Raw genomic sequence first — 123,878 nt, forward strand, 5'->3', positions numbered from 1 at the left:
TAAAAAGTTACAAAAGACAAATCATGGTAACTAAGAAAACTCATGTGATCTCGCGTGAGCTACAAAAGGACAGAGACCGGATGCGTCGACAAATATGCTGGTATCTTTAAATATATGAGAAACCGACACCTAATATGGATTAATCAATCTTGATGTTCAAAGAAAACCGATAAATATATAACTCTGTCATTCGTCGGAACTCTGCATGACTACAATTTTTACATGTCATACGATAAAATAATGGCATGCTATTCACCCTTTTCATTCTCAATTTTATGAATGCGAAATTGGAATTGCTGAGGATTTTCTACCTCAGGAATAGATAACTTTAGCTGAAATCGGCAAAATCTTTCGGAATTTTTATTCTCAACGCTGTTTAACTCACTTTTTTATTTAGCATTTGTGTCATTGATGGATAAATAAAGGCAACAGTAGTATACCGCTGTTCAAAAGTCACAAATCAATTGAGAGAAAATAAATCGGGGTTACAAACTAAAACCGAGGGAAACACATCAACTATAGAAGGATGACAACGGCACAATAGAAAGAGAGTCTTTTAAAGACTCAATGCGCGTCTGGTGTACAAAATGTTTTTCCTTGTATCTATGATGAGTTTACTTATCAATCAACTGCTTTTATCAGTACCCTGAAGTTCTTCTAAATAGGCTTGGTAATTTCAAATCGGGTAATTTATTCCTCCTGCTGAACAGTGCAATATACCAATAATGCACAGAAACCTTATTTCTGTGAAGGTTTAGATTTGGATGAAATGTGTTGCAGGCAATCTGTCAATCGCCACAAACATCTGTCGATTAATTTAAATATAATAAGAACCTTAAACTCTAACTGCTCCAAGAAAAGAGAACCTCAGACTGGATTTCGAAGTTTCGAATTCGAACTCCTCATGAAGGAAAAACGCGGGAAATGATGACATTCCTTTGGTTTAGATTAAGCAATATATATTTCAGCTGTTGCTGTGGAGAGAATGAGGAAAAATAATCAATGTAAAAAAGGGAAAATTTACCCCCCTCCCTCCAAAAAAACCCCACCACTTATTGATAACGCAATTGGCACGATAACTTTAATGCAAAGAAGATAAGGATATGTGATTTAGCGAAAAGAAAATAGAAAACGCACAATTTTGAATAAATTCTAGATTAAAACATTCGTACACCAAACGTAAGTTTCGTCACCAAAAGACTCAGCTAATACAGTTAGTAAATGTGGATAGTAGTAATTTTCTCCATATGCAATTATAGAGCTAATATTTAATATTGCTTATCCTTAGTATTGATCCGTTGATGTTATAACACAACGTATATTATGTAAGACAACATATAAAAGTTTGTCAACGAATGTAAATTTACAACCATGTGCTAAACAGTAAAATTAACCACTGTTTATGTTCAAATCGATTTAACCTGAATATGTTCTTTGCATTTAATTAAATGAAAGTTACTGTGAGTTTTAATTCACTTTTTGTAATTGATTTTTTTTCATGTCACGTATTTGTTATCTTTATTTGACTAGAAATAAAGAACAATTTTGCATCTGAATCAATGACCAAAATTTTCTAAATAGTTAGTGAAGAAGAGACAGTGTCACTTATTTTATCAACTTTAACATTTCATCAATGAGAGTTTAGAATAAATATTAATACCATTTCAATTGTATCTTAATTAATCTTCATCAGTTATTCGAGCTTCAAAATAGGAAAACATGACACACAAACCACCAGAACTAAATTAAAAGCAACATTTGTAACGCTGCTGCTTTCTGGATGTCTCTTCCATAAAAGGAAGCGCTGGGCTAACAGACTATACAATATAACGCCGCTGCTTTCTGGATGTCTCTTCCATAAAAGGAAGCGTGCAGTAATTGTCGTTGGCTGCTGAATACCCTGTTTGTTTTTCGTCTACTTGTGTTTACATAAAAGCTCATCAAAGATACCTGTCTTAATCGGACCGCAGTAAATGAATTTTGTATACATCAGATTCCACAGTGGTGCTCGAATACAACACGTCGGTCGGCCAACTGAACTGTAAAGTTTATGAGCATTCAAGATAGACAATTTCAAAAAATTGTGACATATGCAACTAAAACATTGTGACATATGCAACTAAGACTATTGCTGTCCGGGAAGTAACACTTAAAACACGTACGTGGTTCGAATAATTCAATATTGCAAAAACAGGTAATTTTTCATTAAAGGTAAACATAAAAATGATATCTTACGTCCACACATGTGCATACTAATGAGCTAGTGATACCATTGATGGACAAAGCGTCCAGCAATAGTGCCATCGACCAAGTGGTAAACAAAAATGCCAAACATTTAGTTTTCGGAAAAGTAGATGATGGCTTGCGTATATAAGACTGAACACAAAATTGAAATCAATAATTTTGTTTTCATCATGTGTCCCTTTTTTAACTGAATTTTGTTATTTTATTGGAAAAGTATATGACATAATGCTTTATTACGATACGATACGATATCCCCGATATAACCGTGCTAGTGTTTCCTATCCTGATTTTCTTGATAGAGGGTTGGTGCTCACAAGGAAGCTATTATATCAAGAGTTCAAAATAGTCAAGTTGAAACTATCCCTTCGTAAATTCTACAGACGCCATCACGAGTTGGTTGAGCGTTATGGAGTATCCGTTTCACAGATAATATCGGATATGTTCGTTACGTCGTAACTACAATCCCCTTTCCATTCATGAATGTGACCTTCTGAATTAGACTATTAACCGGATTTGGTATAACATGTGCAACATGACGGGTATCAAATGAGGAGCAGGATCTGCTAACCCTTCCGGAGCACCTGAGATCACCCCTTAGTTTTTGGTGGGGTTCGTGTTGCTTATTCTTTAGTTTTCTATGTTGTGTCATGTGAACTATTGTTTGTATGTTTGTCTTTTCATTTTTGCCAATGGCGTTGTCGGTTTGTTTTCGATTTAAAGGTTTGAGTGTACTCTGGTATCTTTCGTCCCTCTTTTACTACTTTTGTACTACAGCTCCCAAATCATTTTTGCTGGCGTGTTTGTCAGATTTATTTGTATGTGTGTCTGATTAGTTTAAGTCAATTATCTTTGGTTTTAAAGCAGTTGTGTTGTATATCTGTACTCAATTTATAATGCTGGGTTACAATTATTGTCCCATAAACCAATTATATCTGTTGAGTTGGTCACACAAGGTAATCTATATGAATAAACTATGAGATCATCCTCGGTTTTTCGAACAGTTCGTGTTACTCGGTCTAAGGTTTTCAATGTTTTGTGTAAGTGCTTAGTCAGGAATATGTGAATCCGTTGTTTGTGATAGTCGAGCAAATAGTTTTGTCAGGTTTTATTGAATACCTCTCTTTCAACTAGAAAACACAATAGGTGTCAGACTAACAATTAAAAGTCTCTGTCTGTTCAACCAATATTTTGCTATTTCCCAGTTTTCAAAATAAAGTCTGCCTAGATAATAACCGACTTTCGAAAAGTGGTACTCGAAAAATTCTTTGCAGGGCATAAATCTTGAGTTTTTAATACAAACTCATAGACAAGTGATTTTTTGCTCAAAATTGGCTTAATTTATTTCTCTTTCATCAAAAGTTTCATTTCAGCAAATATATTGATTAGCTTAAGTAAACAATGACATCAACAGCACTCTTTTGTGTCAGAGAAGGGCTACTTTTACATTCGTTTTAAATTAGAGGGAGCAATTATTTGTCTGACACCAGTACAGACTCGGGATTTGTAATGTTTCCTTGGTTATCATCAATTTTATCTGATTGAATATTTGGTAACAATACTAATGTCATCCATTATCTTTCCAATTGAACTTGAATAAATTAAAACAAGTGATCGATTGCATTAAATATTTCACACGTTATTTAAGACTTGAAATCAGCACATGTACAGTAGAAGTAGAAGTTGTTACAAAATATATGAATGACAAAAAGCATAGTACCGTCCTTTCTTTCACATTTTTGATTAACTACCTTATAAACTTATATCAGCAACTCAATATACAAAACTAGTGAAGCGCTAAAACTCTTCGATAGCGTTCGAGTTCTTCTCCAGTCTTTGAGTTGATTGAAGTAGCCCAGTCTCTACTTTAGTAAGTACTAGTTTATGGTTTGTCACATATAATGGTGTCTTTTTCTTTTTTACAATTTATGATTTCATTCTCTTTACTCTTGAGATGGGATAAATCTTTTTATCATACATTTAGTAGTTAATACTAGTACAGTAGTTCTGAATATTTAATAGATAGCCTGCTGTTTAATCCATATCGCGCAACTTTGATGCGCACCCTCTATCCATACCCTTTTCCACACCCCTACCCTTTATCGCACTCAAAATTAGTCCTACATGAACGGTCATTCGGACCTTACGCAATTTATTAGATGATGTCATTGTTTGGAATGTGACGTCAAAAACGTCGAGTTTTCATATTTCTGACACACGAAATGCAACTATTAAAAAGAACTCAATGAAATACCATACAAAACACACAAAACAAAAAACAATAAACAAAATATTTTTAAATGCACGCAAATTGAAAGGTAGTCCAGGTGCTTCGGATGAGTAATTGAGCAGTTCTTTTAAAGCTTTTAAAACAAGACAAAAGTATAACTGAAGGTAACCCAGGTGCTAGGGATCAGAAAATAGTTCATACATACTCTCCTGTTGAAATATATGATAAAGCGTATAAAACATGGCAACATCTGTATCACATGTCATATCACCCTCGACCAATATCACCCCTCGGGTCTAAAGGCCCTCTAGCTGATACTGGTATCTCGGGATGACACGGCATATGATACGGATTTTGCAATGTATTATTCTCTATTTATTTTTATAATCTATTGAAGTATGTTATATGTGATGTTATTGCATCAATTAACATAAAACAATTCTATAAACAAACGTATGTATATGCTTATTGATTAAGACAATATAAGGAAACATACAATCTACATACCGCCATAAAATTTCATCAGTGTATTATAAACTTAGATTTAGCCAAACAAGCAGGGCTTGCACCGATAGATGAAATCTATAGTTTATATGGTCTAGATAGCGTTTGAAGTTAAAGCCAACCGTAGTTTCAAGACATTTACATTTTATGAATCAAATAAGAAGACAAAAATCAAGCTACCGAGATCGTGTCAAACATGATTAAAAGTAAGTTTTGTATATAGCCAATGATATGCAGTTATCAAATAGAGAAATTATATTGAAGAATCGTATAACCTCATTAAAAATACCAGACATATAATTTTGGTAACCTGACGTGACCTTTGTCTATACAGATAACATGTATAACTAGTCACACTTATAATATTTCCATTATTCAAAGCGCTAATAATGATGTTAAGAGACAACAATAGAAACATGTTAGTTAAACATCATTCAGTCATTTGAACTGCATATGGAACTAACACGGTCACATTTTTCATCTTAACTTTTTGACAAAAAAGAATTCAGATACCAGCGGTGTAATTTTATCTTTTCCATTGATTGTCGCATTGTGCGAACACATAATTGCAAATTATTTATTTACGTCTGTTTTGTTACATCTATCCTTGCATATTAAACATCCAGGACAAATCATGCATAACCGAAAGTTACATGATCATTCTGTAATATCAAGTATAAAAGAATGAGTTAATTAATTTAGTACAAGTAGTATGTTATATATGGATTAAAATGAAACTCTTGGCTAGTCATTTTTTCACTACAACTGTTGCATATTACATAGGTTGAAATTTAGAAATATACATAATCAAATGGTTTAAACTTATGTTTCTGAAATAATTGTTTATTTGTTACTTGGATAAAGACAATGGATAAAGTATCATGTTTACATATTTTAACACTTTTTATAGAATTCATATATAATACAGGTAATATATAATTTAGAAAATTGATAGACATTCATACTATATCAAATAAAATACGCAATGTTTTGAAATTGGATTTCAACTTTGTTTATTCACCCCTTTTACGTTTGTGTTTGTGACTTTTTGGGTTTTTCTATGTAGCGTGGTATTTGCATGGTCTGTTATGTTGTGTAATATGTTTTCTTTCTTCATATTTTGTTTGCTTTAATATCTTCGTAGTTTGTTTTAATGTGAAGACTGACCCACTTTAATTACATCTTATTCTAAGATTCAATGTGTTACTTTTAAAATATTGTCATACACAAGGGAGTACACTATAATTTGCCGGAGGTAAATCAGTTTTACTCATTCAAACATCGAGGTATGCAGGTAGCTGAGGTAGACAGGTTTTCTAGCGGCCAACCATCCCCTGACCTGTCGTTATTGTGAAACAACACAAAATTAGAACAAAAACTATAAAATCAGTCGATGAAAGATTCATCGGATCGTAACAAAACACAAAAAACAGGAGCCAAAGGACGGAAGTCAAAAGTGAAGATCTGGGAATACATCAAAAGATCCAAATGGTAAAGCTGAAATCATCCCTTTGTAAGTTTTACGGACGGCATCACGAGTTGGTTGATCATGATGGAATAACCGTTTCACAGATGATATTGGATATGTTCCTTAAGTCGTAACTACCATCCTTTTCCCTTTCATGAATGCCACCTACCGAATTAGACTGTTTACCGAATTTGTAATAACATGAGCAACACGACGGGTGACACATGTGGAGCAGGATCTGAGCATCTGAGACTACCCTAAGTTTCTGTGGGGTTCAGGTTGCTTAGTCTTTAGTTTTGTAAGTTGTTTCATGTGTTTTATTGTTTGTCTGTTGTCTTTTTCATTTTTAGCCATGGCGTTGTCATTTTATTTTCGATATATGAGTTTTGCTGTCACTCTGGTTTCGTCCCTCTTTTGAATACATTATATAAAATATTTCATACTTTGAATGTCTGACAATTATGATTTTTTTCATATCCAAGCTATGGATTTACCTTCATCTCAAAAGAGCAAAGCCAAATATTTTATGGCAAGGATGAAAGCAAAAAATTAACCAGTCATGTAATCTTTTATAGAGTTTATTCTTAAATTGTGTTTATACCTTTAAGTACTTTTTCCGTCTTAGAAATTACTAGATTACATACATTTACTAAATTTTACCATCGGTAAAAGGGCATACTTTGTAAATTTAAATCAACATGCATACAGAAGGGATATAGTTACGGTAGTGTTGTCAAGTCATAAATAATTACATATTTGGTATATATATTGATTATCTCATAGGGTCGTTGCATCGGAAATTACATATTGATTTTAAAACAAGGTGTAGGCATGATACGGGCTATCTTCCTCTCATATATTTTATGATGGTATGATAATAAACCCCTAACAGGAGGGATTCTAATGATGGAGACATAATATTTCAACCAGTTTAATTGAAGTCTGGAGTTGGAATGTCAGTAACTGCTAGTAGTCCTTTGTTAATTTACATGTATTTATCATTGTCATTTTGCTTAGTTTCTTTTGTAGCCCATTCTGACATCGGAGTCGGAGTTCCTTTAAACTGAGTTTTACTGTGTAGTGTTATGTGTTTCTTTATTCATTATTGGCTTGGGGTATAGGGGAGATTTCAGATCTCACAAAACATATTTCACCTAAGTCATAAGTCCTAAGTCAGGTCAAAAGCCTCTGGTCATTGTTAGTCTTGTATTTTTTTAAAATTTTAAGTTCATTTTATATGTGTATATGTTTTGAAGTTTAATATTACGACCATTTTCACTGAACTGGTACACATTTTTATTTAGGGGTCAGCTGAGGCCCGTCTCCGGGGGGAAAGAATTCTCACTTCGTTGAATATCAAATTGTGGCCTTCAACTGTTGTCTGCTCTTTGTTCGGGTCGTCGTCGTTTTGAAATATTCCTCAATTCCATTTTCAACTTCAAATAGCAGAATATATTTTGTGTTTGCAATATGTAGGTGTTGTTCAACCATACTGGGTTTTTTATTCACGAAACAACAGCGACAAATAGAAAGATATCTTTCAAGTTTGTTCTGTGATGTTATGTCAATATATATTAATGATGACATGTATTACATTTAGGACTTTCAAATTTGTAATGCGATTTTGTTAAAAAGTTTACTTATTTAGGGTTATATCTAGTCTTTCTTTTTTTATACCATCTATGCAAAGTGTTAAGTATAACTGTAAACGTTTATTTATGTCCTCGTACTGTATGTTTTGTAAAAAGATATTTCCGTTCTCTGTTTATATTGTTTACCTGACAACAAAATTATTTTCATTGACCTGTGTATATTATTCTATTTAGCGGCATTTTGTTCAAGGTTATGATTGACTTTCTGTAAATATGTAACATCGCACAGCGGTAAACTACTGTTGACTTTATTTATTCACCCCTTTTTTTTTATTTTGTATTCACATTGTATCATAGATCAAAGTTGTTCGTTCAGTGTATGTTCACTTGTGTTAATATGTCTTTTGATTGAGTTAAGCCATTTAAATAGATATGTTATAGTGTGTCTTTCAATGTTGTGATATCACACAATTGTTTTATGTTAAGGTGATGTTGGTAGCCTTTAAAACGTTCAGACCTGCTGCATTTGTTTGCACCTGTCATTAGTCAGGAACTTGATGTCCAGAAGTTGTCTCTTGTTGATGTGGTTCAAAAATGTTTATCGTTTCACGTTTTGTATATAGATAAGACCGTTTTTCCCCGTTTGAATCGTTTTACGCTAGGCATGAGGCCCTTTATAGCTTGCTGTTCGATATGAGCCAAGGCTCTGTGTTGAATACCGTTCTTTGACATTTATGTTTTTTTATAAATTGTAATAGAGAGTTGTCTCATTGGCACTCATAGTACATCTTTTTATATCTATTGTTTTCTGGGTCTTGCATGAAAATACAGATACAATTATAATATTCCTTACATTGTTTTCATCTTGATTCCTACATTCAAAATGGATTTACGAGATCAGAAAATCGATAAAAAAAGACTCTCATCACAAAGATGCCAAGATATTAGACATATATATTGACTACCTTTACCTAATATTCATTTTTATCTGGTAAAATGTACACTGATTTTTTACATTTCTTGTCAGAACATTTCTAATCAAATAAAGTTCGGGTCTCGAAAACAAATGATCATAAGTCCTTTTAAAACTGATAAAACGATGGATTGTGCTACGGCTAAAAATAACCATTTCCAAACTAAATTGAATTAGATCAGTTCGTTTGTGTAGCTCCATTTACTGTATAACCAGGCGTATACTAGTGTTTTGTTTTGTGCGTGTTTTTGTAAAGTAAAATTGTTCTGGAATGCTATTTTCAATTATTTTGATTCAGATAAAGTTATTGGATCTACTGCCAATTACAAAGGGTTTTGTGTCCTTCCTTGTCGATACCAAACAAAAACTTATCAATCAGCACTGGAAAACGCATCCCTTGGTAGATGGACTATTAATAGTGACGACCCAACAACATTGACATTAAGGAGTAATGGTTCAGAAGCGACGAGTCAGTGCATGTGGAGATCTGGACCATTTTTTGTTTATCGGTAAATATTTTGACTTTTAGATACACCGTTCACTTTTCGGGTTTCCTGTTAGTACAAGGTATTTAGGAGTAAGAGCAGACACAAGTCATCTCAGAGTCAAATTAATGTGCCCTAGTACGATGCCATGGAAACTTGCTACCTTGTAAACTAGTATGGGCTTTGCTCATTGTTGAAGGCCGTACGGTGACCTATAGTTGTTAATGTTTGTGTCATTTTGGTCTTTTGTGGAAAGTTGTCTCATTGGCAATCATACCACATCTTCTTTTTTATAGTACATAGAACATTCGAATAAGAGATTTTAGCTTGTTTAAAGCAAGTTGCACAGTCATATGATGTTTTTTTTTTTTAACGTGGATAATATACTTTATTGCACTCTATTGCTGTTAACAATTTACTTAGTGTACAGCATTGCACTAAGTATCCCTGATATATTAGTTATTAGGTATCCAGGGAGAATATCTAATAAAAGTAAATTGATGTTACATTACAATATTACAATATTTTAAATGATTTCATGTTTACCGGAGAATATTTCACTTCCGTCCGATAGTGTTTTTTTAATTATTAGATAAATGTGCATCGTTCTGCCATCATCATCTTTGTGATTTGGATAACTTTAATTCACAATACTTAGACAGTTTGTCTAATGTAAAAGGTAAGTTGAACATAATTTTCGTGATGTTTTGAATCATATTAAGAGTGTAATAGTCATATGATGTTAACATATAAGGTCGTTCGCAAAGCATGGAATAGTTGCTATAAGACGTGAGACAAAAGTTTCTTATTATGATAAAAGACTTTTTTGCGTTATATTATGAATTGAGGATTTTTTCTCTGGTAAAACAGAAAATGTTATTTGATTTGTTTCAAATTTTACATCCAAGAACATCGTAACGTAAAAATTTCAAAACTTTAAATTTTCTAAAAACTAAGAATTTTCTTGTCCCAGGAATAGATTACCGTATTGGGCACAACTTTTTTGAATTAAGGGTCATCAATGCTCTTCAACTTTGTACTTGTTTGGCTTTATAACTATTTCGATCTGAGCGTCACTGAAGAGTCTTATGTAGACGAAACGCGCATCTGTCGAAATAAATTATAATCCTGTTACCTTTGATCACTATATACTAAATATTATAGATTGAATGTCTAGCCCCAAGTAGCATTATTTTCTCTTTGTTATAAATAAAAGGTTAGACACAGCCATGTACCTACTCACATAATGATGCGGTTTTTACATTGAAATGATTTTACAGAAATCAAATAGACGGAAATACAACTCATGCATGGTACTTTTGCAGTAGGCACATTCAAAACGACGACAACGGGGATGTTATTACAATATACGGTAATCAAATGAGTAAGTCGATTAATATTTGAATTGATTCGTTATTGTTTTAAACATCATTTTTGTCTCACCTGCGACGATGGTAGCAGTATGCGAGACATATGTGTTACTATCCAAAGGCGGCTGCATTAACTATTTGTTAAAAGCGTTATATTTCAAAATGTAGAAGACCTGGATGCTTCATGTAGATACCTTATTGTACGACGTTTCCGTCTTAAACATGTCGAAAGTCCTTGGCCTCTTTTTCAAGTACTAAAAGCAACGGGTCATTTATATATAAAGTATAGAAAACTTGGTCAAGGTCAACGGTCTAGGTCAAATTCTACATTTTAACTTTTACTTGTGCCTTGATCTCCTCAGTCACTTTTAAAGATACGACATATACAAGAGAACTAGTGCAAAATGTTTGCCTAATTGTGATTAAGATATAAAACATTTGGCCAGAACGATCCAATGACATCTTTTTGGACCTGAAATGATTCAATTTAAGTTTAATTGATTATTGCGCTAACTTGGTACATGATGAAGCCATAGGGTCTTTTACAAACTGTTGGTCGACATACGACCTTGAAAAATATCAACCGGAGGTGACCTTGAGTAAACCAGAAGTAGATAGTTTCGCACTTATTCATCATTGTTCATGAACAAGTACCTAGAAACTAAATATTTAAAAAAAAAAAAATATACATCCCATGAACCTAACCCTTAAGCTGGAAGTGAATTTCACTAAATCGGACATATCTAATATCTCCTAGGCAACCCTTTGGAGTTACAAAAAAGAGCAATCAATATTTGTAATTACATTTTTTAGCTAGGATCATGAAAACAAGATTTTATCAAGTTTTTATTTAATTTACCTGTGGGACCTCGTGACATCATGAAAGATAAATTTTATTGTTGAATGCAATTGATACATGCATCTAATGTATATATAATATTTTAATAGAACAGTTTCCTAACTATCCAACGATTTGTGACGTTTGTAACGGAAATATGACAAGCCTTTCAGTTTTTAAAGGTAAGATTAATAATTCTTGAAATGAGTCTCAAAGTTGGAGCTATGTTTCAGTAGTCTTTTCTACCTTATTTTCTGTCAATCGATTCTTGCAATGCATATATCAAGCAAAGCATTAAGTATATAGTTTACCAAATGATTAGTACTTATAGATTATCGTTGATTATCTCAACGAGATTGATTTTCCCGCTTGAGCTGGGAGAGCGAAAGTGAGAAAAGCAATCGAGTTGAGATGACCAATGATAATCTGTTTATCGCTATTTTACCTATGACGACGTTGTCAATTTCAATGTCAATTTCGTTAGCAACGCCACGTGGCCTCCTTAGTTTCTAGTGATAATTTTTCCATATCAAGCGAGAAGCATGATATGAAAATTATCACAAAAAAATATCAAAGGAAAAATGCACAAAATAGCGATAAAACCATATTATCCAGAAAATCTTGAGAAAATTACCCCAGTTGCGCATTGTCTTGAAAGGTTTTATACAAGACTACAAGAGCCCGTAATTCAGTGGTTGTCGTTTGTTTATGTGCTACATATTTGTTTTCGTTCATTTTTTTTTTACATAAATAAGGCCGTTAGTTTTCTCATTTGAATTGTTTTACATTGTCTTATCGGGGCCTTTTATAGCTGACTATGCGGTATGGGCTTTGCTCATTGTTGAAGGCCGTACGGTGACCTATATAGTCGCCGTCAGCTGAAATTCGTAGCAGTTATCAATTAAAATAATCTAAACTATCAACCACGTTCACTCGAGATATAGTTTTTAACATTCCATTCATAAATCGCAAAAAGAAAAACCACTTCTGACCTACCTTTTAAGTGATTGCACTGTGATAATCCTGACCTTCACATTTTCCAAGACTATTTTGAATGGTGGAATCCGCCATTGTTTTTTCCGGAAGTGTTCCCCTGGAGTTCAATTTCATAACATTTGCATAAAGCGGGAAACCGTATCACATCAATGAAAAGAACATTTCAGGAAACTGCGTAAATGACGAATTTCACATGTAAACAAATGATCCTCATAGAATCGAAGATGGCGGATTTACAATGGAAAACATTCTGGAAAATTTGAAGGTCGGGATAATTACAGTGCGATCACTTAAAAGGTAGGTCAGAGGTGGTTTTTCTTTTCGCGATTTATGAATGGAATGAGAAAAAATATATCTCGAGAGAACGCGGTTGATAGTAAAGATTATTTTTACCGATAACCGCTACGAATTTCAACTGACGGCGACTATAGTTGTTAATGTTTGTGTCATTTTGGTCTTTTGTGGATAGTTGTCTCATTGGCAATCATACCACATCTTCTTTTTTATATAAGCTCTTGACTTGGGACAAACACAAAAAAATGCATCGTTGTTAAACACATTTTGTGAGATTTCACAAAAATAAATTCAGTAAAATACCTTTCATATCTATACATTCATAACAAAAGTCGCGCAGTAATCAAACCAAGTGCTATGTATACACCAGCAACTAATGTTGTGAAAGCATTGCACCCTCTGCTCTTTTTGATATGCAGCTTACTGTATGGTGTGCATAAGGCGAGATCATATTGAATCTATAGCATTCCATATTTATCATTTTTTTACACTGATGCTTGATACAAACGAGACGAGAACGATACTAGATAAGATTATATAAAATTGAAAATGAAAATGAGGAATGTGCCAAAGAGACAACAATCGACAAAAAAAAATGTTAAAAAAAAAGTTTGACAAAAGAGCAGAGAAACAGTCAAAGGCCGCCAATGGGTCTTCCACATAATCCTGCACCCGGATGCGGGCTAAGCTGGCTCCTACAAAAATGTGTACTAGTTCAGTAAAAATAGACGTCACACTTAACTCCGAAATATATAAATGAATTAAAATGTAAAAACATATACAATACTAACAAAGGTAATAGGATCTTGACTTGGGACAGGCAGCATGCTTAAACACGTTTTGTGCGATCTCAACCTATACCTCTAGCCAATGTAAAATAAACAAAACACAGCAATATGCGCAGAAAATTTAAAAGAAAATAAGTCTGAGTCCGAAGACAGAATATACTAAGCAAAATGTCAATGGTAATGATACAAAGTTACTGACATGCAAGTTCATGACTTCAATTAAACTGATTTAAAGCTTATTTTTTGTCATATGAAAATCAAGCGCAATCTCTCTCATTAAGGGTTTATGATGACACCATTATAGAATAGCAGAAAACTATATATTACAATTATATAGCTGTCCATCAGATCATATGTACAGCGAATTATCAAACGATGGTAGACTGTAGAAGAAATATTATATGATTTTTTTTTATTGTTAATCTTTTTTTTAATTAGATACTTTAAAACTGTTTTTTTTTCAGATGAAAAAGCAGGTATGTGTATGACTTATATATAAAATAACATTCCTCTTTGTAAAAACCTTGTTCAGGACATGATATTTTAAATTAAAATGGTTTTTTTTCATTCTCGAATAGGCATTTTCTATTCTTTTAAACGTATCTAGTAATTGTGTATGTATACGATATATATATTTTTTTATCACTTTTAAACATATGTACAAAAGGGTGTGAGCATCTTTGTGTTTTTTTTCTTACTATTTAAGAAATAAATCACGTGTTTCAACCTTTTAAATGAGAAATCTAGAAAATGGTTTAGTGACCATCGTTTTAAAGAAAAAAAATACCCTTTATTTTTTTTGGTCAACAAGACTATTCAAGAGATTTCATTTACAAACGTAATTAAAAGAGAGGCGAACAATGTAAAAGTCGAAAAATTAAACTGACAATGCCATGGCAAATATCGTAAAACGACCATAAGAAAAATACCTGTAATACTTATAACTAATGTTACTAAACAAAACCTAGAAAATGAAGTACGAAGTAACACGAATCTCGCCAAAACATTGTTAATATTCGGTATTTTCGTAACTAGGATAACCAAGATGAGATGATTCTAATATGACTAAATCGTCATTTATTTGCAGGTGTTACTGACAAAATCTTTACAATCAACATATTGAATACTAAAATTATTTATACGTTGATGGGAAAGTTTCAGACAATTTGTAATCTTAAAAATGCAGCACTTTTTATGAAACAAAATATAAAAAGTTGTTGTATGATTGCCAATGAGACAACTCTCTATCCAAGTCACAAATTGTATAAGAAAAAACATTAAAAGTACGGTATTAGTCAAGGAACCAAAGATCACACCACACAGTAAGCTAGTGTAAAACCATTTCAACAGAAAAAAGGTCTGATCTTTATAAAACACGTGGAACGAGAAACACTTATGAACAACATCAACAAAAGATAACTGCTGAACATCAGGTTCCTGACTTAGGACAGGTGCAAACAAATGCAGTGAGTTTAAACGTTTAAATAGGTATCTACCTCCACCCTTACCCGAAACAATAGTTTAACATCACACCATAGACAGACACACTATTAGATATCAATTATTATGGCTTAACTCAATCAAAAGACATATTAATGCATAATTTTAATCTATGACACACTGTAAATACAAAATCAATAAAATAAGGGATGAATAAATAAAGCCAACAGTAGTATTCCTCTGTAAGGTGTTAAACAATGTTAACGTTAAATGTTACATAACACTCGACTATACTATTCTTCGAGTTTTTTTCATAATTTCAGAGTGCGAAGTGGGTAAGTAGTCTTTCAATTCAAATCTTTAAAAAAAGATTTTTACAAATGAACAGAAGAAATTTGGGGCAATTGGGAATTTCAAAAGACATAATTTGGAGGTTGTGCATCCTAATTTACGAAGTATTTTACACCACTCGTACTGACTCTTGACCACTGGCACTATAGCTACCTCTGTTAAAACTCTCTCTCTTTCTCTTTCTGTCTCTCTCTCTTTACCAAATGATCTTGTTCGATATATGAGTTCGAATCTGATCATAATAGATCGATAGTTCTCTACAGATACTCTTCATACCAAAACACTTGCCACCTCAGGTCACCAAGATATAGCCACGAGTGCTTTAAATGGTGTTAAAGACCAAGTACCAATCCAATTATTTATTGATCTTACACTGAAGACTGAGAAGAACGTTGGTTTTTCATTAAAACGTAAAGACAATAGTTGAAGTAATATAGTACAACACACAAGAACTTTGTCATCTAAATTATATTTATCTAGTTTCGTACTAGATGTCATGTTAATTTCTATGAAGTATTTGATATTCGATATCGAAATGGCGATATGTGTCTTTATCATGTCTTTGGTACAGTCATTTTTAAAACAAAATATTAAGACTAAGTGACACGCATACCACTTCTTTGTATTTATAATGAGAAACTATAACAGTATGTGTTCTATAATTCACGTATGCTATTCATATAAAACAGTTGAATTATTTCAGTTATTCTTCCTGGTGAGTAAAATCTTTATAACTGATTCTAGGTGTAAATATGAATATGCAATGTTCCACTGTGACATCACAAGTTTTAACGTTGTCTATTTCTATCATCTATACGACTTTCATTTATACGAAATCGACGAACATATATATTATTTGAACATTGATGTTTGCAATTACTGTTTTGAAAAATACATGCATTTCTTTGCGTTGCATAAGCTACTATAAAAAAGATTTTATAGAAATATTTTAAACGATAAATGTCCAGTAGGAACCACACTTTAAAAAATTGAATCTCCATAACGTACTGCATTTGTTCTAGAAAAGTGAATAAACTTATATTATAATTGAACAAATTAGGGCTCCTAAAATATAATATTAAACATTTAGTTTATCAATAGTACAGCAAAAATGTTAAAACTTGTTGCCTGACCTGACTACAATGAGTTTAAGAATAATATATAATTATTATGCGCATTATAAAGATTATCCAAATACCGTAGCGATAATAAAGTACTCGATAACAAAGATACAGACTGTTTTTAAAACCGTATGGTACAGATTTCAGTGTACACTGTTTATTCATTGAGACGTTCAAGACAAACGTACTAGAGAATTTTCGCCCTTCATATATATGTATATATATGTTTGTTTTCCCTTCGAAAGGATTAAATGTAGTTAGCGTTTACGTCCACAAAGAAAGGCGAAAGATCCCAAAGAGACATTCAAACTTTTACGACAATACATAAAACTCTTGGTGTGTTCTATATAATACTATTTGTTTCTACTATGCAATTAAAAACATGGTTCTAATTTATTTCAGAGAAAGTATGCAATATACCCTCTGTTTGTCCCGTTACTAAGGATGGACAAACTCGTTGTACTTGCGAGGGCAAAGAGTTAGGTGACGGACTATGTTGCAAATAATATGCCATCGATGATAACATAACGCGAATAAAGCCGTTATGAGCAAAGAAATTGTTCTGTTATTCAATTACAAGTTTAGTGCTGGATCTTGTATGAAAATAACAGATAATATGATTCTTTAATTCAGAGGTAGAATCTAAGGGAGAAAAAGCCTTTTATCATACTATTCAGTCAAGTACATACAAATGTGAAATTCTAACATACAAACATGTTTAGAGTACAGGAAATTATGATTGCATTAAAGTCACGAAGAAAAAAATGGTTGGCAGGTACGCTTTCTTCAGAATTTTGTCTGGATTTAATGCTAACTGATGCCAAGTCCTTACAATTTTAAATCTCTTAAATATCGACCGTTACTCCTCAAAAACTGACACAAAAGAAGTTTTAAATTAAGTTGATAGTAGTTGATCAATATTCAAATATTGTAGATCGATTAAAAAGAGACAAAACAAGAGTACAAAGCAAAAATAATAGAATCTCGCGTGAACAACACAAGACGCGAGACCGGGTGCGTCGACAAATGTAGTGGTATCTAGAAGTATAAGAAATACTGCCACCTCATAAAGGTCAACCAATCTTGATGTTGGTTGAAACAAGTGTTTATTTCAATCATTCGTCGGAACTCCACATCACGTAACTAAAATATTAGTTGTCTTACGATAAATAAAGGGCACGTCACGGGTGCGATGTGGGGATTTGAAAATTTAAACGTTAAAATCACCATGCTTTCCATAGATTCTAGTTTGAAATAGTCCATCAGATGACGATATGAAGATGATCCACTTTTTAGATATGTTCCTTTATTTTAAGTTTACTTGGATATTTGAAATGTAAGCACTCATCGAAATATGTTATTAAGGTACAGAACATCATCAATAAATCTGAAAGTGAAATTAAAGATATATGCAAGATATCTTTTTTCTTCTCGACTAAATAACAAATAGTCAAATAGGAGAACATAACAAGTATCAATTGTAATGTCGACAGTCTGCTGGAATTTCATTCCACTGAACACAACACATATGTTGTCCGTGAAAATAACATTATTCTAATGATATTATCTTCGATATAGTTGCTATAGGAAACCGTTTGCTTATTAACACAAAAGATTTGTTCATGACACATACCAATTTGAATTCGTATGTACATTCACTAGAAAAACAATAGAACATCAAAGGTTTTGAAATTACTGCATATTGTAAATAAAGCCAACAGTAGTATGCAGGTGTTCAAATGTCATAAATATATTTAGGGAAAACAAATCCGGTTTAAAAAATCAAAAACGAGGGAACACATCATATAATAGAAGGAAACAAAGGAACAACAGGAACACTGAAGTGCAACAAAAACAAATGCCAACATACATAGAAACGAACTTTTGGATTTCAACTGCCATGTTCCTTACTTGTTACAGCACGTTTTAATAAAAGGAGGTGGGTTGAACCTGGTTAAATGGCTATCCAAACATGCCGCTTTATAACAATGTAACATTATATATTGTTTAAGGAATGACTGTAATATTTTTTCTGTCTATGAAGAAATAACATAAAAAATTTGGTGCACACTGAATAACGCGCGTAGCGGGTTATTTAACAGTGTGCACCAAATGGTATATGTTATTTCGAATAGACAGAAAAATTATTACAGTCATTTCTTATAATTTAATTCTAAATTCCATTTTAAATCGTAGAAAACCACGAAAAAACGTTGATGACGTAACTGTCACATGACTAAGTTATGTATATGGGTTCATAACAAAATAACGTCAGCCAATCAGAAGACACGTTACATCCACAATTATTGATAGTTATCAAAGGTGTTAGGCTTATAATTTGATACCTTAGTTGCGCGTTTCGTCTACATAAGACTCATTAGTGACGCTCAGATCAAAATAGTTTGAAAGTATGAAGTTGAAGAGTTTTGAGGGCCCAAAATTCAGAAAAAAAAGTTGTGCCAAATACGATTTAGATTATCTATGTCTGGGATAAGAAATAAATTACCATTCAATTGCTAAAATGACAACACTACGTGAAAGAAACACTGCACAATCACACTCAAGAACATTTATAACAGAGATTGTGTATGAAGACTTTTGGGTAAATATGTTAACACTTTAAGAACATCACACCGCTGGTTAAATATACCACATCACGATATTTCTAAGCACGATCCCTTACTGGACGAATAATGGTGATATGAACAGGCGAAATATGCTAAATCAAACTTCTTGACGTGACAACATGAAACAGCTAAAATATTGGACAAATATAAAGAAGGAAACCAGTGTGATCATTGTCGATCGAAAATTTAGATTTCTTCTCAATTTTATGACCGAACAGTTTTGATCTATTAAGACGGTGTTCCATCTTCATCGAATTTACCGTTTATTAAACGTTAAATTTTCGAAAAACGGAATATTTTCTGTCGTAGGAATTGAACCTCAGGTTCAAATGGCAAACTCTTCCGGGATGTTTTTTTTCTTTTTATGCTTTTCAACTCCTTACTTTATTCAAAGGGAATTCAAACCCTTGCAAATCGTTTCTCTTAGGCTGAATGGTGAATGATAACAATAATGTCAGACATATTTATTTACGTCGATAGATTTGAATGATATTAAAAACCTTAAATATGTTAAATTTAAATTTATCCAAAAAATAAAACCTTAGATTGTCTTTCGAAGTTTCAAATTCAATCTTCCTGATGAAGGTAAATCCAGATAAAGTTTAAAACGAAGGAAATGGTGACATTCCTTTGGATGAACGAAAGTAGCCGTACATATATATGTCACCTTTTGTATTTTGGATGATTGAATTATGGTTTTTAACCAACGTGGAGAGGAAGAGCACGGATATTTAATGTAAAAAAGTGCAAGTTTCACCTCCCACCCCCTCAAAAAACCAGAACGCTTACTGATAACACAATTGGCATGACAAATATAACACAAAGAAAATTAGCGATTTAGCGAAAAGAAAAAATCCAACACATTTTAAATAAATAAATGTAACATAAATAACAGATTTTAACATTTGTACACCAGACGCTAAAGACTCAGCAGTGTCGCAAAGTACAAAGTTGAAAGCATTTAGAATCCGTCAGTTGTTTGAACCATATATATGTGTTTGCTTAAACAAATTCCTTATGAATATTTCGGTTATGCAAATATTCCATGACATATAGGTTATGTTAATACATTTAGTAAATGAGGATAGTTACAATTTTCTTATGAAATTATAAAGCCAATATTTAATGTTGATTATCCTTTGTTTTGATCCGTTGATGTTATAATACAATGAATATTATGTAAGACAATATATAAAAGGTCAACAAATGTAAATTTACAACCATGTGTAGAACAGTAAAACTAACCGGTGTTTATGTTCAAATCGATTCAACAAGAAAATGTGTATATAATTAAGTTACAGTTGCTTTAAGTTTAAATTCGCTTTTTGTAATTGATTAAGATGCAATAATGTGTTTCATGTTTCGTTTTTGTTATCTATATTTGACTAGAAATAAAGAAATATATTGCATCTAAATCAATTACAAAAGGTTTCAAAAAAAAACTGTGCAGTAGAGATAGTGCCAAATATTTTATCACATTTTATATTTTATCATTAACCGTTCTTACCTTTTAAGAAAGTCTTGCATATACATAACACTGTCACTGTTTTCAGATTGTTACCCAATCAAATATAACAAAAAATTACCAAACTCAAAAGTAAATTAAAAAAAGGGAAAAATCCACATGACAAAACCAAACATTTTCAATAAAGAGAATGAGTGGGTAAACAACTGCTATGTTCCTGACTTGTGACAGCCATTTCCCGACGAAAACGGTGGAATGAACTATAATGGTTTTAAAGCAAGCTAACTTTTCCTCTTGTATGCCAGTTTTAATTATAAGCCTTGTATTAGATAATTTGTTTTAATATTTATATAAGTCGAAGTTCCTACAGACAAAAGCAAAAAAAAAAACCAAAAAAAACACGATAAGAGCAAAGAACAAAAATCATTTCATTGATGAAGTTCTTTTAATTACAACCAATCTTTTCTGATTTGGTTCTTTCAATATATTGATATGAAGTAGATACATTTGAGAAACCACTGTAACATATATATCTTCATTCATCTCATTTCTGGGGATATACATCTCAGTACCAGAATGTATGACAATTTCCTATTCTGTTGATTTTTGAAATCAGATCCTAACTGCTGCATCCCAATTGTTGTCAAATCAACCAATTAAGTCTGTTTGGTTAATCTACCAAATGCTGTCAATATAACTGAACTACAAATAACTGACATATAACCTATAGAGGTTAAGCTAGCTATAAAACAAGATTTAACCTACCATTTATATATATACAAATGCCTGTTCAGAATTCGTGAATACGATAGTTCTTTTCCTATTCGTTTGTTGGTTTATAATGTCTAATGTTTAAATTTGCAAATACCTTAGAGTTCTGCTATTTTTTCATATGTTTTGTTGACACAGGAAACCTCGAATTTCCAATACTCGAATACCCTTTTTTAAAGTTTTGAAAAAGTCGTTTTTACCATACCTGAAATATAGGATTTGAAAAAACATAATGACAACCCAGGTTTTTTTTATGATGCCATTAAATAATCATACTCAGTTTCAGTGTTAACGAAGACTTTGATGATGGTTCACCCAAATTTTGGGTCGAAAAAATCAGTAAGAAGCATATTGATATTATCGAGTCCACTTTTATACGCACACATTTTCACACCAATACTGTTATCAAGTATGATGTAAATCGCATTCAAACAATATTTTACAATTAAAGGTTGTTTTATAAAATAGTATGCTTATGAGTATTTTTCATTTGTTGAAAAAATACGTCTCACTCTAAAATAAGACGAGAAAAAATTCAAGTTTCGTTTTCAGTTCATGCAAAAACAACCTGTAAACTTCAGTAAAAACTAATAACAACGTTTCAAAAGTCGCATCAGTGGCGCATAAAAAAGAAGGTCGGAAACTAAATTAAATACAAAGTTTTGTAGCAATTTTCTTTATAGCATCATTACGTTAATGGTAGCCTTTTCGTTTATTTTCAGCTTGCAAACAATTCGTTGGACCGTTTTGACTATAATGAACATTATCTTACCAAGTTAAAAATGCAATGTTAAATGTAAACATAATTATGTTGTCTATTTTTTTCAATGAAAATTGACCACCTGGTTTTCTATTCCACGATCATAATAGCTGAACGTTATTAATATAGTCTGCTTGCCTTTCTAATCATTAAAAAAATGAAAATGTGAGAAATGATTATCGGCTATATTTAAAAAGTCGTCTTGATCAATAGCAGGTATCAGCCCCTTAACCACCTTGTACAAAAAATATAAGTTTTTGGCTAGTGCGTCTCATTTGTAGTTCTTAAAGTTATAGTTTGGCAAGCATGTTTTTTACGCAGCCATCTTTTCTTGTTTTGTAGTTGCCTGTTATAAAGCTTGCTGCTTCTCGTTGTTTAAGTTCTAGCTTGTTTGGATCTGCTTTACTATAGGGGTTCCATACTGTTGCTGCATATTCCATTGTTGATCTAACTAGGCGTTTTATTTTTACAATCCTGTGCACAGTATCTCAAAATCCTTCTGAGGTAGCCTAAGGTTGAACTTGCTTTTTTGCAACGTTTTTAATGTGAGTATCTCACCCACTTCCGGTCTTCTTATATATGCACTTCCAAGTATGAATTGTTCTGAACATGTTAAGGTATGTGGCCGTTGGGTGTTTATAATCTCTGGATTTTGTTTTTATGCTTAGAATGTATCATGTTTTAGCGTTAAATCGCATATCCCATTTATTTGCCAAATCTTTTAGGTTTGCTAGGTCTTCTTGCATCAGTTTGTGATCTTTCGATATCTTAATGATTCTATGTAGTAAGCAGTCATCAGCGAACAGACGTACTTATGATTTTACAGTGTCCTGGAGGTCCTTTATGTGATATAAGAAGATAAATGGCCCAAGAACTGTTCCCTATGGAACTCCTGAGTATACTTTTACGTCTTCCGACTGTTCTCCCTCTGCTACTACTTTGATCTTCCCCTGTGTCAGAAATATATTAAGTCAGTTGTTAAGTTGTCATCGAACTCCGTATTCTCCAATTGTTTAATAATAATTTGATATGCAGCACATTGTCAAAGACTTTCAAAAAATCCTGGATTGCAATGTTAGTTTGTAGCCCGGCGTCGAATGCGTTCATGAAGTCATGTAAGGTGACTAGCAGTGAATAGCCAGATATAAATCCATGGTTGAGTGATGTTAAGAGTCTGTGTTTATCAAGGTGTTTTAGAATTTATTAGTATTTTTATTTGGTATGTCTGGTCCTGATGCTTTCGATGCGTTTACATCTTTTGGGTAGTTATTTTTATACCATAAGTTGTTATAAGTAGTCCAGACATTGTCGTTTAAGGTATTGGTGTTGATTTGTCAATTGTGAATACGGATCTAAATAGTTGAATTAGTATTTCAGCCTTCCTTTTAATGATAGTTTTCAAAGGTACCAGGATTATAATTTATTACGCCAGACGCGTAATGATTGTCAAATATATTCATAAATAAAAAATAAAAGCATTCAGAAATCTAAGCACAATTCAAAAAGCAAAGTTCACATAGAAAAATAATGATTAATTGAATATTTAATTGCTTCTTAAAGTTCAGCTAATTTACATATAAATAATTAATCTGTTCTAAGAAATAGCAATAGGAAGAGTGTCATTCTATCAAATTGGCCAGATGCACTTACATTTTCATGAATACGATGTTTCATAGTTATGGATTTTGATCGAAATTTTACTTGCGACTTTTAGTTTGGTCATCAAATTGATACCTTATTACTGCTTTTGTATGGCAATATAAAATCTTTGTACCAACATTTATTTTTCTTGTTTAATTTGCAAGAACCGGGCCGTTTTGTTGATGTATGATACATGTAACACTGAATATATGGTGATAATAATTATAACATTGGACAAACAAGAATATGAACCGCGTCTTATCTAAAGGTGAACTCACACTGTGACAAAACCGAAAATTTGTCCCTCCTGAACAAAGTTCTGGGATGATATTTATACCTTTGCAGTTTCAACATACCTGAATATATACGTATTTCCTAATAAAAAACATCGTTTGAAAAAATTAGGGGCGTTAATTGGTTTGGTTTTTTTGTTTTGCTTTGTTTTGTTTTTCACTGAACGGTACCATGAATAATCATTAGAATAATATTCTCTTGCTCTGTAATTTTCAATTACACTGAATCATATTTGTAGTTTCAAAATACAACATTTTTATCGAATGATCACATTTACAATTTATAATTGTTATAGATTACGGTTACTTTAATGACGTAGAAACCTTGATTTATGTTCAAATCACTGGAACAAATAACTGTCCATTTACAATATTTATGTAACAAACAAAAATATGGACCAAGGAAAGGATCCCAATTATGTTTAAATAAAGGTTTAATTACTAATGATGTTATTGACATTACGATTGAACTAAATGACGGACATTAAGAAACCTTTGAACTAAAGAACCGACTTCAAATAACGAAGTACTGTAAAGACACAAAGTTTAATCTACGGATCATCGTGTGTACGTGTCTCTGTTAAATGATTTTCACATTTAAATTATTAAAAGTCAAAACTTCTTTCCAAAAGTTTGTTAATTGCGTTTGTTTAAATCATTATGATTTTAGTAAATACTATGAACTTTCTTTTGAACTTACAATAACTTTAACTTTTGTAAGAGTATAAGAGCTACCTGATTCATCCAACGGACTAAATAGGAGACCTAAAAGCATACACATTCAAAGGGCTTGCTTGCTTTTGGTGGCAGTGGCAAACATTTTATACATGTTCAAGACGATAGCAAATTAACCTTCAATATAATAGTTAGGTTTCTTAAGGTATTGGTGGTCCAGAATGGAGGAAAGAAAATTAGACTGCAAATAGGAAGTAAGGGAATTTTTGATAGGGACAAAAGTTTGACTAGCAACAGGTCACCTACGAACCCCTTAAAGAGTTGTTGCAAGTGTTCTCTGACTTGCTTGGAGTTTTGCACCCCTCCATACATCCTATAAGCCTCCTAGAAAACATATACTGTTGGGTGGAAGGACGAGGTCATATATGTCGAGCGATGCTTTTTCTTTTTGAAATAAAATAATGTTAGATGTAATAATAAACCTCGTCAACGAAACATTTCTTGACTGGAACTGACTTGCAGGAAAAGAAAAACAAGTATTCCTCGCAATGACCAAAAAATATTTATACGTTTCACGATTTTAAATTTTGTAATGCAACAGAAAGAATTTTATTGTGAAATAATCTGATCGGATTTACAAGTATTAGATAAATCTGTATTTGTTTCCTGATATACAATCTTTATACAAAATCTTACCATGCATTCATTCACTTTATATATGCTTTAATATTGACACTTGGGTGCCCTTTTAAATCTTAAGACATACATTGTTCATCTTAAGTGTTTATTTAGACATATATATTGATCAGTAATGATGACAACACAAAATATTTAATTTTCTTATTTGTTTGGCCTTCAGTGATTTACATCAGCCTGTCATCGCCATGACGTATCCATAGACAATTTTATCAACATATTTCTGTTGTGGACTGATTTTGTATTTTGAACATTGGGAATTTTTTAAAACAGATATCTCATTTTAATTTTGGTTTGATCGAGTTGCCTCATTGTATCTCATATTTAAAAAAATCATTCACATTTTGCAGCAAAAATTGTATTTAAGCAGTTTCAAACCCAATTGAAACTTTGGTATTAATTAAAATTTGGCACTTTTCATAACAACTTGTTACCAATAAATAGCATTACAATGTGCAACCGCGTTGAAAAGGGAGAGGGTTGGGGCGTCTTAGGTTAGCTGAAAATATGAAAATACATATTCCTTACCCCCATTAAAGGTGGCTTGTATACCAGTTTGTCCATTTTTTAATTATCTTCAAAGTATAAGGATACGTGTTTAGGGGAAGAGATCTATGAAAAATATGTCTATTTCCAACTTAACGCTCAGGGAGAAACAGCCAATCGAAACCACAAAATTCCAAAAGAAATCTGGATACGTAAGTGTAGTTTTTATCTTTATGGGTTTATATTGTAAGCAGCAGATTTTTGTGTCGGGTACTTTTTTTGTTGAAAAGGCTATATTAAAGTCGGCAGACATTTATGTTAAATGATCGAAGAGAATATATATTATGACCTTGACCGTTACCATGCTGACGCCCCAAAAATGGTAGCTTGATCTTATTCATTGTCATTCTACAGCTCAGTTTCGTTCATGTTTGACCTATGGTTTTATAGAATTCAGCGTATATATGTATTAAGTCCCGCAATTCAAGTATTCTTATTTTTTAAAGTTTGACAATACTTTAAAGATTGCATCCAAACAGATTTTTATTTGAAAAATAATTACAGTCTATAACTGCTGTGGCCTGGACCTTTCGCCTATCAAACCCAACATAAATAGGCAATGTATCAGACACCTGAACTTCCGAAAACATTCCTCGCAACTCGGCAGTTAAACTGCAAATGAAAATTAACATTAAACTATTGTAACTGTTCATACATGTACTTTTACGTTTTAACAGATCAAAGAAATAAAGATTTAGCTAATAAAGAATAAAGGTGACACAAACCTTCTAGCTACTGTCAATATTTAGATTTAAAATAGAAGCAAGGCCCCTGTGATTTTATATTTTATGAGATTTTTGTCTCTGTTTTGTCCAAGCGTCAACGCAACTTTAAATCTTGTGTAAACTACACTTATTTTAAAGAATTAAAAAATACAGACTAGGAAAGGAACTCATCAATGTTCACACGCATTTAGTGCCCATAAAACGCACCATGTCTCAATGTTTTACAGTGTCGATCTTTTTTTTTCATTTGAGATAATCAAATGCATCTAAACACATTCAAAACATCTTTTGGAACCATTTTGTTAATGTTTCATATGTTGCAAATTTGAAAAGAGTTGAAATTTTCATAGTTGTCAAAATCAAAGATAATAGCATTGCTCTCAAGATTTTTTTCACGCTGTAACCTGCAGAGGAATTAATTTGCCCTTCCTGGTATTGGTTCATTTTTGCAGCGTCTATCTTTTTTAATTATTAAGGTACAAATTTACAACCTGAGTATCTTAGGTCCGAGACCACAATTATTTCATAGTGCATTTCTTTTAGAACATAAATGAAAATAACAAAGATCCCTCAATGAAATTTTTACAGTGTGTTGTACTACTTTTGGGACAAATTATATCAAAATTATAGATGATTTTACTCGGCTCTCACTCAAAATATGGACAATTTCATGTTTAGGGCGTTTTGAAATCTTTTGACAGCTACCGAAGTGCTAATTTTTAACCTTTTTCAGCTGGACCAAATAACTACTTTCCTTTAAAATTCTGGACCCAATTTTTTTTCCAATTTGAGGCATTAAACATGGAGAAATAAATTTGGAAGGGGTATAAAAATTGATGGCAAGTAACCCACTGTTAACACTAGGGACTATATTCGTTTGTGGTCTCGGAACATATATAGCATTAAATAGCACGTCTTCACTGAGGGAATGACTGGTCAGCATTTTAACTTATTGACACCTTGTTTATCCTTAAAACGGAATTACAGTTAAACAATCTGTCATTTTGGGGATTGCGTAGCCGGTAACTTATTATATGTATTTTATTTCGTTTGAAATAGGGTTTTTCCCGTTTGCTATTTGTAGTTAATATTTACAGATAGGAACTAGTTCGGATACTGGTTTTGTAACAGTATGTACTATTTATAAGTTTGATGTTAGGTGCAGGAGGCACGAGGAAAGTTTTGGCGTTTTTATGGGTGGGGTTTAAAGGTACTATATAAAGTTTGGGATTTAAATGTATTAGTATCGAAGGTGCTCCCAGTTACGTCGGATTGAAGTTGGTCACATAGGTATACAATGTATGTGCAGTTGCTGCTATGTTTATTGTACGTACAGGCGTTGGAGGCATTAGCCGGGGGAAAAGAAACGATGCGAAAGAGGAACAATGTTATATGTCATGTGTTTATATAATGTTTCGATTGAAGAAATATGTACAATTCAGTAAAATAAAATATTGTATCGCAAGAGAAAATAAGATGTTACTGCGAGCAACTAATCCTATATCTGTGTTTGTCTTGTTTATAGCCTATTGAATTAGAGATTAAATGCTTTAAATTCGGACGAGCAGGGCGAGGGAGAATTTAAATTATATAAATTTGGTAGCTAAATGATTTTTTTTTATTTAAAGGGAAGTAATTCCTTATTAGGATAAACCGGATAAACCGCATTTCCTCCTATAAGTGACAATTAACACAAGCAAAGTTAAACGTTCAATATCTGAAAATCCCATTAACTCCATTTATTAACATCTTTTATAGACACTGAATGATTGACAGAAAAGTTCATAGACATCTGTCTATTGATGAAGCGTGTCGATTTGGTCCTCTTCATGCTTTGTGTTTTTTTTTTTTTTGCCTTGAATTGCTGTCTCATATATATATCGGTATCTACACAAAAATTAAGTATCAAAATGCACTCCTAAATACATATTACTATTTTATTACAGATCATTACATTGAATTTCATTCGCTTGTGAATTTGTTATTCAATTATTAATACAGGGAGTGACAAAAAATGGGTTTTAAAACGAAATTAGATATAAAATGTGTCACATTCAAAGTTTATAATATCGCTGCATGTTTACCATTGATCATTTAAATTGAGCAATCAATTTCCTTACGAAGAAGCCCGTTTAATCTTATATAACATATAAGATTTAATATTTAGTTAAAACCCAATTATTTTTCATTTCATTTTTTTAAATACTCAAAATGTACATAGGTTATATAATAAATATCTACCTATGTTTAAATCTTCAAACACCAGAGGAGAACATTTAATACTGTGTCATTGAATTATTGACACTTTCTAAATCCTTGTAAATATTGACCAAACAGTAGCGGAAAAACCTTTATAACAAACTTTACCGCCATTGACGACAACTAATTTTATATAGTATGACCTCGCGGGGTACTTTTTTTACAATTTATAATTATTAGGTAAAAATTACACATCACAGTTACATTTTTGACCGAATATAGGATCATAATACATGAGAAATAATTGTGACAGGCGATCGATTCAACGTATTTAATGGTAAGATATAATTTTCATTTCATATGTCTCTTAACTACTTCCAATTATTAAAGAATAAATATTTCAGTTTTATGATTTATATTATTTTATTCAACTTATTTTTCTTTTGAACGATTGTCAGCTATTCTTTCAGGTGAAAAAATTAAAATTATATTTACTTATTTAATTAGATTTTTAATGTTAACAGTTTTGAACATAACACCTTTATTAGAACTGTCAGTTTGTTTTCGCACATTTAAAAGCGAATCAATTAAAAATTTGAACCAGCATTTATGGATTGTACTGTGGAAATAACTGGCAATATTTTACAAATGTGGTAGGATATTTTGTCTCTCATATTTTTGGTGATCATTTAAATTCATTTAAGAAAACTCAGAATTTTAATACAAATGACGCGTTGTATGTACCTTTGGTTCATAGCTATACATATACTCGAATAGTATTTTAAAAGGCTGCAGAATATGTTATTTTTTACCCAAAACTTTAGGCCAGTTGAATGTTGATATTCAGATACACTTTCAAAACCATTCTTAAAATTCTCTACTATTTTCTTATCTCATGAAAAGGATAAGACAACGAATATGTTTACCATTTCTTTTATTTCAAATGCTTATTACTTTTAATTTACTTAGCCAATGAAAACATTCCTGTATTTTAATATAGAAATTAGGAGATGTGGTATGATTCCCAATGAGACATGTAAAACTATCCACCAGAGCTAAAATAAAGTGAAAGTGAGCAATTATAGGCTACCATAAGGTGTTCAACATTTACAAAAAAACCTTTACCGTTTAATCAGCGATAGAAAAGACCCTGACATGACAAATCTTAAACAATTCAAACGAGAAAACTAACAGCTAATTTTCTATGGGGTAAACAAGTCACAAAAACAAATGTGACAAACAAATGTGACAAACATGAATGTATGACAAATACTATCTACAGGCTCCCGTCATGGGAACAGTCCATACATGTTTGTTAGCGCTCAACCATCCCCTAACTTAGAACATTGGTGTAACAGCACACAATATAAAGAAACTGAAAAAATCAGTTGCACATTTGCAAGATTGGTACGAGGCACAAAAACCAATAACATAAAAATCAATAAATGCACAGTACCGATATAAGAGTACACTCAGTTTCTTAAGACAAGTTCAAAGCCAACTACAAAATATCTTTTATATCAATAATTCATTAATGTTTTGTTGAGTGTTGTTTCAGTAGAAATCATACCACATCTTTTAATTTTTATAATGAATCTTAAAATATCAATCAGTACACATCCAACGGATTCAGTATAGAGACGTTATAAACAGTCTAACAAACGCATATCAATGTGCAATGACAAAATATAAGTAAACATTATATACAGGATGTATGACCATGAGTTGGCATAGCTGTACATACATACCAATACATATTAAGTTTTGTGTTAATTTTTCAAATTCAAAATAAGCAGCAAAGTTAAGCACAGTTCTTAAACTTGATGAATGTAGCAATAATTGTCCAATATCCACGTTGTATCTTGTATTTATTTTACCCCACATATGATATTACTTGATTTTTTTTCAAATGTCAATCAATATACACACGACTATGATCTCTTCGTTTATTTAAATTCTTTATAATGTATATATATATATATTAATAAAGACATTAAACCACATTCGATTCAGACCTTTGATTTAAATGTCTTACAACATAATTAAACGTGCTATATATATTCCCTCTCTGAGTTTTTGTATCATGTTTGTGGAATTAGTTTCCTAAACGTGCTAAACAATGCCCCTCGAAAAAGTCCACAAATCACCCCCCTTTTGCTTAGCAAAAAAGTGCGAATTCAACAATAGACATCCATATAAAACTCATTTAAAGATATTAAAATTGTATATTAGGGATTTCAATCTTTATACAGTTTCAGAACAAACTTTTGTGATTAACACAATTATAATTTAACAATGTAACGGATGTCTCTACTTTGAACTTTGATTTTACCACGTAGGACTAAACACCGTCCTTATTGTACCAATAACCGTTTAAATTGTTGCAGATATTTCCCAATGTCATTTAAATATTTGCATATCTTTAATTCAAATAATCAAGCTCTATAAATAAAGAAGTGGCATTTTCTTTGGAGTGATCGTTTAGTGATGTGCACAAGTAAAACTTTATTTATAGATTGATTAGGTTTGTTGTTTAGTTCAATATTGTTTTGTGCTTCCTGTTTTCATTTTTTTTATAACAATTCGATAATTTGGAATAATCTACAGTCTGCTTTTAGAATAACAAGGAAATGGAACTGGCATATTGTGTTCACTGATGTTTTGCTTAAACTATATTATTGATAAGATATTCCTAATCTCAGGCTACTGTAAATCTTGATCAATTCTTTTATACTGAAGGGATGGCTATTTGATAATCTGTATGGGAAAAACGGGGTAGGAAGAGTTCCTGCTGGTATTGTTTTATCTGTTCTATCGGTTTCTTATTAATTTTCTGATCTTATCAGTCCAGGATATTTATTTTCAACTAGAACACACCCGTGATATCGCGGGTCCGTGACTGAATTAAAGTATATAACTATGCGCAAGACTTATTTTTGTATTAGTATTGTCATCTGATAAAGTCATTCCGCCGGTTATAAGATAGTTATCACAGTTTTCTCTGCTTTCAAATCTTTCTGTTTGAACCCGTCTAACTGGAACTTATCAATTATTGGTAATGTTAATTATTTGGAAAACAAAAGGTCCTGGGATGGAGTATTTTTTTAATCAACAGCATTGTCCTATATTAGTTATAAATAAAGTTGAATTCTTTGATTCGCTGTTTTCATGACGTCATGCCCGCTAACAAATTAAAAACTGTACCTATACGCCTTATTTTTAGTATTCGTATTGTTATCTTATAAAGTCTTACTGATTAAAATACTACAATAGGTAACAATTTGACAATTTAGTAGTGTCAACCCTGTGATTATGACCCGTGTATATAGCATATCCTGCATACACCGTTTGGTGGTGCGCCTGCCAAATGCGGAACGTACAGATAAGGTAATAGGTAACAGATGAATATACTATTGGTATCGGTATCGGACTCGACCCGGAACTTCTTAATTATTGGCAATATTAATTACGTGGAAAACAAAAGGGCCTGGAGTGGTGTAATTTTTAATCTACACCTTTGTACTATATTAGTTATATATAAAGTTGAATTCTTTGATTCGTCGTTTTTACGTGATGACGGCTGACAAATTGGACCTCGTAATTTTAGTATTATAGATATCCTTCTCCCCAAAAATAAAATGATCGTCCCCAAACTGTAGGTCATGTTTTCCCAAACAATCAGTTTTGAGTACTCCTACCATTAATCATTCGTTTATTTATCCAAACTTCAAGCATACGTGCATGTTAATGAAGTACTGACCAGGCAGTTAACATACAAAACAGTCTGTACATAGCTATCCTAATAATCCTGACATAACCGTTTATAAAAATGATAAGATTGGTAATGACACACACTTCTGCACTCTTCAGCTTGGATTATAAGGGGGATACTCACAGTAAGTAAAAGCTTTCTAGTTCACTGCCAATTTCAACATTTAAAGAAACCATGATTTCCAAGATCCAAATATCAAGTACTTCAGCGCGGTAAATATCAATGAGAGTGTTACAAATTCTGGTAAAAAAAACTAAGGATGTGATATCCTATTTGAAACAATGTTACTACAAGTACAGTCAACCTGAATATTCTAATGTGCTGAATAAAAAACCTCTATGATTATATTTATCAAATAAAACATTATATTCTATAATTCAATCTATCAATTAAAACATTTTATTATTTGAATTACAAAAAAAAAAATACTTGAACATAATAACCAAAACTACTGAAGGTCAAATGACAGAGTCGGAACCTTGTTCAAACAAAACTGTATTTAAAAAAAGTCCTTCGAATTATATTGGTTGCAAGAAAATTGACATTAATAACTTTTAAGTAAGAAGTATATAATGTTTTCGTTAAACGTCTACTTGTGCACGCAGATGTATAATATAAACATACACGACTGTTATGACTTATACTTAAACATCTGTCATAAAACTATACACAAGGAAGATTCATAGTCTCTATTGCTGAGTAAACAAAAATAAAAAAAGTTAAATAATAATTCTAACTTGTTATCAAGCTGAAGAAATAATTGACTTAAATACACCATAAAGAATATCAGCAGATCAAGATTAAACAAAAACATATGTTGGTAATTTCAATGGCCTTATGCAATTCCGTTTGTGGTCTTGGTATTTTCAGTCCGGATCTTTACGATAGAGTTCGTTCAAAAACAGTTATTTAAAAGATCTCTGAGCTCATATTGCAGCTTATGGCCAAACAACAAAACAAGAATGAATCTCTGGGCCCAGAGCCCATTGATCTCTAAAAACATACTGTACGGATCACCAGCCAAAAACATACAGTACTAATCACCAGCCAAAACATACAGTACTGATCACCAGCCAAAACATACAGCACTGATCACCAGCCAAAACATACAGTACTGATCACCAGCCAAAAACATACAGTACTAATCACCAGCCAAAACATACAGTACTGATCACCAGCCAAAAACATACAGTACTAATCACCAGCCAAAAACATACAATACTGATCACCAGCCAAAACATGCAGTACTAATCACCAGCCAACACAGTACTGATCACCAGCCAAAACATACAGTACTGATCACCAGCCAAAACATACAGTACTAATCACCAGCCAAAACATACAGTACTGATCACCAGCCAAAAACATACAGCACTGATCACCAGCCAAAAACATACAGTACTGATCACCAGCCAAAAAAATACAGCACTGATCACCAGCCAAAAATATACAGCACTGATCACCAGCCAAAAACATACAGTACTGATCACCAGCCAAAAACATACAGTTGGTTTTCCCGTTTGAATGTTTTTACACTAGTAATTTTGGGGCCCTTTATAGCTTGTTGTTCGGTGTGAGCCAAGGCTCCGTGTTAAAGGCCGTACATTGACCTATAATGGTTTACGTTTTTTTAAATTGTTATTTGGATGGAGAGTTGTCTCATTGGCACTCACACCACCACATCTTCCTATATTTAAGTACTGGTCACCAGCTAAAAACATACAGTACTGATAACCAGCCAAAAACATACAGTACTGATCACCAGCCATAACATACAGCACTGATCACCAGCCATAACATACAACACTGATCACCAGCCAAGACATACAGCACTGATCACCAGCCAAAACATACAGCACTGATCACCAGCCAAAACATACAGCACTGATCACCAGCCAAAACATACAGCACTGAACACCAGCCAAAAACATACAGTACTGATCACCAGCCATAACATACAGCACTGATCACCAGCCATAACATACAGCACTGATTACCAGCCAAAACATACAGTACTAATCACCAGCCAAAAACATACAGTATTGATCACCAGCCAAAACATACAGTACTGATCACCAGCCAAAACATACAGTTCTGATCACCAGCCCAACAGTCGGCACTTCTATGTGACTTATTGTTGATCTTGCTATAATTATAAATCAACTGTTTACAAAACATTAATTTCTTATGTATATATTTCCTTAGATGTTTTTGGAAAAATCTTACGGAATTTTGGATTCTCAATGCCTTTCAACTTCGAACTTTAATTTACCTCTTTAACTTTAACGATTCTAGCGTTGCTGATGAGTATTTTGTGCCTAATGAACAAACTTTTAAAACTGGTATCTATGTTGAGTTTACTGTTAGTGCATGTTGTGATGGACACGTTTTTGCAACTCTGAAATTGCTTTATTCCGACAGCTATCAAAAATTTAAACTTTTTTTTTGCATTCAATTTTCATATAAACAACTAAAAAAACAAAAAGATTAAAATCCATTACTCATACAATAGAAGTATTATAATAAATTCTCTCTAAGGTCAACTTAAGTTTGATGGAAATAACAATATGATCATTTTTTGAAAATCTGTCAAAATCCTTATATTTGGCAAAGTTGTTGACAGTAAAACAAATCACTATATAAAAAATCTTCACACAAAAACATTAGAACTCTGGCTTATTTAAAATGTTTTTAATTGCACATGGGACAACTCTCCATCCAACTCAAAATTATAAAAGGAAAACGCTTTTTTTGGTGTTTTTTTTACCATGACTTTGTATGTGTTTTTCAACTTATAAATTAAAAATCCTTTTAGTATTGGACCATTCCAGTTAATTTCTGACAGATGGGGATGGATGGGGAGATTTTTGTTCATACCTATCAGAAAAAAAACATGATGAAAAATTACCTATCAGATCTATAAATTAAGAACTATCAGATGTAGAGTTTCTGTTCATATTGGGTGGATGAGCTTTCATGGGAAAAATTGACCTATCAGAAATTTTACTGCAAGGATTGTACCCATCAGAATTTTAAATCCAGTACCAGGTAATGCATAATACGAATCTGTGTACATTCCAAAGCACCCCTAATATATGAAATAGGTATTTTTTGTAACCCCTAAGATGTAATTATATTTAATTATTAACTGTTGCAAGACCCCTCAGAAATTGTTGCGTAAAAGTGTACCTGTCTGAGATGAAAAAAAAACAAAATTCACCCCTAAGATGTATAAATTTTACACCCCCCAGAAAAAAAAGACCATCCATCCCCCATTATCAGATATTAACTGGAATGGCCCATTATCCGGCTTGCTTGTAGAAAGTTGTCATTTGAAAATCACAAGCATGTGGAGCAGGATCTGCTTACCCTTCCGGAGCACCTGAGATCACCCCTAGTTTTTGGTGGGGTTCGTGTTGTTTATTCTTTAGTTTTCTATTTTGTGTCATGTGTACTATTGTTTGTCTGTGTGTCTTTTTCATTTTTAGCCATGGCGTTGTCAATTTGTTTTAGATTTATGAGTTTGACTGTCCCTTTGATCTTTCGTCCCTCTTGCATTAAAGAACCCTTTTCAGCACTTACTAACACATATTGCTTTCGATCTTTTGCAAAATTGGTATAGAAATCCATGTTTTAATGTGAGAATAGTAATATTTCCGGAATTGAAAAATATTCGATAGATAATATCATCAACTTTAGATTAAAAGAAAGAAAAATATCTCTCATCAATGCCTTATTCCTTTATCTAAAACAAAAAAATATACAAAATCTTGGTTAAACTGTGGACGAGATTATGGCCACGCTGTTAAACATGTGAATTTGAAGCATTAAGGCTGTTTTAATCCCTCATTTATATCTCTTCATACAAACAAAATCTATGGAATTTGCCATTTGATTAAAAAAACAAATTTACTGAACAAATATTTTAAAGAAATTATTGGCCTCTAAACTTTTAAGAGACTGTTGAATAAATTAAAACAAATACTACAAAAAATGTTTTCACAAAATAATGGATGTAAGTTTTCATTTTCAACCCCTGAGACAACATGCTGTTTTATAAGTGCTCTTATGGTTAACCATTTTAGGTATGAAAGTGTTGGTTTTGGTAGTTCACTTTATTTCCAGTTAATTATTGGTTTTAAGTTAAACTGCATAACAATAAGATTCTGTTTGGCTTATCGAATGCGCTACAATTGTTCAGTATAAATATTGACACTGGTAAAACTATAATGGTATGTTTTACGGAAACCTTCCTGTAATTTAAGTTACTCGTACATCAAATAAAAATGAACCTCTTTACATTAATGGGGGTTACATTGATTTTTACTTTTATCTTGAATTTGAATAATTGATACAGCAACCTTTGGAAATGTATCTGATATTTAATCAGTCATTTCGTTTTTTAGTTTGAACGAGAAAGATTTTTATCAGTGATACTATGTATTATGCAAATAGCTGTAACACGAAAACGCTCTCGTATTGTATAAAAACGATTGTATATTGAGGCTAATAAGAATTGTAATTTTAACAACGGTAATCTAATTGCGAAGTTATTTTGGTAAATTGAAGTATCCTTTTAGTGTGTAACATAAATCGTTCAATTTAGCTTTCAAAAAATATCTGAAATCGATTAGTAATTGGGAACAAGATAATAGCATTCGACCGATAATTTTAAAAATGTTATCCAAACATTTGAATCGTTTTACCTTGTGGTATAGAAACATTTAAAGGAACCATTGTTATTTTGTGTGCAATAGGACAAAGAGAAAGGATCCGCAATTACTGTAATTATTCATGGCAAGTAATATCAAATATTATCTGTTATAAATAAGACTGTTACATTTACGTGTAAATAACTGGTATTAATATTGGTATATATTTGTTCTGGCGGTTGAGTAGATCGATGCACTTAACTATTAAACTTTCATAAAGGGTCTGACTATATTTGTATTTTAAAGTTGTATACAGTTCTAGGGTTTGACTATGTGTATGTTAAACTTGTATACAGGTCTGGGGTGTGACTATTTGTATGTTAAACTTGTATACAGGTCTAGGGTTTGACTATTTGTATGTTAAACTTTTATACAGTTGTAGGGTTTGACTATTTGTATGTTAAAGTTTTATACAGGTCTAGGGTTTGACTATTTGTATGTTAAAGTTCTATACAGGTCTAGGGTTTGACTATTTGTATGTTAAACTTGTATACAGGTCTAGGGTTTGACTATTTGTATGTTAAACTTTTATACAGTTCTAGGGTTTGACTATTTGTATGTTAAAGTTTTATACAGGTCTAGGGTTTGACTATTTGTATGTTAAAGTTCTATACAGGTCTAGGGTTTGACTATTTGTATGTTAAAGTTCTATACAGGGCTATGGTTTTACTATTTATATGTTAAACTTTTATACAGGTCTAGGGTTTGACTATTTGTATATTAAACTTTTATACAGGTCTAGGGTTTGACAATTTGTACGTTAAACTTTTATACAGGTCTAGGGTTTGACTATTTGTATGTTTAACTTTTATACAGGTCTAGGGTTTGACTATTTGTATGTTAAACTTTTATACAGGTCTAGGGTTTGACTATTTGTATGTTAAACTTTTATACAGGTCTAGGGTCTGACTATTTGTAAGTTAAACTTTTATACAGGTCTAGGGTTTGACTATTTATATGTTAAACTTTTATACAGGTCTAGGGTTTAACTATTTGTATGTTAAACTTTTATACAGGTCTAGGGTTTGACTATTTGTATATTAAACTTTTATACAGGTCTAGGGTTTGACTATTTATATGTTAAACTTTTATACAGGTCTAGGGTTTGACTATTTGTATGTTAAACTTTTATACAGTTCTAGGGTTTGACTATTTATATGTTAAACTTTTATACAGTTCTAGGGTTTGACTATTTGTATGTTAAACTTTTATACAGGTCTAGGGTTTGAATATTTATATGTTAAACTTTTATACAGGTCTAGGGTTTGACTATTTGTATGTTAAACTTGTATACAGGTCTAGGGTTTGACTATTTGTATGTTAAACTTTTATACAGGTCTAGGGTATGACTATTTGTATGTTTAACTTTTATACAGGTCTAAAGTTAAACATCAACCAGTTTATTCATTGGTTCAGTTCCGAAAAAAAACTACATTTTATGCTTAACTAGTTTCATTTGCTTGGCGCCTGTGGCAAGAATGCACGATGTGTTTTCCATACCCACCTTCTTTTCCAAGTATTTGCCTATTTTCAGAATAATATACCCAATGTTTCAGCGTTTAAACTGCTACAAAATGTAATCAACATTTTATTAATATCATTGGCGTGTCCAAAACTCTATTTTTGATTTAACTTGCATCAGGAACGCCAAAGTCGAATATATGAAAGCAATGCAAGGATGTAAAAGAACTGAACGAGTTGAAGAGATTTATTACCGAATAGGACTTAAGAATATTAGTCATATCCATTTAAGGTCAACTATACCTTAGGGAGTTGAAACATTCGTTTCGTAAAATTTTCTAAACGGACAATTTAAGAAAGGTTTGTAACAAATCATGTCATTTGTCTGTCGATTTTTTCTTATTCAATGCAATGTAACTTACATATTTGTTTTTCGTTCATTTTTTACATAAATAAGGCCGTTAGTTTTCTCGTTTGAATTGTTTTACATTGTCTTATCGGGGCCTTTTATAGCTGACTATGCGGTATGGGCTTTGCTCATTGTTGAAGGCCGTACGGTGACCTATAGTTGTTAATGCTTGTGTCATTTTGGTCTTTTGTGGATAGTTGTCTCATTGGCAATCATACCACATCTTTTTTTTTAAATGTTCCGAATTTCTACATTAGAGTTGATATATCATCTTTTATTATTATGTCTGGTAAGAAGTAAATTATTTTGCGGTTTAACAAGACACAAATGCGTGGGTATACATGTATGAACAGCCTACATTTAATAGTTGAATTCTGTAGACGCTCAATGATTAACAAAAAGTCAACGCGGGATAGCCAAAATTACATTCTTTAGTTATTCTTAATGGGGAAATGATTTTCTTTGATAACAAAATCAAATCTTTAATTGTGCTCAACGCTAAATATTTTTTGTAAAAATTAATACCTGACTTATAAATTTATGACTTTGAACAGGAGACAGACAATATTTTGAAAACGGATATGATTAAATTACTTAACAGTTAGTTGGATTTCTTTTGACCTTAGGTTTGTTTTTACATGAGTTATTTTAAATGTATAACGGTTTTACATAAGCAGAAAATTATATAGTTCTATCATACTTAGAAATGCAGGTTCCCATAACCATTGCAAAATTATAGCTCAATTTGGGGTTTCATTAATCGCCAATAAATTTTAAAACTTTATGATCCATAATTTTAAATAGATCCTTCACCTAAATTATATTATATACGTATTTTCCAATAATCAATCGAATGAGGTGTACGATAAGTTGACGGGATAAAGAGGATTTGTCAAGATTGATTGAAGTAAGGTTAAAGCTTACGTTAATGTTGTCTTTATCTTTGTTCCAGGACTTCAGACGTGATTAAAAGAAGAAATGGCTTGGCATATTCTAATGTGTGGATAATCTATAGGATCAATGTAAAATAATGTCGATAATATATTTGATGGAATAAATTGGATTAAAAAAATTATAGTAAGTATAAACGTATAATTCGTATATTAAATTCGTATTCTTTTATCTTGTTTATTTAGCACATTTTCTTTCCATTTTTGTTTTCGTTCTCTGAAATCATTATCTCCGTTGAAAATTGCTCAAAGTAAAAATTTTCATTTTTTGAATTTGCTCTTGTTAAATATTACAATACTTTATAAGAATTTAACCTTACATTTATTGTTAGAGGTTGGTAAAACTATTATATAAGAGTCTTCACCAACTAAGATATATTTCTAGATTATAAACAATTTGATGCACATTTTATTTCATATATATTTATAAAATATCGTTTAAAGGTAGTTTAGAATGAATCATACTAAGTAATTTATTTCATTGGAAATATCAATAAATAGATATGAATAGTTTAATTTCATATAAGATGAAAAAGATTAATTGGAATAAGCATTACACAAAACGTTCTTCTTTAAAGACATCCGAAGCGGATCTAAACACTGCATGTGAGGGTAAACTCTCCCATGGTGCCACAACAGTCAAATCATTATCTTGGGTTAAAACGCGTCTATTTGTGACGTCTGCAAAGAATTTGAAATACATTTTAAGATTATTTTATATCCTTTACTATAAATGGCTGTTTAATTTATTAAATTTGTCTATTTTAATAATAAATCTTATGATTATTAATACTTAGAACTGCCTATGTTAATATATTATAGCTCAGCTTGTTAATGTCAGTCAAATAATACCCCCTTCTGATTTAATGCAAGTTCTTGAAGTTTATTTTACAGTTTTCGTTATCCATGGATATAGACATTTTTTTAAAGTAAATATGTTGCTGGGATTTTTGAAAATGATTTTTCGATATAAGCGCCTACATACTTTCTAGAATTACTGATTGCTATAAGTAACAACATAATGGATAATATGTATGTTAACAACAAATTAAAATGAAGCACCTCATTAATCATACACGATTTCAAATTAAACATTAAAGCAGAGTTGCTATAAAAATTCAAAATGTTACTCGTTATTAAAGAAACATGCAAGGATGCATGTTTGAAATTAGCCTTTTTCTCATTAAATCTCTTTGCGTTACTGTTTTGTTTTCTGTTGTTGTGAATAATATAAGATAATTGATTTACATGCAATTAGAGAACAATCTTGTGAAAAACCAACAATATTGTGAAATACAAAGACGTGACATCAGCTGATGTGTTTAAGTTTAAATAAATTTTATTTGCTCAAAACAAAAAGGATCGGACATAAGTAAAACATAAGTATAAAGTCTTCTCCAGAATACAATATATAAAACAAAATGAATCGAACATGAGCATGCGTTATATTATATAAACTACACGAAGAAAGAACGACAGAGATTAGTTTTACCCATGTTGATACTACGTATACTACGAGGAATCGTTTTGATCTCTTTATAAAAATAAAATTGAATACTCGTTTAACAATTTGCACATTTTGATCATAAGGGTTTATTTACCAAAAAGTTAAACCAGTGGTTGATGTGCTGATTCAATATGTTAGTAGAGTGTCATTACATACTGACTAACATATAATAAGATTCACAAGACATATTGAACGATTAAAACATTAGCAATGTATGCGTCAATCTTAGAAATAGTTTATAGGAGACTTTTACGATACTGAAACAGTACATTTACATTTGAACACATCTACATATACTTATAGAATTTACAATGTTAATCTAATTGTTTTTAAAGATGTTTTAATCTTTTTTTTTTTCAATTAAAACTTAAGTGACATAAATTACTTTCTTCTCAATAGAATACTCCTAGATCGTTTGTACTTTTACTTAATCGGCATTTGTACTTTTTCTTTTAGCCTCCCATCATGTCGTTTGTGCGTGTTGGTGGGTATTTGAATATTCTCTGTAATGAGACAATCAGGAGATAAATATTTGAAAGGCAATTAAAACTGTATTATTACTGTTGGAGGCATCTTTGCAATTCCAATTGTTTTATCTCCTCAGTTGATGATTAAAAATAAGCAATGTTTTGTCAAGTGTAGATATGAAGGTAGAGAGACCGAGTAATCTAGTCAATGAGACATTTGATTACCAACCTATCACCACCAAGAATGTCGACAAGAACAGGGTATTGTGCGGCCCTTAACAATGAGGAAAACGTATGGTAAATTGTCCATTCAAACAATTAAAAAAAGAACAATAACGGCCTGAATTAAGCTTTGAACATAAAATGGAAAACGATTTCGACAAACATCAACTATGCAACGACAATGACTGTACTTCTTTCAGTGACGGATCCAGGGAGGTCCGGGGGTTGGGACCCCCCTTTTTTTGGACGAGCAATGTATTTAAATGGGGACATTTAGTTGGACCCCCTTTTTGTCCTGGGTTATGACCCCCTTTTTAAAATGGCGGGATCCTCCTTTGTCTCTCTAATTCTATGTCATTCTTATATAGCTACATATGAGACAGGAACATAGCAATTTTAAAAAAAAACTGGCTAAGGACAGGTTCACTAACGATTTTGTGTGCTGAAACCTTTAAAATGAACAAGTTTTGTTGGACATATTTTTAGACGAAGACACTGAGGTATCCATTTTCTTTTTCTGGTCATCACTGACATCAATTTATTTTAAAGGACGTTTCAAAATGAGTCCGTCTTTTCACTCTTTAAATCTTTACGGAGAGGAAAGTAAAAACCTTACTTCCATGATAATAAACACTTAAAAGTTACGTATTTGATATTTATTTGAGGAGAACAAATTAAAGACGGTCAAACAATACACAATGAAAATTTACAAAAGCCGAGGTGAAATACTAAATAAATACATTAAGACCCAATAAATACTCCAACTAAGAAATCATAAATAGTTGTAAAATATTAAATTTATTCGTAAAAAGGTTAATCAGAAAAGTGACATATCCTTGGCATATTTAGAGTAAATATGGCGATTAATTTTATTGTCGATTTTTGTTTCACTGGCATTGTTTAAGACGTGTGACTTTATTTAAAAGAAGAAAATACTTCATCCGCATTGTAGATTTGTTTATTCGTCAAATTATGTTTCATATAAATAACAGAGAAATCTATCATTTCAAGGTATGGAAATCAGTAATAACTTCTCAATGCAGCATAGAAATTTATGTTTTGCGCCAACAAAAAAAATTATAATTGTGTATTTCGAAAACGATTGTTTTGGTGTTTTGGGAGGCAGAGCCTGCACGAAATAAACAAGATCGTTATGATTATTCATTCGAAAACCCTCCCAGAAAATCCAATGTTCGTCTCTTTAGTATGACAATTTCATTTTATTTCAAACTGGAAGGTAAATGTAAAAAAGAAGATGTGGTATGATTGCCAATGAGTCAATTCTCTATACGTATAAACTAAAGACAATGTTCTCTCTATTTAGAGGGGGAGGGGAGGGTGGTATCGATACTGTTGGGCCAACATCTAAATGGTTACAGTAAAACATTCACAATAGATTTTAAACAATGTTTAACGCATGTATATGCATAGAATTACATCAGAGATATGGATGGATTCATGATAACCCAATTAGATATTCGATTGGATACTTTGGAAAACGATAAAATGGTTGAGGTTGGTCCAACAACATTTTTTACATGTAAGATCACGAATCAGACATCATTTATGTGTGCGTTTTCCATATTTTTACATGTCATTCTGTATATGTAATCTAAACTGTGCATGGTCTTTGATTGTAATTAAGACATGACATCATTTTACTAGAGTGTAAGTAGTAAACATTGCGCTCTTATTATTATTAAATGTATCTTCGGATGACTTATTTTATCAATATTCTACCTTAACATTTTAACATTGCATTTTTATTCAGATTAACATGCCTTCCAAATACAATGAAAAAATTATGAGAGTAGATCGTCTGAATAAAATGGAAAAGACCAGATTGGATTTTATCATCCGCAGATATGATAAAGAAAAGATTTCATTGGTCCAGGACATAGATCGAGAAAAAAGGGCCGTTGTTAAAGATTTTGCTCATGTGAAACGTACAAGTGGATTTAGTGAAGAAGGAATACCTCCAAGCAATGAAAAAGATGAAGATTTCAAGAATGACCCGTTGCTTAAATTTGGTCCAAAAAGGATTAATAGTGCTAAATCACTAAGAAGTTTTTCTGCACGGTCAAGGACTGCATTGGATTATTACAGAAATCAGTCTCAATCATCCGAATCTGATGATGAAGTTTTTATAACCGAAGAAATAAATACACTCCCCCTTCCAGACCTCAGTAATATAGAAGATATTGAACGATATGAAAAGGAATTAGTGGAAAGTTACAAAAATGTTTTTAAAAATACTGTTGTAACAGTCAAGAAGTCTGACAGGAAAAATCTAAAAAGATTTCTAAGGTCAAGAAGTGAAGTAAGTGACAGAAAATTATTAAGACCTCAAACTGCGAAATGTACTATGTCATTTGAGCGAAAATTCTCATTACCTGTGCGACCAGCGACAGCAAACTGCAATACTTCAAAGATTAAAACAACGGAAGAAAATGGCAATTATGAATTACGACAAAGCAGTTCAGACAAGTCTTTATCAAAACTTTCTACCTCGTATAGTAGCCTAACAAATGCAAATGGTCACTCGTTGCACTCTGTAACAGAAGAAGGAAATGGACCGACCAGTCCTTCCGTCAAAAAACTTATTGAACAGATTTTAGAAGAAGAAGACACAGAAAACAACAACACATTAAGTTCATCAAAACATATTTCAAATATTCAAATTACACCGAGATCAGACCATAATAGTATAAAATTAAAACCGGAAAATGGAATTTTAAAAACAAGAAAACTTTCTGCAAGTACCAATCAAACGTCTGATATTGAAACTGATAGTATGGGACGACTAATAAGACAACCTTCAGCCGTTGGTTCAAGACAAAGAAAAGTCAGTATTAATTCATTGGCTTCGGGTTTTGATAGTTCTGTAATTTCAAATATGTGGGGAAGTATTGGCGATATAAGTATAGACTCAAACGGACAAAGGAAACCAAGCAACTGGAGAAAATATGTTGCAGCGGAACAAGCACCGATACCAGAAACACAAAGACTGGTTACCTTAACGACTGTTGTTAAAGCGGCCTTGGCCTTTTCGAAAACTGCTCGCCGGAGGGCACTCGATAAGCTTGTCGAAGAACAAAGTGTTGATACTCGACAAATTATTAAGGAAGAAAGAATTCGACGATTACAGAGTCGTAATAATGTTTTAATGTCGCTTTCAACACAGTTCTCGGTTGATGAATCCAGTGGACCGTTTACGCTTATTCAAGAGGAAAATCATAATCTGTTGTAGTTGAATTTTTGTTCAAGTTTCTTTCTGTTTTAATACAATGACACTATTCCTATATGATTTTCATGGTTTTTTTTAAACTTAAATTTCTAAATTGAGTTCACAAAACTACATTAATTCGTAGGATGTCCTTCACTGTTAAAGCTTTAAAAATCGCATATTAATATACGCTGTTTCCAGATATACTTTTAGCAAATTCTAGTATGTATATTTTGGAATAAAAAAAAGAGATACGGTGGGACAAACTTAGAATAACTCAGAAGGCTTCCATGTTGAACAATCGGTCCCCAACAAAAAAATACATGAATATTATGTTTTATAGCTGTTGAAATCCCGACATGTTGTGATTGACCTGACTTTTTTGTGCTATCACCAAAACCAAGCTCCACAAAAAAAAACAAAAAAAACACGTTTTATAACGTAAAAGGCAACAAGCAAAAATGGCAAGCTTTCTGACTATATATGGACGGGCGCATGCAGTTGTAAAGGGTTTAACTAGTCACTTTAAGCTATCAAAGTCCCTCTCCGTTATTAACATCATGCATGATATTAGTACCTTCCTTGAACTGTACATTATTACACATTGAAATGAAGGGAAGCTATATTAAATTTCCTACTAATGTGGCATAAAATTGAGAATGGAAATGGGGATATGTCAAGGATACAACAACCCGACAAAAGAGCTGACAACCGTGAAGTATTTTTGCTTGAGCTGCTGTAGTTATACCTTCATCAAGAACGCTCATAGCCGAATATTCGAAAGTAATTTTGGTCTAAACAAACAAAACCAATTGAAGAGCTATATGACATAAAGGACTCAACAATACTATTAGTAGCAGAAACAATATACATGTAATATAGTAAGGCCAACTTTGGATGACTTATTTAAACATTGATTTCAAGGCAAATTTTAAAATGATGAAAATATTGTATATTTTTATATGACAAAGTACAAGATAAACTGTTTTCATGTAGCTGAAAAGTGTATGCATGAATTTCATTTCTGCTTCAAATTGCTAATAATAATCGAAAGGAGTAGGTCCGGTATGGACCGATTTTGGCCTCAAATTTCAGTTTCATCTGACGATAGATTTTGACCACTTTTTAAACACTTAAGTGTCTATTTTATATTTTTCGTTTAATCTATGTGAAAGTTTTTAACTTATTTCGTCATTAAAAACGATCCGAATATGAAAAATCTACTAAATATGCGAAAAAATGTCACTTTTCAGATGGTTTTTGTTAAAAACGAAAGTGGCCGCATCCGTGTTCATCCTAAACCTTAATATAATATGTTATGTATTATCAGCAAATACCACTTCCATTTCAATATTTTGGATGAACACAAATGCGGCCACTTTTGTTTTACACGGAAACCGTCTAAAATTGAAGTAAAATGCTGGAATTATTAAGATTTCAGTAATTTAGCATGACTTTATGGTGCTAGTACCCAATATATGTGCATTGTATTGTCAAAAACAGCCCATATTTATGTAGCAGAACCATTTTACTATCCAATAAATAACTATAAGTTTACATTTTAACAATTTTGTAAAACTGCCATATTTTGGGGCCAAAAAAAGGTCTTACCGGACCTACTCCTTTAAAATGATTATTTGCAGCTTTGCACTAATGAAATTATAAAGGGTCACGAGCTACCTAAAAATGTTAAAACTTTACAATGGAAATATAAACATGTATTTTTATTTCAAACTTCATGCTTATTTTATAAATTTTATCGTTAGAGAATATTATTTTCAAAACATATTGCTTTTTACAATTTCCACAATTCGTAATCGATGTCATAATCGTAAACTAATGCGTATAAGATGATGATTATTTGTTCGAATTTATCTACGATAAAATGTGAAATATTTTATTGTCGATTATAGTATAAGTATAAGCCACTTATTATAAGAAAAAAGAACACAAAGGACCTATTACGTATAAAATGTTGATAAAATTAGTTTTAGAAGAAAAAAAACAATGATCTCATGACCATACGTCGTCTGTCAACAATTTTTAGATCATCAAAACCTATTTGAATATTTATACAAGTATAAAAAATTGAAGGAGAGAAATTGACAAATTACAACATTAAAAAAAAAACAAAAAAAAGCATATAAAAAGCATATAAAAAAGAAAAGAGACATAACTAAGAATCAAGTATGAATGATTTCCTTGGCCAAGAAGAAATGTAAAACTAAGAGATATATAGAAGGAAAATTGTGAAATTAACACGACCCAAACGATGAACCGCAAAGTACAGCTATTCCCATGTGTGGGGTTTGTGTTTGACGTTATTAAAAGTGATTAAGAGTCAATGCGATTATAGATTTCTACTAAATAAATGAAAAAGAAAAGATTTGATATTACGACAACGAGTAAAAAAGTGTCAATACCTGCTGGTTCTTCATGTGGATTATCGATGCAAAATCAATTTCTATTACAATCTGATCTACAATGGTCCTATCTACAATACCAAAACTGTTTAAATGATTGGCTTTTGTTAGTCTTGTATATTTTTTTATTATATTTTGGTTCATTTATATTTTTTAGAGCTTGGTGTGACGTTCATTTTCACTGAACTAGTGCACAATTTTATTTAGGGGCCAGCTGTGCGCGGAACCACCTCTGGGTAGAGGATTTTCTCGCTGCGTTGAAAACCCATTGGTGGCCTTCGGTTGTTATCTTCACTTTGGTCGGGTTGTTGTTGTCTCTTTGACATATTCTTCATTTCCATGCTTAATTTAATTTTATGGCCAATGCACTTGGATTACATGTACAAAATAATTAAAATATGTATCCATAAATCCATAATTTAAATTATAAAGAATGTAAAAAAAATTGACATCTAGTATGATTTCCGATGCAACAACTGTCCTGAATTATTATCAAAGCAAAATTATTTGAACAATTATAAGTCAGTGTTACGCTTTCACCGAGGCGGAAATTTTACCGTACAATAACTTATATAAGGCCAAAATACGGAATAAAATATTTGGAACAACGGTTTTATATTATATATATGTATATATACCAATAATATGACGGTATTTACCATTGTTTGAACACTCGATCCGTCTATAACCTGTAACAAATGATTTTAAAAGCTCGCAGTTACTGAAAGCTAGTTCAAAGTCTAATATCAGCTATTATAAAAGGGCGTTTTTCAATAAAAACGTATTTTCTTGTCCGAACCACTTTTAAAAAAATGTGTTTGATCTTCGCAAGTAATTTTTTGTGCAGTCAGTACATTGAATTAGATTTAACATTTTTAAGCAAAGAAACAGTTTATTTTTAGAGAGATTGATAAGATATTGACTCCTGAATGGTCCAAAACAACCAAAATGGCATGTCTATAGACCGCCTGTTCAACATTCATACTCTAAAATATCGTAAAAAAATGAAGAATTAAATGTTTTTTTACTTTACATACGTTCTTTAATACTTCAAAAGTATGTTCAGAGCCAACATATTTTAATAAACAGCTTTCAATATAGGATTTTTAATTTCAGAAGGTATATCCCAAACACAATGTCCACTACGAAACGAAGTCATTAAAAGTTGCCAATAAACAGTTTTATAAAATCAATGTAATTTTTGTTTGCAAGAGATATAAACATTAGGGTCTTACAAAAGAAGTGATGCTTTTATAACGGCAATTGAATTGTTGGTAAGAAAAATTGAGCACATCAAATGGACCAGAGTGATACCGTATTTTTGTTTATGTCCACTACGAAACGGGTCAAATCTCATTCAGTATTGGTTTTAAAATTATGAAAAAAAATATCCGTGTACAGCTTAATAAATGCTTTGATGAATATAATCAATCTTGTTACTATTGCAATAAAGGGATTGTGGAAAAAAATAAAACATGCGAATATGTCCCCTACTAAACGGTCCACTACGAAACAATTATGGGAGAAAAACGTTTCGTAGTGGACACTACCACTACCATGTAGTCTTTTTTTAATCTTTTTTCAATTATATTCGTGCAAAAACAAATAACAAGGGTTAGTGTCATGTAATTTTTATTTTGTTTTTATTAACATATAATAGGGTTGATGTCAACTACGAAACTTTTTGTCCACTACGAAACGCATCAAAATGTCCACTACGTAACATGAGTTGTACCTTCATATTTGAAGTACTGTCTAATCTTTATCGATACAAATGGTTTTCCATTTCAGAAAAAAATGAGATTTTTCTAGTATTTAAAGTAAACAAACTGGAATGTCTATAGGAACCATTTAAAATTGCAAAAAATACGTGTGTTTAGAAGAAGTTTCGTATGGGACAAAAGTCCCCTACGAAACAGAACACAAATTATGAAAATAATATCATTTTAAAGAATATTTAAAAACAGGTCTATAATAGAGGTATAATAATTCCAAATAACTCTTGAAATTAAATTTAAGACAAGTTGATTTTTCATTTTTTTTTTAGGTCTGAAAGTTACGCTTTTATTGAAAAAACGCCCATAAATCATCTGCGCCAAGACAAAACTCGGGTGGAAACGGTGTTCGGTTTTAGTAAAATCGCGTCACGGTAATTTATTCCCAAGGAACATTAATCGAAATGTCGTTTTTAATTCAAAATCGCATATAAAGAACGCCATCAATGTCAACTCAAATATAGAAATGAACTAGAATTGAAAATCATACAAGACTTGCACAGGCCTGAGGAGCCTTACTTTGTACAGGCGCAAAAATGCGGTGTGATTAAACATGTTTTGTGAGATCTCAACCCTCCCTCTATATTTCATGTCAATTAAAAAAAAACCACTCAGTAATACGCACATCAAACCTTAGTTTTAAAAAGTCCAAGCTATCTCACTGGCAGTTATGCCACATCTCCTAATTTTAATACAGCAAAGATTGCGAGGACTTGATATTGTTCAACATCATGTTCGAGACGAGAAAGAAAGGAACATTATCAAAGGTTATTTTTAATGAAACTATTCTCATTGGCACTGCCAAATTTTGCCTTCTGCTTGTCGCGTCACCAGAGCGATTTGGTGCTTGAAGATTCTTTGTATCTGCAGTTTGACGATGTATTGATTCATGTCTTCTTAGTCAGACTGCTAATTTCAGGACTAAGTTTATTATCAACTCCCTGTTTTTAAATATTTGTGATTGTATCATTGACTCATTCACACATATATAGTTTTTTAAATTCAAGTCCCTGTTCTAACTTCACATTTTTTTTTATTTTTAGTTTGCGTTTTGTATAAATTGTTTAAAATACAAGTTAAGGGGGATAACTCCAATTGAAATGGTATAATTTGATCTTTATAATAAGCTTGCTGGTGACCACTACATGATTTAATAGCTTATATTCGAGATTTTTTTTGCCATTGCATTAAATAATCATATACATTGTTGTCTTTAAAAAAAGTGTCAAAAGGGCTTAATCCAAACATTTTATATTTTGTACTCAGTCATGTCTGTCTACTATTACTAATCATTACTTCAACCCGGTACATAAGAGTCTTAATTTTTGTCATGCAAATATTAAAAAGAAAAAGATTCTACTAAGTGTGGATCGATGTGCATTTTATCCAATTTTTAACAACCCCCTTGATATTTAAAACAGATCGTCAATTATTTATTTTGCATGTTATACTCAAACTCAAGTTTAAGGTTAACGGAAGCATTTCGTACATGGAATCGTTTAAATGTCCGAAATTTGCAATTGCTGATAAAAAAAAAAATTGAATACAAAACTTCGAGAAAAAAACGTAAGAATAAAAACAGTGTTACATAAGCATTATAACTAATCAAAATACATCCAAACAACTGTCGCGTGCTATAAAATTTAGGGTAATTATAAAATGTGCTAATTGTTCTTTACTTTGACGCATATGCTAACGGTTCACCGTTTATCGAGTTGAATAGAACCGCATGGTGCTAATCACACAATAATGGCGCTATTTGTCACGATGTACCACCAAACATTCACCGATCTTACAGTTAATGGCGGTATCTTGTCTTTTAAGATTTTAAATCAAAAGATGTAAAAGTTAGAAAATTAATATAATTGTTCATCAGTTTTCTTTAAATCGTCTGTTGCTTTACTATATATATCGTGCAACCTCAATATATTGTTACTAACAAAAAAGCATGTTTAATCTAAGCAATTCAAATTCGTCTGAATACCGAATTGATAGAAATTTTCGTGAACGACATCGTGTGAGAAAAATAAGCCATGTTTTTGAAGAGTTAAAGGGTAAGCTACCAGAAGAATGGACATCGAGAAAAATGAGCAAATCTGAAATTCTAAGAAAGACTATAAAGTACATTCGACATTTAACAAACGCTATACAGGAACAAGACAACACCGAAGAGAACAAAGAAATTAATTCAAAGGAATTGTCGTTTAAAATGTCAGAAAATTATTCTTCAGCAGAAAGCTTATGCAGTAATTTTCCAAATCATAGGAGCAATGAACTGGATAAGGATTCTTTGTTGCAATGGATCGACAGTGCTTGTACTTCAGACAACGTCGACTGGTAAAGCTTTAAACGATCGAAAAAGGTATGTTTTTGTTTATTTAAAAACTTCTACAAATTGAAATCGCGTTATTCTAAATGATATTAAAAGTCATTGACCATTACAACATACACGATAAATGAATTGTCACGTTTTAATGTTATTCGCACATCGGATATTACTCTTGAATTGATATTAAAAGCTCAGAGAAAAATGTGTTTGGTAGCTCTTTGTTTAATCGGATTTCTTCACTTGTTTTTTTTTTTTTTTTTAATTAACTCGTTTGTGTTTCTTGATTGACGGGAATGTACCAATCGCAATATAATTATGACATAGCCACTTCATGAATTGTGGTCTACATTTGTTTTAAAAAAAAAAGATGAACAAGCATTTAATTTGCTTTGATAATTTCTGCTTGCAAAAAGTTTACTTCTTTTAAAAAAAAATGTAGCGTTAAAGTTACTTTCGTAGTATCATTTTTTTCTAATTTGCTAAAAATCTAATATTTCACAAATGACAAATTCACATTCAAACCACAAATCACAGTTAATGTTACCGAATATTCGTTCGAAAATAATATGTCGTGCTAGAATTGACAAAGCAAGATCTATGTATCGTATCTCGTATGTGCACTATTTCCCTTAAGAAAAGTTGAACAGGGATACATCTCACGCAAACTTTAAATATAATATTTATTTTTACAGGTAGCCACCAAGGTGATAGTGTGATATTTGAATTAGAGTTATCTTTCTTTCCACCTTTGAAATGAATGCTTTTTATTATTCTGGAAATACACACGGCCGCTGAGCATGGTTCTAAGCCACTAGAAATCGATTGAACTGAAACAAAGACTTGAATATCGTGTAAAATTGTCTCTCGTAAATAAATTACTGCATATGTATTTTGTTTGTTCTAATATTTATTAGGACTCTAAGCATATATGACCCAGTCGGAATTAAACTTGGGTGTATTGACGCTGAACATGTGATTAAGACAGGGAGTCTATTGAATATCGTATGAAACAAATTTTCTTGTTGTTTAAGTTGCCGTCTTTTGTTGTTCTCCACAATAAAAATACGTGTCTAATCAAACTTATGGTATATATGGTTTTCTTCAGGTCAGCTATCCGTTTATTTTTCATTTTATAAAATATGGTATTATAATTTAATATACAACATTAATAATGTTATTCATTACAAGAGATGCATAAAAAGCCGAAAAAACATATTCACTTCTACATTGTAAGCGAGAAACAGTTCATATGAATTAACACAGACAGTTGTGTACGGCACACAAAAATATAACTAGAAAGGTACGGCACACAAAACTATAACTAGAAAGGTACGGCACACAAAACTATAACTAGAAAGATACGGCACACAAAACTATAACTAGAAAGATACGGCACACAAAACTATAACTAGAAAGGATCGGTGTCATCAATTTTGTTCGTGAACTTGTTTGTTCTTTCCTTCCTTCCTTCCTTCCTTTATCTTTCTCCTTTTTTTTGTCATGGCGTTAGCAGTTTCTGTCGATTTATGAGCTTTGAATGACCCCTTGATAATTTCCTTTCCTTTTTAAGCAGTCTACGAACGCAATCACAATGGATGCCACTACTGGTACAAGGGGGGAAAACGAACTAACGAAAACGTAATAACGCCATCAAATTATGTAGATAAAGAGGCAGTCACTGTCTAAATGAATCATGTTCCAGATTTTGAGAATTTTGAACAAATAAGCTAAAGGTAGTCATACATATGCCATCATAGGGCAACAAAAGTAAATGAAAAAAAAACCTGCACAAGTGTTCTTTTATAAGATAATACAAATACAAATTCACCTCTTAATTTAACCTGTCAATCACTTTCCAAACTCGTGCGGGTTCGGTCTACGAAGATACTTTCTTTGCAACTTGATCTTCCCAAGTGACAATTTTAATCATTTATAAGGTTATACAAAACAATAAGGTGATAAAAGATGTCACAAGAGCCCAACAGATGTGAAATAATTATCAAAATAAGCAGTCATATTTGCCAGAAAAAATCGATGAACGAGAAGAGAATATCAAAAGTGCACATAGAGCCTTCAAATATGAGAAATATTCAAAATATTCAATTCACTTTCCAAATTTTCCCAGATAATAAACGAGACACAATTCTAACAAAACGGGATACATCCTACTAAATTTTAATTTGATAATCTAGGATGAAATGGTCCATGGAAAGGATGGGAAAGGGTAGCATCGGATTTCTTGAAAACTTTAAAGCATTGAAGTCATTATAAATAGTATCGCTCTGTAGTGCAACTTATAAACTATTAGTAATCACTAACGTTTATTTCAATATAGAGTGGAACCAGGCTCAAGCTAGAAGCCACTCGCTAGCATCCACTACGCTAGCAGCTGGAGTGTGGCTGCTAGCTTGAGCCTGATTAGAGCGGATACTCTTCTAAGGCTATTAAGATCAACCCTGGTTTTTGCACGTGTTCGTGTTGATAGGCCTTTAGTTTTCTATGTAGTGTTTCGTGAACTGTAGTTTGTTTGTCCAGACTTTGTTGGCTTTCTTCGACTTATGTTATTTATAACTCGTTTTCAATTGCGTATTCTGTCTATTTTTTGTTCCCCAAAACTATCTAAAAATATATAATCGTCAACTTTTTGATATTGTCTACACGATAGTTTGGTTCGTAACAAATAACCCTGTCCTCCATAGAATTGCTTGCTGTGATTCTATTTTAACAAGATTTGTTTCATTAAAAATGTTTTCAAAGAATGGCTCAGAACGATGACGGTACAACTGTATTTCGCAAGAAGTTAGATAAGCTAGACTATACGGTATGGACTTTGCTCATTGTTGAAGGCCGTACGGTGACCTATAGTTGTAAATGTTTATGTCATTTTGGTGTTTGTGGATAGTTGTCTCATTGGCAATCATACCACATCTTCTTTATTTTATAAAGACGCAAAGAACAAGTTTTAAAATAACTTATTGAGAATGAGTAAATACATGTAACTTATGTATTGAGTTCAAGCTAACAACATAATATTTGGAACAAGTTAACAATCTACTGGGAATAAGATAACAGTTTATTTTGAAGAAGTTAACTACTTACTAGTGAGATCAAATTTGCATCGTAATTGAGAGAAAAAACAGAACAAAATAAAACTTGATTTCGATCGAGAAAATTGTCTAGCATTCCTGAACACCTATCAAGATATGTCAAGATGAAGTATTGTTAAATTGTTCTGTATTAGTAAAGTAAATATCGGAATTTTATTATATAAATCGTTTGGTATCGTTTGGAATGGCTTTATCAAAACATCGTTTTCTAAAAAAAAAAATGCAAACCTATAACCAGGAGCAGACGTATGATTGTTTTAAATGAGACAACCATCAAATAGGCCTTAATAAATTACCTTATAAACAATAACATGTAAATACCATCTTTCGGATTTCAACAATATGCAAAACACATACCGTAAAAGATAGTAGAGTTTTTCAGATCCAATCTAAAACCTATGATCTGATGACATTTTGATTGAAAATATAGATGGATACATTTTTAACATTTCATACCGATACAATAATTAGCATTACTGACTAAATTTTATTTGATTTGGTGGGTGTTTTCAAGAACAATAATATTTGTTCTGACAACGTGCTGAAATACTAAGGTTACATGATACAAGGGTTGTGTTGTGACACTTTATAAATGCCTTATTTTATATAAAACAAAATGCATCTTAGTTGTTTTATATTTGTCATTTCGGAACTTTTATGTGGTATGTGTTTTGCGTATTGTTGAAATTCGTAGGGTGAACTACAGTTGTTAAATCTATGTTATTTGGTCTTTTGTGAAGAGTAGTCTCGTTTGTAACCATACTGCATTTTCTTTTTTTTTTTATATTTATCTAGGAAATATAGTATAGATGGCTTTTGTCGTGTATTTGGCAGGTTTCTCTGTACTGGATGTCAACAGAGAACATTAACACAATAAATCAAAGTATATAACATTCAAATATAACTAGTGTATCAAAGTAAAAAAAGACCTACAATCCACAGACAAAGGTTTCATATACGTGTACACTATAAATTATGGAAACGATGAGTGTGTTTGTGTATTACAATGAATACTCTCACATCTGTACTCAGTGTTGTTGTGGGGATATGTATATATACAAGAACCCGTCCACGTTCACTTTGTGTTTTTGTTATCCATTCGATGACTTAAATCGTTTTCAACTAGGTTTTTTAGTTTGTTCTTATGTTGTACTATTACACCACTGTTCCAGTTTAGGGAAGAATTCAGCAATCACAATTATATTTAACCCCGCTACATTCTTTATATGTCTAAACTAAGTCAGGAGCATGTTGTTCGGTGGTTTTCATTACTTCATGTCTGTCATATTTAAAAAAGATTGAAAAATGCACTATTACTATAATTATATATATGTACTAGACCTATAGAATCAATGAAAATATAACACTCGAATTAAAATATCTTTTTTCTACATGATATATGAAATATGATTTCCCCAAGGCTATAGTGGTTAGTCTCAGCTACTAAGAATTAATGTGCTTAAATACATTCATTCTACGTTAAACCTGCAAGATCTATGAATTTAGACTGTAATTGGTAAATGTTGCTCTATGACATGAATAAAAGATGTGCAGTTAATGTCATGAATCAAATGGCATCTGCATAATTGGCACAGAAAGACGAAATAGAAAAAGAATTTAATAAATAATAACGACTGGTTTATACATTATACATTTGATATTTATGTTAGCATCATTCAAATATCAAATGATCGTCACCATACCGTTCGAGTTTTCCTCATTGTTGAAGACCGTACGGTTGCCTGTAACTGCTTACATCCACTTCATTTGATCTTTGGTGTATAGTTGTCTTTTTGCCAATCATACCACATCTCCTTATTTTTATATTCAACCAGATTTAAAAATGTACTTTTATATATAACTATGATTAGAAATTTGATTTGATTTTTCAAATAATAAACAAAATTTAAAGAATCAACGAAAACTATCACATTCGAATTAAAATATCTGTTGTTTCTACATGATATATAAAATAGGATTCACAAAAAGGCTTGTGTTTAGTCTCAGCTTCTTAGAATTGATGTGCTTGTGTGTGGTTTAGACTGTAATTGGTAAATGTTGCTCTATGGCATGAATAAAAGATGTGCAGTAATTGTCATGAAGCAAATTGCATCTGCATAATTGGCACAGAAAGACGAAATAGAAAAGAATTTAATAAATAATAACGACTGGTTTATACATTATTCATTTGATATTTATGTGAGCATCATTCGAATCTGAAATGATCGTCACCATTACAAGTCACGTGACTGGTTTATATTATACATTTGATCACGTTAACATCATTTGAATCTGAAATGATCGTCACGATTACAAGTCACGTGACTGGTTTAAATATTATACATTTGATCACGTGAGCATCATTCGAATCTGAAATGATCGTCACCATTACAAGTCACGTCTGTTTCGTTGATAAAAACATTATAACCTTGACACATATACTTCACAAGATAATCGAAAAATTCAGTCCAACTTTCTCGAACTTCCGGTATGAATTCTTCTCCTATGGTATATTCCCAAACGTCAATTAATGACTTTGAATAAGCCTCAAAATATTCAATTCTAAATCCTTCAAAAGTTGCATGTTTGGCACCTAACATCATCAAATTTTGCTGAATGTGTGTTTTTGGCTGATCCATACTATCAACTAAATCGTCAACAACTCTCATAAATCTATATGCATGCTCCTTGAAAATTGGAGATCTGCGAAGCTCAATCTCGTCCATTTCTCTGAAATAAAATTATCATTCAATAGTTATTATACATAACACATTGAGCTACTTATAACTCGTCGTATCTTATTACCACACATACTGCTATCACATATACTGTTTGTATTTTTTCATAAATCTAACTTGCGAAATACTAGTAGATAAATTACGTTCCTGTATCAAGGCAGGAACATGACAGTTGTTATCCATTCGATTCGTTTGATGTGTTTGAGCTTTTGATTTTGCCATTTGATACATGTAGGTACTTTGCGTTTTGAATTTCCTCGGAATTCAGTTTTTTTTTTGTGACTTTCCTTTTTTCCAGAGTGACGACATTTATTGCCCTTCCTTATCTTCTGGAGTTATGCAGATTGGATCATCGCAATAAATGGTGATATTTCTGGACGAAATCGACTGCGAAAAATATGTCTTTTCGATATAAAAAATCTTATTCATCTAAAGGCAAGGTTTCATTGTGAAAGTTTAATTTCTCTGATTAAAGCTTAACAGACATCCTGGAATTAGATATCCTAGTACATGCAATTTCTCATACCTCCGTCAAATTACAATTACATTTATTGATCTTATATCAATAAATAATTATATATCATGACATTTTTTCTTTCTGTTTTAGAATATGTACTTGAAATAAGAACGATGACCTATAATTGCTTAAACCTATATCATGTAATCACTGGCGGAGAATCGTCTCTTTGGCAGTTATGCCACATCTTACCATTTTTGTTTTTAATTAATATGATATTGGGAAAGTTTTCGCCGTGTACAATGTGTTGAAACTTTGTATTAACCGCGTTGCATCGCACGAGATAGACTTGATATATTTAGTCGTCAGTTTTACATGTAGTAGAATAAAAATTACGGTTTATATACATACAAATTCATATCTTAAATATGTTAGCAACTTTATTGTCAAGCAAACCGATTTGCTCATTGTTGAAAGCCGTGTGGTGACCCATAGTTGTTAATGTTTGTGTCATTTTGGTCTTTTGTGGATAGTTGTCTCATTGGCAATCATACCACATCTTCTTTTTTATATGATAGATGTCTATTTTGCCAATATGAAGACTTTTTTTTAAAAATCAAGAAAACCATCAGTCCGAACAAGTCCTCGCTTGTCAGTGTACGTATCGTTATGCATTTGTTAGACGATGTGAACATTACGGGGCGCCGAATGGGACTCTTGTATGAGAGGCCGATCATGTCAAAAACCCGATAAAGTAACGCGTTAAATTTTAACGCGATAAAATCATATTTAACGCGATAAATACAGTTTTAACGCGTTAAAACAAGACTTTAACGCGAAAAGAAATCAATATATTTAACGCGTTAAACTTTGCAATTATTAAGTTTGGGATTTATCCCGTAGGTGAAATTTGACGTTTATCGCGATAAAATATCCGTCGCACTGGCCATATGTGTCATAATAAATCACATTTACGCGTTAAATTCAACACAAAAACGTTGCTACGATACATTATTTTTACGCGTTAAAACATCATTTAACGCGTTAAAACTTCATTTACCGCGTTAGAACATCGTTTAACGCGTTAAAACATCGTTTAACGCGTTAAATCATCGTTTAACGCGATAAAACATCGTTGGTTGGAGTTATGGAATAATGTTGCTAACGAATACTATGATCTGTAGCGTGTTGTGAAGGCATAAAACTTTGCTCAGTGCTCCAAGCACAAAAATCATGCTCGAAACATGAAATCCAGCCATTTGATTTTCGAGTCTGAGTACAAAAAACATGCTCAAAAGTTTAATGACCGTGAGGTATGGCCTTTCGAGTCAGTTTTTGTACTCGTACTCGTAAATCAACAAATGAAAATGCTGGATTTCATGTTTCGAGCACGATTTTTGTGCTCCGAGCTCTAAGCAAAGTTTTATGACTTCAACCCCAGGACATTTCAGACGAGGAGGATAATGAAGATATTAAATTCGTCTTCCTCTCACGATTAAACCATTTTCCTTAACAAACCAGATTTCAAAATAGGAAACTCGGTTTGTTAACTAAAAACCATACAAGTTCTAATGTCCTATTTGTAACAGGTATCTTGAACAACATACTACCAAAAACAAGTGCTGCAAATAAAAACATACCACCACAAACACAAGGAGATGACACCAATGAAGACGATAACATTTTAGCACACTCGGGTATGAATTACAGCCTTCACTGTAACGACATGCACGCTGTTCCTACAACCCCTATGTTTTAAAACAGAAAATCTTCGAAATTTCCTCCGCAAAACTAAATAAAATGTTAACAAACACTAACCATTATAAAAACTAATTCAGTATATATATATATATGTTTTCCTTTATTTTCTTATAGCTCTTGGTCATATGCTTAGTAATATCTAGTATATTTGGGGATTAATACAACAAAACTGTGAAAAAAACCAGATTTCCAACGTTACATTTTTAAACAACTGTTTTATCTCTTATGTAAAGTGATCCTATTTCTAATTCTCTGATCTTCCCGAAACTTGGCGGAAGCAACGAAGTGTATCAGTTCTCGGTTAAATTAAAGTCGTTATTTTGTCGAATTTCGTTTGATTCGGTGGCTGCATATTAAGCTGGAATAAGAAAAATGTCCAAAGACGTTTTTTGTTGACTTAACGGCTGAAAACTAGTTTTATAAGTAGACATAGCTAAAAATGCCTAAAAGATGCGAGATAATTATAAAATCTACCGAAAGAACAAACATTTGCCTCATTGTTCGTGAGTTTAAAAATTGTAGATTCTTTAAAACCATCTCTACACAGTCGTTTTTCAAGCGGTAGCGCCATTTTGTCCAAGTTGATATTTCATTTGTCCAAACAATTAATGCGGGTTTTTTACCAGATATTTTAATAATTAATTTATAATTTACCAAAACAAAAGTTAGATACACGAAAAGTACATTAAGTCTAGATTCTTTTTTAGTTGCGGGTTGTCAAAAAAAAACAACCCACGGTGCATGTTGTGCATGAAACGGATGTAACTGAAAGACTTATCGGAAACGGCGACAAAAACAGTTTCATTGAATTAATGCATCCCCGTATTATACGGACGATTCAGGAGAAGATTAGTACATTTTAAAAGCAAGAAACTTCAAATGACTGGGAAAATAATTTTCAAGATAGTGTTATAATAATTTCATTCAATGATTATGTGTCAAGTAAATTTTGAATACAATTCAATTCAAATTAATCAAGGGTAAATATGTTTTTATTTACTGGCAGAGTGTCGGATATATTTGTATTAGGGTTGAATCAAGATATGAAAAATTAACAATGACAGATGATATGCATCCATGCAATTTTAGCAGCCTGCGATTAAAATTTTGTCGTAATTCATTTATAGAAAACCGTATACTTCTGTCCCATTTTTCCTTCCTTCAAGTTCATTACTTACGACAATACAACATTTTAAATGTGAATTAAGGGTAAAAATTATTTAATCGATTTCCACAACTTGGGGTAAATAAATTCATGTTAAATAGACATCACAAAATTAATAGAGACATATTTAGAATCAACCAACTACATAAAAAAAGCAAATGAAACTTGCAAATTGAATAAATGTACGTCAAACGTTTCAGAAAACTCTCTTTGACGTCGTGGTGGTGTAACGTAGGAACATCGTGCGCAAAGTTTGTATAGTCTTGGCTCACACTGAACAGCATGGTACAAAGGGCCTTAAACAAGACTAGTGTAAAAACAGGAAAGCCAACGGTATAATCTATAAAAACAAATGGAAACACTTATGAAGCACATCAAAAAAAGACATTTTGATACGGTACCAGGTACCCGACTTAGGACAGGTGCAAAAAATGCAGTGGATTTAACACCTATCCAACTTGAAACAATAATGTAAAATCACCACATAGAAAGACACACTTTGAAATATCAACTGAAATGGTTTTACTCAATCAAATGACATACTAGTATTAAAAAAAAACTAATGATGAAACACTGACCGAATAAATGTGATCTATGACTCAATGTAAATAAAAAATAAAACAATGGTGTTAGAGTCAAACAATATCAGAAAGAAAATTATAACCTGGAACAAAATTCGGACAGACAGAGAGACAGTGTCTTTCAGCTTTACAGGTAGGGCATTGATAATAGCGCCCATTTTAGAGAGGGGGGATAAATAATCTGTTCTCCGTACATGCCATATTACAAAACAACGCAGTATTTAGAGGTTAAAATGTCGAAAATGAATGATTGCGCGGCGAAAAAAACCCGACCTAGTAAGTAGTAAAAACAAAGAATAACATCCTCCTTCCCCAATGGATATCAAATGGTCATCCTCTTTCTTTTGGCACAGATTCGTTACATTATTGTGCATGGTTTACTAGATGCTCGGTGTACGCTATTAAAGGCCTCTTGTTTTAAAATTTATTTTACAAAATTCACTTGTAGAGACTTCTGTAAGTATACGTCAAACTACCAGTTTATGGTAAACCATAATGTTAGATACAGACATCACATGATGCAAAAAGACGAAGTAAAGTATCTGAAAAACTTGACATATAAACAAAATTTACTCAAGACGAAGCGTAAAGACAGGTTGACAAATGTAAATCTAAAGTTGTTTTTAACGTGTTAAAATAACATTTAACGCGTTAAAGTTGCATTTAACGCGTTAAAATTACATTTAACGCGTTAAAGTTGCATTTAACGCGTTTAAATTACATTCAACGCGTTTAAATTACATTCAACGCGTTAAAGGTGCATTAAACGCGTTAAAATAACATTTAACGCGTTAAAACTGCATTTTTCGCGTTAAAGTTGCATTTAACGCGTTGAAGTTGCATTTAACGCGTTAAAATTGCATTCAACGCGTTAAAGATGCATTTAACGCGTTAAAATAACATTTAACGCGTTAAAACTGCATTTTACGCGTTAAAGTTGCATTTAACGCGTTAAAGTTGCTTTTAACGCGTTAAAGTTGCTTTTAACGCGTTAAACTTGCTAATAACGCGCTAAAGTTGCTTTTAACGCGTTAAGATAACATTAAACGCGTTGAAGTTGCATTTAACGCGTTAAAGTTGCTTTCAGCACGTTAAAGTTGCATTTAACGCGCTCAAGTTGCATTTAACGCGTTAAAGAAGCTTTGACGTACTGTTCTGCTAATCTCACCATTATCGCGTTAATTGACGAAGATATGACACATCCGGCCATTTTATTTATTAGGTTTCGAGTAAAACATGACGTCTTAAAACTTAGTTAAGGCGAAAGTAGAAAGTTTTTCTGTCATTTTTTGTAGTGAATTGCATAACGCGTTAAATTATCAATTAACGCGTTAAAAATAATTTTAACGCGTTTAAACTACATTAATCGCGTTAAATGTGATTTTATCGCGTAAATGTTAACGCGTTACTTTATCGGGTATTTGACATGAACGGCCTTTCATACTCTTGTGGTTTTGTACAAAATTCAATTCTGTCATAACAAAATCATTTTTGTCTTACAAAACTATGTGCTACAGACTTGTTTTGTGAGAACTTCAATTTTGTGTTGACAAAATTCATTTGTGTATACAAAATTCATTTTTTTCATGACAAAATTCATTTTTGTAGACAAAATTCATATTTGTCATGACAAAAGTCAATTTTGTCTAAAAGGTATAAACATATTTGCATACAAAATTGACTTTTGTTACCTGATATGGAAATTATATCACAAAAGTCAATTGTGTGAGGTAAGATTCAATTTTGTGAGACAAAATTGACTTTTGTGAGACAAAATTGACTTTTGTGACCGGAGACAAAATTTAATTTTGTGAGACAAAATTCAATTTTGTGACTTTTGTTGAGACAAAAATCAATTTAGTTAATTTTGTTGCGACAAAAGTCAATTTTGTCAATTTTGTTGAGACAAAAATCAATTTTGTCAATTTTGTTGAGACAAAAGTCAATTTTGTTAATTTTGTTGAGACAAAAGTCAATTTTGTGACCACAGAATTCATTTTTGTGACGACATAATTCAATTTTGTAACAACAAAATTGACTTTTATGGACAATATTTACTTTGGTGAGACAAAATTGACTTTCTTGAGACAAAAATCAATTTTGTTGAGACAAAATTCAATTTTGTCAATTTTGTTGAGACAAAAGTAAATTTTGTCATTTTTGTTGAGACAAAAGTCAATTTTGTTGAGACAAAATTTAATTTGTCAATTTTGTCTCACAAAAGTCAATTTTGTCTCACAAAAGTCAATTTTGTCTCACAAAAGTCAATTTTGTCTCACAAAAGTCAATTTTGTTGATCACATTGGTCAATTTTGTCTCACAAAAGTCAATTTTGTGTAACAAAAGTCGATTTTGTATGCAAATGAGTTCACAGAAACCAAACTAAACTAATTTCAATACAAAATTGACTTTTGTCGCCCAATTTTCAAATTAGGTAACAAAAGTCAAGTCTGTGTAACAAAAATGAATTTTGTCATGACAAAAGTGACTTTTGTCCGCTGATAGATAATTTTGTATGACACAATTTTAAATTTGTAGTATGATACAAATTTTGTTAAACTGAACTCATTTTTGTTGAACAAAAGTCACTTTTGTCCGTACAAAATTGAATTTTGTGTACAAAACCACAAGAGTCCCATTCGGCGCCCCGTAAACATTGTATGTTTAACCATCCCTCAAGATCCATCCGAAATCTTTCTTCTGTATATAAAATTATATATGGATTATATGCCATTATTATGAAACGCTAAATATAATATATATTTCATTATAAATTGTTTAGCGTTTACTTTTCTACATTGGCTACAGGTATAGGGGAAAGGTTGAGATCTCACAAACATGTTTAACCCCGTCGCATTTTCGCGCCTGTCTAAAGTCAGGAGCCTCTGGCCTTTGTTAATCTGATATTTTTTTTTTACTTTTAGTTTCCGGGTGCGGGAGTTTCTCGTTGCATTGAAGACCTTTTGGTGGCCTTCTGCTGTTGTCTGTTCTGCGGTTGGGTTGTTATCTTTTTGGCACATTCCCCATTTCCATTCTCAATTTTATAGTGGTATTAATTTTCGTGTTTTTGTCCGAGATTATACATGTTTAGTCATAGATAAGATGCAGTGTTAAATAAAATTCTGTAACTTAATTGTCATATTTTCAATAAAATAAAAAATAGAAATCAATGCGCTGCTAACAATGAATGTAGTATGTAATATTCGGAAAAGATTTGTAACTTAATCGTCATACTTTCAATCAAATGAATAAATAAAATTGAGAATGAAAATGGTGAATGTGCCAAAGAGACAACAATCCGACCATAGAGCTGACAACATCAGAAGGTCACCAACAGGTCTTCAATGCAACGAGAAATTCCCGCACCCGGAGGCGTCCTTCAGCTGGCCCCTAAACATACTAGTTCAATAATAATGAACGCCATACTAAACTCCAAATTGTACACAAGAAACTGAAAGTTAAAATAATACAAGACTTACAAATGCCAGAGGCTCCTAGAAACAAATGAGCTGCTAACAATAAATGTGGTATACAATATTCGGTAAAGATTTGTAACTTAATCGTCAACTCAATAAAATGAAAAACAGAAACCAATGCGCTGCTATCAACGTAGGATGCAATATTTGGTAAAGATCTGTAACTTAAAATTGTCATACTTTATGTCCAAATAAACTGAAAGATAGCAACCAAACAAGCAAAGACAAGTTTATCTTGCTGAACAAGATTATTGAATATAAACAAAGACAACTAATTTTATATTGCTGTATACATCATGCACTATGGTTTGTTTGCTGCAAGGCATAGGCATAAAAGGAATTTTTGAAATCGATGTAAGTTCCTTTCGGACAATAAATCATTTAAAATTGTATTTCCTATGTTTGAATTTAACCGTTAATATGGGTTTGTGCAAACTTACTCATTCAAAAGAATAATAATTGCTTACAAATATTTATGACTTAGTCTAGTTCTTTTCCTGCCGCCAATCGATTGGTATTAGAATAAACCAAATAATTTATGATAAATGAACCGCAAAAAGCAATTTCTTTTACACAAATGCACTGCACGATTTTTTTATCAGACAATAAACCAGACAAAACCATGATAACCTATGGCAAAACTGGACATTAAAAACTATATAAAGAGTAGCTATATAAAACTTTAGTAACCAATAAGATGAGATTTTTCATAAGGTTTTTCTCCAAAATAGATTCTAAATAAATTAATCAAATCAAATCAGATGTTAAGAATCAAACGAGATTTTCTGACTGAAAATCTTCAACACATACACCTTACAAGACTCACGTGTCTCTGGTGGAGGTTACATTTTTATATTTTTCTATATATTTTCTATATATTTCCAGACACTTACTCCTTAATATTTCTTTGTTATATAATATGATTTTTGTTGTTTTTCTGGTGTCGTTGGATTTATTAATCAATAAATAGTTAATAGTTATATGCTGACAGTTCTGATCTGCATTGAGTGTAACTGTCATTTATAAGTTTAAGATCAAGGCATTAATCATTTTATTAGGAACATGTAAGTTAACAATTCGTTTAGATGAAAGGACATCATTAATACGGTAGGCAGATTCTGTCATAGATTTATTTTATTAAGCGGATATTTATACCTCTCACAATGTACTTGAATTTGATGTTCAGTAGTTGTCGTTTGTTGATGTGGTTCAAATGAGTTTCTCGTTTCTCGTTTTTTATATAGATTAGACCGTTGGTTTTCCCGTTTGAATCGTTTCACACTAGTTACTTTTTTAGGTTCTATATAGCTTGCTGTTCGGTTTGAGCCAAGGCTCCGTGTTGAAGACCGTACTTTGACCTATCATGGTATTTTATAAATTGTGACTTAGATGTAGAGTTGTCTCATTGGCACTCATACCACATCTTCCTTTATCTATTATTATTGGATTGATTATAAATATAAGACACACGCTGATTTCTGTTTTTCCTACTCTCCAAGACAGTTTCAATAACAAGAAAAAATTAAATGTTGGTTATGTTTAATATGTCAATCAAATCCAAAGACAACCAATTAGGAACATATTCACTAAAGTATTATAGTCGTAGACCAAAGAACATGCTGATTTGCCATTACACACCTACCGAAAGTCTAGTTATATATAAATTGAGTTTTAATATAAAAAGCGATTTAAAAGTATATGTTCGTTCTAAAGAAAAGTAAGTCGTGATCATCGATAATATTTACTGTCACTATGTGATGGACACTCAAGGTATTTCTTAAAAAAACCAATGCAAGGAACTTGGACACGTAAATGATACAGAACATTTCCATTCACTATCTAATGTTTACTTGATTGTCTAAAAACAAAACCAATGCAAAACAACATGAACTCATTTCTGATACGGAACACTCCAGTCACAATCCAATGGTCACATGGTTGTCTGAACAAAACCAAAATTAATGCAAGAAAATATTAACAAGTATCTAAAACGGAACACTAAAATCACAATCTGATGGATACTTGGTTGTCTAAACAAAACCAAATTCAAACAAGGATATATATAAAATTGAGAATGGAAATGGGAATGTATCAAAGAGACAACAACCCGACCATAGAAAACACAACAGCAAAAATGCGCGCAAATGTAATCAGAAGCTGCGCACAAACGTAACGATTTTTGCGCGTAAATGTAATGCTAATGTGCGCAAACGTAATGCACCGACAGCAGAAGGTCACCAACAGGTCTTCAATGTAACGAAAAATTCCCACACCTGGAGGCGTCCTTCAGCTGGCCACTAAACAAATATATACTAGTTCAGTGATAATGAACGCCATTCTAATTTCCAAATTGTACACAAGAAACTAAAATTAAAATAATACCAGAGGCTCCTGATTTGGGACAGGCGCAAAAATGCTGCGGGGTTAAACATGTTTATGATATCTACCCCCCCCCTTCCCATACCTCTAGCCAATGTAGAAATATATATAGTAGTAACTCTCTGATAAAACAATAAGCTAAATTTGCAAAGATATAAAATAAATGTTAACAAACGAAAACTGACACACAAATTTAACCAAAGATCGATCTAGATTCGATTGTCGTTACGTAGAGATAAGAAGTATAAAATATATACCATGGAGACTTTGTATAAGACACTGAACACAGCTTACCCAAATCGCGTGAACACATTTCTTATTTTTGGTTCCTCATAAAATATCCTGAGAAACACTTTAATGCCAGTTCTTTCTATATCGTCTGACAACAAAGGCCACGTGCTTCTAATTGTGTCTGTAACTAATTCAGAGAAATCGTTTTCTTCAGGAGGCACATCTGGGTTTGTATCTATGACATCTGCAACTTTACTTCCATCACATCCCATTCCTGGCCAGACGTGGCTGATTATATTCTTTCATAACTGCAATAAAAAGACTAAAGTAATGCTTTGAATAATACTCACGCACATATATGCTCATATTATCACTTCATTACTTTGTGTATTATGTATTGTTTATTTCACTAAAACTTGCTTTATAATGATTATTGTATTAGGATGTTTATGTATCTGTCCCGACAAGGGCCCATGATTAGAATAATGAAATAATGTATATGCTTAAAAAAAATACTCCAAATAAATCCCTATCGTCGACCGATTATTTGCAAGTACTCATTCATGATTCACCCCTTAAACTTATCACGATATCGATAGCTACGTTATTTACCTTTTACATATTTCAGCCCTTTGAAGAAAGTCATGATAGTGTTCAAATCAAGATTGAACTCTTAATAGACTGCTTTACTACTTCTTTAATCAAAAGTCTAATAAAAGTTTATGGATTTTTGTTGCGTGTAGTTTTTGATTTTTAAAGTTCAGCTTTCAACGTTTAGTCATTCTTATACTTCTGAAAAAGTATGCAAGCATATACCTTGATATAAAACAGAAACAAAGAATGGTGAACCACGCTGTGTTGAAACAAAATCACCGGTATATAAAGGCAACAGTAGTATACCTCTGTTCAAAAGTCATAAATCGATCAACAAAAAACAAATCCGGGTTACAAACTAAAACTGAAGGAAACACATCAAATGTAAGAGGAAAACAACGAAACAGCAGAAACATTAGTGCAACAAAATTCAAATTACAATGCAACACACACATAAACGAATTATAAGATAACACTTGCTATTTTCCTGACTTGGTACAGGAATTTAGAACAAAAAGCGAAAAAAATTATCCTGCTGCCTTAGAATGTACTATATAAATAATAAGACCCAATTGGTTGTTAGAACATACTCACCACTTCCAGTCCAAAGGGAACTCAGTTTTTCCATTCTATTTATCATTGTATATATGACTTTTCATATATTATGAAATTAATGCTATATATAAATGATATTATTGGACATGTAAATTAATTAGTATAGTGAACCCTTGTACTAACGAAGTGAAACCCACGAAATAATTTTCTTGGAAAAAAAACAAGAGAAAGAAAAAAATCATGTATCGGTTCTTTTGTTGACTAGTATATAAGGAAAAAATTGAAAATTGAAAAATGGGTATTAACACCGGGATATTTTTCAAAGGTTGTTTAATGATATCCATTACGCAAAATACACCAGATTTAAGAGTCAGCGTTGTTTTAAAAATATTTTTGTAATAATAATGACTCGATTTATCAATCTAATGAAAACTTAGTAGGAGGAAAACATTATAGATACACCTCGCACTTTAAATGTTCATAACATATAACAAAGAATCATGAATATAATTATCTAACCTATGTTTAAAAATATTAAGGAAATGTGAATTAATTGCCATTGAGACCTTTTAATTAAAGACCATAGGGCAATGATGCGAAGTATTTTCGATCAAGTTATGACATGTGCTATCGATTGGTTTTATGTATCTCAGATCATTCTGATTTCCTTCTATACATGTTAAAGGACCATTTTTCATTAGAAACATGATACAGTTGTCATTAATCAGTTGCAACATATAGCAACACCCTAGACGTCCATTATCTTGTCACGCAACACTATTATTAACTGTATGATTAAAAAAAATAATGTGAAAAAAATAATGGCGATGAAGCTTGTAGTTAAGATTAATCTTATTGAGAGAAAAAAAGTAGGAATGGTTATTGAGATATAATAAACTTAAGTAATAACCAAGGGACTTTTATAAAAAAAAATTGCAATATAGCAATAAAAGAGGAATTAAAGAAACCAGAGTGACATTCTAACCACTAAGTTGAATACAAACTTTCTATGCCATTACTTCTTTGATGGTGAATTGTCTGTTGACATTAAAATAACATTTTTTCTTCTTTTGTGAAAAAGGGTCAACAATTACGTGTATATACGATAGACTAGTATAAACTACAATATTCAAAAGTTTACAACATTTGACGCAATTGTTTTTTTTTTCATCTCAGCTTTTCAACACGAATTATTTTATTCGCAGCGTTAAAGTACAATGAAATATGTTATTCACAAACCTATTATAGAACCCGTTATCACTTCATCGCAAAAAATCGATAATTGCTAAATTATAAATTATGCATTCTGTTATAAATTTACAATTTAACAAATAATTTAACGATTTATTGAAAGATAAACAGTTTTGTATTGACGAGCAGAGTAAAACCTTTAATGGATAAAATCAGAAAGAATAACATTAAAACATTAAAACTATTAAAATTAAGAGAAAATCACAGAATGAAAACCAATATTGATTGAAAGATAAGCAGTGTAAACCAATAACTATAGTGGTAACCTTTACATAACAACAACCAAAAGAATAACATTAAAATTTAAACTTATTAAAATTAAAAGTAACGGAAAAGAAAAGCAAGAATTAAAAGCAAAATGGATTATTATATAATATTCAATTTCCTTGTATCGATACAAGAAATTTTTAAATACTCTCAACATCGGTATGATTGAAAAGTAAAATCACAAAAATACTGAACTCAGAGGAAAATCAAACCGGTAAGTCCATAATAACATGGCAAAACACACCAAAAACGAATGAACTAGAAGTGTCCTATTCCTGACTTGTAATAGACATTTTCAAATGTAGAAAATGGTGGATTAAACCTGTTTTTTTTAGCGCTAAACCTCTCACTTTGTTGACAGTCTCATCAAAGTCAGAGGATATAGAAGAGGGTCTTTGTTTGGGTCTTTTATTTCTTTAAAGATTTTAAAACCAACTTTTCTCAATTTGTTCACTTTTTTAGCATCTATACTTTATTCTTTATATATCAAACCCCATTACTCCTTAACAGTTTTTGTAAACTATAACCTTAATATTTAGACATTGTATATACGTATATTGACAGAGAACCTTGGTCATATTTGTTTTACTCTAGTGACCATAGAATCCAGTATGGTATGGTTAGCATTATAATCCTACTTATTTTTGTTTAACTTTGGTGACCATGGAATTCAGTATTAGTATGGATTGCATTGTTGTTATCCGACTTAAGTGTGTTTCACTCTGGTGACCATATTGCATGGAATTCAATATTTTTATGGATTGTATTGGTGTTATTCGACATATCTTTGGTAGCCATCCCTTCTCTCCTTTCAAAACTTTGAATGATTGAAATACTACGGCTTTTCTATCTCAGGAATAGATTACTTCAGCTGTAGATAGCCAAACTTTTAGGGCTTTTTGTTCAACTTCAACTCTGTATTTTGTTTAAAAAAAAAGGTTCTGAAATGGTCCATTGCATTATATTTGAAATGTTTTATATTGATGTTATAGATGTGTGTTTAAAAGTCGTTCATGCTTATGATCCTGCTTGAAGGATGACTTTTCATAACAGTGAATATACAATTTTGTTCGTCGTATGTAAGAAGTTCATGAATATTCATGACATGTGACCATTTGTCCGCACTTAAAACCCGTGCGATCACCTTTCTGACCATCGACTCTCGCTATAGCCTAAAGTAGACACGTGTATTCACGGTTGATTTAATGTGAATTTGTAAATTACTGGAATTATGATATTATTGTTATCATGTTTGTATGTGATACATACTTTGTTGTATTATATAGAATTAAAGGTTATAGCGAGTAGCACACCTACTTTATGTCGTTTGTTCTTTGTTAAGGCCATAGAATATTAATAACTTTATATTCGGACGAACGTAGTGAGGGAGAATATAAGTATTATGAATTACTTCTTATTATCAACAACTATTATTTTCAGCTAAGCTATACTGCAACATCTGATATCATGTAAGTTATGGTTCATAACAAAAAAATGTGTATGGTAATATCCAGCCAGTAGAGAGATAGAAGTCAAAGTCACAATTTGTAAAAAAAGTAAACCATTAAAGGTAAAAGTACGACCTTTAACATGAAGGATTGACTCACGCCTAACAGCAAGCTAGTAAAGATCTTTAATTGAAGTGATTTAAACTGTAATTTCCCATAACTCTCATAACTAAATAGTAAAGAATTTAACTATGCCAGTCTGACAATTATTTCGTTAAATTATGACTTCAAACGTTAAGTTTAATTTCCTTGAGGAGTAAAATGTTGATTCACATAATTTCTTGTAGTAAATTCAACGATGAGAAATTACAAACATGAATGAGAAAATTGTTTGAGTACGAGTAATCCATATAAGCTATGTAGATGAAATCAATTCATGAATACTAATTTCCAAATTGTACACAAGAAACTAAAATTAAAATAATACAAGACTAACAAAGGCCAGAGGCTCCTGACTTGGGACAGGCGCAAAAATGCGGCGGGGTTAAACATGTTTGTGAGATCTCAACCCTCCACTATACCTCTAGCCAATGTAGAAAAGTAAACGCATAACAATACGCACATTAAAATTCAGTTCAAGAGAAGTCCAAATCTGATGTTAGAAAATGTAACCAAAGAAAATAAACAAAATCACAATAATACATAAATACAACAGACTTCTAGCATTAAACTATGAAGTATTGTTTTCATTTTCTTTCGATTGTTTTATTTATCATGATAACAACTCTATAGCATAATAAAAAAAGACAGATTAAATGAAAAAAGGAACTAACCCTTATGAAACAGTTGCTTGTATTCATGTTTGTAGTATGATTTGATTATTTGTAACCTCAATTCCTTTTGGTCAGCAGGTTACGAAGAGAAGTTACGTAAATGAATAAAAGAAGCCACTAGAAATAATGGACACACTATTATGTTCGATATCATGATGTCAACTTTGTTGTTGAAAAGAGGTCTTACGACCAAAAGTCATTATGTAATTAATAGTCACTTCATTATCTAACAATAGAGTTCAATAATGAAACCTGGAGACACAGAAGACAGGAATTACTTCAATGTCCATAAGAACAAAAATAGTTTTAAACACACAATACTGATGAATTAAATGCAAGTCAATGCAGTTTATGTCTTCTTACTGTAAACAAGTCGAAATCTGATATAATTCAGCATAATTGATTTGAATAAAAAGACATGTAGAATATGTGACAATGATACCGAAACCCGAAGTCAACATTCCCCGAAAGACATCTATAGATGATTAATGCTCTATTACAAAAAGCATATGTATGCTTAGCAACGAAACATATTAATAACATTGCCAATGATTAGGGAAACATACAATCTTAAGAAATAGACAAATACACGGTAGGCTCTAAATCGTCACCATTCTAGTTCCACACAGTCAAATATCTTTTCTAATCATAACAGAAATTTCGTAATCGTGAAATAATGTTTATACTCCTCTAGTGACTAGTTTTACAAACTAATATATATATTTAAACTGTGGCATACAATTGTAGTCAGACAATAAGATATAATCAAACATATTCAATTTCCAGCTATTTCGATAGATTATTTGCTGTTTATTAATACTCCAGAAAATTTGATTTAAACTGAAAAAGTACAGCGAATTTATAGAAATATTGATGTACCAAATTTTAGCAAGCATTGATAAAGATTTGATATTTTCTTTTACATTTTGCTTTCTACTTCTTATAGATCATAGTTTTGAATCGATCACAGTTTGAAAGTAAACATTTGATCTTTGAGTTTGTATATTTATTGACCCATTTTTGTTGTTGACTACAACCAAATGATCTTACAAAAACTTGACAGAGTTTCAATGTAATAAAATATTTAGTTGACCCTGACCAGTGTAAAGGGTTGTGTATGTTTTTTCTCTAACATTTGAATATAACGTGTTCTGAGATTTACAACTATTTTTTTTAATCATTTACATCATAAGCACCTAAGGTAAAAATCAAAAGATCAAAACGCCTATATATATAATATGTCTTGACATTTATCAACAGTGTTTCGACCTAATAGAATAATGAATGATTACTTAAAACAATTAACCGTTTACCAATTTTTGTGTGGGTTTGTCTCGTTCTAAAAATATAAGTAGCCTTTCTAGGTATGATTAGATATGTTGTATTTTATAGCCCTAACATTTTGCTTCTTTTTTTTTACCATTTCAACCCTCCTGATACGAAGGGTCTAGTGAGCTTTATCACTGGCCTTTGGCGGTTTTCTGCTTTTGTACAGGTTGTAGTTGCTTTGACACATTCCCCATTTTCATTTTCAATTCTATTCTCATCATTAGGTGTCGGTCGTCTGTTCGTTATTCATTTTCAAAATATTCTCCTCTGAACTACTGGGTCCTTTGGAATCAAAATTAGCTACAATCATCATTAGGATATATTGCTTTTAAAATATTCCCAATGATCACACCAGCCCATCAACTTGACCGACAAGGCTAAAATTGGAGTAATTTCCCATAAATGAAATTAAGATACTGTGGATTCATTATTATCCGTTGGATACCAATTTTGTGGGTTTCGTTGGTACAGGTGAACCACGAATTAAAATGTTCAACAAATATCATATTTTTAATAGATCTTGTATACAGAGATTGGCAAAACCACGAAATCAAATACCCAAGAATATGCAAGTTTTAATCAATTCACGAAAATTTATACCCACGAAAATAAATGAATCCACAGTAGCCTAGATGATCAGCAAGATAAGATTTGCAAAGAAGAAAATAAGGAGAAATTGTCAGTGAACATTTGATTGGGGTGTTTGGTGATTTTCATAAATTAGTTGCGTTATGTCCATTACATTAGAAAACTGTAGTAGATAAGTCAATACGAAAGCAATTTTGTATTTAATCTATAACCCCCTGAAATATTTTTGGTGACCAAAATTTTCAGACAACTTTTTAAAGGAATCATTACCATTTAATGATACTTGTCAATTGTTGCGTGTCCATTTTTGAAGCTGCACACAGATTCAGGGTGAAAGACACAGGACGTTTAGAGCCTCTAGTTTAAGAATAGTTAGCAATATACAACAATTAAACAACACAACGGATGACTTTTTATTCCTTAAAAATCTATTTTAAAGACAACAGGCATTTCTTAGGAACGGTTTCAAAATTAACATCTTAAAGAATTAAAAGTTATTTCGCAGCTGTCTAAGTTCAACATAAAAGAAAACCTAACACCATTTAACCTTTTCCAGCTAAGATCAATTCTTCTATCTTTAACCTTTCATAAATTACTTATATACCAATAACAAAAGGAAATAACAAAAAGTAATATTAAGGTCTCTTCCATTTGAAAGATATAAAAGAAAAAACAGATTTATTTTATTAACATACAATATTTCAAATTATATATGACTATATCCAAGATGCGTGGAGATTAAACAAATAAAGATTTTATTCACTTATATTTCTTTCGCAGCAAATCGAAACATATGCACTACATATTTAAAACATCTAGATTAGCCTTACATTATCAGTATTAATGGTAACAAAAAAACTAAACAAAATTACGTTCTACTTACATGGTGATTGCTTATAACATATGTATATGAATCTGAAGCTGATATTAATAAATCCTGTTCTAAAATTTCAATATCAATTTAATGCTTATTTCCTTACGTTCGTATTGATCTATGTAAATTGTAATATATACACTAGGTTACCATTAGTTTTTTAACCAATACATGAACTTTTTCAATTTACCTTTTGTGCAAATAAATACTTAGAGGATATTATCCGTGCACAACGATTTTCAGGGTTTACTGTGAAAAGTAAAAATCACTTAATGGATTGAGTATACGGTACCATAGATTAATTACATTTTTGTAGAAGTCTATGTTATTCCTAAGTGTTTATTTAATAATGGCAAGGACTAAATCAATGAGTTTCTATTTTAACTATTTTTTTTAGTTATTTGATTGGGATAATGAGCTGAATCAACGCGAATTTAGAATTTGGATGAAAGTGCAATCGAAGAGAAATGCAAACAATTTTGATATTTACTATTATGCTTCCATACCAATTAACGCTATATCGATCAACTTCTGCAAACATTTACAACAATACAGTTATTTCAAAAAGAATAATTCTTAAATACAAAATAAAACCCAACAAATTACAAAGAGATCAATGTTTACCGATCATTTACTTATGGGTAGAAACGATTATAAACCAACTCTATAAGGAATAGAAAATAAAGAAGTGACATATATGTACTCGTATAAATCAACAGTAAAAAACGTTATAAAAATCTGTAGAGAATCATATTTTCTTGGGGAAAAACGTCATTTTTAAATGTCAATTTATCTTTTTTGTCTTAAAATACATTGATGAGTCTTTTATCCTGGTATCTATGATTAGTTTATTTTATGATTCTTTAAGTTAGTTTTAGGAAAGTTTAACTTGAATGGTATTCCTGTAAAGTTAATTGCATGCCATAATGAATTGAAAACGATCTAAAATGCCTGAAATTTAACCTGACATATATTAAAATTCCATGAAATCTTTTATATATTTTCTTGCTATAAGTGCAATGATGCTGAGGCCTTTTGCTGTCAATTAATCAAGCTTACTTCCAATCTCTTTTCATACCAAAAAGAATTGTTTACCTTACATGAAAACAGGTACTTAGGTATCTGAAATAGATTTACCAATAGTTAATTGTCCGAAAGCAAATTGTACTCTTTCTACCACGATGAAAATTCATTGCTGGATCTATTAATTTTGTTATAAGGTTCAACTGTTTCAGGATTATAGCTATTTCCATATAAAAACACGGAGATGTGTTAAGATTGGCAATAAGATAACGCTCAACCAAAAGGCCAACAGAAAATGATTTAAATAATTAACCATAGGTCAAGGTATGACCTTCAACAACGAGAAAAACACAAACCATTTATTTAGCTATAAAAGGTTGTGGAAAACAACATGAGAAACAAACAACAGTCAGAGTGAGATAGCTAAACTATCAGTCTCATGTGAACGTATATAATTAAGAGGCTGCCATGGAGGAAATACCAGGCAGTGGATGGCACATGACATATTTTGTTTTCAAAATTTTGTCATCTATTTCATATCACAAATCCATTCTTTCTCAAAGTAAAATTTTGTATTTTTATTAACTGCAACAAATAAAGAGAACAAATACATAGATAGCATGGAAAATTCGTTGAAAAGGGGAGATAACTCTTCATTTTGTACAAAATTTTGTTGCGTTGTTAGTGAACTTTGAAATCATTTTCTGAGTCATCCACTGTTGATTCAAAAATATCTTTGACATATATATCCTTGGTATGATATAAATATTGCATTGGAACCAAACATTCAATGGGAAAAACATTTTGTTGTGACACCTATATCACAGTATTTGCCTGATATTTACTTGGACAGCCTCTTAAACAAACAATGACAGAAGACAACCAATGTCAAAAAATGGACTACAATTACCTGTCTTAGAAAGGAATTGACAATGTAGTGGGGTTAATATTAAAAAATTTTGACAACTATTCAACAATAAGGTCTTTTTTTTTTTTTTTAAAGTTCTCATGTTTTATTGATAGTTTTTCACATTTGTTAGTTGATACATCAAATACCGGTACCTTATCCCGGCCTCGTTAACCGTTAGTAGTATATAATAAATTTTGTTAGTATTTGTTAGTTTAATTTGTGTTTGAAACATACATTTTTTAATTAATAATATAATCTGACTGATTGCTAGTCAATTACAAATAGAAAAAAAAATACAATATAAGCATATAATTGCAAATCATTCACATTGATAATTACGTAATTTTGTACCGTATTTGACCTTACTTTAACATCCTTATTATTAAATACAATCTATCTGACACATATTGCTCGTTTAGAAAAATCGTAAGGTCTTAACATGACTGTAATCGATCAACCCTACATTGAAATTAAACAGTGTAGTTACTGCACATTACAACAAACTATAATGATAAGTTAGAAAGGTATTGATTCTTCACATAGGCACAAAGCAAGTAAAAACTAATAAAAAGACATAAGACACAAAGTGCCTTCAATAATAAAAAAATCCAATTCTAACTTATAAAAAGACTTGATTTCTTAGACTTTAAAAACAATCAGTATCATTTTTGTCGCAGTAAGCGTTCTATCAAAAGAATTTGATCCCAGAAAAAAGACTTAACGATGGCCCATATGTGTGAATACCTGGAGAAAAACTAAGCACATATTAATAATTCATCTATTTATATTTTACTGTGGATTCATATATTTTCGTGGATTGAAGAAAACTTACATTTTCGTAGATTTTTAATTTCGTGGTTTTGTCAATATCTGCATACAAAGCCTATACAAAATTTCATAAATCGTTGAACATTTAAATTCGTGGTTCACGTGTAGCCACGAAACCAACGAAAATTGGTATCAAACGAATAATAATGAAATCACAGTAAATATTGAAAATAAAATCAATGTAAGCAATGAAAAAACATGATATTTGTTTGTATTATTTGGTTTGTTGCTTCTTTTTCTTTAATATATTTTCTTCTTTTTTTATAATAAGTTTGTCATTCTTGACTATTTTACTCATATATTTTATACTATTGCTGTATTATGGAAGGTAGTACGCGTTCATATCTACGGAAAATATCAAAGTTGTGCTAGAAGATATTGTCATTTTTACCCATTTCTAACATTTGTTTTCTATTGAATCATTACGCAATGAATGTTTGATGAAGAGGTTGAAAATGATATAAATGTTTGTTTATTCAGTCTCATTCATTTAAATAATTAATAATGAAACAAGATTAAGGTAAAAGGTAAACACATGGGCAATCATATGTACTATAACAAAACTCTACAGGTAAGTACATAATTCAGAAATTCAGAAATGCATAATGTTGATTATCCAAAAAAAATATAATAAGTACTTTAATTATACTATATATCAAGCAAATTATAGGAAGAATAACACATACATAGGATGTGCGTTTATATTTCAAACTATATTATTCATTTAACTCCCATGTTTTAAACATCCGTCTCGTGCGTTTTTTTTTTTAAATTTCTATTATTATATAACATTTATATAGAGTAAACAAAAATCAAACGTTTTTCTTCCATATATAGATATATATGTTTTTATTTTTTGTACTGAACCATTATATTGTTATGTTGTTGACTTTGAAGCCCTACGGCAACTTTATTCTGCTTACATCCACATCATTAAGACTCTAGCGGATGGAAGGCAACCACGACTTTTTTTTGTCCGCTTGTCTTTTTTTTCTTAAGTTTTTTTATGAAAGGAAAATTGTTTGAATGACTCTATCAGCGTATACAATCACTGTCACACTTACTTGTTATGACTGCTTTGATTGCTCACTAAATTTGGTAGCTATAACCGAACTACAAGCACATGTCATACAAGTGGGAAGTTAATCTAGCTACAAAACAAAGTTAAATCAACAATTTTCTTCGGGAAAAGGTTCCAAGTCAGGTATATGACAGCTGTTTTTTTAATGTTCTGTTGGTAAAGAACTAGTTTGTGTGGACTTCCATCTTTTATAGATTCATTTGGAGTTCGGTATTTTAGTTATTTCTTTTTACTTAAATTGGTGATGACCGCACCTACGCCTTATTTGTCATTTCAACTGTTACCGACCCTTTCCCAAAATCAATAATTTGTATCCTTGTCGACGAAACCTTTTAATTGTCAATAATCAAGAGAAATCATTCAAAATGCACTAGTCTATCAGATTAGCAGTAGCACGGATTCCAAATTTCCTAGTCTGCCAGTTGGTTTCACGACATTCTTCTATAAATAATCATTAACATTTATTTGTTTCTAATCATCATGCGGTAGTGACCAACAGTTACAATTATTACAATTTTGCTTGATTAATAGTCATGACATTAACATTCCAAGACATACTTCATTGCTTATGACAGGATTGTGTTTATTTTATGAAGAATATATCGAAGAACAAAATGATATATGGTTTATTATTTATTCAGCAACTGATCATGAACACCTTTGTCGTCTTTTGTTTATTATCCATATTATGGGTTAACACAAATAAGGTTATGTTAACGAAAATGTCATTGCTAATTGCATTTTTACATGTCAGCTTTACTAGAAATATAATCTTCTTACCTTTCTAAGATTCACTTTTTACTGTTTTGGAGATAACCAGGTTAAAACGGCTCTCATCAAATTAATTTTTCAACACCAAACCTCACTGACAAAACTTTAAATACTATTAATGAGCGTTCGTTTTGTCAAGGATATGTTATGTTTCATATACAGTTGTATGTCTCTAGTGTATTTCGTTTATTTTGTATGCACACCTATCATCTCTTGTTTATTGTTTAATCGATTTCATAATGTGGGTCTGTTTTTGCTACTGATAATTTATAGTTGATAAAGTTGAATACCTGATGTTTTCGTAATATAAAACATAAAAGAAATGAGATGATCGTCATTAAAATATATTAACCACCCACGAACTCAACCGGTCGTATATACTACTGCAATCAGATGTTATCATAAGGTCATCACCAGTTGAAAAATAGAAAAATAAATATATTGGTTAATTTGAAAATACGTTTCAAATAACGTGAAACGTTTCTTTATCAAACGTTGAAATTGAGAAACATCGACTGCAAAACTCAAGCAGAAGGAGAAAAACGCTGACGATATCATTCAAAAGTAACTTTAAATATGTATTTGTTAAAAAAAATTGATCCTCCAAACGTTCAACGAATATGAACGACAGCAAGAATAACTATATAACACAGTTTAAGATTATGGCTTTACAATATGCCATTATATTTATTAATCGTCTAATGGCTTTAATAAAAATTGTGAATGAATGTTTAGAGATATTCAACGGTGGGTCATCAGTATCAAAGGACAAAAATATTAGATGTAACAAGGTACTGCCACTGACGGGGTTCGATTCACGTACAAATGGACAATTTTAGTTTTTTAGTTTAAAGAAACACTTTTTAGGTTAGCCAAGTAATAAAATTGGCTACTTTGACGAGGTTTTTTTCATGACATGTACCAAAATCATCTATTTTCCAAATGATCAAATTTTAGTTTACGAAATTATACATTTGAGAACAAAACCAGACTAAGTTAGCTTCGTTAAAAGCCCTGTTTTTATCATAACATATCAATAACAATGACACATAATTATAATTTTGTAACTAAACATGAACAAATTATTTGCACTTTTCCCAGAAAGATCCGTTTACAATTTCATGATGATAATTCACGTGACGTTATGTACTAAAACTAATTCTATGCATTGTCAAGTTTGAGAAACTCGATATTGCGTGATAGTTCTATCTTGTTTCCATGTACTATAGGATATTAACCAAGATAATTAAGACGATTAGACGGAAACACTATTAACATCAGATACAATCAACACCTTGTACAAACTCATCAAATTCATGGATGATTGCTGTCTAATGTGTGGGCATTAGACTTGTTTTATTATGCGAGTGTGTCAAGGTTTGAATCCATAACAAAGTCCAATGATGCATAAATGATGTTGATCGTGTTCACCATATTGAATTGATACCATTGATATAAAAATAAGTAAAAAAATTTACTTTATTTTAATCCGATGTATACTGGAGAAACGAACAGTCAATTGAAATTACATTATAGCAAAGACATTAGATTTGATATATAATTCAAAATAATAACAGTCAGTTCATGTACACTCTGTCAGGCAAAGTTATATGTTACATGTGTAACATTACACACACTCAAGATATAATTAGACGTTGAAAGGAAAGATTCTTTTAACTGACACATGTAATCTTTTTTCAAATGGTATTTTGCAAAAAGATGTCCAATTCTATTTAGACTGTTTAGCAATCTATAAAATGCTTATTGTTCGAAGATTCAAATTCGATAAAAGTTTGTTATTTTCAAGATTAATAACCAACAAAGGTTTAAACAATTAAGGGCAGGAATTAAACGACACTATTTTTTTTCTGGCAAAGTTTGAAAGAAAAATGTTATCTGAGCTGGCCAGACTTTTCGACATATCAATAATTAAAAACCGCTTGTTTTACCTTCAGGCTATTTGTTTTAACTTGATGTTTCAGATTTACTTTATAATATGTTTCCGCTATGCATTTCGACCGTCAGGGGTATTGCTAATCACAACATGTGCAACAACACATAATGACTTTTACCTACTAGTGTTTTTTTCGGGTACAAAACAATTGGTCTTATTTCATATACCCTAAACATAAAAAGAAATGGTGAATTTCGTTAAGATTTTGGCAGATGATGCACTGACCCTTTCCTTATAAATGATGTAAATATAAGAAAAATTAAACAAGAAGAATTTTTTGTGTTACCAAGGCCTACCCCTTAATTATAGTCTTCATTGTATAAGAGATAGTTTCAAAATGTGTTACATATATTTAAAATTCACTTGTAAGCAGTACTATTCCATAACAAGAAATACCTTGATAATCAAAACCATGGAAATTTAACAAAAGATGCGGGTATTCCGTCTTCTTGATATCAACATTACATAATATTTCACAAATGAATCAAAAAACAAAACGGGCTTGATAGTTGCAATGAAAATAGAATCAACAGAAGTGAGTTCTCAACAACTTTTATCTTTTTTAAATCTTGAGGTTTAATCTTTTTCAAGGTATCTCCCGACCATAATTCATGATAGTATCTACGACTTTCTCATTCCCTTTACTGTTACGTTGGCTCCCCCATTGGTGGCCTTCAGCTGTTGTTTGCTCTATGGTCGAGTTGTTGCCTCTTTGACACATTCCCCATTTCCATTCAAGAGAGTCCAAAATAAAAAAAGGAAAATCCAAGCATGTCCTTTTTAGAGGTCGAAATTCGCTGTTATTGTGAATATACCTAATTTTGCAATTTTCAGATTCTAATATTCTGCTTTTGATCGGCATTTTTGTAAACAAATAGTGTTGGAAGAAATTTCTTCCCTGGCAAAGGGAACACATGGAGAAAAAACATCATTTATATGACAATTTTATTGGATATATAATTTCTTAATTTTATCAATCTTCCCGACATTTGTACAACGAAACTCCCGACCATAATTCATAACAAAATCTACTATTTTTATATTTCCTTTATTGTCACGTTGGCTCGATTTTCTCGAGTGTTAATTCGTACCACGAATTGTCCTTTTTCATAGGGTGAGGGTACTTGGTTTGCTTCCTCATTGTCCAACATTATATATCTGCTATGCATATTTAAATCTGCAAACAAGCAGAAAATAACCCTATTTTTCTATGTATCGGTAATTTCCTACAGAATGTGCTTGTTAACATGCCGATCTACAAACAACCAGACACATAAGGTGTTAAATGTATCCGAGATTTTCTGCTCTAACTATTGGACAGTAATAAGGTTTTTTATTGTATCGTGACTCGTTTGTGTTTTTCAACATGTTGTAATTATACAAGCAGATCGACAATAATCAGATTTTTCATGTAAAAAGATATTCATTCAACTTTTTTTCTGATCTGTCTTGCAGTAATCTTCTCAATTAATTGTGTTATCAGATATCAAACAGTTTATTTCCCAAATACACACTTCTATAATCTGATCCCTTTGACTGATTAAATTTCATTGTTTTTTTTCATCAGTCGCATACGTCAATAAAATGGATTTCTAGTTAACATTACCTAAATATTCGACTTACATAAAACATGAAACGATTGTCACCATTTTTTGTCCGCTGTCGTGATACAGGAACACACTCTCCTTAAGAATAACTTAGGGAAATCACAACGATATTTAATCTTGCAGAATTTCGCTTTTATTCAAATAAAGTAATGACCTCTTGGCTAGCATTAGGTTGCGATAGACTTAAGTGTTAGATATGTTCTTGGATGAATGCATTAATTGTTAATGATATATATGATTGATATACGATTGTGACGGAGAAGTAGAGACGGTATGACCTTTCTCTATGTGGCCTCCAGTAATTGAACATATATGAGTGTTCTAACAGGACATTGGACATAGATAATAGAAATAGAATATTAAAGTATTTATTGTGAGAGACGTAATCATAGGTCAATGGTTTAATCAATTTAGCATTTTTTCCTAACATTTACACTCTACATCAAGACAAAACTATATATATTGAGCCAACACAAATACGCCCAATATTTTTAAAACAAATATGTTATCAAATATACACTTATATATAACAATTTAAAAGGAAGAAACTAAATTTCAAGATGTGTAATATTGAAATATATTCATTGTAATGTTCACTTTACTTTTTTTCTCAAGATTTGTATTGTTTGTGATAACAAATCTTCCCCATTCAAATTTGTACGGTTGTATCATTTTGAGGGATTCAGAATTTAAAGTGTGTTCGAAACATTGATTTCGTTTCTTGGTGCCAAATTCAAGTTCATGATTTACGACACTACGAATAATTATGGCAAATAATTCTTTTAAGAATAGTAGGATAGTACATTAAATAAACTTTTCTTGGACAAAATGGAGAAATACAATGCATTTAATTCCTAACTTTCGGTCATAAAAGGAATTTGATTGGACTTTTCGTTTTTGTTTTTAACTTGCGTGCGATTAATCTGCTTTAAAGTTAACATTTGATATCAAAAATAGACTTCTTGCAAATTCAGATTTCAAATGGTAGGCAATAAAATTCAAAGCTAGTAGAAAGATGGGCAATGTCAATGCAACAGACAAATAGCCGTTCAAAAACATAATTCTCCAAATGAAAGAATACAAAAATATGAGTAAAGGGCAATCAAATCCTGTCACACTCATTTACAAGTTTTTTGTTTATTTTTAACTTAGCGGGTTTCTGATGTATAAACACATAAAAGCTCCTAAAACGCCTAACATTATCAAGAAAATTTATCATTTTTGTGCATTAATAAAATCAACGGTACCAATTTTGTTGCACCAGATGCGCATTTCGACAATACATGTCTCTTCAGTGATGCTCGTGGCCAAAATATTTGAAATCCAAAGCATATATAAAAGATGAAGAGCTATAATCCAAAAGGTCCAAAAAGTATAGCCAAATTCGTGAAAGGAATCAGAGCTTTGCATGAGGGAGATACATTCCTTAATTTATAATAATTTCTAATATTAAATGTAATGACGATGACAAGATTATCTACTAACAAGTCACTTTAGCTTCTGCACATAGGCAAAGTTTTTTGTAACATCAACAAATTGTTAAAATCCGTTTCTATATGTGACATGCTTCTTTTAGAAACTGTTACTATTTGGTAATAAAAAAAAGCATTGCCATCATTTCAATGGTTGCCTTCAGATAATATTTTATTGGTCATCATAATCAGTACAGGATTACAAAGCTTTTCTAAACTCACAATATTAACAACATATGTTATACCGACCATTACGTGTTTACTTTTTTTCATATCACAATAATTTCATTAAGAAATTGCGGACCGAAAATTTTAAAGTAGTTTTACATTTTTGTAATGTGAACTTCTATCTTTTCAGGGCTATTGAAATCTACCACCCTATTTTATGTACATACTAATTTTTATAATCAATTTTCCTGTTCATAATTCTAAGCTCAAAGTTGAAAGGAAAGTTGCACCAGTTAAACGACAATTCGATTTATAATTCTGGACTTGAATTTTGAATCTCAACAAGTCACATGAGTAATTAGGAAAATTTAATTAATAATACCACAGACAAGAGACTTTACCGGAGATACTGTGTTTGCTAAAGGTTATACGACTATTATTGTTCTTGCTTGATTAATTATTGAACACGTAGCACGATAGATAGAATTTATATTCAAGTACATTCTATATCGTTTATAAGCCAAGAGTAAGTGTGAAAGAGTGCTAGTGATACAATTTAATGCTTTGCTAACAGAGGTAATTAAAATAAAACTTCATTTTATGCGACTGCAACGTTTTTCTAGATGTAATTATTTCAAGAACGATCAAAGACACAAGACACACATTTTAAAATCAATGAAATATGAAGAGCTATACGACAAAACGTATCATTTAACAATAGCCAACTTCATGTAAGGTCAACTTTTTCTTAAGTAAGAAGTAAGAACCTTAGTTTCTAAATTATTTTCTAATTTCCAAACAGAGAATTATGTTCGACAGGTTGAAATGATAGAAACCTTTGGAGGAAAATTAGAGTATAGACAAATCCAACTAAGAGTACCATATTGAAGACACACATTAGATGACCTATAATGGTTTTCTTTTTTAAATTGTTATTTGGATAGAGAGTTGTTTAATTGGCACTCACACCACATCTTCCTATATCTAATAAATGATAAAGTTGAATAAATCAATGTAAAATGTAGACAACTTTGTCTATCGTTGATTTGTAGATTTATTAAATGGTTTTGTTTGTGTTAATTTACTCGTGGTGTTTGGTTGGTTTTTTTAATGATACCATATTTTTTTTTTTTTTTTAAATGAATCTTATATGTATTTATCGTTCATACACCAGTTATTATCTTGCCATGCTAAACTCATTTTGATTAGAGATTGTCGTGGTGACTAGCAATCCGTCTTTACTATAAGTGATTTCGTCATAAAGGAGACGCAAGGAAATCCAAATTGTAAAAAAGCATGATTTGACTTTGTTTAATGCTTTCAATTAATAGTTTTTTTTTTTGCATAATTAATACATATATCGTGTTTCCATGTTAAAGATAAGCGGTTTAAAAACAGATTCTCGGACTTCAAATACATGAAATTTCCCCGCGATCACTATGGATAAAAAATAAGGGAATATAAGAAGGTGGTATGATTGCCAATGAGAACACTATTAACTAAAGTTCAAATGAGGTGGATGTAAGCATTCATAGGTAAGTGTTAAGTCTTCAGCATTTAGGAAAAACCCATACCATATGGTCGGCTATTAAAAGCCCTATCAATGTAAAACATGAAACAATTAAATTGAGAAGACTAACAGCCTAATACATAATAAAAGAGGGACGAAAAATACCAAAGGGACGGTCAAACTAATAAATCTAAAATAAACTAACAACGCCATGGCTAAAAATGAAAACGACAAACAGACAAACAATAGTACACATGACACAACATAGAAAACTAAAGAATAAACAACACGAACCACACCAATAACTAGGGGTGATCTTAGGTGTCAGAAATAGAATTTGACATACATGAATCAAAAACAACCACTGAACTACAGGCTCCTGACTTTGAAGAATGTGGCGGTGTTTAACATGTTTGAGATCACTTAACCCTCACCTAATATGAGACAGTGGTGTAACACTACAACATCAGAACAAACTATAAAATCGAGTTGAAAAAGGCTTAACTCATCAGATAAAACCAAATAAAAATACATTAAAAAAACACAGACTGAAAGTGATAATTTTGATTTGTCTTTTGAACTTTAATACATGATATTACACTATTCCAATCAATTTTTTAACAAATATTTCGTTATATTTTAATTCTTTTTGATAATAATATACCATTACAAACGCTTGTTATACAATTTTTGTCCAACATTACATGCATTAGATCTTTTCTGGTATAACTTTTGTAAAACAATTTGATGACCTATATTCTTGAATGACTTGACGTCAATTGTGGAGAAATAAATACCTTTATGTACTTCTGTAGACCTACTAAGGCATAATCTTTCCACCAAAAATAGACCTGTACATACGTACTGCATTTGTGTTAATTGGGTGGTAATTGAATGTGTCACGTCAAACCAATATTGAAAAAAAATGTTGATATTTTAGCATATCGAAATTCTTCGAATAAATCAGCCTTACGCATGGTTAATATTTGAATATGAAAATCTAATTGAAAGGCTGAATATTGTATTGAACTTTCTATGAAACGATTTTGATGTTTTGCCTTCACTGATATGTTTCCTATGAAATGTCAAATGTAGCAAGAAGTATTATCATTCAGCACGGCACTTATAAAATTTATAAAGGTTGAATACAAAGATGATGATATGTTTTGTTCATGCATTTATCTATAGATAAATAGTTGTCGACATGTTATACTGTTTTTTCAAAAAAAAATTATTGATTTTTCATCCCACCACTTCTACGTAACAAAAAGATTATTATCGTTTACCGTGAACAGAACTACATGTATATACAATAAAAAGTGAAATCATAAAAATACGGAACTCCGAGGAAAATTCAAAAAGTCCCGAATCAAATGACAAAATCCAAAGCTCATTCTTAAGGAGAGGAACGAAAGTTATCGGAGGGATATATTCAAACTCAAAGATTAAAAATTAAGTGACAATGCCATGGCTAGAAAAGAAAAAAACAAAAAGACAAATAATAGTATACAAGACACTAAAGACTAAGCGACACGAACCCCATCAAAAACTGAGTGTGATATTTGGTGCTTTGAAAGAGTAAGCAGATTCTGCTCCACATGTAGCGCCAGTCATGAAAACCCGAAAAAATAATACAATTCGATAGGTCAATTTCATGACAAGGGACTGGATAATGGATAAGACAAAAGTAAAATATCTAATATCATCTGTAAAACAGATTCCATAGTGATAAACCAACTCGTGATGGGATCCATGAAATATACGCTGGGAAGATTTCATTTTCACTATTTTGCTACATACGTGGGAAGTTTAGCTAGATATTCAAACAGTTTAAACCCACCATTTTCCTCGGTAGATATATGTAACAAATCGGGAAAATGACAACTATGTTCCCCTCGTTCAGTTTGTTGATATAGTCGAGCATTTGATTTTTCAGTTTTTGTGAACTTCCCCTTCTAAATTGACAGTGGGGTGTTTTTTGTATTTATAACGTTTTTTACGTATATTTCAAACCATGCAGAATTCAAAAACCCTTTTAAGGATGCATATTGCATTATATTATTATTCTGTCATCCGTACTAAAATCGTAAACTCTGCCTCGTTATAAACTGACATGTAAAGATGATACGCAAAAAAACATCTAAAGTAAAGTCAACAATCAATCAAACCAAAACGCTACATATACTCACACTACATATAATACAAATACTCACACTACATATAATACATATACTCACACTACATATAATACTTTTCGAAAGTCGTATGTTAAATACATTGTAAACCGATCACAAAAGAATGAAACAAAACATATTATTGAATATGCATTGTGTTGTGTTTTGAGCTAATCCTTTTGATACATTACCATATAAAAGAGTTTATGAATGTCGACATACATTATTAATATTTAAAAAACAATTCGACTTGTGTTCAAAAGGCATTTTCTTGCAATTGAACTCGTCATCCATATGAAAACATAATTCCCCGTGTGACAGATCCTAAACAATCAAATCAGGTGACCTCTGGGGAAATGTTTAAACCTTTCTATTAGTTCTAATGACGTTTGTCTTCATTTATCATGAAAAAATCTATTTCAGATGAACTACTATCTACTTAATCATGTAAAAGAGAGTTCGTTAAGAAACATCAATTCTAAATTTTCTTTTGTAATTATGGTCAACGTTATTAGACATTAAGTTTCAGAATTCATACATAGTTATGTATCATATTGCTATAGTCTCCAGTGTCGACTTTCAGACTTGTTTTTTTTTAAGAAAATCAATTAACCAATGAAGGTCGTTGTTTTTTACAAAGGTTATTGAGATGTTAGTGACGAATGTTTTCAGTCTTGTTCTCTTAACTGTTGTTTTTCGTTTTATTTTGTTTCTCAATGTCTCATTTTTTTTAATTTTTTTTTTTTATTATTTTTATTAATTTATTACTACGGTTTAAAGAAGTAGTCATTCGGGGGTTTAAATATACCAACGACAAACAATGTTTCATGGCTTGTTCTTTTACCGGTTGTATTTTGTTTGTAGTTGTGTATCTATGTAGATATTAATGGATTGTAGTAGAAAATGCTTTGAATAGTCAGAATATTTACATAAACCGACTTATCCTTTCAATATGATAGATTAATCCTGGTATGTTTTGCAAGTTTTCAGATCAACGGTTTCAAACGGTATATAACTAAGGTTAAATTAAAATAAAATTATCTACTTGTATGATGATGATTATCTCTTTAGACTTAATTGACACCAAACTTGTTCTTTTCGTGGTTTTTTGCAGATTGCACTTTAGAATTCTAATATAAGTGATACATTGCCGAGGGAAAACTTAATGCTGAATTGGTATTTTATGAAAAAAAAGTTGTATCTTTATTCAATAAACTTCGAATTCTGCGTGAATGAATAAGGATATAGGTATAAATTGTAAGTAAAAAGGGCCTTGGTATCTAGCAAAATTTTTACTCAAAATCTACTACAGCAACAGAAGCAAATCAGTAGAGATATTGAACATTTTCTATTCAAAATAAGATAGGATTGCTTTCTTTTTTTAAATATCTGTTTTCAAATCAAAGATTTTGATGATAAGATTGTAAATTTGGATATTTTCCTTTTTGGCCCCGACATAGTTTGTCTCTTAATAGTTGTTGATGCACGAGCTATAGTTTAAAGTATGGAAGATTAGAATAATCACTACAGACAGAATTTCTATCTTGCGTTTTTAGATTTCGATATATACTGTTTGTAACTGAATTTATTTACATTTGAATATATATACATATTTATGCTTTTGAGTAATATTGTTTTTGGGTGTATTGCCTTTTTTGCCATCAAGTTTCAATTTATGTTTGACCTATGAGTATGAAAGTCATTTGGTATCGCTGATCTCTTTATCTTCATTCACGATATTAAATAGCTATTTCTGTACTGCCGAAAGACCACACAAACGATTACCCAACGTGAAATAAATGTAACAATCACGTCATAGATCTACAAATAACTAAACTATTGTATTTTACTATTGTTTCCTGAAGAAGAAAGCTAGAACAAGAAAACCATTCTAATTATCACTTCATTATAAGATTCCCGTAGAAAAGCTCTATGGATGTATTGACGTCAGCTGACGACCTTTAGATTACAGTTGAATGCATCAGACAACTAAAAAAAACATTACATCTATTGTTACTTTGTAAATTAGTGCTGAATCAAAAATTAATTCTATGACACAGGAGTTTTGTCAAAACAAGGGAAATATAATGAAATGAAAACGAAAGAAAAAGCTTGACAATGGAAGCGCTTTCATTCATGATGTGAAGTCAAAAGCACCAAGATTTACTCTACAACAATTCCACTTTCACTAAATATTTTTTACCACAGTAGAAGGTTAAAACTGCTGTTGTGATATTTTTATGGTATTTATGTAAAAAAATAAATAAACAAGAAATTAAAGGAATTCTGAGCGAAGAACACAATTGCAATTAAGGATGTAAAACTGTGTGGATCGCTTAATAGCATTTTGAAAATGCATTAACTAAATCGTTCGAAAACATAATTTAACAATCCTAATTATCAAGTTCGTTTCCGCAAAGTTTTACCATTGGAAAAGTTATTGCATACAAAAGTAACAACTTATCATGCATCCATGTTGTTTTAGGAAATCAATATACATTAGAGAAACAATTTCTGCCGTTGTTTTATTTGAGTTGCGACTGATTCCTCTTCAAGGTAACAGAATACAAACAAGAATTGTAGAAACAAAGTCTTGTATAAAATTTAGTCACATCCAAATCAAGAAACAAAAAAAACAAGTGGACAAACGCAATTTTGAGAGGAAGACTAAAAAAACCATTCTGGTCCAGCGTGATGAGGGAAACCTCCGTGTGGAAGTTGATATTCTTAAGAACAAGTCTAATAGTAGACACTCTAGACAACAATAATCTCATACATATTGCTATAAGAATTCTGGATCTGGATCTGAATGTCAAGTTACTTGGTATTTCTTTACAAATGAAATTTACAGTTGAAATTTCTCATTGATTTTTCTTTGACATGATTAAACAGAGAGTTTATTTGAAAATGGATTTCGTCCTGAAAAAATCAAGACAAACGATGATTCCGTAGTACATAATTATAGCTGTATCCTTACTTATTCATGTAATGGTTCATTAAACAAAGAGATACCTTGCATGCTAAAATACCTAAGCATCACGAAGGAGTCCTCCGGCTCTTTATCACTCATATCTAAATTCGGAAAAGTACACTCGGTAGTAAGCAAATAAAGATCACAAGCATGAGGGAACAAAAAGAGCCTTTTTAAATTTAGCCTGATAAAGATAAGCATTATCATACAAATAGGCATTGTCATTGGGATTCAACTTTGAACGTAAAGTGATTTAAAAGAGGAACAAAAGATACCAGGGGGACAGTCAAACTCATAAATCGAAAATAAACTGACAACGCCATGGATAAAAATGAAAAGACAAACAGAAAAACAATAGTACACATGACACAACAAAGACAACTTAGGAATAAGCAACACGGACCCAACCAAAAAATAGGGGTGATCTTATGTGCTCCTGACGGGTAAGCAGATCCTGCTCCATATCTGGCACCCGTCGTGTTGCTTATTTGATAACAAATGCGGTAAATAGTTTAATTTGGTAGGTCACATTCTTGAAGGGGAGGGGATTGTAGTTACCACGTAAGGAACATAGCCGATATCATCTGTGAAACAGTTATTCCATAAAGATCAACCATCTCGTGATTGCGTCCGTAAAATTTACGAAGGGATGATTTCAACATCACCATTTGAAACTCTTGGTTTAATAACTTCCTTGTGAGCAGAAACCCTCTATCAAGAACATCATGATAGGAAATGCAAGGACCGGAATATCGTATCAATTGGGAAATGTATACTCCGTATGCAGGTGCAGCTGGAATGTTGCTACTTAGAACAGGAAACATCACAATTGGAAAGCTGAAATCATCTCTTGTGTCGTAAAGTTTTGTTTTCAATCTATTCTCATTGTCAATTTCTAGATGTAAGTCAAGATATGAGGCCGATTTAACTATAGTATCCTTTATTTCTAGTTCAATGGGATAGATGCGTTCAACATAATTCCTTTTGAATTTTGAATTATTTAGTGAAATAACATCATCTATATAGCGGAAAGTAGAGTTAAAGGATATTGCAAACTTCTTATTGTTCTTCCTCGGAAGTTCCTGTATTAAGGCAGCCTCATTATAATAAAGAAATAAGTCGGCAAAAAGCGGTGCACAATTTGTTCCCATTTGCATGCCGACATTCTGTTGTAAAATGAAAATTTTGTCAATCAAGAAATCGAGCATCTTGACGTGAGTCTGTATTTATGTATGCCGACATACGACAAAATTATTTTTATGTCTACCTGTGCGAATTTCAAACGCGCATTTTTACACCAGTAATGAAAACCTTCTATCATTATGGGTAGACTTTACAGAGATAAATTCAGCCGTATAAGAAAAGCAAAATGAGAATGTTAAATTAATGTATGCCTTTTTGTGCTTCTTTGTTACATTTGTTGTTTATGTAGAGATATTAAGATGATAACACAATATTGACTGTTGTACCCCTATTTTTGACATTTTTACTCTTTGAGTATGTTTGTTTTGTTCATGCATCGTTGACAATTTAATGGAATTTGATGCGACTGTCATATAAGTGAGAGGTTTAGCTAGCTATAAAACCATTAGAAAATGCTTGTACCAAGTCAGGAATATGACAGTTGTTACCCATTCGTTTGATGTGTTTGGACTTTTGATTTTGCCTTTGATTTTTGATTTTCCTTTTTGAATTTTCCTCGGAGTTCGGTATTTTTGTGTTTTTACTTTTTGATAATGTCAGTTTCAGAGATTTTTTTGTTTAAATCGATGTGATCCTTTACAAAGTAGAATTTGTCCCTCCCTAAAATAAGATACTTGTATCTACGTCATACATTAAAGGTCATAACAAAAATACAGAACTTCAAGAAAAATGCATAATCGAAAGTCCTTAAAAATTTCGAAATGCTCAAACACAGCAGACTAGTGGGAGTTAAACTGTAATTTTCCTGAATTAGTATATGCATTTTCTGATGCAGAAACCTGGTATTATAAATATCTATATATATCTCAATTGCATTTCAGTCGCTTATAATTCCATTATATTAACACCATTCTGAATGCAAAACAAACATACATAATTGGTACACCGTAAATATATATTTGTTATATTAATCACTATAAAAAAACAGTCAAGGTTAAACATAACCAGACAAATAAAAAGAACAGTATAACACATAAGAGAGAGTTGAAAAATACCAGATTAAAACTCATAGATCGGAAACAAACTGATAACTTGATGGCTAAAAAAAGAAAAAGACAAACAAAACACAAAATAGAAAACTAAAGATAAAGCAACACGAACTCCACTAAAAACTGGGGGTTAATTCAGGTGGTCCGGAAGGATAAGCAGATTCTTCTTCAGATGTGGCACTCGTCGTGTTGCACATATTATTACAAAACAGGTATTAAGTGTAATTCGGTCGGTCAGATTTGTGAAAAAGGAACGTAAATAAGTTAATAAGAAAATCGTTTCATCTAGCTTTACTACTGAACTATATTGCTGTACATTCCATGTCTTTGTAAAGTGAAAACGTTTTTATCGGATAAAAGTACATATATCTAATCAGATTTTGATAAGGTTTCAGCGGTTAAATGTAATTTTCACCATATTTCCTATGAATAATAAATACATCGCTTTATATATATTGAATTGCTTTCAATTCAAGGGCATGTTTGTAGTGGATTAAAGTGAAATGCACTTACAATAATGCACAAAGACATATGCGTAGGCTAAAAAATCAATTCAAATATATAACTATAACAATCAAATTTTTACTTGATCGATCCGTTGCACAATGATTTAGTGCTACAAATAAGTTTCATTATTTTATTATTCAAATTATTGATCATTTTTCGTCAGTAAAAGGGCAACAATAGTATAAGTATAAACAAAATGCAGGTCGTAAAATTTATTAACCAATAGCATACATAAAGCAAAACAGGCAACAGTAGTATACCGGTGTTAAAAAGTCATAAATCGATTGGGAGAAAACAATTAAATCCGGGTTACAATCTAAAATAGAGGGTTACACATCATCTATAAGAGAGAAACAAAAGAACAACAGGAACACTGAAGTGCAACAAAACAAAAACGCCAAGAAACAAAGAATAAACTCATTATAGATATCAGGATTAAAAAAATATTGAAGCCAGACACGCGTTTCGTCTACAAAAGACTCATTAGTGACGCTCGAATAAAAAAAAATATTATAAGGCCAAATAAAGTACGAAGTTGAAGATCATTGAGGGAAAAAACGTACTATTTGATAGAACAACTGCCATAATTCTGAAAAGAAGAACTTGATGACATTTTTATGTTCTCTAAGAATGGTGGAAGATACTTAAGGGATAGTCAAACTCAAAATTCGAAAGCGAAATGACAAAAAAATGGAAAACGACCAATATACAAAAACAAGTTTAGTGTGAAGTAAAGTTAGTAGGAACGATATTATCATTGCAAAACATTAAATAGAATCATATGTCTTTAAACAAGTCCTGTTTTATTGGTAATTAATATGACATTAGCTATCCGCATAATGATGTGTCTCTTGACGATGTTAGATGTACCAATCTAGTAGTACCACCAGCCAAGCTTATTTATGGTTCTTTAATCGTAGACTGCCTATATCAACCTTCATTGATTTTTCTTTACTTACTATCGATAAGGTCTTACCTTGTATTAAGTCATGTCTTAAGCTGATAAACAAAAGTATATGAATAAGAATTCAGTTGTGTAGAACAGATATACTACGTGCTATTAGACCTTTTAATGTATCATGTCTTCATAAAATATACAAATGTTATTTGGTAAAACAGAGGTAAAAAGATATTTCATTAAAATTGCATGAATTGTAAGAATTTAAACAATTTAAGAGTAAAAATTAAAGCTTAATTTTGTCAAAGGTTAGTGTTGTCTTTTATGATAAACTCATCATAGATACCAGGAATAAATTTAGTATAAACGCTAGACGCGCGTTTCGTCTACATAAGACTCATCAGTGACGCTCGAATTCAAAAAAAGTTTAAAAGGTCAATTAAAGTACGAAGTTGAAGAGTATTGAGGACAAAAATTCTTAAAAGTTATAATTTTTTAACATCTAATCCCTTGTTTTATTGATATTATTTACATTGTGACATAGATCAAATTTATTCATTCAGTGTATGTTCACTTGTTTGTGTTAATATTTCTTTTGATTGAGTTAAGCCATTTCTATTGATTTGTCAGATGTGATGTACCACTATTTTTTCAGTTAAGGGTGAAGGTTGGTACCTATCAAAACGTTTAAACCCAATGCATTTGTTAGGACCTGTTCTAAGCCAGGAACCTGATGTACAGTGATTGTTCTTTGGTCTTTAAGTTCATATTAAGGGTTTCTCATATCTCGTTTTAATATATCAATTAGCCGTTGTTTTTCTGTTTGAATGGATTTACCTTAGTTATTTTTGGGGCCCTTTATACCTTGTTGTTTGGTGTGAGCCAAGGCTCCGTGTTGAAGACTGTTCTTTGACCCATAATTGTTAACCTTTACAAATGATGACTTGAATACAGAGTTTTCTCATTGGCACTCATACCACATCTTCTTATATCCAATTATCCACTATATTATCATTATCTTAGTATTAAGTGCTTCGAAACTGTTATGTTAAATGGTTTCATAAATTTGCCGTTATTGATTCGAGAAACTATTAATGACCTTACGTTTAAACTTCAAAACTGATGATTCATGGATTAGAGTTTTATATTACTTTGTGAGATTACCACGTATCAAAGAAGCTATAAAAAGTAAAATAACAAAAATATCGAACTTCTAAACGGAAATCTCCTCTGAAAAAGGCACAATCAATGTGCAAACCCATCCAACGTTTTGAAAAAAAATATTATATTCCTGATTGGGAACAGGCATTTTCTTATGAAGAAACTGGGGGACAAAAAATCGTTTTATAGCAAGCTAAAGATTCTTGCAATTAAAATAGTTTGATTAGCGTGTTCATCATAAATGTCAATCGATTTGGACGCACAAAATTATTAATTGTCATTTCGATTTACTCAAATCTGTGAAAGGTATACTGTAAATTAAAACTATCTGTAAGTTTTAATCTTTATCTTAATTCTTCTAATCCCATCATGTTTTAACTCCTTGCCTTTTTTAATTTATATTATCATATAAAGTTGAGATTTTTTTCAATATATTCGTTAATATTTTTAAATCATTTCAGTCACAATATCGACAAGTTGTTAAAGAATTGTTAAACCTCCACACTAAAGATTTGAACGTAATGTAACAATTGCGTCATATGTCTGTCAATAACCAAACCATTGTAGTTTTACATTGTTTTCTATTTAAAAAAAAAGAAATAAGGAAACAATTCTGATAACTACTTCTTCATGAGTGTCCATTATACTACCGCTATTTATTTTTAAATGAATGGACTGACGTCAGCTGTCGGCTTTTAATCAAACACACTTAAATGCATCAGACAACTATACTAACACTTTATCTCTTTTGAAATTCTCAATTTTATGCTTACTTAGAAAATAAGTATCAAATTTTTCCATGTGTTACATTGTTTTTGATGACGCAACTATATTTTATTTTTTTTAAGAAAATTAACATCTTGACAAGAAAAGTTGCCACACTATAAGGGTATTGCAAATCCGTCCTGAATTGTATAGCAAATCCACCTGATTTTTTTCTGAAGTATTTTAATCTTTACAACAATGCTTAAAATTGGGTGAAAATACCAGTGTATCGGGAAAAAATTAACTCATCATACATACAAGGATTTGCGCAAATTACGCGTTTCGTGTATAAATGACTCATCAGTGGCGATCGAATATAAAAAAAAATGTAAAAAAGGCCAAGCAAAGAACGAAGAATATGATAATTCGAATTATAGTAGGTTTTATCATCTTTCTGATTTTAATACGACAAACACAAACAAAAATGTCTCTCGAAGAAAAGTCAACATACAGTCTTAAAATGAGTTGAGAAAATGTAAGTACCAACCATCCACTCGTTCATTAAACGATACGCGCGTCTGGCGTACTAAATTATAATCCTGGTACCTTTGATAACTATTTAGATTAGACAATGTATATAAGTACCAACCATCCACTCGTTGATTAGGTGATAATTTAATGATCTTTCGGTATCGTCTAGAGGGAACAGAAAAATATGTACAACTGACATTTAAAAGATAAAAGAACGAGGTATTGTGTAGGAGTTTCAGAACTGAGAAATAACAAAAGCAAATATAACAAATATGAACGATAAGACTAAGATAACACAGTGAAGGACAGCACCAATCAAATTCATAATTGTTTATGATTTCTAAATCTTGATTCCTTAACGGTAGGTGTATTACTTAAGATATATTCACGGATAAAAGATACTATTAAAATGTCTTAATGAACTCATTTACGTGATTAATCATAACATTCATTTGAAGATAGAGTCATCTTCGTAATCAATCAAGACGAACGCCATTAGAACTAATGGTAAAGTTTAAATGTTACTTTGAAGGTTAGCCTGATTTGATTGACGAGGATCTGTCACATGCGGAATTATGTTTCCATCCGGATGACAACTGCATTTACAAGAAATAATATGTGCACATTAATCAAATGGTTTCTACATATCTAACACGGCATTTTAACATAACAAATCTTTGGTTTGAATTTTTCTAGTTGCCAGCATATACATGCTCTCATGCTCTAGTTAGTATTGTTACTTGATTTTCCACCCTAAGATTGAAAAGTATAAGGAAACATTTGGTCATAAGTCATAGCAGATCAAGGAATTTCAAAAGGTAAACTGTAACATTCACAGTGATAATTTGTATGCCTTTTTTATTATTCTTGTTTATCTATCTTATACCAAAACACGAACAATTCCGTAAATGAGGAAATTTTATCTCAAGTACGATTTTATGTAAATACATTTTAATAGAATATTTATCGCTTTGTGTGGTGTGTGAACAGTTGCCAACATCAAATAAATGATATTTTACGTAACGTTGCGCGACAGGGATAATTGAAACCGAACAATGTAAGACTTACGAAGACTGACAGATTTTAAAGAGAATAATACCATTAAAAGCTTATGTAATAGGACATCCAACCAAGATGTTGAAGGGATACAAAAACTGTTCTGATGTTCAGTCGATTTACTGTCAAATACTACATGGTATATATAGACAACAGCAGTATACCGCTGTTTCAAAGTCATGAATCGATTGAGAGAAAACAAATCCGGGTTACAAACTAAAACTTAGGGAAAAACATCAACTATCAGGAGAACACAACCAAACAACAGAAACATTGGATGTGCAACAAAATCAAACACCAATGCAACATATACAGAACAAAACCATTAGATGAGGGGATAAGCATTTGAACAGAATTTTTATACAAGAAAATAAGTAAATTGTGGAAGTGTTAAGTCGAAGATAATTACCAGTTCATTATTGGATAAATGTCCTACTTTTACGAATACGTTTTTTTTACAACAGGTCTATGGATTCATTTGTTATCTGAAAGGTTAAATTCATCTATATACTAAATAGTTTTAACAATTAATTAATAATTATCTATATGAAAACTACATCTTGGTATGATTTAACGATCATACTGAAGTGTATGAGAATGCTTTAGTTTACATTCATGGTATAAATTTCCAACAGTACAAAAAATTTATCAAAGAACAGATATTTTAATGACTTAACACAGTAGAGAACAGGAACAAGCAGTTTGTATGGTATGATCTTGATAAACCAATATTAAAGCATTGTCAATTTAAAATATACATATAACATAAAAGATGTGGTATGATTGCCAACGAGACAACTCTCCACTAGGGACTAAAATGACACCTAAATTAACAACTATAGGTCACCGTACGGCCTTCAACTATGAGCAAAGCCCTTACTGCGTAGTCAGCTACAAATGGCCCGAAATGACAATGTAAAACAATTCAAACGAGAAAACTAAAGACATTATTTATTTAAAAAAATGAACGAAAAACAAATATGTCACACATAACATGCTAAATTACAATGCAATTCTATTGTAAATGGTTTAATCCCAAATATAGTTTTTTTTGTCAAGAAGTTCATATACATAGCTTCAAACAGAAATACAGACTGATATAGCAGCCAAATGAGTACTTCAAATTTAATGATAAAAAATAAACTCCTTATTCAAGAAGGTAACTATGACTACGTTGGCATTTTGGAATTGTTTCATTATTTCTTTGGTTTTGAAAGTATAACAAAGCTTGAATGTATTAAACGAAAATCAAATGCTATATAGTAGGTCCTCATTGCTCATCAACTTTATACCCTAATAAACTATGTACCTTTGCATTGAGTAATCATAACAGAATAGGCGTTTTGTTAATAAAGATATTACCCAGTGTGCCTATAATAGAGGACACGTTATTTTTTTTCTCTTCAATTTTTTTTTCCATATACAAATCGTCTTAATAAATTAAATGTACTAATAGAAGGCAGTTTTCTAGTTCTGTTACGCAAAATATTTTACAGCATTGAGTAAGCGTTCTACAGTACCGTCCAAAACTTCTCCCTGAAAATCAATAGGACATTTATGTGAGTGGTGTAAAAGCAAAACATATGATGATCATAACCTGATGAAACATTTTCCTTTACAAATATATCATTTAATTATTCTTGGAGATATTTGTAATTTGAGTTTTTCCATGAAGGGTAGTAATGATGCAATTTGGACACCGACTGATAGCATGTCAAGGCGTCTTGTCTACTATGGCTACCGATTTCTTAATGAAAAAATAATCAATATGGATAATAACAATGTTTATCAAAGTAGAAATCTACTCATAAGAATATGTTTTATCGCTTAAAATTCGAGATCTTACGCCTCTACATTGTACACAACCAAAACAATCCATACCAACTGACTGATCTGTTTATCTGTTCGTCAAAACTGAGTAGTGTCTGGCCACACATTTCAAATAAAATACTCTACCTAATTGTTTTTGATATAATTACAAAATAAATAGACAGTTGACGTTATAAACTTTGTACACAGAATATTCATAGAAATGTCATACTGACCAGCTTAGATTTCAAGCAAAAGAGGTATAGTCCTGTTGAGGAATAAACGTTTTTGTACTGTAAATCAACCAACATAAAACATCACAGAAAAACAAATAGGATTTTAGGGGAAAATATGTTTCTGTCAACCATTTTATACAGTAACATCTATTCATTATAATAATTTAAAACGAAACAGTGCGCCGACTTAATTACATAATATTTTGTCCCCTGTCACTTTTCAGTCTTCTCCTACGACATTTCATTCAGAAAAGTTAAGACTATTGTCTCCTTCTCAAAGGTATATCGAGCATGATGCTCTTATTGAGCTTCCTGTAGTTATGCGATGCGATATTAAATTCTAATAATTGTCAGCAATTGATTGAATACTAGTAGACAGTACCTACGAGTATAAAAAGAAATTGAGAAATAACACTGATTTAACCGGTATAGTTCGATATATTCAAACTTAAAAGAATAAGTTTGATTATGAAATATACATGTCCTAACTAAGAGTATTGTCATATCATCGATCAAAGGCTGTCATTTCAATTGCAAGTTTATATATTTATATAGATACAGGAAGATGTGGTGTGAGTGCTAATGAGACAACTCTCCATACAAATAACCTTTTTTTTTTTTTTTTTTAAAGTAAACCATTATAGGTCAATGTACGGCCTCCAACACGGAGCCTTGGCTCACACCGACAAAAAGCTATAAAGGGCCCCACAATTACTAGTGTAAAACCATTCAAACAGGAAAACCAAAGGTCTAATCTAAAAAATAAAAAAAAACGAGAAACCATGTTTTTGATACTTGATGAGAGTTTGGCTTTATTGTTTTCTCAACTATTTTAATTAAACATTAAATATTAAGCTACAAAATACTTTGAAATATCTAGTCATGCATGTTGGTTTTCGAAAAAAATGTTTGAAATTCGAAATAGATATTGAAATGTCGATTTATTCATTTCATGGAAGAAACATTTTTATCTACAGACATATTTTTCTTGAATTGTATATTACTTCATGGCATGTGTCAACTGAGAACAATACATATTTAATTACTTTTTAACTTTCTATGATTTTCGCATTTCTGTCTCAGAATATATATATAAACAGAATAAACTTTCAGATAAAAAATAAAGGCAACATTAGTAAAACAGTTTATTCCAATAAAGTATTTGAAATCATGCAAATGTAAAGTTTTTTTTTTTTTACTTTTACAGTCAAATTTATGTTCCAATCTCATAATGAATCGCCTAACAATATTTTGAAATACCATAGCTAGCATTGAAACAAACCTCTTTTTGTTATAAGTTCACTCAATAGCCAAAAGGAGCTAAGTTAAAGGGTACTTATATTTACAAAGGTACCATACTGCGATATTTCATTAAATGATACGGGATAGAAGGAGATTGATAACAGAGGTGAAGTGAATTCGCATGGTTGTAGAATTTACTTTTCAGAGGAATTTGATTGGAGACTTGAGTAAATTTTGTTATGACTAACAAACGGTCATTATCGCATGTCTTTTTGGGAAGCAGATATCTTAAATATCAACTCTCCTACTCTGCAGGATATCAATTTTCGGTACATTAATAAATCGGGAGGCTCTATGGCAGCCATAACGCAAATAGGTGATCTGAATGATTACTTATATTTCGTTAAGCGTATCTTTCAAATATATGGACATTATTATCAAGAACACTACTGTCTTTTTCTTGTCATGAAAGTACATTCTCAAGCCTAAGTTTGGCCACTTTTCGAATTCTAAATGATTGTTCGGTTGATGGTTGATCTTTGTTTTCTGAACAATATTATGACAATGAAATAAAAGAATATGAAAATCAATCAAGTAAACGGTTAAAAAACAGAAGAATGCAAATTTTCTACAGAAAACACAAGTTTCGTATCCAAATGTCTCATCAGTTACGCTACAATTAAAAAGTTCACAACGTCAAATTAAGTACGAAAAGTATTGAGTATTATAAGACTTATTTATGTCAATTCTTTTGATTTAAGTGAGTGCTTCAAGCGAAAGGCTGTGGATGGTAGAGGTAAAGTTAGTAACTAAAGATTAGGATTGAAGACTGGAAATCAAGAAGAAAGGGTTAAACCGATAGTGGTTTCTTAAAAAGATGTCAATTGAAATGCAACCATTGATATTTCCAGACTCTCATTTCAAAGGACTAAAAAATTTAGAATACGCCTGAACATTCTCTTATGCCCGCGTCACACTGTCCCGATTTTTACATACGATGGACACCCGAATGCGAAAATTGTAAGTTCGTACGAAGTTGGTCCCGATCTAGTTAAAATACAAAAAAGTGACCGAAGCAAGTACGATGAATAACGAAGTCTATACGATGGTACCGATATTATATACGATAGCAAAAGATGGACATACGCAGGTCAACCGAAGACCAGTATTTAAGCTTCATATCTCAGCCGAAGCCTACACGATGGATCACGAAGGCTACACGTTGGATTACGAAGGCTACACGATCGATTACGATGATGGCGCGATGGTCATACGATGTCAAATAACGTCGTGTACAGATTACGATGCATAAAACATGTTTAAATTATATGCCGAAGGCACCCTTGTGGACACTCTAAACCAATATGCTTCAAAAGATTTTAACCACATTTGGTATATTGTTCTTCCTTGTAATGATCTGACATTTTTTACGTTCAAGGCCAAAGGTCAAGGTCATGCAGCTGGACTTTTTTTTCCTTCTTTATCTAGCATAATACACAGGAAATTGGTTTGCTCATTTTTATACCTGCTGGTTCTAAAGACAATATTTAAGGTATTTCAAGTTACTGAATGTTATGGTTGATTTCTAAAAAAAATAGTTTATGTATCAAATATGCATATTCAATTTACCATTTTCTGCATGTGTTATATACAAATAAAGTGTCCATATTTGTCCCCAATATGTTATATACGAGGGGATGCCATGCTCGGCATTGCCTTGTTTGACTGTAAGTGTACTAGTCTGAATAATCAACCATGGTTATGCCCATATTTATACCTGATCTACCTTTCGGGTAAGGTAATGGGTTCGTTGATCCCTTTTATTCAAAAAGAGATCTTTCTAGGAGAATAAAATAATAATATTGACAAAAGGAAGGATGTGAGGAAAGCAACAAACGCGTCAAAATATGACATATAGAAAATAAAGTTGTTATGGAGTAAACATTTGAGTGACAACAACTCAGACGATACATAAAAAAATCTAATAATGAAGAAAAAGTTGGTTTCCGTATATACGTGTACCTGCAGTGTTGGTGTACGAGGCGCGTTTATGATTTTCATTATGTTACTTGATATGAAAAATTGACAAAAAATAATATTTTTCTTCTAAAAGTAAATCCTGAGCCTGTAATAGCTGCTCTTCTTGTTCCATTTGAATCAATTGAGACAACGCTGTCGCCTTTCTTGTTCTCATAGAATCATTTGATATGAGCTCCATGTTTTGTGAACGTCTTTCTCAACTGTCGTATTAGACTGACCAGTGCATATCGCGCATGGCACTTTAAGTGTATTTAAGCGCGAAAATTAACTTACATTTAGCTGGATTTATTTCCGTCGTAGTTCCATCTTGTCGCCTTCGTACTTGTATACGATGGCAACATGACGGGATTACGAGGTGTTCACGAAGTCGTATTGCCATCATAAGACCATCGGATAGCTTCGTGATTCATTCGTGTAGACATCGTATCTCAAAACTGCCCGATGGAAACGATGGAAACAAGAATGAAAACGATGTTCAAAGATGCATTCCAGGTGACATTACGATGTTGAGGATGATGATACGAACTCAATACGAACCCTCAACATCGGACGCACCTTCGGGGATTTTTTAACATGTTAAAAAATTTAAAACCTTTCCCGAAGTTGTCCCTGAAGGCTAGAAAAAGTGGCCGATGGTTAAAGATGGCACTACGAATAGCCCGATCTGGATACGATCAGTCCCGAATGTGAAAATTTCCATAATCGTGTTGCCATCGGCGTCAAAATCGGGACAGTGTGACGCGGGCATTATAATTTTCTTATAAGATTTTTTTTATATTATGATTAACTTTTTGATAAATGAAGCTCAGAGTACACACTATCATTTATGTTGTAGTATTAAATTAGATCGTTCTTATGAAACATTTTTTGTGACTTTCATTTTTATTGGATCGCTTCACAAATTTTCATGACATGAATTCCCAATTGATGCTATAAAAACGAACGCGCAGGCGTAAACTACGCCTGACGGATTTTTAATGTATGATTTGATGATGTTTTGTGTCAGTTTCATTAAAATGGAGATAAATTCATTATATTTCAAGCTCTTTTGGCATCAACTGGTGATTTGATGGCCGCAAATAACCGTATTCTGTTTCCGCTAACACTTTGCCAGTAGAATTAGTTTTCAAACATCAAAATTCGAATTGATGCCGTTGGGGCTACAAAAACAATACAGTTATCTCCTTAATATATTCACTTCACAGTCTTGTTTAAAAAAATAATTGTTCCTACTTTTGCTTCAATGATGTTCAACAATATGAATCTTACTTCCACCCAAAATTTACATAACAAATCCAAAAATGGTCCATTATCTCTTAACACTTGACATGGTACAATATTAGAGATTTATTAAATGATTACATATAGAGCCTGTTTATAGGTATTTTATGTTTTCATGTCAACAATGAGCCTATTCCTTATAACCGATGACACCATTTGTGAGTATCGTCTTGAGGAAACGATAATAGTCCGTCGGAAGGGGATTATAAATGACTGACCCGTGTTAAGGGACAGGCATTTCTCTTGCACGTTAAAGACACCCTAGTAGATGTCAAAAAAGAGCAGGCTAATGCCGCTACAAGGCAGCACTCGCATCTGCAAAGTGGAAAGGGATTAATATAAATTGTAAAACTTGTTTCCCAATCCACTATAAATAAATATGTTTAAACTAATTAAACTAACCGATGACGAAAAAATACATCCATTACCCTGTACGTTCTTATTAAAAGAAATCATGCATTGAATGATGTAATTGAATTTAAATACTAAAACGATTTCAAAACAAACCAATAAAAAGAAGAAAAACTCAGTCACTTTTAAGTCAAATACAGACTTTACAGAAATAAGAAATTCATTATTTTAAATGAAAATGCATTATTTCTCATAAAATAGAAAGTTACCTTAGTGTTGTTAATTCTTTGTGTATTCCATCAGATAAAACAGATAAAATGTTGTCTCGATTCATGTCATTTTGTTAAAATTCTCTGACATATTAATAACACAGTTACTTGCTTAAAAAGATCCAAAATGCAATGTCTAGTATAAGTAAAATACTTCTAGGTCCGAAAACAACACAACTTAGCTGAACAATAATTCAATAAATAATTTTTCTGTGTCTCTGCAGCTGGATTCTATATCGATTTCTCTATTCGGAAGGTACTCCACGCTTAAATAACACTTGCAATGACTTTTTAATTAAAATGAAACAGAAAATAATCAGCATGAATATCAAGTCCGGATTTCAGGTTATCGATACATAGGAATGGTTTAATTACGACAGGTTTATGCATATATATAAATACTTTTTTTCTAGTATTGATCATGAGATTAATCCTGTCGTTTTATACTTCATACAAACTTATGCTTGATTTTATTAACAAGACACCCTAGGTAAACAATAGATCGACAAAACTATTGATTGTGTCGTAGGTGTAGAAAGATTTCATTAGTGCATCAACATACATTATTAATGTTGCTCTCAAATGCATTGTATGGAGAGATTGAAACAATGTATGCTTTAATTACCATTTCGACCATATTATTTATTCGTTTATTCCTACAACGTAATATTACTAGATCTGTTGAATACATAATACAATATTAAACCGTTTCCAAACAACCAACACATGTTTCTTCATAAAGCGTAATCGGGCTTAAGAGTTCTGTGTTTAAAGTCATATGAAACGGGTGAATGGTGAAAAATATTTGTTGTCCAATTCTTGAACCAATGCATGTATACATCATAAACTTAGTCATTTGTGCACGATTTTATCATTATTTTCGCAAATATATCATATAATCGTCATTTTTTTTCTCTGTGTTTGTTATGATTTAACAAATATGGCTGCTCATTAAATGCCGTGTTTTTAAGCCGAGTTTTACCGATTGTCACCTTATAATAAACAAATCACAAAAAGTATGGGTATTGAGCACGTGTTCAACATGAATAATCAGATATTTCTTTATTGCAATGACAGATCTATTCGTATTGTGGTCACCGGAGTGTTACGCTCGGGTCACTATGCATACGGAAAATATTTCGGCGAATTGCGTCCTGGAAGCAAGCAATTGAAAATAAGTAAACTTCTTCTAAATGTGAAATTAAAATTAAAGATTTTTCCTCAGAAAAAAAGTATATGTACATAAGTTGTATAATGAAAACTATCCATTTAGTTATAAGAAACATATGCATATTTTTTTTCTCAAATTTGAGGTTTCTTATGACTATAAACTTATTCTAGTATGAGGATACTAAAACACGCCATAAGATATATATGGGTATTTAAAGGTGTCATACCACCAATTAAAAGTCCCCATCTGTTCAACCAAATTTAACAATTTTCACAGCTATCTAAATATTTTACCTTATGTTTAACTTCATAGAAACCATGTTTATCCTGAATCATCCATGTAGCAGCTTTCTACATGCCAATTTTCAACAGAGGTTTAAAATCATATACAAAGGAAAAGGTCTTCTGAATAGATGTACCACTAAAAATAAACCCTGGTTTTCTGGAAATCTTAAATTAGTATACTATGGAGTGCATTAATACTCAATTTTGAATACAAACTCATAGACAAGTAAATTTTAGCTCAAAATGGTCCTATTATATTTCTCTTTCACCAAAAGTTTCATTTCTGCCAATTTGTTGGTTAATTTAAGTAAACAATGACATCTAATGTACTATTTTTTTGTCCGAGTAGTCCTACTATTACATACGTTCTAAATTTGAGGGGGTAATTGGTGGTATGACACCTATAAGGGAACCTACAACATCCTGTCCTCTGAAGAAGTATATAAATTGATTTCTTTTACTTTAAAAAAGATTTGAGAGAATTAGTTTCACTATCTTTCAAAATAATAGTCTATTGTATAAAACCGTCATATGATACTTGTTCAAACAAGATAAGTTTCACTAGTGAAGCAGGGAAATATCACTCTTCCATACCACCTTCGTTCCTTACGCTTTAAAGTATTTTTATTGCTACTTTTATTAAAACTTTTGGGAATGTCTATGTGTTGAACACGAATCATTGACCAGGACGTAACTGTATTGAGTTTACCGCATAGCGGAAGATAGGTAAAAGGATAATTAAATCAAGTTTTAAGATGGTTAATATTAAAATAAATACAATCAACTCCATTTAATTGGCACATGAATTCCCGTTCAATGACTAGTTTGGCTTAAAAATATCATAAATGAAAAAGTCTGCGAAACAGTTGCATCGATTTTTGGTTTCAAAATAATGTGACGTCATAGGTATACTATCAATGTCAAACATAAACTAAAGACGTTTTTTTCACTTTTCGTACGCTTTTGATTGGTTTCAATATTGACTAAAACAGATTTTGAGGAACAAAATGTGACTTTAATGTTTGTTTTTTGAAATTTCGTATTTCAAAATGGTGACTTTATTAGTAACGAACTAATTAAACTTGGAATCTAACTCTTCAAAATATTTGTTAACGTCCAATGAAAACTGTCGTTACAAACAAATTGCAATAAAATGTGCTTTTGTTTGATACCAAGTAATCGGTTATGCCTCCTCAATTTGTTCAAACAGGGAAACTCGACAGATGTCACTGGTAGATACATCAAAAACAGAATTATTAACACGATATATTTCTTTTACAATTAAATTAAATAACAACCGAAAAGATGTCATCTGGAGTAAATTTCTATAATTTTGTTTACAGTGTATGGTTTTCTTTCTGCAAAATTATATAAAGTTAAGAATGTATGATCTGGTATTACTCGTATTATTTAAATTTATTAAATTGATAATTCATTCACTGTTTCCACACAAGTATTTAAAGTCTTTTTTAATATATATGTACATATATGCAGATAAAACAAAAATAAGTCGTTTTTATCTATACAATGTGTAGAAAACAATTTTTCCGACATAAAATGTAGTCTTCTTATTGATGGTCAAATTATATATCTCGATCGATTTCTATTCTATGTTGTCATAAAAGGTAATCATTTCACGTGTCTGTATAATATCATGGGTTTGCAATTAAATAATCAATATATTTTAAAGAAGTCAGAATTATCTATAAAATCAAAGGTTTCTTCGCTACTACTATTTTACATATGTTGAAGATTAACTCGACACTGTATAACATGACTTAATGAATATTACAAAGACTTTAAGGAATATAATACAAACAATCAAAACAGGGACCAAAGGTACCTACACCACACATGGCGTTATTAACACAGCGATTAGACGATAACAAGACTTTAAATGGCTGAACCAACGAAGTAATGAACCAGAATATGTCTAAGATTATTTTATTGAAGAAGAAAATTTGCTATGGTTCTAAGACATGTTTTCTTAACGCAATGTCCTTTCATATATTTTGATCAGCGTTTAAATTTGAGCTCGGAAATAATGTTGTTTTCAGTAATATTCGTTTCATGTCAACTTAATTGTAGTAACAAGATTTCTATTAATTTTATGAAAAAGCTTTGATTCTTTGATGATTTTTTTTAAGCTTTCATTTGATAAGTGTCTTCCCTTTGCTTTTCTATAAACGGAAGATAATACAACCGCTGGAATAAGAAACTCAATACTATTCTACTATGTTCACAAGGCTAAACCAATAATTGCATTCCACTTCAAGTTTGATAAGAATAGTATTGGTACTCTAAATTGGTCAATAATGTTTGGTTAATATTTATGGACACGTAACTTGGAAATGTCAATGACAATTATTCCGACTCAAGATTTTTGTTTTAATCCAAATAACAAATCATGAATTGAGAGGCAAGGTTACTTATCATTGTGTATACAGCACGACTGTTCTTTTGTCAGTGTACTTCATTAAGATTCATTATTCTTAGCAGTGGTAAAGTTAGGTTTATAAAAAAAAGGTTTGTGAAATTAAAATATAATCTCTTTGTCAGCTATCAATCTAGGTGTATGCCACATTTTTCTGCATAAGAAAATGTATGTACCAATTCATGAATATGACAGTTGTTATACATTCGTTTGATGTGTTTGAGATTATGATTTTGCCTTATGATTAGGGACTTTCTGTTTTAATTTTTCATTGGAGTTCAGGATTTTTGTGATTTTACTTGTCACATGAAATGTCTGTAGGATTTTCTTAGCTTTTCGTGTAAAAAATGAGGTAGCATTGGAAGAGACATACCAAAATAAATACAATATTAAATATATGTAGCACCTTGGGATTGGTAATACGAATATGTATAATATCGAAAGGACATAGGACAAAGGTTTCGAATGTCTTACATAGGAGAGGTTTAATCAACTATTTTCTACCATCTCACTTTTTCGTAATTTTTAAGAGCAACGACGTTTAAAGCAGACCCAGAAGTTTCGTTTTTTAAAAGCGTAAATAACATGCAATAACCTAAACTGCAACTTTTGTTCTGTACCAGATGCGACAATCAATGTCACTTCAATGATGATCGATGCAAAAATATTTTCAAATACGAATCTCAGGAATAGGACGAAAAGCCATATATAATTTTCCCACCATTCATCAGGAATGTATTGTTAACAGTGTATTTAAACATGTCATACGCGGACAAACATGCCGAGTCTTTACTTTTCAGAACAAGTATAGCAAATTTTTTGGCATATACCTATATCTCAGTTTATTACCATTGTGTTTCGCTGCCAAACGATACACAAAAAGATAACAATACAATTATATTGTGTTAAAATAACAAAAATGTACGAAATAATCATGGAAAATTCTTGTGACTTTGTCCTGCAATGTATTCACCTGTGTTTCGCATCAGTTTGATTGTAATATTTCAAATAAAATGCTATTATTATAGCACATATATATTGCTATTCTCGATGATGAACATATTGGTTTCCATACAAGTTGAAGCACAAATGTTTTCAATCTAAAATGACTGAAAAAAACTTTGTAAATCTGCATTTGTAACTTCATTGTTTTTTAAAGCAATACTGTGGTAAAAGCAAAACGGTCTTCACGTTCCATGTAATTGGTGTGCTGATATGCATACAAATGTATTATGTTCAGTACAATCTTAGAAAAGGTCATTTATTAGAATGGTTTAATATCGATAGCGCTGAAAATTATCACATTAGTTATTTATGGACACACCAACCTATTTTTTCTGCAGATACCTTTTATATACTTTTTTTGATATGGTAAATTGTTTTGTTTATGATATTGACAACAATATAAGTGAAAGAAAGTGATAAATGATCCCCTCTAGCAGATTGTGGTATTTGAAACAATTGCAAAAGCTTAAGACGAATGCTTATTCCTGAAAAAATATTATATGACTAGTTGTTAGTGGAGGAAGCCGATGCAATATCATGTAAACTGCATTTCAAAATTTATAAAAAAAAAAAAAAATCTGTTTACCTATAAACGATAAATGAATCTTAATTTTGAAATATGCATACGCGTACCCCAAGAACAGTTTTGCTCGAAATTTTATCCTCTTTGGTGTTTTTTTTAAAGACTTACTTTTTCTTTTACATATTGCGCAATTAGCATTTTTATTAACAATTCATTTGGAATTATGGTATACTGTTTCATATGGTGCATAATATTTATAGTTAAGAAAAACTGCAGTTTCAAGTGATATTTGGATGATGCCTATCTTTAAAAGCAATGACAATGTGTTTTCTTATGATTAAATGTTATCTATATATGAGCTCTATTGCGTACAACCCCACTCTTAGTACAAAAAAAATAAAATAATTAAATATTTCTCAACTATGTTAACTTAATAATTCTCAAGAACAAGTTCATTCAAATGATCTATTAGTTTGAGTGGGTTTTATCTACATTTACGGACTTTAGAAACAAAATAACCGTAAAAATAAGGATGCGATATCATGTTATTTTGAAATAAATCTATAAGTATAGTTAACCGCCTCCAGATCGTAGTTTATTCTGACTCTTTATTTGAACAGAGAGGTGTCATATTGGCAGATATCATGAATATAAAACACCGATAAAAGTTTATATATGGAAACAATTTCTTGGCATAATATGGGATATTTTTGTAACATTACAGCATATATGACTAACTCAGAAACGTACCAAATCCTGCACTCTTATTAAAAATTGAAGTTAAAATGTTTAAATGAAGTGACAAGGACATAACAAACATGTTAAAAGTAAAACATATGAGGTAACTTGAACTAGCTTTTTTTACATACAAAATTTGACACTGTTAAATGCAGGACATTTGAAACCCTTAGTTGAATAGGAAGAAGACAATTCAAAAATAAAAAAAATACTGATATCTTACGAAACTAGTATCAAAAATCTGAAAAATTCGAAAAAAACTTATGATTCGATCTGATATTTGATCCATAGACGATACGTCTATGGATCAAATATCAGATCGAATCATAAGTTTTTCGAATTTATCAGATTTTTAATACTAGTTTCGTAAGATATCAGTATTTTTTTCATCTTCTCTATTAAATTTCTCTGTAACAACATTATTTTGCTTGAATTGTAACATTTGCTGAAAATCGGACTTCCTTGATATTTTAGAGTTATAATATGTTGACGTTTTGCATTGTAAGTGATTTCACTCAATGTGTTTTTTTTATCAGGACCTTCAACGATTCCATATGTCTGTATTGTATTAAGATCCACCTCTTAGTGTATACATTTGTACATGTAATTAAGAGGAAGATTCGCGGATTGTTCAATTTAAAAACAGCTATGATGAATGAAGCGGAAATACTTGGTAATACATTGCATCATGTCGAAGAACAACCTTGATATTCTAAATGCCGTCCTAAATGGTACATTGAATACCATCACTATATTAGTTTCGTCTTTAGACATAGTTATGTTCATTTGTCGAACAATACACATAGTAAATTTTTGACAAAGAAAGGAACATTGAATATTTAGGTTCATTCAAGTTATATTAAAGTTTATTAAATAATTTCTTACCTTCCCGCTCCAGTGGCTGTTTTTCACGTATTAATAATAAATCAATGAACTAAATTGATCGTTAGTTAAATAAATTATTCCTTAATTACAAATTCGTGGTTGAAGTTCTGTAAAAATATTCGTCGTTTTAATAGTGATCATGTTTTTTTCTGTGGAAACAACAAACAATAAAACATAAATGGCATTGATATTAACGTGCACCGTCATCCATTCACTTCCATGTCAATTCTGACTTCTTTGCATTGGTTAACAACGTTGATTTGTTCAACGAAGTCGTATTATTTGAATATTTTGTACTTTTTTAAAACAAAAATAACAAAGTTAACACATTAAAATAGACAAAATATTAACAGTTGAATTTGTTTGTGCTTTAAATGTGATGTACTTAATTACAAAACAAAGAAGGCAATAATATAGCCAGAGAAAGGTCGTTATTTGCGTCAATGTAAAAGGTATTCATAGATATTCCTCAAAAATATTATTTTTTACAAGGTAATGAATGTGACCGGTAATTGAAAATAATAAAAATATGTATATTTATGCTTTCTTTATGAAAACAAAAGTCGCTGATCATTTTCTTGAATGAGATCCAATGATTCATTTAAACATAAAATTGAGAACGGAAATTGGGAATGTATCAAAGAGACAGCATATATTACAAAATTACCAGATCTCATATAAACTAATCATTTAAAGGTTATCCTGCTTAGCTGTGTGTAACGATTCAGTTTCCTTCCAAACAAATACAGACATATCAGAGGTGTATTGAATGACATTTTATTCTGAAAGATGATGATTTATTCATAATATTTTGAAAGTGTGCTTTTTCCTAGGTCGACACTTTGTAATTCTAATGACTTTTTTTTTTTTTTTTTTGTGCTCAATTCCAATCTGATTAGTCAAGCCCTTTCCAGCTAATTTAGTATTTGTTGCTATTACAATACAGCTGCTTCGGCTATTTCTTCCAAAAGTTTACCGCCCCTATTATAATTTGGTTGACATTAGGGGATATATTTGTTAGGGGTAAAACTAATGTGTTTCATCTGATTTAATATCTATCCAGTCAACATTTAATAAAGTCGAATTAGACTTACACTGGAATTCTACAAGACAGACACAACCATTGGAGCAGGAACCGCTTACCAATATATAACACCATCGTTTTTATAATCGCCTCGTTAACATTCATATGTTTTGCTATTGTCAACGATCTTGTCCTTGGCATTACATATATCTTTTTTTTAAACTCTCATATTCAGTTTGTTTAAGGTACAGATATTTATGGAATAGATATATGAAGATGTGGTGTGAGTGCCAATGAGACAACTCTCCATCCAAATAACAATTTAAAAATTAAACCATTATAGGTCAAAGTACGGCCTTCAACACGGAGCCTTGGCTCACACCGAACAACAAGCTATTAAGGGCCCCAAAATTACTAGTGTAAAACCATTCAAACGGGAAAACCAACGGTCTAATCTATATAAACAAAACGAGAAACGCGAAACACGTATATATTACATAAACAAACGACAACTACTGTACATCAGATTCCTGACTTAGGACAGGTGCAAACATTTGCAGCGGGATTAAACGTTTTAATGGGCCCAAACCTTCTCCCTTTTTCTGAAACAATAGCATAACATCACAACATAGAAAAACATACGATAAAATATCAATTGGTAGACTTAACTCAATAAAAAAAATGTTTATTTACTAGCATGTGCAAGACCAATATACATTGCGTTTCTATGTGTGTTACATGTTAACGTTGTGTTTCTTTTGTGTCGTTTGTTTCTTCTTATATTTGAGTGTGCATTCACAATAAAGACCGGCTTTCTTATAATAAATTTTGAAATTATCGTATAATTTTGTTATCAGCATTATCTTGAATGTTTATGATATTCTAAGTGTTTCTCTTAGGTTGCTCCTAGCATTCAAGATAATTCGAACTCTGGAATACGAATCTCAATGTAATTCTACTTTGTTTACAAGGCTAATCCAATAATGGCATTCCACTTCAAATTCAATAAGAATAGTATTGACAATATAATTTGGTCAATACTGTGTGGTTAATATTTATTGACACTTATCTTATCAATGAAAATTATTCTGACTCGAGAAAAAGATATATGAAGTCTAAATAGCCTATCATATATCAATTAAGTTGCAAGGTTGCTTAATCTTTGTGTAAACAGCTTGACTGTACTTTACAGCTGTGTACTTTGCCAACCGTAAATTACTTTTTTCCTGAGAATTGAAAAAAGCGAATGGGAGATTATATGTAATTATGATTAAGTTTTCAAAGGGGAATGGCTGATACATTTCTTTATAAACTTTGACTTTAAATTACACAGAACCAGCGTGACAATTAACATTAGAAAGGGTAGTAAAAACAGGCAACAGTAGCACCATGGTCAAAACAAACAAAAAGAAAGAAAGAAAAGTCAACAAGACATTTTTTCAACAGCACAGTGTCCTTACCGCTGCTGGTGGATCTGTCAATTTTTAAGGGAATCACCGGGTAGTAGTCAGTACTTTGGTACTGACATGATTTATTATTAAACTTCTAAAAGTGCCCCTAATTAAAATTGTGATTCATAGTTTATTAAGATATAAGGTATCAACTTCTTCAGGCAAATTGACCTGATATGGATAAGAACATTTATTATGTGAAAACTGTGTAGGGTCTTAAACAGCATTGTCTGTCAAATAGAGGCATTTAGCTTTGAGTATTCCCGATGGCAGGACACATCGGACACATGGATTCCATAAAATGCTAAATTCTGAGAATACCACCAATGTTTGGTTGTTTCGTTATGCTCAGTTTTTAGTTTTCTGTGTTGTGCTCTGCGTACTGTTGGTCTTTTTGTTATCCATTATTTCGTTAACAGTTTCATTTCGACTTATGAGCTTGATTTTCCCTTTGATATCTTTTGCTTATCTTTTATAAAAATATTCTCACACTATGCAACCTTGATATTACCCAAAACAAACCAGCATATTAATACCCATGTAAGCCAAATGCACTCGCTATCGGTATTGCATTTAGAACGGAGGAACGATATTGACATATTTCTACACATTAGTTACCATTGTGGGTTCATTGACACTCGATAGACAAATAAAAGTAATGTACAGTAAGTTCGGATAAATTCCATACCTCAAATAAACATGTAAAATCCGCGTGACCAATTATCCTGTATTGCGTTAGCATTTGTTTTGACTTACGCCAAAAGTAGTTGATAATAATCTATTAGCAGACGAGAACATTAATTGCACACATCTTCACTCAAAAACTTAATTCATGACACAAAAAACAATCTTATTAATCTCTTTTCTTTGATTTTATTGACTTCAAAATCTTTATCATACCATAAATAGAAAACTAAATGTGGTCGAAGCTTAACAGTCTTTATACACAAATGTACTATACTAGGTGGTCAGTACAACTATAAAGTGGTTATTTACCAGAATTATTAATGTCGAAAGTGATGTCAATTATCACCTATTTTCAACCTTGGTATAAATTACCTGGTTCAAATGAGTGTAGTGTTTTTATTATTGATACAGAAGATTATATTATCATTATTCTATTCTGGTGTTAAGATTTTTTTAGCATTACATAATTGTCGTGTAGCGTAATATATGGATGTTAATAACAACACGAGTAATATTGTGTATTATAAAAGACATCTTGTGAAAACAAAACATTTTATATATAATGGGGGATTTGTATTATCAGTTTTCTACTACATAAACGTTTCTAGGTCGAGCTTTTCCATATTATAGTGTTACTGCTAAAGTTACTATCGCCTCTTCAAATAGAGCGCTAAGTCTTTGAATAGCTAAGAGTAAAAGTTTCTGTGGTGTACAAATTGTGATGAATTTATCAGGCTCCCAATTAGGAATGTGGTTTTGGTCCTTAGGGTTTTAAGACGTTTTCGGCTGTTTTCGGCTCTTTGGTCGGGTTGTTGTCTTTTTGAAATATTCCTCATTTCCATTCTCAATTTTATTGTTTGTTAATGCCGTAAAATATACATCGAATAATGTAGATGCAAACGATATTAAGATAACCTCTCGTTAAAACGATTTTAGTATTTCCAGGTTTTCCTTACAGAAACAAAAGGTGTAGAAAACTTTTTTTTGTTTTACGACGAATGCATTTTCTGTGTACAATCTAGAGTGTGTGTGTACAATTGTATTCTGTATTAGTACTACTTAATTTTCCAAAAATATTTCTTTGGACAGATTTGGTAACACTTCGTTGTCTTAATCTTTTCAAGAAAAGTTTTGAAACTGGAAGACTTTTAACAATTCCAATGTCATTCATACACATACATTGTTACGTGGTGTTGTAATATTTAAAATCGAAGCAGGGTAATTTGAAGGACATTTTAACACAAATCGCACTCATAGATAATTTTTAAAGGAAAAAGTCCAGAAATCAAACGTTTGTTTATATCAACCAAAAGAACGATTGGAAACCAACTGTCATAGTTGTGACATGGCACAGGCATTTACCATTGAAATGGGGGGAAGGGGAGATAAAGTTGATCTCATAGTTAGCTTAACCTCATACTGTTTTAACTATTACGAGATGACAAGATCAACTCTGTGATAAAAAATAAAATGTTTTCGAATATTAAGCCCAAATCCATTATATGAAGATTTAAAAAAAAGATATTTTAAAGTCATAGCAATGTAATGTTGGATGTATGTCTATTTGTGGTACATAGAAATGATCTTTTTCATTCGAAACGCGCGTGTCGTAAACACTTAAATGGATTGTATCTTATCTCATAAATTGATTCAGAGAAAACAAATCCGGGTTACAAACTAAAACCGAGGGAAACACATCAACTATTATATGAAAACAACGAAATAACAGAACATAGAAGTACAATAATAAAAAAAATACATAGAAACGAACTAATAGATAACAACTGCCATATTCCTGACTTGGTACAGGACATTTTAAGAAAAAAAATGGTGGGAATCATATGTTAAATGTTATATTGCATATCATTGAGTGTTGATAACTTTGAATAATTTTTTTTGGTAAATCAGTCTAAAAATTACGACTTATACACAATTATAATAAGTTTGAAATACCAGAATTCAATTTAAACCCCGATGTAATTGGTGCCATAGAAAGTCATGATGATCATTGTTCCGATTTGCTTCAAGTATGATCTAGTAAGGAGCTAATGTGGTTTTTTTTAGGGAAAACAGAATGAAATAGTCATGACTATTATAATATATGGAGGCATTTCGTTAATAAAAATATGGATTTTTCAAATTTACTGAAAACATTCAGTGTCAAATTTCTAAAAGCAAAAAACAAACATTTTTCGTTTAGAAATTCTACTAAAAACACGAAATGTTTCTATCCCTTTATTACATCTTCTAAACCATTGACCCAAATTGGGCGTTTCTACATCAAATAAGAAAAAAATGACATATAACTTGTTTGTTTCAATACTTTGTTGTTAAGAGCAAATTGAATATTTGGAATTTCACTGTTTTAAAATCAAAATTATAATCTTAATTAAAAAAAAAGTACAAGTGATATTTATACCCCCAACTTTAAGATAACATTACATTCTATTTTCAAGTTTTAGATATATAAATGTGTAAGTCGTTCTCGGCTTTTTGTTAACTATGTCGACAATGTCAAAGAACTGCTTAGTCATAAATCCTTATGAAAACTGAGATGCTTGAGATCTTGTAAAAAGTGGGACACCTAGAAAACAACTATTCAAATATATCACACAGGACAAATAAATGTAGAAAATGAATATTTGTTAATCAAAATAATGTCAATCACACAACTTTATAGGTTCCAAAACATTAAATTAGATTAGATCCTGAGTTTTCAGATTATATGGATAATATATGTAAATTGTTTAAAACCTAATAAAATCATGTAAGATTATTGGTAAATGAGTGTTTTTATATATTCAGGAAACTTTAGTGCAGTAGTGTCACTCGTGATGTCACAATGACATTATAAACAGGTTGAAATCGACTTATTTGACAAAAACATAGCTTTTTCCAGGTAAAATTCGAGCTTTGTTTTTGTGATTGGAAAAGGTTAAAATGTATTATTGGTTTAAAACATCATCCATCCAGTTCAATGTCAATTAAACACCCAAATCTACTGTGTATTATTTGAATATTATATAATTATAAATATGTCATATTGGGTGAGTTTATGTGTAAAAAGATATTGACAAATTTGATACTTTGAAATGATCAAAATATCAAAAGAGAGACGAAAGATACCATAGTTACGTTCAAACGCATAAATAAAAAATAAATTTGACAGTCCCATGGCTTAAAAGGGGAAATCAGTACACAACACATAAATAGAAAAATAAAAACTAAGAAACACGTTCCACAAACCTCACCAACAACTGGGGGGTGACCTCAGGATACTTTTCATCATCTTACATATAAACATAAAATAAATATGATATAGTTGCACATAACTGTCCACCAAAGATGAAATAGTGTAGATATTATCAACTATTGTTTTTTAAATATGAAACAAATCAGTTAAACCAGGAAGCACGATCCAATTAGTTTCTAACGTCAATGTCAGCGGTAAATTCAATTATTCCTTCATTACTGTTTGGCTTCAAAGATTAGAAGTGGGAATATTAATATGACTATAATAAATAAATAATTTCTATATAAAAAAAAAAAAAAAACATACCCCATACCAAAGTGTATATATGCGTACTATGAAAAAAAAATCACAGAGCAATATCGAGACATTTGAAAACCATAGAAAAATATGGTGTAGGCGATGAACAATTTGCCATAAGCATTGTGAAATATGCTGTAGTCCCGCAATGACGCCGAAATTCAATGATCTCATATTAACAAATTCCTAAATGTTTTCCAGCTGAACGACTTATTTCTCCGTCAAACATATACAGATCTATCGGAGATGGAATAAATAAAATTGGAGTCTTACAGATAATGACTTATCTTTTTGCTAATTTGAGTTTGAATTATATTTTTATAACTGCGAGTACTCTAAGGTCGGCACTTTGTGTCCTTTGTCCTTTGGTGTTTAGATTGTGTAGCGACTGGATGAGACCAACCCTTTTCAAATAATTATCTATTTAGATATAGGAAGATGTGGTATTTGTTCTTTTATATTTATTTATTTTTCGAATTATTTATCTAACTATACAGTTGTTTTAACTGTGCTATGTAGAACAACTATCTTAATACAGTTTTCTTTTGTTGAGTGTGTTGTTAAAACACGGTAACAGATATGGAGAAAGTTTGGCAAACATAAGTCAAAATGTGTTTTTTTCATTGTCAAAAGTTGTATAATGACTTCTAATTAGGCTACGGCTTGTTGACACAATGGCAATCTTGTCTTTTTCATTAGGTGTGTGTTTCCAAAGGCAGTCAAGTACTTTTGTAATGTCAAGAGTCACGGAGTTTAATTATTTTTCGTTCTCATCATTCGGCATTGTACATGGGTCTAAAATAGCACTAGATGTTCTTGTTTGCCGTATAGAATTATGAAATGTATTATAGATAATACAATAGAAATGGCATATACAACTTGCTATCAAATATAATAGATTTCATCAATTGATTTTGACAATCCTATATAGTTTAATACATAAAAGGTAGACCAAGTACTACTTGACCTTCTTAGGTGTGGTAGTAAATTAAGAACGTTCATCGATAACGATTACTTTTCGTGGGAGACCAATCAATAGAACTTTCTGATTATTCATTATATAATTCTTTATTGTCTGATATATGAATTATTTACTAGTTAATATATAGTTTCGGAATATGTTTGCTTTTTGACATGACTTTGGTCAAATTGGTGGTTATACCTATCATAATCCTGACTGAAGCCCACCTTTCTTACCACAAAAATAGGACCACTATATTGAACATTTAATTTTGATCAAATTTTGAATAATGCATGATAGCCAGCTCTATATATATACAATGAAAAGTGACAAAGTTCATAAGCACTGTTTGTTTCAAAAGGTACTCTTAGTCAAGTAGTTGTAATTATGAATTTGCTGGCTTTGTAAGATTAATTTGTCAGTTGTGATGTATGTTAACACAGTTTTGGATGCTCAATCCCAATTACTTTCAAATTATCTATTGAGCTTGTTTGGTTTTCTTATCCAATTTTGTCAATATAATGAAACTATAAACAACAAAATAGTTGGAGGTTAGCGTTATGCTTATATGTGCACAATATCCAAAAGAAAGGCCTGAAACTGGGATTTTTTTATAGCGTGCTGTTGGGTGTGAGCCAATGCTCCGTGTTTAATGCCGTACTTTGACCTATTATGGTTAACTTTTATAAATTGTGACTTGGATGAGGTTGTCTCACTGGCACTCATACAACACCTTCTTATATCTATTTGTTGACAGGCAAAATTTTAATGTCCAGAATAGAATAACGGTACCTTGATCTTGATTATATATTTCTAACATATATTTCTACTCACAACGCCGAAAAATCATTTAACAAACCATCAAAGTTTTAAAATAATGAATAAATTGTACAAAACAAAAATAGAATTACATACATTACCACGTAATATATGAGAACTTTCATACTTAGCGCGGTGACATTTTTATAATTTTTCATTAGTTGCTAGATACTGGCAAAAGAAATGTCGATCGACTAATGAATAGGAGAAAAGGTAAAGGTATGGTTTCGTCATGATGACAGTCTGTCAGAGGTTGAATACAAGGTAATAAATATATAGATGAATTGACGATACATCTTTTTTCGAGAACTCTGGCTAGGCAGTTGTAGGTGGCCTGTCACAAGGCAAGAGTATATTCAACGATTGTCAATATTTATATAGATAAAAAAAAACAATAAAAAGAATATTTCTCTTTAGCACAAGACAATTATATAGTCATGGATATTCAATTAGCAAACAGGATTGATCGGTCATCCTTCAATCAATAGATTTAACGAGATAAAGAAAATATTATTTTCAATTAGGACGAACTCACTGTTGAATATTCATGCAGACATAAGTTCTATTTATCAAATTCTGTTTGGCCAAACCCTCTCACAATATGATATATCACCAACGAAACAGTGTTTGGCTCAATAAATCAGTAGAAAAAGAGGTTGCTGCAAAATAATTTAAATTCAATTTAAGGATCTACGAAAATAAAACAACAGAAAGTTCCCATTTGGATGGCAAAATCAAAAGCTCAAACACATCAAACGAATGGATAACATCTGAAGTGAGTAGTTTCAGAGTAGGTCTCTTCTGTGCTTTGTACATGAAACTTTTGATGAAGTTGATGTCTTATTGGCATCGCGCAAATCATAAAATGAGATTTGCTCTGTAATTTTGCATACTGTTTGAGTGCATTAGGCCATAGCTGTCACTTTATTATTGAATATTTTAGATACTGAAAAGGAAAATAAACCATGTTTAGGTATACAACATCATAGCTAGAGGCTTTTCTTTATTTTCTTACATTAGAAATGCACATTTCTTAATATACCACAATATTAATTTGAATACCTTAAGTTTGTAGTATGTCATTAAAACAGGGAAATAAGATAAAGATCTATGGTTTCCATCAGTTTATCATTAGTAGTGGGAATGACTGAAGATTGACAAGCAGGTGTTTCTAGCAAAATTGTGGCTGCTGTGTTTGTGGTTTCGTCAGATGCTGTTTCATGAGTCTCAGACACAGTAGTACCTTCTGTGTTGGTCAAATGTCTATCGGTTGTAGTACCAATGGTCCCTGTGGATATGCATGTCAACAGTATTAGACATCGAGGTAGATTGGATGATACTTGCAGCTGTGTCAGTAGCTTCAATAGTTGTTGTGTCTGTCATCGTAGTATCATCTGTTATAAAGCCGATCGTTTGAGTGTTAGATATAGACGTAGACCTTTCAGAGATAGCTATGGTTTTCGTCGTTTCCGTCGGTTTTTCATTAGTAATCGCAGAGTCTGAAGCTTGATCGACGGTAGTCTTTAGCAGGGTTGTAAACAATAAAACATAAATGTCATCAATATTAACGTGCACCGTCATCCATTCACTTCCATGGCAATACGGTTTCCTTCGCATTGGTTT

At 31.4% G+C, this 123,878-nt stretch overlaps 2 protein-coding genes across 4 annotated transcripts; one reads left to right on the forward strand and one right to left on the reverse strand.

Annotated features, from left to right (window-relative positions):
• Nucleotides 1-29,194: 29,194 nt before the first annotated feature.
• On the forward strand, nt 29,195-45,891 carry LOC134687562 (uncharacterized). Its single transcript, XM_063547956.1, has 3 exons — nt 29,195-29,426; nt 40,396-40,520; nt 44,361-45,891. The coding sequence occupies exon 3, from the start codon at nt 44,367-44,369 to the stop codon at nt 45,837-45,839; it is 1,473 nt and encodes a 490-aa protein (XP_063404026.1). The 5' UTR covers nt 29,195-29,426; nt 40,396-40,520; nt 44,361-44,366; the 3' UTR covers nt 45,840-45,891.
• An 11,691-nt stretch (nt 45,892-57,582) lies between these two features.
• Nucleotides 57,583-107,156, reverse strand: LOC134686313 (globin C, coelomic-like). Of its 3 annotated transcripts, none has more exons than XM_063545981.1 (3): nt 106,724-107,156; nt 68,301-68,545; nt 57,583-58,179 (listed from the first exon to the last, which is right to left on the reverse strand). In XM_063545981.1, exons 2-3 carry the CDS (start codon nt 68,507-68,509, stop codon nt 57,810-57,812), a joined length of 579 nt encoding a protein of 192 aa, XP_063402051.1. In that variant the 5' UTR covers nt 68,510-68,545; nt 106,724-107,156; the 3' UTR covers nt 57,583-57,809. The 3 variants fall into 3 exon arrangements, with proteins under 3 accessions (XP_063402051.1, XP_063402054.1, XP_063402053.1); XM_063545984.1 differs by lacking the exon at nt 106,724-107,156 and adding an exon at nt 84,167-84,244; XM_063545983.1 differs by lacking the exon at nt 106,724-107,156 and adding an exon at nt 76,167-76,289.
• Nucleotides 107,157-123,878: the final 16,722 nt, after the last annotated feature.

Source organism: Mytilus trossulus, chromosome 10, assembly GCF_036588685.1.
Source record: "Mytilus trossulus isolate FHL-02 chromosome 10, PNRI_Mtr1.1.1.hap1, whole genome shotgun sequence".
In the NCBI taxonomy this organism is placed as follows: domain Eukaryota; kingdom Metazoa; phylum Mollusca; class Bivalvia; order Mytilida; family Mytilidae; genus Mytilus; species Mytilus trossulus.

Bases quoted from the DNA above. Each gene is read 5' to 3' on its own strand.
- LOC134687562 (XM_063547956.1), top strand. From the start codon at position 44,367: ATGCCTTCCAAATACAATGAAAAAATTATGAGAGTAGATCGTCTGAAT.
- LOC134686313 (XM_063545981.1), bottom strand. From the start codon at position 68,509: ATGGGATGTGATGGAAGTAAAGTTGCAGATGTCATAGATACAAACCCA. The intron at 58,180-68,300 runs GTAAGCTGTGTT...ATTTTATTTCAG, and splicing joins AATGTGTTCACGCGATTTGG to AGAAATGGACGAGATTGAGC.